The following is a 144,179-nucleotide window of genomic DNA, read 5'->3' as shown; positions in this document are numbered from 1 at the left end:
CAACTACAGTTGTATCACAATGGACTAAACACATCTCCATGAAAACATTTGTCATTCTTCCTGGTTTTACAGAAGGGCTAAATTAGACCCAATACTTCTTGTTGCAGTTCTGTAGGGCTAGTTACAAAAACACCTTTATGCCTTTCTCTCAGCAGCAGAAATCTTGTTATTCCAAACACTGAAAGTTGACCAACTGGATTAATCTTCCAGCCATGTTTTGCTAGTCTTGGCAAAATAACCTCAATGCAGAATTCCTAACATTGCATTTAGTTACAACACTTCAGCCTTTTGTTTCAGAAACAAAAAGGGATCAACAGTCTTATCTCAGAAATTTCAGGTAATTCTCATGATCTAGATTTTTCTGGTGTTACCTTCAGGTCATTAGCAGTATGTTGGGCATTTCCTTATGTATGAACTCCTCTGGATGTTTGTTCTGCACCATGCAGATCCCCTTTCTGTAGGATCCTGCTTTCCAGTTGTATGCCTGTTGCTGTCAGCAGCATTGCTCTTCTCCAGCTTATTCTCTGCACCCCTGTGCACAGGAAGGAGGAAGGGATTGTGTGAGACTGGACAGCTGTGGGCATTTCCCAACACAATTGCACAAAGATCTTACTTGACAGCTATCACACCCCCCTTAAAAATAGAATGGGAATCTCCAATGTTACCCCATTTGCAGTAGGGAAAGAAATAATATTTATAATATTTTTAAATCAATGGAAAAGGAGAAACTTGTCTTGAATCTAAGCTATTTTTGAGAGTCACAGCTTTTACATACTTTTAATTCGAGATCCTCTCATCTCCAGCTGTAACAAATATTTTAAGCAAATAAATTACCACAGAAGCAGAAGAGTGCCACATACTAATTACATTCATAATTTGTGAGAAAATTAAATTGTTGTGATCACTGACAGGGAAAACAATACCCAATACAGTATTTGTTCAGAACAAATATAAAAATAAAAGCCAAAACCAAGCAAGAGTAACATTTCTCTTTGAACTCCTAAATTGTTTGTTTCAATTAGAAACCAACAGGCAGACACAGCAGAAGTTGACCACCTCAGAGGGATCAAAAAGGACTGCACCCTCCTCACTGTTCTCCACCCCAATCAGTGCATATGCATTACTCAAAGAGTCCCAATAAAATCCAAGTGTGGTTATAATTTTTTCATAAACTGTCTAAAATCAGCTCCTTTTTGAGATGACACTTTGTTTCAGTGTTTGGTTTCTCCACTCCCACACACGTTTCAGATATCCTAAAATGGCACAAGGACTCTGTTGAGCATGATTTATTGCCTTGATTTATTGAACTGAGCAATGACAGAGCTCCCACTTGACAAGTTTTCGTTTCTTCATGGCAAGTAATTAGCCTTCATATTGCCAAAGGGCCCTTCAGCTGCCCTGTCAATGCTGCTCAAACCTAATGAAAATACATCATCTTATCATGGTAAGACATTTACATTATTCACATGCTGCTTTCCAGTAGCCTCTCATTAGCTCCAGCCTGCTGGTTTATTTGTTGCAGCAAAACAAAAAATACGATGCTCAAGGAGGAGGGAATCACCCAGCCGCAACTTTGCCTCTCTGCTGGGTTAAAATGACATCTTCTGACACCCCCATGCAATGATTTTGAAGAGAGGATGTGGGTACCCACACCCCAGCACACATTCCTGGCTATATATTTTCTTTTTAGCCTTCACAGAGCTGCATCCTGTCATTAGGCACAGTCACAAATAACAGGTAGTGTTATAATCCTCACTTCATCACAGTCATAATCCCTCTCCTACCTCTTCCTCCTGACAGGTGCTTTACAGCTCTCTGATCCTGATACCGACCTCATCTCCTGCCAAGCTGCCAGAGCTCCAGCAGCAAACAAAATCTATAACCACATCCCTGCCTCTTCCCTGACTGCCTGGGGGGAGGATAAATGTCAGTTCAACAACCCTGCTAACTCTTTCAGGCTGGGACCAAGCCCTGCAGGCAGGCAGTCCAGCTGGGGAGGAAGAGGAGCAGTGAGGGCATGTGCCCAAGCCATGGTGCTGCCAGGGTTATACACATGGTCTGCTGAGAAATCCCATAAAAACACACAGAGAGAGATTTGCAAAGTACCTCAGCACACATCACACACAGACCTACCCAAACAACTTTAATGCAGCCAGTGCAGCTGCCAAGAGCAAATCTGTCCAGCAGCAAAACCTTCAAGGCTGTACCAGACCACTTTGGAGCCCTGGTTAGGATGATAGATTGTGCAAGAAAAATCACCTGGTGAGAGTGAACAGACAAGCTGCCACAAGATAGAAATTCAGCCAGGCTCTCTTATAAACAAATCATGACAGATCTTTTCAGAACTCTTTTCAGAACATCATTCCAATCCACAGATTAAGATTTTAAGGTGCTTTCTCCACCTTGCAATTATTTTGTTCCTGTTTCTGGGACAGAGAACTCTTCCACATCTACATAGAACTGGTCTGTCTCTTGACTGGGAGTCTGGACTGCCAGAGAGAGAAATTAGAAAGCAAGGCATCATTAGGAAGAAAATCTAATTTCCTCATCTGGAATGGATGATGAAGGAAGATGAATTTTACCTTGCAGACTTCAAAGTTATCAGCGAATTGCTTAATCTATAGCAAGCATTTTCAGTCTGCCACCAGCATGATTAAGAAGAGAGATGAATCCTACTAGGAGAGACAAGCATCTGGCAAAGATATTTTTATAGAAAGTTGCTTTCTTTGAAGAAGCTACCTAATGGCCAGTGGAGTATTTAGAGAGTTTACATTCAAGAAGCCAACTTCCATCTGGACTGCCAGAGCCTTGCTTTGGTCATGCCAGATAATTGTTTAACCCTAGGTGGATGCAAAAGGGTAAAATAGGGAATAAGGCCCCCACAGCTCTGCTAAACTGTGGCTTGTGGCTCTCCTCAGACCTTGCCTTCTCCAGGAGACATAAAAGAGGGGAAAGCAAATCTCACCAGCCTCTGCTTAATCCTATCAGACAAGGATAGGGAGGAAAAGTGAAGCACATTCTCGGTCTCTGTACTCCCACTGGATTGCACACCTGAGAAATACAATTGGAAATATTCATGAACTGGGCATATGGCTCCCAGCAAGTGAGAGATAACAGATAAAAACAGTGTTCTCTAAATCCCACATTCTTCCCCACAGACCCTTTGGGGGATGATAAAGACACATCTAACTCCATGTTCTGGTTTTCTGCTTCTGCCTTTTACTGTCCATAGAAGGAATGCCTCATCATCAATCTGCTACTTACTCTTTTGTTTTACTTCAGCTTTCAGGACAAGAAATTCCCTGATGTAAAACAACTGTCCAGTAGAGCAAAGTCCAAAATGGATGTATTCTTCTGTTTGCTTGTGTTTATTTTTGCTGATATTGCCTTTGATACTAATAGTGTGCCTTCCTTTCAATCTTCAAAGCACTTGGAACACTTTCTACTGCCCACTTAAGAAATATGAGATACTCATAAAACATCACTTGGGAGTAACAAAGATTGAGCTGTCCTACAGCCATGTATTCTGAAAAAAAAAATTGATTAAATTCATGCTTTACAGCTTAAGTGTAGCTATTCCAACTGTGAGCAACCAGATACTTCATCTTGAGCTTGCTTTTCAAGGCAATGCCTTAGGAGGGTCTTTAGTCATAGTTCCCTCCTCATCTCAGAAGTTTCCCCATGCCAGTGCTATTATGCATAAACATCCTTGGAAGCTGTGGCAGAAAGCAGATACTGGGCTTCTGCTATTAAGGCCAAAGGCTGCAGATAAATAGGGTTGTGGGGGCCCAAGGGAATATGCTGTATTTCTTCTAATTGCTTTTTTCATTTTCCATCTGAATGTACAGTGACAAAAGCCTACTGAAATTTCAGGGTATGGGAAGAAGGCTGAGAACAGAAAAGTAATCACTTTTTCAAGTTTCCTTGAGCCCTGAGGAAGATTCAGCGTGAAGGCTTGAAAGTCAAAAAGTAGGTCCTGCTTTTCCATCTGAGTGATCAGAAAAAAAGAAATATGCTAAATTTGCCTGATAATTAAATCTTAAATGTAAAAATGAAAAAAAAAAAAAGCAAAAGCCTAGAGTTGAGAGAAAACTAAAGTTCATTTGTAAGGATTTTAATGACAGTCTTCTTTTCTTTCCTTTGACCCACTTAATATCAATTTCATTGAAATCTTGCTGTGGGTCATGTAAGCTCCAATGCCTCTCTTTAAGCAGTAGGGAGCTTTCTTGTAGGCTGAAGGCTGTATGGCAGATAAACAGGCTCCCCAAGATGTGGGGGCTTTTCAATATCATTGATCCACTTTTTTCTCCTTATTCTGCATTTCCTTATGAGACCTCGTTATATATTTGCCAACTCTGGAATTCTTATCCCTCCACTTTGGATTTTTCTTGGGGTTATTTTATTGGTGTGATTTTTTTTGTTTGGTTTGGTTTTTGGGGTTTTTTTGTTTTGTTTTGGGGTTTTTTTGTTTCCCATTTTCCTTTCCTATCTCTTTTCTTTTATGAGAAATCTCCCTAATATTTCATTATTTCTCCTTTGGTCACATCTTCCTTCCTCGATTCCCTGGGTGAGGGGGATGCTGTCATTCCCAGCTGCATGTAACCCATCCAGGCAATGCTGGCATTTCTCTTCTCAAAGTGCATTCCACTGCACAGCTCACAACCAGAGCTGTCTGCAGCAGCCCTGGATCTGTTTTTCTCACAGAATTCCCAAGTCCTGCTGAACTGCAAAGAGCTGTCCTCAGAGATGACAATTCACATGCAGACAGCTCATCTCTGAAAAGCTTTTTGTACTCACCTTGAAGAAAGGAGCTGGTGAGAGCAGGGGGCAAAGCTGTGTATCAGGGATTCTTTCCTGGTTTGAATATTGTTCAGTGGCTCTGAAACTACAGGCCAGTTTGCAAAGGTGGGGTGCAGCCAAGATGGGAAGTGCAGATACAGATGGCAGCTGGAAGGCAGTGGCAGGGCAGAAGATGATCTATTGTTAGATCTTGACAAGCTGGCACCAAGTCCTGCAAGCTGCTGGGTTAATGAGTCATGAGAACAGGACTGGAACAAAGATGTCCCTCAGGATAAAGCTGATGTCCTTCAGGGGCTGAACCAGAGGCCTTGGAGAGAGGATGGGTCAAGAGCAATTGTAGTTAATCAGTATCACCTCTTCTTGCTGCAAAGCACCCACAAATCCCTTTCATTGTGAGTTACCACTCTGTACCTCAGAGACCTTTACAATACACCTTTCTCAAGCATCCTCAAGCAAAGCAGATTCCTCCACAGAGCCCTTAACTACAATTTTCAGCTCACCAGTGTATTACAGTCCTTGGTGTAACTCATGTGAGTCACAGTAATACAGAGATTTTGCTTGCAGCAACAAAGTAAACACTAAATCTCCTTTTTAATTCATGTAAGGCTTATGCAGAGCCAATGGGTTTTTATAACATTGCCAAGAAACCAAATATTCTGCTTTTCCCTGCTTCTCTTGGTCTTGCAGAGTTCCTCCTCTTTATGTGAATTGTGAAGACTAAACTAGACACAACTGAGGGTAAATAATTGTTTTAAACTTTTTAGCAGTGTTTTTCAACATTTTTCTTATTTTTTTTCTGTTTAAAACTTCCAAAAGAAAAGAGTTTAAAAAAGAAAAGAGGGGGTTGGGGTGGTGATGTCACAAGCATGATCCAAAACCTAGTGGCTTAGATATTCTTGAGATGCACACTTCTCTAGGCCAGGCACCCCAGTGAAGGAGTCTCCCAAAATGCAATATAAAGGATTTCTGCTTCTATTCCTGCATTCTTACACAGAGGGACAACCCAAGAACTCTGACAAACAGAACAAAACCAGAATGGAACATACTAAGGGCTTCAAGATATTACTTCTGATATCCTCTTCTGATAACTTTGTCTCATCTAGATTAGATGTCCAGCTTGTAAGAGATTGCAGAAGCTACATACAACAAACATTTTTTATCATATGAAAAGAGATAGCAGTAAAACTGCCAAATATTATATATCCAAAACACCAAGCAGAAGAGTTAATAGAAAACTCACTTCAGTAGACATAACTCCCTTATCTTCCTCACAGACCTGACACAGAAAGTGAATTAGCAGAGTAAGAATGGGACTCTTGCTGGGTGACATTACTTGTAGCACTAATGTGATTATGAGAATAAGAAATTGGGGGTATAACCTACCTTCTTCTTCTTTCAATATATTTGTTCAGTCACAGAAATTCCATTAGAAAAGAAGAAAACTGGGGTGAGGATGCATCTCAGCAATGCTTGGGTGGCAGAGTAGGAAAACGATGGTAACATGACAGGCATTTTTAAAAAAATGAGATATTAGAGATGCCATCACAGAGTTTATATGAAGTGTATGAGACATAAAGTGTACAAGAGATGTACAATTAATGCAACTAATCTGCATGGATAATATCTATTCAATGTATATGCTAAGAGTCTCTATTTGAAATGGCTGATATTAAATCCTTACAAGAGTCAACCCAGAAGTTTCCGTGCCTGAATCTCCACGCAGAGTGGGATTTAATCACAGTTAAAACAAAGATGGGTGAAAGTGGAAATTACTGGCCCACACACCAGACAGGATGACAGAGAGGGGACTTAGGTATCCCTCTCAAAAGCTTGAAAGTTCTGCTGCAGAAGGGAAGGACGTAATCCCAGTGTACCTCTAAACCCTGAGGTCAGTGTTCCTCCCAGAAGCACAAAAGGCAGAGAAGTGCTCCCTGGTGCACTCTGACCACTCTGATCTGTTCTGTGCAAACCCTGTCTGAGCTGTCTTTTGGAGAGCCTTAAATCCAGCTAAGAATTTTGGCATTACAGATGTCATCCCAACATTTAAGAGAAAAAAGATACACTAATAGTACAGCACTGGATGAGAGTATTTAAAAGGGTTTTTTCATTTCAAAAAGATCAGCTAAACTTGTTTGTACCTTCTAATAAGAGTCCCCTATGTATTCAAAGAATACAAATTGAACTAAAGAGATGTTATACAATTTTTATATAATTTATTAAAATATATCATAATTAGTATAATATCATCTGTTGTTTCTTGTTATTTGTTACAATGAGATGAAGGAACAAATAAAAAAAAGGTATTTTAATTAGATGTTTCTTCATTATAATATTCTTATCACTACTCATTTCTTAACCAATTTAAGGCAACCATGTCATTTTAGGAAACAAGCCTGGGAAATAATTACCTCCTTAAATACAATTCAAAAACTCCTTATCCTTTCTTGTTGCTGGAAGGTGAAAAAACACACAAAAGATGCACAAAGGTACAGCTGCTCTAGTGCAGCCCCAAGACTCCTGCTTTCTGCAGGTCATGTTAATGACACATTTATGTGTCAAATCTAAACTGTCAATGCCTCAAAGTGCCAAGAGGGAAGGAGAAGTGATACTGGAAGTAAAAAACCAGGGCTCACCATGGCAAGTTATTACTTACAAAGCAAATTTGGGGGTTTATTCTCTGATAAGGACTTCAGCTATCAACTTTGGTGACTCATTTTAAGACACATCTGAAGAAAGACTTCGGTTCCACAGTTGTGCCTAATTCCCATTTGAGCAATGCAAATCCAAGTTACAGTCCTGAGTAAAATCATGCAGGTGACACTCCACAGACTCTTCACCTTTCTTTCCCCGTCCTGTGTGGTCTCTCCTCCACCTGCTGAGCTCTGCAAGGAAGTGTCTGGCTTCCCCCATGCCTTCAAGGGGGACTGTAGATGTCTGGTTTAGCTTAGGTCACAATGTCCTGGATGAAGTGATGAGCAGTAATTTTAAAGCCAGTACAACTCAATGGCAAAGCTAAGCTGAACTGTTGGGCCAGCACTGTTGGGACCTAGGCTTTAGGAACAAAATTCCAGGTTGATGCAAACACAGCCCCATCATCAGAGAAGGAAGAGCTGGAAACTGAACTACTACAGGAATGTGACCTCTAGAAAACTGGTGGACCCTGACCACATCCACTGAGGCTGTTAAGAGAGTGATTGCTGGTGTTGTGAGGCCATTCTCCATAATATTTGACAAGTAATGAAGGGGTAAAGAAAGAAACTGTCATTGTTTTATTGCCACACTCCATGCAGACATTCATGCAGAGACAAACACCGCCTTGTTGACTTCCATAGCCACAGGACAGCTTAAGACACTGAAAAAAACAGTTTTAGGAAGGCAGAAACAATGGGTCCAGAGGGAAAAAGGGTTGAAATACAATCCTCAGTTTTTGCTCAGCTACAGCTGCCCTTTCTTTTAGCTGGGCTGAAAGGTGTATGTGAAATATTGACAGACACAAGGAGAGTGTATGTGCATAGGCAGCTAATGTGGAAGACCTTGGCCCGGAAGACTGTGTTGATAGATAATCTTCAAGGGGTGGAATGCAAAAATTCCCACTAACATAATAGGAACAGTTAATTAAGAACAGAAAAAAGGGAAATAGTGTAGGGAAAGAAGAAAAAATTCAAAAGAAAGAATACAAGGTATATTAATCGATGCCTGGCCTGTAACAAACAGAAGGAACCCCATAAAAAAAGTTTAACTTCAGTGGGAAAAACAACCCAAAACCAAGCAATTTTAAATAAAAGTTTAAAAAGGAAGAAGCAGAAAAGAAATTGCAATTTCACCTTCAGATAAAAGCTACTAAGAGAAAAAGAAAGTACAGAATGTAAAAGAGCATTTTCTTTAAAAAAATATTTTACATATTTCAATTCTCATGTTTCCCTTGGGGTTTGCATATTTCAGTCACACAGTTATCCAATTAAAATGAAAACTCTGCATTATCCTTTAGGCGAGGACAGCTGCCAGCTGCTAAGTTTTATAAAGTCTTTAATCTTGTCCATAAATATTTAACAAGAATTGGTTGGTACACAAACCAAAGTAAAGTAAGAAATCAAAGGCATGAGCTCTGCAATAACCTCTGTATTGTCTGAATAGAGATGAACTACTTGAACAAAATTATGACTTTTCCCTTTTTATATTAAAATTATTATTAAAATGTATTCAGGCAACTTTTCTGATCATTTTCCCATTTTCACCTCCTCATGTAATATAAAAAAAGAGAAACGAAGAATTAAACATTTCAAAACCGAGATAAATCTGTCTTTTCCAAAGAGAGTTTACAGCACAGCAAAGCACCAATCTCTGCCATTTTATCCCATGTCTTTAGGTGTTAATCAGTTGTTTCTCAAGCACAGCTTTCAATAAAGGGTAACATCTGCTCCTGGTGCAGGTGCAATGAACCTGCAGGTGCAGCCCACTCCAGGTCTTTGCACCCTCAGCACCGGCATGCCCCAGCACATGGGATGCTGTGTAAAGCCAGCAGTGCTCACAGCCTTCTCATTTCCACTGATATTCACCTGGCTGGCAGCCTAAGCCACATCCAGGAGCAAGGAGGAGCCCTGGGATCTCTGTGTTTCCATGGATTATGTGCACAGGAATGTACCTGGGAGGAAGGAGCTTCCAAAGGCACAAGTTTGAGGAAAACAGTGATGCAGCAGCCCCGTGCTAAGCCAGGGAAAATTGACAGCCCTTGCTTGGACACAGAATATTCCAACAAGTGCTGAGCTGAGGGACTTTGTACATTTACATTTTTAAGGCCACATGCCTTACACAGCCTCATTTTCCCAAGAAGCAGAGGAATGTTCCTGTTGGCTACAAGGAAATGGTGTCCAGTGATCCCTGGCAGGCCCAGGCCTCCAGCCCAGTGTTCTGTCCACCAAACCCCATTGCCATGGCCTGGACCATCAGCTCCCCAGGATTTTACACCTATGGCACTAGGGAGGACACACAACATAAGGAAGAAGGATGAAACAGCACCTTCCAACTCCTCTCTACATCCTCTACATGGATGGACAATCCATGCCCAAGGTAGAGAATAACAGCTGCTGACTCACACTTGCAGATAATTTTTTCCCAAATATTTGCAAAAAGAGTAACATATTTTTGTGTTATTGTGTATGTTTTATGTGTTCAAGTGGATTTAGTCTGATTTCACCTTTGCCTCAAGGAATTATTGTAGTTGAATTTTTCTTGGATAAAATATATACTGCTAAGTATAATCAAACTGAGAAAAGGTCCTTTATCACAGCCTTCAAAAAATAACCATTAGGATGACCAATTTCTTGCCTATTCAATTATTTGGCCTGTAGAAACTCAGAATGGAGAAACAGCACAGTGAGCAGTCTCAGTCTAATAGAAAATACACAACCGCAAGCACTGCTCCTAATCCTATTGGTTTGAGAGCAGCTCTTCAAATATCACACTATTTCAACAGGAAAAATATTGAAAACTGTAAGCACAAGCTCTCCAAGCACAGGCTACTGAAGAAGAGGATCACCCAGATGACTTTATGGCTCTATCTCTGTGCCAAAAGCAGGTGTCTGTCAGCTCTACCCAGCTCAGGTGAGTCAGAGACATGCTCTTAAACTGATTGGTTTTTACTAAGGCAGCTGCAGCTGATATTAAAAACTATATTAATTTTAATTTCCATAAAGTCTGCATCACTTATAACAAAATAAAATAACCCTCTGTGTCAGAAAGTCACCCTTGATATAAACAGTTAGATATTGGAACTTCACTCAGAAAACCACAGCTGCATATGCTACAAATTGGTTATAAGGCACTCCCTGGCACAATGGAGCAAAGCAGGCACTAGAGCTTAATCCTCCGGCTTTCAGAATCAATAGAAATATTCTTCTCAATTTAGCAGGACGGGATGAAAACACTAGACTCAGCTTCACAGAACTGACAGAGTGAATTCTGAGGAACACTGGAGATGAAATTAAATGAAAGGGGTCATTGCCAGGACCTTTGTGAGTGACAGGTACTTTTCAGAACTTTGCATTTTCGGTTTTAATCTAAAACCTGGAAATAAAGAAGCCTGACTTTTCAAAACAAGATCTTTGACCATGTTATTTAGGTGGGAGGCTGGGAGGAAGACAGGCAAAAGAAAAGGGTTCTTGTGAGATTTCTGGAAATTAAAGCCTTGATATATGTAAAATCAGCAGTCCTTAATGAAAAAATATGACTCATTCTCCCATCTCTGTCACTGATGAGTCAAGAAAGCTTGAAAAATTCTGGTTGGAAGTGCAGGTGACTGCAAGTCTCTCTAAAGTTAATGAAATCTGCAGAGACTAAGCACAGTGGGAAAAGTCAGGTTATTAATATCCCTGCACTAAAAATTCACATATTTAGATGGAACTCTGAGGCAGTAATGACTTACCTTCTTCAAGTAATTAAAATCAAAACATTTCCTTGAAAAAATGGTTTAAATCTCCTGAAGACAGACTCAAAGTACAAAGCCTATGGCATATCCCACCCAATCTGTGATTAAAATGCTATTTGAACTTCTGAGTCCTTTACAGGACTGTGAATTATTGAACAAAGGAATTCACTACTATGGTCAAGGTGAGCAGAACTTGATAAATATTTTCATGGAGGAACTTATCCTCATAAGAAAATGTCATAGCAGAGATTCATCTCTGACATGTATTAATTATAGATGAGGGAGCTCAATGCAAAGATAAGCTAGGTTGGGTAGGTACCAGGAAAGACTCAGAAAATTTGCACTTAGCCTATCGAGCAAACCCACTTCGGTCAATGCAGAGCTCCTCAGGCTCACAAGCCCTTAGGGCAGAGCTAATTATAAAGTTCAGACAGAGCAGCAAGAAGTGATGAGCTTGACAATTCCTCTGATGAAGAAAACAATCCAGGGGATACCCATGGAAGGCTGAACATAATCAACCTGAGGTGAAACAAAGCAAGACTGTGGAAGGCTGTATGAAAATCACTGATAACTGGGTGAAAAGAGCTGGGGTAAGCAGGAGACAGTCCCATACTTTGCAGTGAGGGGCAGACAAAAGCAGCAAGTTGCTTCTTTTTTCTATTCAATGAAAACTTTTCTTCAGCAACAGCACAGTTTGTGCACCAAAGGACAGCATGACTAACTGAGCCTGAATTAGCTGTACAGAGCAATAACTACTGCTGGGTGAAGCCATGGCTCTGCCAGCAATGCTGTGAGTGGATGAACACATGTGCAGGTCAGCTCTAGAGGCTGCCAGGGACACAGGGTGGCTGTAACCTGAAACGTGTCCCACAGCCACTGTGGGACAGGGAGGAGAGAATGAGCATTTCTCCTCCAAGGTGAGGAACTGTCCAGCAGAGCAGTATTTGTCTGCCAGAAGAGAGGCACAGACACTCCTCTCCCATTTTGGGATCTCCCCTGTAGACACCACAGATAAGACATTGTACAAGACACAAGCAACTTGAAGTGCAGGACATATTGGAATTCTATTTTTACCTGATGCTACTTTGGAAAAGACTGCAATTAAGCAAATAGGAACTTCCAAAGCAACACCAACTCCCCTTAACTGATACTATTACTTTAACTGATTCCTTCAGCAAATAGCCAGCAATTGCCTTTATTTTCTAGCTTCCTTCCCCACAACAGTAATCGAATCCTTGTTAACAATTTTCAGGAGGAAATCTGAACAAACTAATCTCTGATAAAGTGCCTCTGCTCACAGCTGTGCAAGCTAACGTGTTTCTGAGAGGGAGACATATTAAGCCTTGAAATTCATCCATTTACTATCCTCATGCCAATGAGAAAATGGAACATTTTAATTGACTTTTGAAAGAGTGTTTGCAAACTGCTGACCTAGAAGGAAAGCCCTGCAAATCATTTGCCATAGATTTCTTACACGACTAGCAAGAAATCTGTCAGGAAGCAAAACAGCCACAGCCACAGAGAGTGAGTAGTGCATAAAGATCAAGGTAAACACTGTTTTTCATAAGCCTCAGCCAGAGCTAAATGTAGCTTTGATTCAGCAGCAACTGAAGCATTTTGCACCACAGTGTCATGCACACCATTTAAGCTTTCCTTGAAAAGGGAAAACCCAGGAAATCCCAGGGAAATAGGAAGATATAAACAGATACAGATGATCTGGTTTATAGTGTTTGCCTCTAAGGTAGAAATTCAGGTTTCTTAAGCAACTATCTGATTGTTTTCTAATTTAGAGGGACTCTACACAAATTATCATAAAACCTAGGAATAGAGTGGATACTCTCATCTCATTCTGATAAGAATTGATTCAGCATAATTCAGCTGCCTTGAACAGACCAGTGCAGCACACCACCATTAGGCAGCACACATAGATCTGCTCTAATGTGAACTTTCTGTAATAAATTATTTGGATTTCATTCTAAAACTACATTTCTGATAATGAAATGTGCTACTAAGCTCAGAGATGCTTACAGCTGCAGAGAAACACACACCAGAGTCACTAGTAAGGAAAAGCATGATACAAGCCACACTCCTGCACTTCCAGACCAGGATTACATTTTGGGTTATTTTAACAGGCTGGATTTCAATACTTCATATTTTGGACAGAGCATACTTGTGACTTATAGTGATGGTTCCCTTCTACTCAGCCCTGATGAGACACATCTGGAGTCCTGTATCCAGCTCTGGATTCTCCAAACATGCACACGTGTTGCTCTGAATCTGTGATATGGTGATCCAACCAATCAACAAGGACTGAAAAGGGCTTTTAGATACAAATAGAAGCTGAGAGAGCTGAGGCTGCTCAGGCTGGAGAAAGGAATGCTCAGGGTCACCTAAGCAATGCATAATATTACCTGATGGGAGACTAAGGAAAATGGACTCAGGCTCTTCTCAGCAGTGCCCAGTGATCAGACAAGAGGCAATGGACACAAAATGAAATACAAATATCTGTATAAATAAGAGAAAGCTTTTTCACTCAGAGGGTTCTCATGCACTGGAACAGGCTTCCCAGGGAGCCTATAAAGTGTCCATCCAGACCTGACTGGACAGGATCCTGAGCAATCTGCTTTAGCTGCCTCTGCTTTCAGAAGGGCAGCAGGATTGGATTATTTCCTGAGTTGTCTTCCACCATCAACCATTCTGGGATAACGGAATTTACCATTTGTTTAATTGTCTACACATCTTTCAGTGAGGTAGTTCAACAAAATTGTGTGATGCCTATTATTTAATTTAAGAAATGTGTGTATGCCACCAGGCAGGACACATTTGATGCTATGCTTGTGAGCTGCAGTCAGGGAAATGGTTTTGAAGTATACTTTATATTGCAGTGCATTAGTGTGACTGCTCCTACTGTCTAGGGACTGTTATTAGACAGAAGTACCTGAAAAAATGGATGCCATTGCTCTTTCCAAAGTAATGTGTCTAAAAAAGAGTTCAGCCTCTTTGTTAATGCACAAAGAAACTGTAACTCATATTTTATATATTTTAAAGCTTCCATAATTCAAAGATACCAGCACTTACATGTTATTGATTATACTTACAGCTTCTAAGTTCTGGGACTCGTTTCTCAGAGCCTTTTTTTCCCTCTAATACATCCATATTTTTCATTGAAGAGCTGCTTCACCCATAGGCAAACACTTGTATTCAGTTGCTGCTTCACAGCAACCACTGCCTGTCTGTTTTTTCCTCTTAGCTTTAGTATGATCTCAACAGCAATTCTGTTCTGATTGATCTTACTTAAATGTAGTGTATACATGTCTCAAATAGCACAAATATTGAATTACAAAATGTTACCTACCATTCTGGTATTTCTCTAGCTTGGTTTCCTTTCTGAATCTGCTAGTCACATCTGTAAACTTTTTTGGATCAAGAAGCATTTCAACTAAAGCATGCAGGTGGACAAAAATAGTAGGAAACATGAACAATAAATCTCTCTCACTGCATGCTGAAAGAAGGTCTTGGCTTCTCTCTGCATGTGTACCTTCAGAAAACAGATTGAGAAGATTGAACACAGGAAGACTTTGCTATGGTGAGGAGGGAATATAATCATGTAGGACTTGAATAAATATATTAAAAAACAAACTAATAGGAACCAAAGTTCCATTTTCTCTAGAAAATTCAATATCATGACTAGCCTTCTCCATCGATCTCCTCCCTGGCAGAAGTATTAAATGCTGATATGGTGCCAACTTAGCTGGTCAATAGTGAGTGGCTGGGCTTGGGCTTGGTGTGGTCTCATCAGCATTCAGTAGAACTACAGCATTCTGCAGCAGGGATGAGACAGGAAGGGGGAGGGAGAGAAGGAAAAAAGGATTAGTGGAGTAAACCCCATGGACTTAGGTAAGGCCCCATGGAGAATTGAATAGTAGGAACTGCTGAGACAGCAACACAAGTTCCAGTCTCTCTGACCCCCGCCCCAAAGCTTATCTCTGTAACCCTATAGGCCACTATACCTAAACCTTACTATTGGTCAAGTTTGGATTCCCCTTAACCCTATAAAAGGGGCTTACTTTAGCCCATTTGACAGAAGAGGAGCTGTTGCTGGGACCCTTCACAGACTCCTCCAGTAATTGCTGTGGAACTGCCAGGACCTCTCCTTCTCCTCTCTCACGTCTGCTGCAGCCTCAGCCAAGGGCTCCCTACCTAGCAAGCTAAAAGCTGATATCCTGAGAGAGCTGCAATCACTGAGAGCTGATAATCACCCAGCTTGCTAAGAGGGTCAGCCCGCGGCGTTGGCCTCGAGCTAGCCCAGCTTTTGGGCACCCTGTCTCCCTGAGGACTGGGCTCCTGGGCTATCTTGCACTGCTTGATAATAAGGCCAGAATAGAGGCTTTATTATAGATTAGGACAAATACTATTTCTTAAATTACACAGTTGTTTTTCATGTTAATGGATATCCCCTTGCAGACTTCATGCTAAGTAAAGAAATTGGCTTAGAAAATACCAAAGACATAAGCAGGATTATTTTTGGTGGTTATGCTTTGGCAGGAATTTTGGCAGCCTTATTCCACACAGATATGTAAACATATCCTTCTCTCTATAAACAAGCCTCCATCAGAGCCAGAACAACTTCTACTATTGTTCTCTTCTCTCTCTGCTCCTCAGACTACACAAGCTTTTCTTGAGCAAAGAACACAATCCAAGGTCCTAATAGCACCTCAGAGCCAGACCTTTCTTTTTGGTGCTATCAGATTTTTTTATATATAATTGTATTATGTTCTTTTTGAGGATTATATGTTTTTATTTTCACCCTTAAAGCTTTTTCAACTGGGGCAAAAATTTGTTAGTTTATGCCTTTAATGAAATACTAAACTTTTTGAGCAAAAATCCACCTGGCTTAGCACAGAGCCTGGGCTGTCACCATGACCAATCCCATACAGAGCTGTCAACCTATTTCCTTCTGCTCTTCTGGCAGTCCTATTATCTAGAGCCTTCCCAGTCCCACCCTAACCAGCTGTGCTGGCTGCTGGGGTAGAATGCAGTCATAATCCCAGTTTCACCTCCACGGAGTCACACAAAATTTGGTAGGTGGGATTAACAGTACAATTTCTTCTTAAGGATTCATGGGAAGTGCATTCACTTCAGAAGAATGTAGAGATGGAACTGTGATGAAGATAGGGGTTTAAAATTCCACCTAGTAGTTTCACAAGGTGTTACTGTGAAAAGAAAAATCATTTCCATGTAAGCCTCCTCTCTCAGTAATATTGCGGATATATCAAGAGATTTCACTTTCAGATTTTGTCACTTAGTAATTTATAGACACATCTAGAGCTGGTTCTAATTGATTACTTCTACCTGTTTCAAACACCCTACCTGAAATTTTATAAAATATAATGTCAGCAGTTTACTGCAGATCAATTAAAAGGGACCATAGATTTCTGATTCCCATTTGTAATGAAAATCAGTAACTAGGAATAAGACAAGAGATTTGTTATTAAAATGGAAGGTCAGGAACCCACAAATTTAGGTTATATTTCTAGGTTGAGTCTAGGTGCCTGTGGGTCCAAGTATATAATTTCATTTTTTTGTACCTAGCTGCCTTTGTAAAATGAAGAATTTAATTTGCAGAAGGCTTGCAAAGGTTATCATTTATAAAGGTCCCGAAGTCTTCAGGTGGAAGGGCAGTCTGGTGTCACCAGACTAATAATAGGGGGGCTGATCAGTTGAATATAAAACAAGTGAAATGGGAAATATTAGGAACAAAGCTGGACAAAAGGCAATTAGTCAAGGCCAGTTCAGTTGCCCTGATTCCTTTCACTTCTTGAACACTGATTAAGGCAGGTACCCTGTAGAGAAATAAAATAGGATGTTATAATTGAAGACACTGGACATATAGTTAATGTTGCATGGGCAAGCATAAATCTGGCAATTTTCAGCCTCAAAATACTTGATTTTGCAGCCTAAGCAACTGTTCTAATGAACTGCATTGCTCCAAATAAAAGTAGACTGTTAGTACAGACAAGCATCATTTTGAAATGGGAATAAATTTAAATAACATAACTTATATTTAATTTTTACCTGTGCCAAGCTTACATCCCCAAAGTCATTTGTTAGTCATTCTGTGGACACAGCTGCCAACCCCACAGCCCCAGGCCATGGGGGTCTGCCTGTGTTTGCCTGAAGTTACTTCTGAATGTAGAAGGTATCACTGAGCCCTGAAAGACTCCCAACCCACGGGTCAAACAAGCATTTACCAAAGAGATAAAATGGATGTAACACCTCTTTACCTTCCCCAGATTCTGCCTTTGAGTCATCCCTGACTTTGCTTCCCCCTGAGAAACACCAATGCTGGCATCCACATCCTATGGCACACCCCAGCCATTAGCAGCTGGAAAAGTCCCAGAGACTGCATTTAATTCTTCTTTGAACTGAACCATGCCTTTCTGTGAAAGAACAGTCTTGCTAGGTAGAAAAGCAGAGAGATCTAAAGCTTGCACTGCCTTGCTCTTTCTTGTACCACCCTCTCATGGAGGGGGAGGCTGTGGAGGTGGCAGGAGGTTGTCCCCCAGGTAACACCCTGGCTGTCAGTGTTTGCACAGCTGTGGCTTAGCAAATGGGCCTGATGCTAAAGAGAGACAAGGAAAGGAGTGTTTTTCTTTGTGGTATTGGCTGAGCAAATCTCACAGGCACTGTGCTAACAGTGAAAAATCGTTCTGAGGTGTCTCTTGTCATGCTAGCCAGTGAGTATTATATATACACTCTCTGAGTGCAGCCTGGTTGAGAAGGAAGAGACAATCATTACATAGTTACTTTTTGATCTACACTGTATTTTAAGGTAGAAGTATGTATTTGAAAGTGAGAACACAAAGACCAGTCAGAGAAGAAATGCTTCATCTGGAATGAAACCAGCCATGGCAAAAAGACAAGACTATCATGAAATACTTTCTTTTGCAGCATGAGCAACCAGCTTCAGCACACGTCCTTCACAAAGCCTTGATGGCTGACCCAGACCCTACAGAAATGAACTGCAGATTTCCATACAGAATGTTCCCAGTTTCATCCTGCTGTGAGTGCAGGGTATATTTATACATTTCTTGCAACAACTATTTTGTATCTACTGACAATCAGCCACTGTCATTACCCAGCCTGTGGGAGGCTGACTGCCTGCCATTATATATGCAAAACACCTAGAACTAACTAGGCTGTGATCTGGCTGCTTTCCCCTACTAGTTTATTCTTGTGGAAGTGCTGTATGATTGTGCAGACAAAAAACAGTGTAGGATCCTTCCTAAGTGTGCTTTTTGCCAGGTCTCCTCATCACAATGGTGCAGCTGGACTACATATGGCCCACAAAAAAATGTATATATAAATGTCCCCACAGCTCTCCAGAGTGGGCTGTACCCAGCCTTGTCTTTGGATTCACTCTTAGATGTTAAAATAAGCATTTCAACTTATTCTGGAGAGTTGCAGCAGACAGGTGTCCTTCCTGAAGCAGCAGGAGTGAGTGGCATAAAGTCTTTTTAACCTCTGTTGGCATTATATATATATATATATATATATATATATATATTCTCTCTGGAATAAAATGTAGAAACCAAATAAATGGCTTGAAAAGTACAGCTGCACTGAGCAGAACAGATGGGTCTTCACTTCCCACAGTTGTGCTCCCAGTCCAGCCCAGTCTCATCTCCCCAGTGTCAAGGACAAACATCACTGGAGTTTCTACCTGTAATGTGCAATTTTGCAGTGCACCAAAAGCAGATTTACAGACAACACACACAACGTGTGGAAAGATCCTACCAGCTCCTAATTCAATTCACAGCTGCATTTGTGGTTTGCAGAGCTTTGCCTCCAAAATCCTGGCATATTTGAAGTTGTCTCTAGAAATATAGAGGTAGAACAGAATCACAGTGAGAAAAAAAAAGGTAATTTCAGCCATTAAAAAAAATGTTTGGGATATAAAAAAGTAGATTCAACGCTAAAATGAACTGAAAATCTTTGCAACTGTTTACGTGATTTTTGTAAAAATGTACTAGTTTTTGGGGTTTTTTTTGGTTTGTTTTGGTTTTTTTTGACAAGAAGCAATTGATATGTGCCAAAATTTCCATGCCAATAGAGGGAGTATTTAATTTGTCATTTCAGTGCCTTCATTGTGGGGATTTTAGCTTGTGGCACTTCAGTGAAACATAGCCCTTTACAATGCAAATACTGCTGTCAGATGGACACTCATCAATCAAAGCACCAACTAGCTCCTTTCTGTGGAGAGCCTGAGTCACTCCTTTTTATATCAGAACTGAGCTGCAGGAAAGTGGCTGTGTCAGCTGCCCCACTCCAAGAAAATGTTTGATTTATTACCAAAAATACTTGAAATGATGAGAACCCACTGTCCATGACAGGCAGATGAAGGATGAAGGCACAGCAAGGGGAGAGATGCACTCTGCTGTGCCCTGTGCTTTCTGACTGTACAGGAAAAATCTGTAGGGGTGCTCAGGCTGCCTCTGCAAACTCTTTAAGGTCTAAGTCAAAAATCACTTCTTCAGCTTGTTTCTGCAAATACAGACAAAACTAAGGGGGGATCAACAGATGACCTGCTTGATAAATTGTCTTTTTACCTATTTAAAAAGCAATGCATATTCAACATAAATATGAAGACAAAGAGGGCTCTTTTTATTTACAACATTCTGGTTAAGATTGGTTTCTATGGCAGCAGAAAGGAAGGGGTTAGGGTTTTTTTCCCATACACACCCTCCCAGAGGAATTATTCAACTATTGAATTTAGGAAGAATTATTTAGCTTATTAAAAATATTTTTATTATTTGATAATATGCAAAAAGTGATAAAAGATAGCTACTTGTTATCATATCTCACTTTTATCATTTCCTTCAATGTGCCTGCAACTGTACTTTCTTATTGCTGTTCCATGTTTCAAAAGAGGTGTTTGGAAATACAGCAAGGGCATTTGATTATCCAGCACCAGCCTAGGTCAGAAAAACACACTGAATAATGATACCAAGCTAAGGAGAGTCACAAAATTAATTATAATTTACATCAGACCTTCAGAAGCAGATAAGATAAGATAATGATAAGAATGACATTAGGGTTTGGATAATCACCTATGTAGCTGAAGATAATTTCTGCAATTAAAGCTATATGCATTTACAATTTCTACTTTTGGGCCTGCTAGCAAGAGCTATAATCACCAACCTATGTTGCAGATAAGGAAAGTTACATTCTAACATGTTCAGATAAGGTAAAAAGTTGCAGACAAAAGAAATAGAGTCCACTTTAATTTTCCACCCTACAGCCAGGCATTAGTGGGCAAGTCCAAAGACTGTGATCTCTTTACATTAGAAGACCAATATATTCTCACATGACACAATATGTAGATCTATGATAAAAAAGAAATACAGCCTAGCAATCAGCAGTGGGGAAGTACTACGAGGGTAGGTTTAGGATAGCAGCTCAGGATTATTCACTGTTAGGCACTTGGAGATTGATTTTATTTCCACTGAAGTGAACAATTATGTTTCTCTTCACGTCCATGGTAGAGATTTGACACTTTGACTAAATAGCTTCCCTGTTGTATGACAGTCTTTTACAATAAAATGCATCAAGCTGTGCAGCTTCCCAGCACCAGAGGTGTGTCTATTTATAACCAACATCTGCTCAGAAGTGTGCTCAGTCCAAACCACTACTGTGTCCACATTGTGGGGACACAATTTGGGTTTAAATCTGCATAATCCCTTGATGTGTACTGAAAGAAGACAGTGGGAAAAGCTGGATCCCAGGTGTCCCTTAGCACAAGTCCAACAGCATCAATATCCAGTGTTGATAGGACAGATATGCTACATTTAAGCTGTCTGCTGCCACATATCCCACTTGCTCTTGGAGCACTGGCTGAGCTCTAGAAGACTTCTCATCTACAAGGTCTTTTCTGAGACCCTTTTGTGTGCACAGAAACAAATATTGCAAGGACTCCCGCAAGTGCAGGCTATAGGCAACAATCTACACACACTCCATATGTGCAGCTCAGTATTTACCTTCCTCTCATGGCAGAATCCCTGAAATTCACAGGAGAAGCAGCTTTGATACAGTGATGATTATCTATGCATATTCATCCCATGCTTCGCAGGACCTCTTCCACCTTCTCAGCAGCACCAGCCTAACATCTGGAACAGAACAAGTCAATGAATGCCTTGTAATATCTTTGGTGCTTTCAGGGGGGTTGAGTCACATGAAAATACTAGCATTAGCATGGTCTTGAGTCAAAGAACATTGTTATATGGACGTCACACCCTGTACTCATAATTCTTTGCAAACCTGGCCCTATAACCTTCAGTTCTGATGCCACAAATATTTGCACAGATAAGGAGTTTTTGGGATAATTGAGTTTTGCTCAAAATGCACAATCCCACATTTGAAACACAGTTCAGCTGTCCATACATCTGTGTGAAAAGTGCTGCGCAATTTGGAGCACTGCTGCTCAATTTATCACACCAATGCACTAAAAACATAACATTTCCTTTTATTGCAGGATATTTGCCATATTGTTGAGATGTGCTCTGAGAAACTCTGCTGGACAAACATCCCATGAAGCCTTTCAGTTCTGCAACTGCTTTATTGCAAGGCTCTCCAGGCACAAAGAAGAGTGGTACCTCATCCCATTGACTGCACTGTGAATTACACTTCATTCCTTTACAAGCCTCTCTCCTCTCCCTCTGAGATGGAAACTGTTCAATCTCTGCTGGAAAGAGAAGAAAAAGCCTGGATTAAAAAGGCAGCAAAGTGTATGGTGATTTGCCTTTTTCCCTGTCTACTGAGAACTGTCCCAGAAATGTTCTCCTAAAGTCAGATGAAACGGAATAATATATTTTAATAGCACTGAAGGCTAAGTTTGACCTTTAAATATTAATATTTAAATATTAATGAAATAGCAGGAGAAAGCAGACTGACAGGTGTAATACAAATCAGACAAAATAGCACTGTGAAATTATTTCATGCATTGAAATTCTCATTAGTGATAATGAGAAATGCACCTATAATCCATGATCTGAAAATGTACTCCAGAAAATTCTAGTAGAATAAATGATCAGAAAAATTTGCTTGAAGTAATTATTCTTATTTTATAACTTAGGGGGAAATTCTGAAAGAGAGAAAAAGTCAGAAACCTGTACTTATCCATGTAAGTGGACTTTCTCTTTAAATTGGACCCTACTGGATTTGTTTCCTGACATATTTTACTCAAGGGTCTATTTCCATTCCAATAGCATAGGAAAATATTAATCTTTCTACAGTTCTTCTTCTTTCTACATTAGTTCACTAGACTGTTCTTTACTGATGAAAGTGTATCTCTCAAACACACCCTGAGTACTGCTTCTATCACTAAAGCTGTCTGAGAAAAGCAGAAAATTACATGCTGAAATTATAAACATTTTCCCATTAAGCGCAATATAACAAGAGGGAAGCAGAATTTTGAAGCAGGATCAGTTCTTCATTCTGCACTTTCACTCTTACATAGAAAGGCAAAATCAGAGAAGTCAGATGAAGACACTGGGAGCTTTCAAATCACACTTAAAATCGTGTGTGTTAATTGCTAGATGATTTGAGTATGAAACTCACAGAATCTGCCTTAAAATCAATGAAAAAACACAATAATAATGATGGAAAGATTAACAGATCCACACCTGCTGTCTCACAGGTCTGTATCTCTGTTAAAGCTGTGCTGTTTAAAGGAAAGATAATATGATGTTGGAAATTATGTAATCAAAAATAGTTTACAATTCGTTTGTTTATTCTTCTTAAAGATAATTAACTATCTAGAGGGTGTAAAGTTGTAGAAGGTGCAAATGTGTAGAAGTGCACAGTGGAGGTGAGGTTTAACTTCCCTGGAGGAAGTAAATATTCTGCACTAAAGTCAGACAGGGGCTGGCCAGGGAATTCAATTTGATCTATCTCCCAGTGTCTCTCAGCATCACCTCCCGTGCCAGACTTATTCAATGCCTTATCTTCTGTCAGACCAATAAAGGAACAACATTTCTGTAGCACAAACAAAATGTCTTTACTTTAGCAGATAAATTCCTATCCCAAGTAATCAGATTCTGCAGAAGGCCTCATAGTGACCAACAAATAGCTGTACAACATCAGCCAGAGTCAGAGTACTGCAAAATCATGTACATAGAATAGAACTGAAAATGGTGCCTTCAAAGGGGGTGTATACTCTGAGGAGGCCAAGATCTGTGTGTGCCCTAAGTCTGAACTACCAGAATATATCCTGAGAGGCCAAGGGCTTAGCAAAAGGACACTGTGACTGTGGTCACAAGGGTTTTCAGGATGAAGAAGAGATGAGAATGTTGACTCCATGATCAGAAGGCTTGATTTATTATTTTATGATATATTTTACATTAGACTATACTAAAAAGCAATAGAAAGGAAAAGGTTTCTTGAGAAGCTAGCTAAGCTAAGAATAGAAAAGGAATGAATAACAAAGATCTGTGTCTCAGACAGAGCAAGAGCCAGCTCTGCCATGAGTGGTCAAGAAATCCAAACACCCACAGGAGACCAATCACGGGTCTACCTGTTGCATTCCACAGCAGCAGATAACCATTGTTTACTTTGGTTACTGAAACTGCAGCTTCTCACAAGGAAAAATCCTAAGAAAGGATTTTTCATGAAAGATGTCTGCGACAGGACACAGGAAAGCCCTCTAGACCATGTCTCTTACAGTGTCCAGGATTCCCTGGCCAGACAAAGATTGATCATTTCATGCCCTGGACTCTGGTCAAGGATTGATCATTTCATGGATAAGCAAGCATAACGGTTACTGAACTCTATCCAAATGGTATGAGTGACACTTTAGGGCAGTACAGCACTTCAATTGATCCAGGTGAATCTCACCACCTACAAACCCAGAGGAGCACCCAGCATGATTTCCCAAACTGCTCAGAAGGATTGCTCAGAGCCTGTTCACCCCATACTCCCAACAGCCAATGAAGAGAGACTGGCACCACTGTGGAGCTCATGTGACACTGGCACTGCTTGGAGTGAGGGCTTTAACAAGGGTCTGTGATACTGACCATGGTTACACGGCAGGAATGAGACAATGAATGATTTATTCCAATCATGCAGGATGTCTATGGTAAAGGTAGAAGCTCCACGTGTATTTTCTGAGTTCCAGTCCTACAGCCAACATGGAAATTTGATTATATTATTGTTTCTTTACACCTATCAATTTACATGAGAATGTTTTGAGCTGTCAGAGAATGGGGTAGTATAGCATCTAGTCTGTATACCATGGCTTTCTTCTTTGATTCATTCATATCCTCCAATAAGGCTCTGTAATTCTATTACCTGGTATGCTCTTGCATACCCAGTAAATGACCTGTGTTCTACCACTATAAAAGTAGAGATAGAACATCTCTCTTTGAATGACTCAATGATTTAATAATTATTAATGAGACATTATGCTTTTAAACATTTCTGGCAAATGATTAAGCTAAATGTTTGACATGGCTTTTAAAGGCCTGGAGCATGATGCTGCCTAGCAACTAAAATGTCATACACTTTTTTCTGATATTTTGTGACGCAGATAAAATAACAAACTTTGGTAAATACACTCAGTGTCATTCATATATCAAGGAGTTTTGTCATACTAAAGAGTTTTATATTTTCAGTGTATGCAAACTTTCAATATTCCAAATCTGTACCCAGATACTCTTCACCATGTACACAATTCTTACCTGCAAAATCCTGGCAACTCCAGACATTTTCATTCTAGATGTGAACAGATCATCTTCCTGTGTACCAAGTTAAAAACAGGGTTTTGCAGGATGTCTACAGGCATGGATGCTCAGGAAAACAGTGCCAAGACATTGAGTAACATGCACCAAACTGAACAAGGTGAGCTGCAGGAGAAAGGTTAAGGACCTTTACACAAAAACATGACCTGGAGGTCTGTTATCACTAACTTGAAAAACCAAAACCTTTCCCTTACACTACTGACAAATATGATGAGTAAGAATGGAGCTGGACATTTGGAGCAATGTATTGTTTTCCTTCTGTTTGGTTCTGCAACAAGGTCATGTAGCAATTAGAATTCTTCATAAATGCTAGCTAAGCTCTATATCTGCTCCCCTTATTTAACACTGTCCAAAAGAATGTATTCATTTTATTATTCTAATATTTCTATTAGTCAGTTATGTGTTGTTTAAGAGAATTTGAACTATTTTTAAAGTGCAAAGCAAGAATTTTCCTCAGTGAAAGATGAAGTGTTGGTCCAAACAAGGTATGAGCCTGATGTTATCATGAATAATAACTGCTTTTGGTCTTTCCACACTTGCCATTCCCATGCACCTTACAGCAGTTTAAGGAAAGCAGTGGTAATGCTGAGAGGCAGCTTTGGGAGTCCAAAGTCCATGATGACTGGGGAGATACAAGATTATTAGTTTGTTAGAGTTAAATCTATCACAGGTTCTAATAAATAATTGAAGGCAGATCATGGTTTTCCTAAGCTCTGTTTGAGTTGTACTGTGTCAATAAAGACAAAGACTTAATTTAAGCCACATTTTTTCATGTGCCATTTTCTGGTGCTTAGTCTGCAGAAAAATATATAGAAAGGTAAGAAGTCTCTGTTCATGCTTGCAGGCAACAGCTCAAAAAAACCTGGTATCTAATACTGCCATTAAATAATTATTTCTCCAGTAAGAACAGACAATCACACACCAGGACAGTGTTATCCCACTGGGCTATAAACAGATGTGACACTGCCTTTTGTCACATTACATAACAGAGATCAAAAGCACCACAGCCACTTAAAACCATCTTGATCCCCTGAGGAGGCACTGAGTTGTCCAAGAATGATGACACATAAATTGAGGAACAGAGTAGGTCATACAGTCTCTGGGTTACTATGCTTTTGCTGATTAAACATAGATGAATGAATTGAGTTTTGTTTCTAAGCTGGTTTTCTGTGAAATGGCCTGCCTTCATATCAAGAGCACAGTCTCAGCAAGGTTGGCTACTCACTGGCTTCTCCTCTGTGTTACCAGGGAACAGAGAACTGTACTTCAGGTATGTTGAAAGAGCCAGGTGAGAAAACTGCACTAAGGCCAAGGTGAACCACAGTTCCCCCTGGATTTATATGACAGTTCAAGATCTGACAACTGAAAGAAAAGCCTCTGGAAGATACCAGGGCAAGAAATGGTTTCCTGAGCCAACAAGACAAGAAACATGGCCCTTCCTTCACCTCATTTTAAATTTTTTGCCTATCCTGAAGCACAAGAACAGAAGTTGCAGTCACCAACAGATTAAACCGTGATCCATTAAGAAAGACTGCCATCTCCTGGTTTCTTCCACAACAGCCTTCCTTGGGAAAAAAGAGTCGGTTTAGTTAAAGCTTATGGTTGATCATAAAGTCATGCTTGCTCTGAACCTTTAAGGGAAAATGTCACAGTTAATAAAGGACAGGCAAGTGAAAGCTGGAAAGGCTAATGCATTATGACTGCACGATCTAGGTTAAGCCAACGTGTGCAATAATTATAACTATCACAGCTTGACACAGTTTATAAAGGGTTGAACCATAAAAGCTTAGAGCCCAGTAACACAAGCTACTTAAACATTCTCTTCTGGAGTGCTGACTCTCCAATCTTCTGCTAACTTTCAATCAGGAAAAACAAGATTACATAATGGTTGATAGGAGCCAATCATTCTCATTCTCAGGGATATTAAATCTCCTCTAAATGCCAGTCTGAAAGGGGTTTAGGAGTAAAAGTGACTTACACCATGTTTAGGGACATGCAGAATTATGCAGAGCAGAAGACTACTGTAAAACTATGGATGTAAGAGCATAATAATGATATTGGGCAAGGGAGGGGTGAGCCACTCCAAGGAAAATGTGAGAATGAGCCCTTTTGATATTTTCTTGAAGGTGTTTAAGAATGGGCTAAAATGACAGCCAGCTGAAGGTATCACAGATTATTTGACATGGTCTGTGTTCCCTATTAAGTCTCTAGGTTGATGAGAATTTGTTCCCACTAGATGTATATCTGCTTTGCAATAAAGCAGTATTTTACTATCATTTGTATATTTACATTTGGTGGTTAAGAATAACACACTTTTGTTTAATCAATATTACAATGGTGCCCAGAGCTCACTGAGACACATGGGCCTTCTCTGTCCAATACAGACTCTGTCTCTTTAGGTCCCATGCAAATACTTGCTTTAAAATAGTTCTTTCTTCAAGGCCTTGCAACCTAAACACAAACAGCCAGTGGGAGTGAAGAAGTATGGCTATCCTCACCTTACTGATGAAGATATTCCACTGTGTGGATGACACAAACAAAATGAGAATGACCACTTAAGGTAACAGGAGCACCTGCTCAACAAGGCTCAACAAGACATTGAGGTGTGTCCTCACAAGTCCCACTTGGGATGTCTGCAAGGAAACAAACATTTAAAGCATAAATGTCACTTGGAACATAGACATGCTGTCTGTATTACTGAATTCAGAGGTCTGAGCTCAAGGAGTTGAATTATAATTAGAAGAATGCTAATACCATTGTTAAATCAGTGTTTTGTTTAATTCAATGTTATAAATCTCATCTTCATCAAAGAAAGAATTTTGTATTGTTTAGAATAAAGGTAAAGGGAATTTCAAACTGTTACATACAGAAAATATTACTCTTCAGCACAAAAGGTTTTACACATTTTAGGAAGAAATGTGACAGCTCATGATATTATCTGAAAGGTTTTCACAATAATTACTATTCCATCCTTCCATAAGCTCTAAGACTTCCAGGTAAATGTATGAAAATTAATGTTACTGCAGAAAACTCAGAAATATATGTCACTTTGTTCTCCATCATCTTTTTCACTAACAATATAAGAAACATAGGGTTACTACTCAAGGAAGTGAAACCCGATTCCAAATTTCAGAACCTACTTTTAAAAAGCAATTAAAAATGATAAATGGCATGAGAGAATTTTCTTATAAATACTCAGCAAGGTGGAGAAAATTTTGCAGTGAAACAGTGTTCCAGGATAGGTAAATGAAGGAACACATGTGACAGACACTTTTAAAAAAAATCCTCAATCCTTGGTTCTCTTTCCTCTTCAGCTAAAGGCATTTGTGTGTTGGAGCTCTCTCACAGCGAGGGTGACATCTTGTGTTCATTCCAGCCACAAACTGCCACTAATCAGCCTCCATCCAGCTGCTATGCACCAGAATATCCCTCCCCTTCAAATTTTATCTTCAAAAGAGCTGCTAAGAGTTTTAGCTGACCCTATATATTTCCCTTACTGTATCAGTTTTCATACTTTCTTTGAGTTTAATCATGACTTTGTATCATTTGAGCAGAGCTATTTTAAATGAAGACCTGTAAATGATAAAGCATTATAAAAGACACTCCTTCTGAATAGGAGACAGTCATATACTTACTAGGATTCTTTAAATTAATGAGAGCAGTGTAAAAGGAATGCCTTTTATGCCTGAGAAAATTATTATTTTAAGGGTTATGAACCTGTCAGTCTGTAAGTTATAAACTAGTTGCTCCACCTGCAGTTTGATTAATCTGCTAATAAATCACTTCATCCTACTTGTAGCCTTTGCAGCATTTTGAGAAACCTTCACTAAGTTTTCTAAAATCAGGAAAACGTTAGAAATTGGATCTTTGTAGGTAAAAAAAAAGAATATTGTGAATTTACATTCTGTCTTAATAAAAGTACCTGTAGCTTATTGTCATGTGCAAAACAAACTATTTATCAACACCTGCTAGGGTTTGTAGAATAGGAGAAGCAAACCTGTAAACAGCCTCCTAAAATAGAAAATGTTTGAATATTATTTCATCTGACTCAGAAAAGCAGCTTCTGAGGACCCCAAAAATATTTTGTAAGTTCAAATTGCAAACATCAGAAACAAACTTTAAATAAAAATAAAATTAAATAAAATAGAATCTAACCTCTTCAGCTGTGTGCCATGCATAATATTTGCACTTCAGTTATCCTCATGGTACCCTCCTGCCTGCCAGTGGTACATTACAAACTGTGCACTGCTCTTGTGTTATGTATTTTTTGTTCTCTCGTTGCCTCTGTGAGGATAAAAATGTGTATAGCACCTTGTTTTCCTGGAGACTTTTTGTTTGCAGTGTGTGGGTGATAAACATAAAATAATCTCTTACTGCAAGGAAGAACATTTCCTACAAGGTGGCATTTCCTGGACTTTGGTCCTCTGTGTGACAAAGAGGAGATTGTGCATTAGAACACTTGCAATGGTTTCAGTTCCAGCTGTAAAATATGGGCTGAATGAGAAATAAAAAATTCACTGATGTGATTTGAATCCAGGTCTATTGCCATGTCCACCAAGTGCTGCTGCTGTCACTTATAACTGAGCCCAGACTGCCATGTGGCACAAGGGACACATTAGCTGAAAGCAGCATTAACCAAACCCCTAAAAATACGTGATTGTGATCGCCTACCTTGCTTTTTCCAAACATGGATACCTTACTCTCCTTGTAAGCCATACTTTGAATTCTCCCACAGGTTCAGGGATATTCAGTGATAGCCTACAAAAACATGATTTGTACCACCAATTTCTAACTCACACTAACATTGACATGTTCTGTAAATCAAGTCATCTATTCTCCATGTGATGTATCTGAATGTATCTGTATCTCTGACATTTATATCAGTTCAGGTTTGGGTTACTTTTCTCTGTCAAAGTCCACATTTTAGAATTATATATCTCCACTAAATTAGAAAATTTATTATTTCTGCAGACACCTTGTATCCATCATTTGCATATGTACACAGACTGGTAAGGTAGACGCATTTAAAAAAAAATCTGATTTTAAACCAAGTCCTTTTGTATTACTGTCTGACAGATAAATTTGCATTTGCATAGCATGGAAAATAATAATCTGCTAAAAACTAAAAGATAGCTCTGAACAGTTTTCCAGTTTGTGGCTGCAAGCAATAAAAGCTTTAGTTTTCTGGTTCAGAACTTTTAGCTGAATAGTGCAGATGTTCATAAATTACATCAGTGTTGATTTTTTTCATGCCCAACCTAAGACATCAAAAAAGCATTTCTTCAAAAATTCTGATTTCTGAAAATAAACCTTGTCTTCTTTAATTTAGCTCGTACCCAAAATCCTGTATTAAAAAATGACTACACACTTTCATTTCACAACCTTTTCTAGAAGGGGTTTTGGTACCTTTTGTATAAATTACACCTTCTACTTCAAATGATACAACTGAAATCAATGACTACTTCTGTGTTACATTTTAATCAACCTAAGTTAGTTTATGGTAAGTAGGCACAAATATTCTGAATTTGGCTATAACTCTGGGAGATAAAATACTGTCATTGGCAGCCCATTAAAAATATTCACCTTTATCTCATACGGACTTATTCTGCTCTATAAAGGTTTTACTCACACAAAACATGTTTCCCTACAAACCTTCCTGCAGGATCATGAGCAGAAAATTTGGGACATTTTGACAACAATTCAATAACCATTTGAGAAAATCCTATTGTTAGTAATGATTGCCTGATAACTCCAGCAATTAGGAATTAATGTATTGGACAAAAATGACACTTGTACTAGAGGGGATTCATATGCTATCTAAGAAATGCCAAAATTCAGAGAAAAACTAGAAACATGAGTTAGTGGTTTAAATTACTGTCTAGACTTGTCACAATAATATTATCATTATTATCTTCTGAGTCTTTTTTTTTTTTTTGTGACTTTCCACAATAACAGCTTGAAGAAAAACAAATAGATGCTAAAAGAAGGAAGCTCAAAAACACATTTTGAAATTTCCAGAGAAGCACATTTGTTTGTTAACTCTAAGTAACATGTTTTACAATATATTGAGAGAAAGCAATTTTGGAGCTCATGATAATTTGCCACCTAAAAAAAAAAAAAAAATCTGTACTTGCTGAATTCTGATACAGAATGCCCTGACATCTGTGTACACAGATGCAAAACCATCTTTTGTCTATAAAGTTTTCCTTGTGTGCCGTGCTGATTGTAGCCAACAGAGCAGGTCAGTGTGACCTGACATAACTGTTCAGGACAGTTTATCAATGTGGGCCTTGTGCCACACTAATGCAATTTCACAAAGACTTGCCAAGTCAGCCAGAACCCAGCATGGACACTGAGGTGAGTTCTTTTATATAAAGGCTTTTACCTGACCAGAATCCTTTACCAGGTCCTAATTCTTGCCAGAGCTGGGGGTGTGGTAACGTGGGTGAAAGCAAAAATACCGATGATCCTTGCACTACTGGTTTAAATGGGAACATGAAGACCATGCCATGCCCAAAGGATGTAACATTGTCCTCCCTCAGTGTATTAGCATCAGCTCCCTGCTGTCCAGATCTTTACACATTTTATCTGCACAATGACCATATTTCAGAAAGAAGCACTGCCTGGGTTAAATCTGGATCCAAACAGTAAACCTAGTCACATCCATATAAATCAGTACAGATTAGGAAGAGCAAACTTGTCTACTTAAAAATATATTCTGCAAATGCAATATAAGGTAGCCAAAGAGAAAATAGGCACAAAACCTAAATTACACTGAGCTGCAGTAAGAAACTTTCACCTGCTTAAAATTAAGCAGGTAAAATTGAGTTCCTTTGGAGTCTGTACCAAAAGCCTTTCTTGGTGAGGATGGATCAGTTTAGTTTCAAATGCAGCTGATGGAAATAGCAATAATCTGTTCAATTTATTAAAGCAGTGGCATCCAGTCTGTGAAAGTCTGGACAAGATGGTATGGTTCACAGTCTGAAGCTCTGGTAAGACAAATACTTATCCTGGTGATCCAAACGACCTATGGAAGCCAATGATTACAGATGGTGAAAAATTACTTCGTTACTTAATATAGAATTAGTTCCGCAGTTTATTCTGTGTTACAGCAAGGTATCAAGGGCTGAACCTCATTCAGTCTGTAGTCTCGGGTCTCTCAGAAGGCGCTGGTTTCTGGTTTCAGGTGACAAAGCACATCCCTGTGCTGTCTGTGCCCTCTGCTGTCAGGAACCAGCCTTGGGGAATCCTCTTTGGAGGAGCAGTGACTCTTTCCCTGTGTTTGGCACTGGTGATGCCACACCTGGAGTGCTGTGCCCTCAGTTCCAGGGCACCGGGGGCTGCCCTGGGTGCAGTGAGGCTGGGAGAGGGCTGGTGAGCAGCGCTGAGGCAGCCGGGGATGTTTAGCTTGGAAAAAAAAGGAGCTTCAGGGACCCTTCTGCCCTCCACAGTCCCTGACAGGAGGGGGCAGCGAGGGGGCGAGCTCTGCTCCCAGGGAACAGGACAGGAGCACACGGCTTCAAGCGGCGCCAGGGGAGGCTTGGGTTGGATATAAGAAAGAATTTCTTCACAAATTGTGATTAAACATTGGAATGGACTGCCCGGGGAGGTGGTGGAGTCACCATCCCTGGAGGTGTTTAAAGAAAGCCTGGACATGGTGCTCAGTGGCACGGGGTGATTTTGGTCGTAGGTTGGACTCGATGATCTCAGAGTTCTTTTCCAAGAAGGCACCACCGGGCAGACGGGCGTTGTGAGGGTGGGATGGTCTGTGTGGGACACGGCGAGCCCCCTCCTCAGGGAAACCCGGGGCGTGTTCCGCCTCGGCGGCTGAGAGCGGGACAGGGAGCGGGGCCGGGAGCGGAGCAGGGATGGGGGCCGGGAATGGGGCGGGTATCGAGGCCAGAAGCAGCCGCGGCGATCGGGGCCGGGAATGGGGCGGGTATCGAGGCCAGAAGCAGCAGCGGCGATCGGGGCAGGGATAGGGGCCGGGCCCCGCGCGGCGCTGCCTCCGCCGGGCCCCCAGAGGGCGCTGCCCGGTGCCCGTGAGGCCCCGCGGGCGGCGGTTCCGGCGGGTCCAGCTGCGGCCTCCCCACGTGTGCCGGGAGCGCGGGGTTCCCGCTGCCGCTGCCGCGATGTCGGTGCCGTCTGCTGCCAGCAACCTGCCCATGCGGCTGCTCCGCAGGAAGATCCACAAGCGCAACCTGAAGCTGCGGCAGCGCAACCTGAAGCTGCAGGCGGCGCAGGGGGCAGGTACGGGCGGGCGGCGCCGCGGAGCCTCTCCCGGGCTGAGTGCCGGCGGAGCCGTGACTAACTTCGTGTTCTCTCCCCTCTCTCTCCTCCTGTCTCTTTCTCCGCCGTGCAGTGCCCTCGCCGAGCGAGGCGGCTTCTCAGGGACCCCCGGACGAGGAGGAGGTGGAGGAGGTGGCGGTGCCAGAGGAGGAGGCAGCGGCCGAGGAGGGCGCGGAGCCTGCGGACGGAGCCGGACCCCGCAGCGGGGAAAAGAAAAAAAAGAAGAAGAAAAAGAGAAAAGCGGTGGCCAATGGAGGAGATGGTGCGTGTTCTTAGCAAAGACAGCCTCTCTGCCAGGGCTGTGTTAGTCTGGGAGACCCCACAAGCGCCTCCTTTGGGTTCCCGCAGCGTCAGGGAAAGTTTGAAATGCCATGTGCCGGTCAGGTGTGCGCCTTAAAGTCCCTGAGGTCTAAAGATTTACACGTTTCATTCCAGCTGCGATATTTAAATCCTTAATTCATACTAGTAGCCAATTTATTTGTTCCATGTGACTATGCTTTGTAACGTTGACTAGATGTTTTGCTTGTTTATTATTTCAATACATGCCCTGTGTTTCAGGGCTCTGGTAGATGAGTGCTGTCTGTACTTGGCTGTGCAGCCAATACAGATTTTTAGCAATATGTCCAGCCTTTGGCAACGTTTAAATATTATGAAACTGAAGTATACTGGAAAACTACAAAAAAAACCTAAAAAGGCACCACACAAATATTGCTAGGTTTGAATATATTTTTATATGCATAGATTTATAGATACATATCTAGACATACATGAGTAATAGCAGCTTTCAAAATGTATTTGATTTTTGGGACATGCATCATGGTTATGCCAGGGAAGATGTGCTTTCATCTCTAAAGATTCAGGTACCTAAAATGCAACTTCTCACATACCCTGACCACAAATGGTGTGGGAAATTTGGTGTTTGCATTGCCAGTGGGAAAGAATTTTGTTACCTGTTTAAGGACAATTATCTTGCTTCCACACAAGATATCATATGATATACATGAAGCTACATTGTTTCACTGTGCAAAGTGGGCTGTGTGGAAGGAACTTGGGGAATTTTTGCTCTGTGCCTCAGAAAATTCCATAGAAACCTTGTCTCTCCTCCAGCCCCCTTCCACCCCAAAAATCATGATCTTTGTACATGGTTTACGGACTAAAGGAAATTCAGTCTGTGGAACAGCTTTTCATGATAACCATGACCTTTGTATTTCTAACTGACTTGTTTTCTGTAAAAATAACACTCCAGATATAGAAACCAAAAAAGCAAAAACTGAAGAAGATGAATCTGCAGAGGCAGAAGATGGAGATAAGCAGGACTCTGGAGAGAAAGAAGTGGAAGAGGAGGAGGATGAAGTGCCCAGTTTGCCACTAGGTGTAACAGGTATCTTGTGTTCTCTTTTTCATGCACAGGCAAAATCCCAAGGTCTGACCCTTTCCTTCCAGAGCAAGTTGCAGTTTTCAAGTGAGCTTTGTGAGTCGGGTGTTGAAATACATGATGTGACATTGGCAGCTGTACAGCTTTCACCCACATGCTGTTCTTGGAAGTTTGCATTATATTCACACCTGTTGGTCCTACAATTCCCAGTGAAAGTGTTTTTTAAACCTATATACATATATGCTTATCTGTAAAGGAAGGAGTCCATGAAGAGCAAGCTGGAGGTGTAGAACTACTAAATCTGACAGAAGAAGCAGTGCATTCATCTTCATTTTTATTAACTCTGTGTAGTTTTCTTATGAACACATTAATACAGAGTATTTTGCCAGTGTCTTTGGATTTTGTGGTAGAATGCAATAAGAAGAAGTCCTTTGGTCAGTTTGAACTGGTTAATCTCAGATGGCAGAAGAAATAAATTTAAATATTTTTTTCATTTACCCCTCACTTCAGGTGCTTTTGAAGACAATTCCTTTGCTTCCCTGGCTGGTTGTGTCAGTGAGAATACATTGAAAGGCATAAATGACATGGGTTTCACACACATGACCGAAATTCAGCATAAAAGTATTAAGCCCCTTCTGGAAGGCAGGTAAGAAATAAGGCTTTTTAGTCACTCTAATGACCCCAGATGTTTTGTAAATTTCGCTGGCAAGCTTTATATATGAATCATAAAATCAAATCATGGTATCATTAAGGTTGGAAAAGACATCCATGATCATTGAAGCCAGCCTTTCACTGGCTGATTGCTGTGACCTGCCTATGCCAGCGAGCTCCTAGTACCAACTCCACTGGTCTTCTTTAAGCCATGTTAGTTTTTTACATTGTCAGCAAGGATCAGAGTGAGATTGCTCTTCTCTTGGTATGGTCAACTAAAACCTTCTTTTTCTGTTGCTGCTTACAGGGATATTTTAGCAGCTGCAAAAACAGGCAGTGGAAAAACACTCGCGTTTCTCATTCCTGCAGTAGAGCTCATCTACAAGCTGAAATTCATGCCTAGAAATGGTAAGGCTCTTCATGTCACAGCTGAATTTGACTGCAAAGCAGCCTTTGGAGGGTTGGATGAGTTGTAAGTGACTTTCTGGTTGATGTATTTTTTAGGAACGGGTGTTATTATTCTTTCTCCTACTCGAGAGCTGGCTATGCAAACCTATGGAGTTCTTAAGGAACTTATGAATCATCATGTTCATACCTATGGTCTGATAATGGGAGGCAGTAACAGATCAGCAGAAGCACAGAAGCTTGGAAATGGAATCAACATCATTGTAGCCACACCAGGAAGACTGCTGGATCATATGCAGGTAGATGTCTAATTGATGTCTAATCTGGTTGTTAAAACAGAATAAAACCCCTTTCCCTGTCTGACTGTGAGTTTGTTAATCTTCTAGAACACTCCAGGTTTCATGTACAAGAACTTGCAGTGTTTGGTAATTGATGAGGCAGATCGAATCTTGGAGGTTGGATTTGAAGAAGAAATGAAACAGATCATAAAACTTTTACCAAGTAAGAAAAAAAAAAACCTTTCTTTCCTGGAAATCACTTGACTAACGTTATGTCTTCTTTCTGACTCTATTATTATAGGAGAAGTTATTAATTTTTACAGTTCTGTAAATGAACTTCATAGTGGTTTTCTTACTCTATCCTTTTTTTCTGCTAGCCAGTATATATTACTTATTCAACATCATTTATCTGAAGAACAGAGTTTTCAAATGCTCTTCAGAGATATATTTCTGTTCATATAAAATCCTTTTAGTTTAATGTTTCCATTTTCTCATTCATCTTCCTCTGCCTGTTTATTTCCTGCAATTCATTATTTCCTAATAAGGTTTAAATTCAAGGAAAAATCGTTTCTGAATTGCAGTTCAATCTTTTTTGATACCTCTAAGACCAGTATCTGGAAGAAGTTTTAAGTATTTACCTTAAGTTTTTCTTTTCCTAATTTTTCATGTAACTATTCCTTGTAATGGATGTATTAAACACAATTTGAATCGTTTTTTCAAACAAAAATATTGTAGTATTCATGGAAATTAATTTAGAATTAGAAGATTGATCTCAGGGTTTTGTTTTGTGTCTGAATTGGGTTGCAAATGATTATTAACATTTTTACAGAGAAAGAACACTGTGTTTTGATAGAGGTTAGGATTTTGGGGGTGGGGACAGCTGAAGTAAACATGGTGTACACCCCATAATCCAACTGCACCTCTTTCTTTGCCAGTAGCAGTATGTTTGAATTAGGATTTAGTTGGAAGATTTGCCCAGGGAAGTTTGCAGTTAGATTTTATGGAACCGCTGTTTGAATTCTTCTTAAAAAGTGAGGCTGTATTCCAAATATTTTCCAGAGCGCAGACAGACGATGCTTTTCTCTGCCACACAAACCAGAAAGGTGGAAGATCTGGCCAAGATCTCTCTGAAGAAAGAGCCCCTGTATGTTGGGGTTGATGATAACAAGGAGACAGCAACTGTAGATGGTCTGGAACAGGTAAGACAAACATTAGTGGGAGGTTCGAGATCGGTGACCACCAAGCCCTGTGGTTTTTTGCCTGGGATGTTTCAGATGTGTAACTGTTTGGTGAGGTTTTTTTCACAAAGTAGCCCTTCCCTGATGTAATTGTGTTCCTAAACCACAAGTTTGCTCCTTACTACTTTTATTTAACAATGTTTAAAATTTTTGCAGGGTTATGTGGTCTGTCCATCTGAAAAAAGATTCCTTTTGCTCTTCACATTCCTCAAGAAGAACCGGAAGAAGAAACTGATGGTATTTTTTTCTTCATGTATGTCAGTGAAGTACCACTATGAATTACTCAACTACATTGATCTGCCTGTTTTGGCCATTCATGTAAGTATCTTATTCATTGATTTATTTTGAGTTATTCTGATAACACCTGTAAGCTCTTACTGGCTTTGCATTTGCCTGGTTTGTTTCAGTCCAGTTTCTAATAAATTGACAGCCTGCTCACAAAGCTGATGATGGTCTTGATTAGTCTGTAGAGGAAGGAGATAAAGCAAAAATTATATAATAACACTTGAGTAATCAGACTTGCTATTTTTTGAACCAGTGCTGAACACTAATTTATGTTCTCTGTGTAGCAACATTTCTGTTTTCTTCCAAGAAGTTACCTTTCACAAGCACTAAAACTCAGTATGTGGAGTGAATTTCTTGTCAGAGAAATCCAGAGTCTGATGCCTGAAGTGTTTGATGCTTTTCCTAAGGCCTGGGTGATGTTTGGATTTACTATGCCAATTCTTACCATTTGGATGAGCATTGTAAATTTTTGTCAAAACCACAAAATGCACTGTTGAGAACAAAGAATTGACTGAAAGTCTTGGAAACAGTTGCATCTAATCACAAATGTCCTATTTTATTTTGTTTTGGGGGGAAATGTCTTGCTATTCTTTGATAGAACTGTGACAAGTGTCAGTTTTATTCAGTTGTTTGCTTTTATAACCTATAATCTGTCTAACATATTGCTAGACTTGCAAAAGTCCTTTTTCTGGACTTGAAACATGCATGTTGTGCTCATGAGAAGAATGTTTATACAATTTTTTATGTTTTGGGAGATAGATTGTAACCTTTGAGGGATGCCACTTCTTGTAACCCTGTGTGGTTTATTTTTTTCTTTGTTTCTTCACTGCAAAATGGTCCTACTTGGTCTGTACAAAACCATGATTTGGAAAGATGCCTCAAATTACTTTTTTAGTTGATATTTCACCCCCAGTGTGTTTGTTTTCTTTTCAGGGCAAGCAGAAACAGACCAAACGTACTACAACATTTTTCCAGTTCTGTAATGCAGAGTCTGGAATACTGCTGTGCACTGATGTGGCTGCCAGAGGATTGGACATTCCTGAGGTTGACTGGATTGTCCAGTATGACCCTCCAGATGATCCAAAGGTAGGTTAAGGAAATAGACAAGTGTCCCAGCAAGAAATCAAATTCTGACTACAAACTTAGCTGCAGAGAAGAGCTGAACCTGCTGCTTGACAGAGAGCAGGATTCAGCCATGGTCATATCCAGCTGCCCTCTCATATCACTGCCCTTCACCAGCTCCCAGGAAATGCTGCTCCTAGCCAAGACCTTGTTTGCCTTCTTAAGAATTGCATTTTAGCATATTGTTTGTGTTGTGAAATTAAAATCTAATCAGCTAAACAGCCAAACACTTCTCAAGAGGAGGATGAGTTTACCTATGCATCCCTGAGCTTTTCCATTTGAAATTTGCTTTTTGTTTAAAGATAATATTTTTACTTGAATAAAAGTCTACTGTAAACAAGAGAGATTCAAAAATCTAGAAAATCAAGGTTTAATTTTTAATTACTGTGTACTAAGATTTTTTTTCTTCAGTAAAAGACAAAATGCTTTAGTCAGGGCTCTGCCTCAGCCTGATGTTGCTTTCCACCTTCAGCATTTGTCTTCCCTTATCCATGTGTCAGTGCCAAGAAAAAATCTACCCAAATAGTGAATGATGCATTACATTATATTGAGGTTAACCCTGGTGTATTTTTTGTTGATGATGAAGACTGCCTGACCTTGTTGCCTGTTACTCTTTCCCAAAGGAATATATCCATCGTGTTGGTAGGACTGCCAGGGGAATAAACGGCAGAGGACATGCTCTGCTCATCTTACGACCAGAAGAACTGGGCTTCCTTCGGTACCTGAAACAAGCCAGGGTAAACTTCTGCCCAGTTTTTAAAGGCAAAACTTGTTGGTTTGGTTTGGTTTGGTTTGGTTTGGTTTGGTTTGGTTTTTCAGCGATCAGTTTCATTGTTTAAATTCCAAAAGAAGAACAGTCTTCTTTTAAAGGTAATCATTTTAACAGAACTGCACAGAGCTGCTTCATTGCTCTCCTTTTGGACTTGTTTTGTGACTTTAATTAAAGTGATTTAACTTCTAAAGCAAAAGTGGTAAAAATTGGTGTCATACTGAGTGTCTCTATTACTCTGGCTTAAAGGAAGTGATAATACTGTCATATTGATGTAAAGGCACTTTCCAGATACAGCTGTGGTATTAAAAAAAAATCTGTTATCTAGCAGATTGTTTTCTATTTGTCCTTGGTCTTAAAACACATTCACTGTATTTACACAGTGTAAATAATGTTATTTTACTTCATTTCTTCTGTTTTTAAGGTACCACTAAGTGAATTTGAATTTTCTTGGTCAAAAATCTCAGACATCCAGTCTCAGGTATGACATATTTTTACACCTCAACTACTTTGAAAATCTTTGTTATAACTTGTATGGAGAATGTTGCAGTCTATAATGACTGCAAGTCAAAAATATGTGTGCTTCTTTAGCAATGTTAGTATATAAGCCCATGTATATTTTTAATTAGCTGGTGTTAATAAAGCCCAACATAAGCTAAAATTCTTTTGTGCTCCTGTGCTACAAAAACAGCCAAGGAACACAGAGTTGAGTGGAATAGCATAGATAATTCTGAAGATGTGAGTTTCTATTGTTGATTACTTCTGGGAATCATTCTTTTGATAAGAGTTCTGTAAAGTTTCTTTGTAGTAACTTGAAAAATAGCTGCAAAGTAGCAAGTACAGGAAGCAGTGAAGACAGTCCTCACAGAGAGAGATTCCTAATTAAGCAAATCAGGGAGAAGTGGTGCCTAATGTAGCTTATTTTTAGAATGCTGAGTTAATGTACATTAAACATCAAATGAAACACTGGGATCCGGTGAGTATTGGGAACTTGGCCCACATTAAATAAAATGATAGTTTACCCTGGTGTATCTTCATTTTTGGCTTAGAATTAATACTGCTGATTTCACAGTGCATTGGTACCATGATAGATCAGACTGTGCACAGAATTGCATGGAATCACACAGTTCAGATGTCAGGCTAGCAGTTCTCATGCACAGGATTTCATGGTGTGGTTGCAGGTGTGTTGTCCTTGATTAACTTGATTGGCACAACCCAGTGTAATATTTCTGTAAATTTTCATATTTCTGAGGCTTTATTTGTACTGTAAGTCAGCTTCAGGATTTTTTTTGTCCCTCTACTTGTTTATAAAGCATTTTTACACCTGAGTGTGCACTTTGATGTCACAGGGCAGTTTAGCTGAAGTGAGGAGTGAATGTCATTGGCACTCATACGGTAAAAATGTCAGAATATAATGTATAGACTTTTAACTGCTACAATTGTTTATGTCTCTTATGTTTTTATTTTCCCCTCACCAGCTGGAAAAACTGATAGAGAAGAACTACTTCCTTCACAAGTCAGCCCAGGAGGCTTACAAAGCTTACATCAGAGCTTATGACTCCCATTCTCTGAAGCAGATCTATGATGTCAATAACTTGGATCTTCCCAAAGTCTGCCTTTCGTTTGGTTTTAAAGTTCCTCCGTTTGTTGACCTCAGTATCCTTTTACTGCAGTGTTTCAAAGCTGAATTTCTGCATTATAAATATTCAGTGCAGCTCGCTGAATTCCTGTGGTACCTCAAGTTCTGCTGTTTTGTTGTTGGGGTTGGAGTTTTTCTGCTAATAACTATAAAAATGCATCATGCTCCAACAGTACTTTCTCAAAGAAAATGTAAATATTAACTGCAGAAATGCCTACAAACATCTCTTTTAGCACATGTCCATGCTGTACAGGCCTCAGTTGCTGTTAGGCAGATTATGGAATGCATCCGTGTTCCAAAGTATTGTTCTCCTCCATGCAAAATGATTTTCATTGAAATATACTTGCTTAAGTTTCTTAGCCATGGAATATTGGCATAGAAGGGCAGGAGCAGGAACTAGAAGACTGTACCTAAATTACTGTCAAAGCTGACAGTGGATGGAATTTGAAGCAGTAGTACATTGGACAGCTTAACTGGACAGCTGGAGGAATATTTAGAACCACAGGCACAAAGTTCTGGCTTTCTCTGTAATTAGGTAGCTCAACTTTCTCTCTGGTTTTTCTCACATCAAATAACACTTAGTAAACCCAAAATGCATTATTTCAAATTACTCCTTTTTAAATTCTTTAACCCGTGAAATTTCAGATGTGAACAGCAACCATGGCAGAAGACTACAGAAGAGAGGTGGAGGTGGGGGATTTGGCTACCAGAAATCAAAGAATGTCCACAAAGCAAAAATCTTCAAACACATCAGCAAGAAATCTGACAATCGGCAGTTTTCTCGTTAATTCTGGCCACTCAAATGCCCTGGAGTAGCCTACCTTGATCAAAACCATCTGGCAGTTGCTTCTAATTTAAACAGCTCCTTGCCCATTTTTAGGTCTCTTTAAGGATTTTTTCTTTTCTGGGAACATCTTTTATTTTTCACTTCAGGAAGACTCTTCAGAACTGTGGCTAAAGGAGAATATTGCCAGGGAATTTTGCCATACTGGTAAGGAAGAAGATCATTTAAATCTCTGAAATCAATACTACAGAGATTTTTATTAAAGAAAGAGAGAATACCTTTAGGTTTTATAGAAGAATTTGCTTTACATTTACCCTTCTTTGTATGCATACCTCTGAAAATTGTTAGAGTGGACAACATAATGACAATGTGAGATAAAAAGGTTTTGCTCACATGAATCATTGCAAGGGATTTGCTACAGGACTCAGCTTTGGCCATCAAATATGCTGAAGAATATGGATTACTGAACCATGGATTAATAATTAAGGCTGTATAAGCTTGTGAATAATTTCAGACACGGTATCTGTATAACAACTACACTGTCCAAAATAAAATAAATATCTTACATCAGTTCTGGTACATGATTAATACTGGTTTAATGTGTTATAATGGTAACACTATACTGAAATACTTGGTTTTTCTTCATGTTTAAATCTGAATTTATTAATCTGGGGCCGTCTAGTGTAGTCTGCAAAGAATTAAGGAGAGCAGATTACATAAATTAAAGCACTCAAATCAGGTATTTTTTAAAGATGCTTCATAACCATGATGCAGTGAGAAGTACTGCAGTTGTATCTTGTAAATTACAAAAGTGAATTGCTTTCAAGTCTTAGTACATCAGATCAGCAATGAGCAAAATCAGAGACACTGCCACAGGACTGGGGGGTGGAGAGACTCAATAAGTGAAAAAGTGAAATGGGGTATAAATACACTAGAAGGGTATTTTGAAGGAGGAATATAAAAAACTGAAATGGAAGAGGGTGGAATACACATTGCAGAGAGTAAAAACTGTGGAGGCTTCCGTAGAAGAATAGATAAGTTGGGTAAAAGAGTAATTGTATTACACATATTATTTCCATCTCTCTGCCATTGTAGCAGTAGGTAACTGCTCTTACAAGGCTACAGTGGAGGTGAGAAGTGTTTAAAAAATGTTCATGTGTCAAGGAAGGGCTAAAATGTCACAAAATCCAGAAATGTGGGCCATCTGTGATTACAGTAAAACAGCTTTTAATTTACATTTAAAATGTAACCCAGGAGCTGTTACAAATACAAAGCATAAGCAGTTATTCCAATATAAATTGGACTGTTATTTCTTAGGTCTTCTGAGGTAGCATGTTGGATTTAAAGCTGATACATGCATTGAGGTATTTTTTAAAAAAATCAGTGGACTTTCTTTCCATCCTTGGGGAAAGCAGATGGGGAGAAATATTAGGACCTGTTTCAAATGCTTCCACCATTCAGAACTGAGCATTGTCTGGTTTTCCCTCTTATGAAATGGCTGACTTTAGACCCCAATGGGCGTTTAAGATTTTTAATGTCAAAATAATTTTCTAACTAGAATTGGAATGTCTTGTGCTTCTAAGCTTGCAATGAAATAGCAAAATCTTCTTTGAATTGTAAGCAGTGCTAATTTTGATGCCTGTCTCATTGAGTTTGAATCTTTGATCCTGGGTTTTCTTAAAAATTTATAAATAATAGATGTCCAACTAATTTCCATGTCATTAATTTAATTTTATTTTCATTAATAGCACATCTTAGGAGTTCTCTCTGAGATCTACATCATCATACAGTTTAAGGCTTCTGTTTATACCTGCCAGCTGTGCAGTTACTGCATGGGAATTATCTTTCATTAAAGCAAAAGAAACGCTGAGGGACTCATTAGATGAACTGCAAAATTAATTACTGGGAAAGAGATGTAAGCAAAGCTGCAGTAAACCACTGTGAATCAGTGTGGTTATGTGGGCACAAGCAGTGGCTGCAGTAGTGTGGAGTATTGGTTTGGAACAGGAAAAACTTGGGATATGGAGTCCGTGAGCACCTGTCTGACCACACGCTCATGGCCAGAACTGGTTGGGCTTAAAAGTGCATCAAAATTCTGCCACTTCTAAAGTCTGATACATGGAAACCTGATAAAGAGCTTGCACAACTCCTCCCTGTGATACTTGGGTTGTGTTTCCTAATTTTATAATACAAAGAAATCCTTGAAACAAACTTCTGTGGGAGATGGAAGGGCTGGTTGTTAATTGCTCTAGAGTAATAGTAGCTTACACTGAAGGAAAAAAAAGGTTATCACTGTTACTTGAACATCATGTGTAATGCTCCACCCTGCCTGTAGTACCTACTAAGTCAGCTCTGTTTGCCTGATTAAGCAGAACAGAAATTCATGAGCTGAGAATAAGTGGGAATTAAAAGCTTCCTGTCTAGTGCAGGTGCAATTCCCTTTTGCTTTGTTTATGAAATCGCAAATGACAAATAGTTTCTGATGAAATATCTGTGTACTGGGCAGCATCTATTCCACCATGGTATTGCAAGAAGTGCAAAAGATTGTCAGACTGCAATTCTAAGGTTTCCTTTGCAGCTTCCCCTGCTATCAATCTTGTGAGCAGTTAATAGAGCTCGGCCATCAGGCTCTCAAGGCTTGTCTCATAGCAGTGACCAATCGCTCGGGGACTAATATCGTGTGCTTTGAGAAATTGCTTTCTTCCTCTGAGAACCTTGACAAAGAAATTGGGCTCTTTAAACCACTTAAGGGGGTGATCAGAACTCTCCTGCTTGAACTGGAAGATGTTTTTGACAGTTCTTGGAACAGGCCCATAAAGGAGCACTCTGCCACCGAGTTACTGCTCATAATTGTGAAAAATCTTGTCATGATCTGAGTTTCCTGTGCCATAAAGCTGCAGAGTTACAGACAAGCACAACTCTGGTCAGAAAGGGTTGCCATCAAATTTGTCAGGGTGAATGTCACAGGTAGAAGGCACCTTTATTGACACTGTAGAGCAAGAGTAGTTGAGAATTGAGTAAGATATCTACTGAGGTCTGCTGTAAATAAGAAGTATGTTTATATTTTGGCAGGAATCAGCCTTTCTGATTGATGTATGACTTGACAACTCAGTTTAAGTAAGTTACCAAAGCTCTGATGATTTGCTTTCAAGCCAGTGACTTAGGGCTCAGGGAAAACAACTCACAGGAAGTTGAAAAGGGCTGTATGATTTAAAAAAATAATATTCTAGTGGAGGTCCCACTAGGAAGGAAAACATGGTGCTGCTGACAGGATACTGCACAGGTCTGTGACTTTGGGTTTCAGTTGTACCACTGCCCTGCTTGGGAGATCATTGTCCAGTCACTTCAAGTGCCCAAAACTTAGAAGGGATTTTACAGAGCCCTGAAAACAGCCAGAAAACATCCAGTTATTAGCCCTTGAAAGGTGGGTTGGTTGTTGGGTTTGGGTTTTTTAATTTTTTTTTCAAATTAATGCTGAAAGAAGCCTATAATCAAGGGGCTAAGCATACAGAATACAGTCTATCACTGCTCCTGGCTTTTGCTCTATTGGCTTGATTTTCTCAGGATTTTAGAATTCATGCAATGCTTACTGAGGCTTTTGTTTGTCTGATGCTTTTAGATTTATAGAAGATGTTAAGCCCTGACAATGAGAATCCAGCCTCTTGAGCTGGAATGCTCTTAGCTGCTAAAAAATCTGCTGGCTTGCATCAAAGTCATAAATACCATGATGTTGCTTCTGTCAAATCTCTTTATTGCACAGCCATGTGGGGAAGAGATTACTTTTGGTTTTTCCTCTTAGCCACCACGATAAACTTTTGATATGGAGTTGTGAGGAGAGGTGGAGGAAAGATGCCATTGGAAGAAGGGAAGACAAATGGAAAATCAGGGTCCTGTCTAAAAACACATTCACTTTGTTATATGGGTGTCATCCAGCTTAAGAACTGCATTCACTTTTCAAAAAAAAAACCCCAAAACCTTAGCATACTCCTCAATAGCAGTCCATCTTCCCAGACACTTTTGTAAGCTGCAACACTGAAAAACATAACCACCTACTATTTTTCCCAGTTGGTCAGAGTTTAAAGGGGGAAAAAAAAAAAAAAAAAGGAAAATTGTAGGCTCTGCAAAATCTTGTATAACAGTTACAAAATTTCCAAACTCTCCTCTCTATTCTGGCTGTCAGCTAAAGATGTTGAGACACCCAGGGCTTTGGTTGCAATCACCTCTGAATGTTTTCATTATTAATAAAATCAATATTACCTGGCATCTATGTGACACCTAGATTCTCCATCACATTTTCAATCATGAAAGTACGGAACCATCTGTCAAAGGACTTTGGAAGGTTTGGTTTTTGTCTTGAGCTGAAATTTTCTGTATATTTCTCAAATCAATTGCAAGATTTATATAACTAACTTTTCTTAAAATGCTTTAGAAAGGAGGCTTATTTTCTGCTAATGAGGATGGAATAAAACTGCATCTGCTAAAACCTTTTTTAGCACTTCTGAATCTAAAACAAAAAATGGAAAATATGTAAAGAGTCAAGTTCAGCGTAGTCCCTTTATAATGGTCTAAAAATAATCTGCCTGTAATGGATAAAAACAAACTTCTGGAAAATGTAACATTAAATTTTATATATTTGCTCTAAAAATACTGCATTGCTTCACAAAATGGGCTGGAATTCTGTTATCTGTGGATGAATTATCTCTGGATGAATCATCACCCTCCAGAGCTGTTACTAGGCTGCATGCTGTCCTTGGAAGTGCTTGGAAATGGTGCTGTGACAACGCTGACCTGGGCAGCTGCTCCCTGGGGAGCACAGACACCTCCTCACACAGCTGAGCAAAGGGGAGCTTGGACACAAATTACAAGGATGCAGGAAGGGTCAAGCCAAGAACTTTCAGACTGACAGAAAGAAATATTATGACAAGACTGAGTCCGAAAAGATTCAGTTAAAGAGAGTCCTGAAGTGATGTTTGGTGAAGTGATGAGGACTAGGAAATATGTTTTGCAATTCTTCACCTCTGTCACAAGTCCTTTTGTCATCAATTCCCAGATCAACAGGGAAAAGTGAGAACAGATGCAAAGGAAGATGTGAAGTAGACTTAGACTTACAAGAGATTGCTATTGTCCATCCTTTTGTGTTTGCATCCCTCAGACTTCTCAAAAGCGCCACAAAGCACCAAATATCCAGATGGAAAGATGACATTCCCTTGTATTCACTTTTGATTCTATTGTCCGTCTCCAAGCCCTTGGTCACATATTTGATTGCTTATTTTAAGAGCAATGAAATGGTTGGTGGGAACATGGCAGGAAAGGGCTGTGAAGAGAAGAGGGTGTCCTGTAGCTTCCTCATGGGGTCCATGGGGAGAAGGGGGTCTCGTCACCACCTGGGGCTGTGGGGACACAGACTATTGCTGCGTACTTGGTCCTGGTGAGGCCACATCTGAGCACTGCGTCCAAATCGGGGCTCCTCTGTACAAGAAAGGCAAGGAGCTACTGGAGAGGGTCCAGCAGAGGCCACAAAGGTCATGGGGGGGGGGGGGTGGTCTGGAGCATCTCTGTTAAGAGGAGAGACTGCGAGAGCTGGGCCTGGTTAGTCTGCAGAAGACAGGACAGAGAGGGGAGCTCATTAATGCACATTAAGTTCTCAAAGGAGGTGCCAAGAGGATGGTGCCAGACTCTTTTCAGTGGTGCCCAGCGACACCACTAAAAAACTAAAACACAAGAAGTTTAACCTCAATATGAGGAAGAACTTTACACTGGGGGCGGCAGCGCACTAAAAGCTGCCCATGGAGAGCGTGGAGTCTCCCTCTCCAAACCCACCTGGACGCGTTCCTGTGACACCTGCCCGAGGTGACCCTGCCGGGGCAGGGCGGTGGGACGGGGTGATCTCCAGAGGCCCCTTCCAGCCGCGGCAGCTCGGCTATCCCGGGAGCAGCAGGCGTCTCGCCCCTCACGGGCCGCGGGCAGCAGCCGGGGAGGCGCCGCCTCCCGCCCCACGCGGCCCGGCCGCGCCGCCGCCCCCGAGGCGGCCGCTGGGGCGGGGCGGCAGCGGCGGTGCCGCCCGCCCGTCCGTCCGCGCTACCCATGCCGGAGCCTCGCCGTGCTTCCTTCCCTTCTCCAGCCTGCCTCCCTTCTCCAGCCGCCCGGGATGGGCGTGCGGAGCGGCGGGCGCGGGCGGGAGCGGCGGCACATGTGGGGCGGCCGCTGAGCGGAGCCGCGTCCCGGTGCGGGGCTCCCGCTCGCCGGCATCGGGGCTGGGGACGGTGCCGGCAGCCTGGGAAGGGGCAGCGGTGAGGGGTCGAGCCCTAGTCCCGGGCATGGCGGAGACCCTGAGCTCCTGCTCCCCACGGGGCCAGTGCCAGCCCAGCATGGGCACCAATACCTCGTCTGCCAACGTGGACGCCAACGCCTCCTCCTCGGTGGTGGGCGGCAGCGCGTGGAGGGGCCGGGAGCCCTTCTCCATCTTCACCGTCCTCATCCTCACCCTGCTGGTGCTCCTGACAGTGGCCACCTTCCTCTGGAACCTGCTGGTGCTGGCGACCATCCTGCGAGTGAAGGCCTTCCACCGGGTGCCCCACAACCTGGTGGCCTCCACGGCGGTGTCGGACGTGCTGGTGGCGGCCCTGGTGATGCCGCTGAGCCTGGTGAAGGAGCTGTCGGCGGGACGGCGGTGGCGGCTGGGCCGGGAGCTGTGCCTCGTGTGGGTGTGCTTCGACATGCTGTGCTGCACGGCCAGCATCTGGAACGTGACGGCCATCGCCCTGGACCGCTACTGGTCCGTCACCCGGCAGCTGCAGTACACGCTGCTCGCCCGCCGCCGCATCTCCAACGTGATGATCGCTCTCACCTGGCTGCTGTCCGCCGCCATCTCCCTCGCCCCGCTGCTGGGCTGGGGGGAGACCTACAGCCCCGAGCAGGAGCGCTGCCAGCTCAGCCAGGAGCCGTCCTACACCATCGTCTCCACGGGCGGAGCCTTCTACCTGCCCCTCTGCGTGGTGCTCTTCGTCTACTGGAAGATCTACAAGGCGTCCAAGTTGCACATGGGGGCCCGCAGGAGGAACGCCGTGGTGCCCCTGCCCGAGGCTGCCCAGGTAAGGCCGGGCAAGGGGAGGGAGCCCTCGCTGCTGCCCCGGGCGCTGCGCTCCTGCTTCTCTCAGCTCCGGCCCTCACCCCTGCCAGGGTGGGCTCGGCGCAGCTAGAAGGCTGCGAGGTGCCCTGGGGGGCTCCCGTGTGTGTTTGACTTTGTCACAGACTGGACGTGAGCAGTGATTAGCCAGTCAAAGAGTGCAGCTCCTGGAGAAGAGCTTTATTCTTATTTTTTCCTTGTTTTATAGGAGTAAGGGACAGGTGCGCTCACTGCCGGTTGGGAGAGACATTTGAAAATTGTCTCTTTGTTCTGAATTTGCCATTCCTTGGTGGTTTTTTCCCCTCTTTATGTTCTTTATAGCATTAGTGGGGTAAAAAAAGTCATAAACAGATCCCCAGCTCCTGTACTGAGATAAATGTGCACTTATCTACCACCACACTTTGTGTGTCGGAGTAGATTTTGGTAAGCAAATTATGCACTATACACAATATAAACTTATATATATGGATGTGCTTAGGCTATTTTTCCTTGAATGCTGCTCACTGCATAGTGTTGAAGCAATGAGCAATCGTTTCTGGTTTAAAATTACCTGCTGGCTTCAAAACCATGTTCTTATCCCAAAGATTGTCTGTAATCCTGCAGTGCCCTAGCTATTTGGGAGGTCTCATTCATTTTGGGGATACACCTTGCTGACAGGAAAGCTGTGTCCCTTCAGAAAGGTTGGGGTTGGCTCCTTGTGCTCTGTAAGTCAGGCTCTCTGCATGATGCTGCTGTCACCCATTCCATGCCTCCACCGTGCTTGGCTGTGCTCTCTGTAAACTTTCCCTGCTTTCTGTCACACACTCTTGCTCTCATTCCTACCAATCTTTATGTTTTTTGTGATTACACGTTGCACTTCCTGAGCCCATCCCTTCCCAGTAGCCAAAGATGGGTTGTGTGGATCTTAGAGATACTTACAGAGAACATTTTGGGGTTAATCCCGCAGAGCCTCATTCCCCTGCAAAATCCTATCTTAGATTTGGAGGCAAGGAAGCTCATTATGATGGTCACAAGTAAGAGTCTGTAGGCTGTGTCCCCAGATAATTGCATAATTGCACTGGCAATAATTGCATAATACACTGGCAATTATGTGTGATTAGACTTGCAGATTTGGATCATATCTTGAAGCTGCTTCTAATATATATTGATTTATGAAGGTATCTTCTATGAAAAAGCAAAAAATGTGTTAGAAAAGTAGAGAATATCTCCTGTAATGGCATTTTTTTTTCTTATGATCTTCAGCCCCTAGTTTGCTCCAAATTTCTTCCAAATTGTTTTAAGTACAATGAAAGTATTGCTTGTAGTTAATGTATAATCTCTTCAAGCACAAAAGCCAGCTGATTGTTTGTAGTGTTTTTGCATGCTCTATCTTTTACACACACACAGATCCATACAGGAGTAGTTGGCTGGAATCTAAAATTCTGGGAAGTGAAATGAGCAGAGGCATTGCTGCTCGAGCCAGTGGAGAGACACCTCACATGACAGTTTTAGCCAGACTGAGTCTGGCTGCAAAATGTCATAGTTCTGTCTGCAGGAGGCCCTGAGCATGGCTGCCAGGTGAGTGCTTTTTGTGATGCAAACTCTGGGGGCTGGTCTAGGCTGCACTGACAAAAGGGCTCTGTCACAGTGAGCTACATGCCCATTTTGGAGGGGTTATTGCAGCAGCAGCAGATGCTCAAGCCAGTAGGTCTTCTTTCTCATTGGTGTGATTGACATATCAACTGTGATTGACTTCTCCTGACAGGCATTCTTGAGTCTGCAATTGGTGTGTAGTGGCAACTTCCTCTGTTGTCCCAGCAGCTCCATTTGCTGACTTAAATTAACAGACTTCTGTGATTCAGATGCAAACTTTACTCCTCTCCTGAAGGAAGAACTGATGCTGCACACATATACATTAAATGAACTCATTGATCAAGCAAGCTGGCATTCAGGATGCATTTCTTGTTTTCTTTCTAAATTAAGATGCTGCGATTTACTCACCAAGTGTTATCCTGATCCTTTTTAAGCTTGTAGTAGTAGGATCCATCACTTTCACAGGGAGAGTAGCAGTTCCCCAGCGAATTCTGGAGGGGAATCTTCACACACATCACTACTGTTCTTTGGCAATAACCCTGTTGCTTTTTTAACATGCAAACACAAAGGTAACATTGCCAAGCTTTGCTTTTCTGCATGCAGGGGTGATCAGGCTGTCAGCATCAGCTCTGTCCTCTCTGATGGGGCAAATTCTGTTCTGCTTCTCATGGTTTGCCCATCAGCTCATTCTGATTTTCCCATTCTTTCTCCCTTGATGTCTCTCCTCCCTCTACTTTCTTCCGTCTCCATTCTCAGAGAATGCTCTCCTGTCATGCTCACCCTGGCAACATTTTCCTTCTGTCATTGTGATCTGGATGTGAATTCCCCTCTGCACCTATGTCAGTCCTCACTCCAGGTTGCCCTGCACCAGCTGATCCGAGGAATATTAGCAGGGATTTTTTGGCAGACGATGCCCAAGGCTGGCAGTGCTTCCCAGTCTGGAGGTGAGCAATCACAGCAGTGATCCCTGCTGGGAGAGACATCTGTGTTGCACTCAGGAGTGAGCTGTCAGGTAGTGCTGGAGTGGAACTGCACAGCAGGGCTGCACTTGGTGGCCTGAGGTACAACCAGCTGGCAAGTCTGAGGACAGAAAAGGTCTGAGTTCATAGTACTCAGATGCCAGTAGGGATGTCTTGGAAAAACCAATGCACCAAAAAGACACCCAGTAGGGTATCTTGGAAAAAACCAATGCACCAAGTGGAGCAGTGAGGGTGATATCTTGATGTTTGTCAGCCAGCAGAGTCAGGCACCAAAGTGCTTTGCAGGTTGCCTATATATGTGTGTGTGTATATATGTGTGTGTTTGCGTATACATATATATGTATATATATATATATATATATATATATATATATATATAATGGTTTGGGGCTTTTTCACAGAGAAAGGGCATTCCTTTCCAACTGGGAGTTGGCATACATAGCTTATGTTCCTACACTCTTACAGAGCTGCAGAATAGAATAGGTACAAAATAACTATTCTGAGTCATTCTTTGGTTAAAATTTTACTTGTGTTTTTTGAAAAATACTTTTCAAAACCTTTGAAAAAATTCGGGTGAGGGAGATGGATGTGAAACATCCGAGGTGCTTCTGGTTTTAATGACAGCTTGGTTTTTCTTTCCTTTGAAATAAAATAATTGCCAAATTGGGATCCTAAATTAAGCTGGTGCTTTTATAATTTTTTGGTTTGCCAATTATGAAACTCCCTGAAAAGTGAATTCTGCAGGCAACACTGACGTGGGTGACCCTCATTAAAAACCTAGTGACATATCATCACTGACAGAGAGCTATGCTCTGTCACACCTGGTTGACAGCAGGCAATAATTCTCTTTCTAAACAGTCCAATTGAAATAAATGAGACTGCTTGAAAAGCAGCAGATACTGCTGGAGAGTGCCCTTTTAAATCAATGAAATCACTTGTAGCATAGGGATAGCCCAGCAAAACCAAGGAGGATGGGATCTGAATGTGTGCATTACTTACATGTAGCAACTGCAAAACCAGGTTTAAATTTTCATGGGAAGAGTTAAAAATCAAATTCTGTTGATGATTGGTGGAGGTTTTGTTGTTTTTTTCTTTTGTCTTGTTTTTGTTTTTTTTTATTTCTCCCCTCTCAAAGTATGTGTATATAAAAACATTAGGCATGATCCTTAAAGTTTTGTGAGAGTCTTTCCCACTTTGGATAACATCAGGCCCCAGAGCTCCAGAGGTGCTGTGTTGTTCTGTATCTTGGCCTATTCAGCTTCTCCAACTCACTTAACCAGTCAGGACAATGTGGGAGAAAAAAGCCAGATTCTCCTTTTCTGAAGGGATCTCAGACTTTTTATTTCTTATTTGGGCCTCTGCACAAGTAGGAGAGATGGGTCAGGAAACAAAGTTCAGCTGTCCAGAACAGGTGCAAAAAATGTCCAGGAAAGAGTGAGGCAGGAAGCAAAGTGGGGTGGGTAGTTATTTCCTAGGAGAAATACAGTTAGTCCTGCTTACAGCAGAAGAAAATCCTGTGAGAGAAAGCAGGTGTTCTTCTCCCTGTCAAATGAGCTGTTTGTCATGTTGGTGGAGCATCCAAGACAGTGTAGACCTTTCTTTGTTTTGGTCCTTTGTTGTGCATTTAGCTTCTTGTGCTCTTGTTCAAAGAGCAAGGAGTGTGCCAGGGCTGCACTGAGGCAGTAATGACCTTTGCTGAACCACACTGTGATAGGCAAAGCTCTACATTTGTGATACTAAGGCAGATTTGATTGATGTTTATCATTACTGTTGTTTTGTTATTGCAGGCCCTGCAGGTGCAGGGCAGACACACACAGAGCACCTGCTACAAAGGACCAGTAATAACAATCATTAAAGCTGTAGGGAACATTTTTAAATCAAGGGATTTTGTCAGAAGCTCCTTGGTGGCATGTTTTCTTATGACATTCTAGGAACACAGGAATTGGGAACATGTATCCATTTAGGAGTAGTAATTTACTGGGGACAGACAAACAAGAGAAGAGGCAATGAACTGTAATTGCTGATCGGTGTACAGAAGAATAAATTCTGGAATACAACCAAACTCCTTTGTGACTGTAGAAGGATTTGTACTTGAGCTCATCTCCTTCATTTACTTTTTATTAGTCTCACAGAACAGCAGTTATCTCTGCAGTTCTCACAGCCCATTGTCCTGGAAATAGCTGATTTCCCGAGTTCTGAACCAAATTCTGGCCTCAGAGGAGCAGTCCTTTCATGCCAGCTATTTCCCCAGTGCTCCTGACTCGCAGCTCCTGGAGCAGTGCCCGGGCAGATGGAAGGAGATCTGTGCCCGAGGCAGAGTGTGCTGCTAGACACTGAGTGAGAACAGTGTGCAGCACTGCAGAGATGGCTCCAGCACAACCCAAGGCATCTCCGTGGACTGCTCTAATTTACAGTCAGTGACCACCTCTTCTGCTGTCACAGCCTGCCTGCTAGTGCTCATCACTACACCCAAAATGGGGCAAAGGTTCTATACTTGTCCTTTGTTCTGTGTGGCATGGAGATAAAGGTCAGCTGTTGTGACTTACATTGGAAAGTGGAGTCATGAGAAGCCTCTGGGGCTGGCACTGGGAACCGCAGATTTGATGCAGTTAGAGCTGCATTTAGTTCTAGCAAGTAATTTACAAAACATACCATGATCTAGTAATTTACAAAATGTACCATGATCTAGTTTCACTTGCTGTTTTGTTTTCAGAGGCCTGACCTAACAACTAGGGAAGTTTATAAAAACTCCTCTTACTTCAGTAGGGGCTTGACCAGGCTGAAAATGCAGGCTTCATTGTGGAAAACACCTGAGGGCTGAGGTATCTTCTAGCCAAGAAAATGAAATAACCTTTTCTTACAATATGCAATTAAGTGATAAAGGGGTCACTGCTAGGAAATTCTGCAGTCAGAAGTAGTGAGAAGGCTCTGATTTGATTTTGTGATTTGATGATGGCACACAGCAAGCTCTATCTTATGAGCAAGAGTTGAAGGTTAACTACAGTACCAAACTGTGCCTGATGCTCAAGAGGAAGTCCTTTGTATGGCTGTTCCCAAGAGGCACTTAGGTAACTGCTCCTCAGGGCTAAGACATAATCTTTCAGGGTTGCTTGTCACAGATTTGTCCTCGTGTCATACATTCATCCCTTTTTGCAGAGTGTGATTAAGGACGTGCAGAGCAAGTCCTGCAGACAAATGGTGTGATCCTTGCTACATGAGGGGTGTCCCATTTTAATTGTCAGAACAGATGTGATTTTCATTTCCCTCCATTATTTGCCTGTGCCCATAATCTGCTGCCCTTACATTCTGCAGCCCTGGCTCATGTCTGAGGGTGCAGACAGGGATATCCATCCTGAAGAGTGATTGTTCAGCCACTGCCAGTGCTTCACTGTCTGAATTGCTGTGCTCATACTGAGTACAGGCTCTCCTTTATTACAAAGGTAGCACATGAATGTGCAATACGTAGCTAATTTAACAATGGCCCCTATTTGGAGTGCCTGTGAATTATCACTCAGGCAAATTTTACAGCCTTAAGCTGTTGCTTTTATTGCGCTCCCTTAATAACTGTAGTGCCTAGAAGAACTTTTTAATATCACAGACACTTCTATCTTCAGATTAAAATCTCTAAGGAGTGTCTTCATCTGGTCAGACTCAAAGCACACAAATAACTTCTTCCCAGAAGCTGTTTGCGCTCAGTGAGAGGAGACAAGAAGCACTGTTGACAGCCTGGAGTAGCTGAAATTTTTTCCTCTCTTGTATAACTTCTACTGAAGCCAGAATTTGAACTGAAGGTCAGTTGAAATGGTGTTTTTCTGGCAATGGTGTACTTTTTGAGAAAGTACAGAATCACAGAATGGTTGGACTTGGAAGGGACCTCTGGAGATGATCTAGTGCAAGCCCTGCTGAAGCAGTTCACCTAGAGCAGGTCTGGAGGCCATGCAGCAGCATGAGTCTGGTGCAGGGATAGGCACCAGACACAGGCCCTTGTTAGCCTGCCTTAACAACCTCATTTCCCCTAGGTTTGAAGGCATCCAAGACAATAAATTGAAAAAGAGTCCCACAATACACATGGTACCAGGTACTCTTTATTTAACTCTGTCTGTCAGCTACACTTGGCAGCTTTTCCATTGTAATGAGTTTGGCACTCTGGGGCATTTTCTTTCTTTTAGCATGGAAGGAATGAAGTCCAGGCCTTTTGTGGTAGGTGCACAGATGTTGTGCTGTCATTTAAAAGTAATACTTCACTCAAACAAACTGTCTTGGTAAGAAACTGTGTTTGCTTTTGTTTGAGGTGAAGGAAGCTTCGCAGGAGCCACAGATGGTGTTTACAGCTCGTCGTGCAGCTATCACTTTCCAGACAGATGGAGAAACATGGAGAGAACAGAAAGAGAAAAAGGCAGCTCTGATGGTTGGCATCTTAATTGGAGTTTTTGTACTGTGCTGGATCCCTTTCTTCACCACAGAATTAATAAGTCCCCTCTGTTCCTGCAACATCCCACCCATCTGGAAAAGCATCTTTCTTTGGCTTGGCTACTCAAATTCTTTCTTTAATCCTCTCATTTATACAGCATTTAACAAAAATTACAACAATGCCTTCAAAAACCTTTTTATAAAGCAAAGATAAAAGGGGACACGGAGGAGAAAACAATTATTGCATAATAGAGAGATTTCTTGAGGGAAACATGCCTGTGATATGAACAGTTGCCATGCACAAGAGCTACTTGAGGGAATTTAGGAGCAGTGAAAAAGAAGATGGAAGATGTCTGGATATAAACCTACTGAGAGTTTACAGCTCCCCCTTAGAAATACAGATGTGCTACGCCAGTGTTTGGCAAAGAAGGTGGAAGCAGGGAATGCCTCCCGTCTGCCCTTCAATCATCACGGGCTGAGCGAGGTGTGGCCGGTGCCGCGGCTGTCACACCCAGCACGGCTGATCCCGCCCAGCCCTGCTGGAGCTCTCCTCATTAGCAAAGGCACCCGTGGGAGCTGCTAATTGAGCACTACTGACATGTTGGTGATATGAACAGGATGCTGGCTTCGGGTTTGAGATTTATTTGGGAGGGAATAAACATGCTGCAGTCAATCAGTCCTTGAGTTGATGTGAAATTAAAGAGGATGACCCAGCAGCTCAGAAACACAGCCTGGCAGGCCTGAGGAGCTGTGTGCTCTGCAAGCAGCAGGGCTTGATGGGCAGGCTTGCTCAGACAGGGCTCAGCTGTGTCCCCTGGGCTTAAGTGAAACTTAAGGAGCAAGGATAGAATTATTCAGAGCCCCTGAGAATGTGTTCTCACTGCTTGCACAGGAGGGTCCAGTGAGGATTTTTCACTTGTGTTGTCCTCTCTCACTCTGCCAGGCTCAGATTCTCCCTGTTTTATGAAACCCAGGTGAGCTCAAGATAGACACCAACACCTCCAAGTGAATGGGGACTGTGTGCATGGTTATTTCGTGCTACCATCAACCTGAGCAGGCATCTGTGTGACAAACACCACACAGGATGCTTAGTGACACCAGGTGTGCTGGCAGCAGAGTGTGGGTGAGTGCCTGCACCATGTCTGGGGCCTTTGCACCATCAATGTGCTCATCACCCAACCTGCGTGAAGGCCACAATTTGTCAGCTGGCATCAACTTCCTCCTACTGTAACAAAGGTCTTGATGCCATCAGATTTAAGAGACTCCCCAAAATCCAAAGAGACTCAAACCTAAGCCTTAAATCATTTTCCCAAGATCTGACAAATATCCCTGTCCCAACAATATATACATACATAATCTATTTCCTTGCATACTGCCAAGTCCATCTTGCTCCATATTTGTTTCTCTGGTGGGTTTTACTTCCTCCCCTGCTCTGAGTGGGAGAGCTGACAGCATCTCTGAGTATTTCTAGCTTGGCACAGAGTCCCAGGAAGCTTAAGGGAGCTTGGCTGCACCTCAGGAGCACAGTGTATGGTGAGGTCAGGTGTGCTGTGACAGTCCAGTGTGACCTGCTGTGCCCACAGCCACCTGTGTGTCCTGCATTCCTGCAGAGGATGCTTCTCTCAATTTCAGTGGGAATTCAGAATTCAAATTTCTAAGAGTAGATAGAGTCAATAGAATTTCAAAGAGTTGTTAGACAGTGACTCAGACTTAAATGCTGATTTAAATAACTTTCCCTTGTGACTCTCAACTTGCCTGCATATAGAATAGCTACCATTCAAACCAGTGTTTGGAGGCTTAATTAAACCAGAAGGAAGGCACATACATAAGAGACTGAATGTTACTAAAACCTGCAGCCTCATTCAGTGCCACTGACAAATTTTTCAAGTCAATTTTTTTCATGTAAGAGAGTCACTGCTCTAAAACCTTTAAAATCCAAACAGATGACATGGAAGGAGGAAATACAGAGGTCATCTTGAGCTGGTGTTGAAAAGCACACAAATCTTCTGCATGTGGCACTCCTGAAGTTTCTAATAATCATGTTTTGGACAAATTTTAGTGCCTGTACTCCCTGAGCCTGGTAAGCCAAGCCGTTACTGTCACACAAATCCAATGCCAGCACTGGTGCCCTGGCCCATCCCAGTATGGCTGCAGTGATCTCCAGCAGCTCCAGTTGCAGAAGCAGCACAGGCACCCTCTGCCATGGCTCTGGAGCTTGGGAGGACACCACAGAGCTGCAAGGCCCTGTGCAGTTCCTGCAGCCTGCACTGCTGCAGACGCTGACCTGCAGCACAAGCAGGGGAGCAGCAGCAGAGCACTGACACAGCTCTCCTCCTCCTCCTCAAGGATGAATTTAGCTCCCTTGGCAGGCGAGGCTGGGCCTCTGGAGTTCTGCTGTGAGGAGTTCTGAAGCTAAGCAGGCAGTGCTCTGCCCACCCAAGCATCTGTGCCAGCAGTGTGTTACAGTGATGGGCTCACACAGCCAGCCTCTGTACACACAATGAGAGGCAAGCAGAGCTTTCATTTCCTTGCAGTAGCTTTAGAAAGCTCTCAACAAAATCAGCTTCCCACACTGGCTCTAAATGCAGACTGCATTTAGAAGGGTGGCAGCACAGATTCAGGATTTAAAATTCTGGTTTTTATTCACAGCTTGCTGTGAGGCAAAGAAAATATGTATCAGTGGTTGCTGCCTAACCTGCTGCATGCTCCCATATGAACTAAGGTTAATGACATAGTATCTTGACTATCCAAACAAAAAAAAATATTCTAAAGAGACATCATTTGGCACAGCTTAGATGTTATGTATTTATTTCCCCAATAGAAGCTGCCAATTTGAGTACACCAATCATCTCTGCTTGTAACCAGTGGACTACTAGTTTTAAACTTAATTTCCTGACACTGAATTTGCTCCTAGAAAAATTTACTGAAGCCTTTTGCTCAGCAGAAGGGCAGAGTCACATCCTGGAGCAAGGTTTTGAGAATCCTGCATCAGCTGCATTGAGCCCAGAATGTGCAGAAATGAAAAGGGCTTTGGAAGATGAGCATGAGCAGACAATGCTAATAACCCTAATAAAGAAATTAGGTTTTGCTGCAAGTCCTGTAAATGGTATTTTACAAGGTAACAGCAAATGAGTTCAGGGCAAGACCTTTCTCTTTCAACAAGGAAATCCAGCAATACTGAAGAAAAATTCTGAGAAAGTCTCAGTTCCTCACTTGCAACCAGCTGAGATGGAGAATTAAGGCAGATTCTCCTTGCTGTCAGTTCCTACCCAGGTATGAGGAGAAATGGCACCCAACACACAGAGCCTGTGCCAGAAAGCAAAATCAACTGATGGAATTGTTTTCACTCACTCACCAGCTCCTTTCTTCTCCTTTTCACATGGGCCTCACACCAAAGGTCGTGGCCATCTGCCCTGGGCTCCATCTACAGCAGACAGTGAGTTATGATCTGGACTCTGATTTATCCTTTGTGAGCAACAACTGCATTCTACAAACCTCAGATTTATATCTTAGTCAAAATCACAAGCTCCTAGGATCTCACATTTTTATAATCCTTGTGGAAGTTTCCAGGTTACTGTGTTTATAGCATGTAAGCATAAATTTTAACGTCACACTGAACAAATAATCACATAATTTATTCTACATGCAAGTTCATTATTTATCCTACTATTTACCATACCTAGGAAATTTTTCTTCATGCTAAAAGCAATTGTGATTAAAATGATAAATCCCAAATTGAAATGCTCATTCAAGTTACTTTTTTAGAGTTGCATGGTACATACACAAACACAGCACAGCTTGAATTCCCAAGCATGTCTCCTTGGTGCCAAAGCTGAGTTATTCAATTTACAAACTAGAAAGAGCCTGACAGTTTTTATAGAGGGCAAAGTTTGTAGACAGAAATAATGCCTCCTATATCAAAGCTGACTACAGAAAGTCTGCAAGCAGCACTCAATGCAGGTTTCCTTCTTTGAAGGAATGCTGAGGGTAAATTTTTCCTTCTTTGAAGGGACTTGGAATCTGATTTTGCCTTCATTATTCTGCTAGCTCTGGGCAGACTGACTTTTTGAGCAGATTCAAGAGGAGCAGCCCAGATCTATTCCCTCACTAACCAGTGTGGGAGAGCAAGGTCCCAGTTGGCTCCCTGGGCAGGTTTTCATTCTGTTTGTGCTGAAGGAGCAGGACATCACAAACACAGTGACTCATCTAACTGTGGACACGATTCATCTTTTAATGCACTTGTGATTCAGGAGCCTGGGAAAGCTTCTGAGGCAAGTTCCACCTTAAAAACACGATATCAGAACGTCACTGGATTCCAAACATCCTTTATTTTATATCTGCTGCCATAGACAGCAATCGAACAGTGCTGTCATCAGTGTCAGTGGCAAAAAGGAACATGGGTCTTCTTCTCCTGAAGATGTCATGTACATTAAGAAGTCAGTCCAAAATCCTGGAGTTAAGTACAAAAAGCAACTGTTTGAATTATAAAATACTGTATATACAGATATAAAAATGTCTCAGAAAGTGTCCCACAAAGTTTCTGAACTTTCAAGAGCAAGTCTTCAGCAGGGTAAGTAGGTTGTTGTCTTCAAAGGTGAGCATCAGTTCATTAGAGCAGAATGTCTCAATCTTTATCTTCCTATATTACAAGTGACAGACTCTGATTTTCATCCCAGCCAGGGATAACATAGTGATCCTAGCATTAAGGTGGTTTTTTTCCTGGAGCTATTAATTTAACAAGCACACTCTCTATATATAAAAATGAAATTTCAAAGAAATTTATACAACAGCTAGACTTTATAAAAATATAGATCTATAATTTTACACCAGGAATTATCCAAGGTAAGTTTTCATTTTCTTAGCCATTAGAAATTAATTGTTATCATCTGGAATCCTATATATGGCTAGAGTATAAACTAAAATAATGTGAAGTTATTAGCTGGAAAAGTGAGTTTGAAGAATCTCATTCTGTGGGGTTTTTTTGGGCCAAAATTAACAAACTACTGCATTCTGCAGTGCTCATCCTGTGGGGTGGTGGACATACTACACAGTACATGTAAATTTATTCCAGAATTTTCACCTAATTCAGTGTTAAAACCCAAATAAAAAAACATTCCCACTGTCCTTACTGTAGGGAAAAAAAACCCCAAACCCAAATAAATAAAATTAGACAGTATTTCTATTTTGCTGTACTGTGTTAACTCTTTACTGTGTAGAGGAGGCAATAATGAATAATACAGCCATGTGATGAGGGAATGTAAACTGAACACATACTGGAAAAACCAGACTTTTCAACTGTGTGTATATATATTTTATATATATATATCTATATATATACATCTACATTGCAGTTATAACTGTCACCTCACAAAAGAGATTCAATGGACTGAACAATCTTCTATAAATTTCCCCAGCTGGAGCTCTTCAGGAAGAACTGGCTTTCAGCTTGGACAGCAGCACTTCATTCTTACGGCATTCCTGTTAACAGAGAGCAAACAGGTAAGGAGGAATTGCTCCTAACTCTGCTGCCTGTTAGCTCCACATCAACAGAACCAAACCCTTTCTTTCAGTTTGAAACATCTCCCAAATCCAAAGCAGCCTGGAGTGAGTGATGAGTTGAAGATAATTCTGATTCATCCATAATGTTATTCCAATGGCAATACTCATTAAACTTTATGACATGCAAGCCAGAAGGAACACTGCCTGACCACCCATCTGAAGTTTTTGCTAAAGCAAATTCAGCTTTTTACTTATAAGTAAATAAATCTGAAATGGACATTACTTGTAGATGATCTGGAACTTCTCAGGACAGTTTGCAAAAGAGTCAGTGCTCAGGGAACAATTCTCAGTCAGGAAATATATTTCCACAAGTACACCTGTGTTCAGTACCACACCATGACTTTTTTATTTTTAAGGGTAGCAGAGTTGAGCAGCTCACATGGCAATGGAAGAAAAATAGGTAAAAAACCTAACAATAAATCTACTTAAATTCTGCAAGTAGGATGTAAAATTCTGCATGTCAGAGTAGCTGAACAGCCCTTGTCATTCTGCCAGAGTACGCTGTCTGAAGCAGGAAGGAACTGTCTCAGAACAAAGCAGGAATAATTACACAAAGATGATTTTCCTCCAACATATGAAGCCAAATGACAATTTTGCCTGCAGCATTCCTTTTCATTCATTCTCATGGAGACAGCAAGTAACAGAAGCCCATGATGATTAAAAGCTTGGGAAAGGCTAAATCAATGAAGTGTTATACAGTGCTTTCACAACCACTAGGCAACAAGGCTGGTTCCTGAAGATTAATGACCAAGATCCTGCATCTCCTCCTCATTCACACACACTTCCACACCCCTCTTTGCTCCAGTAACTAACTGCTCACAGACCTTCATGAGATTCCACTTGAAAACCTAAATACACCACTTGCTTGATGACCTCTCCCTGTAACATGGAGAGGTGCCAATCTAGCAGTGAAAGAACTCCCAGAATCAGAGTCCAAGATGCACATGGAGAAAATGACCAAGGTACATAATGAACATGGTGTGATAAGCATCATATCAGGAAATCTTGTGGATATGTTAATGCACAAATACATCAAAATGGGTCACTGAACATGACAGTTGAACGCAGCAGAAGTGTTCTTACCTCTTTAAATTCTTTCACTGTTTTGAAGTAAAGCCTCTGTTTCTCTAGAAGCTCTAAGTATTCATCATTCAACTGGTCTCTTCTCATTTTGTTTTCTTGCTTCTTCTTTTCCATCTGTTGGTATGCAGGAAGGGTAATAGATCAGATGTATGGGATACACATGGAGGACACACTGCATAAGGAACAGCTATCTATAACACACTAGGGGAGACAGATACTTCATAAATTATACCCCTGGCTCATACTTGAAATGCAGTGAACATTTAGGTCAGCTCTTAAAAATTAAAAGCCTAATGCTGAAGTCTCACTACCAGTAGTGGCATTGGAGGTGCAGCTGGGAAAAGGGCACATGATGGTTGGGATTCTGAGGTGCTGCTGACCCTTTTCAGCAGCAGAAAGCAGCTTCAGTCAGCTCCCACAGTCTGAGAAACTGCCTGAGGTGCAGGTCTGACTGCACCCACCCAGTCCAAATGGAAGAGTTCTCACTGATTTCAGTGGCATTCAGTTGTCTCAGGCATTTAAATCACAACAGTGACAGTAATGAAGTTGAGGAGTATAAGATTCCTGTCAGACAGAGGTGTTACAACACCTCTGTCATACTCTATTCATTGACATTTAATAGTGAGAAGTTCCTGATCAATGTGAAAAGAAATAATCCTTTTAAGTTGTTTGCCTAATTTGCACCTCATGTAATGGATAATAATTGTGCATAGAAAGACCCAAGAGGCTTTGCTGAGAGAATTCCCAGGTTTTAGCAAAGAAAGTGAGGGGAGTCAGACCTTCATTCGATTCTGTTTGATGCCTTCTACAATCTGCTCCATCTGCCGCAAAAACTGCTCCCGAGATCCGGACGACGCCATGGCTCTGGAAAGAAGAAAATGGAACACCTGACAGGGATATGGGACACTGTGTCTCAGCTGCTGCTGTCTTGCACATCTACCCATGTCCAAAGTTCTCATTGCTTAGTGTTCTGTGTAAAAATTCATCCTTTTAATCACTGGTACCACTGACAGTGCAGCTCTTCAGCTACCAAAGAGATGGGCACAGAGAGCTCAGAGCCCGTCACAGGTGTGCTCCCTGTCAGCTCAAGTCTGCTCCTTGCTCTCCTGTGCTCTACAGAAATCAACTGCTAAAAACTAAATAAAAAGTTGTACAATTTCTCAGTGGAATAGGGAAAGCCTAGAAGTCATTTTAGACCTCGAAATCATTATTTTAGACCTCAAACTCATTGGAGAAAAATAAATGCTGGCTGATTCACACACTGATCTTTGACCATGAACTTCCAAGGCAACCACAATTTTACACTGACTCCACAATATATCAAAATCTCCAAATACAGAGGTAGTTTATAATAAACATGTCTGAAATATGTCCAGTCTAATGTTTTGTACATAATGTAATAACCACAACTCCACAAAAAGGAGGAAAATACTTAAATTAACTCCAGGAAAATTATGACTGAATTTCCACATCTAAAGAGTCAGATATTAAAAACATATGTTAGCTATAAAAATTACGTAATTCCAAGTCCGTGATTCCCCAAACTGGCTTAAACAGAGTTAATAAACTCTTCTATAAATCAGTTTATGACTATAAAATCTTCTAAGAAATTTTTAGTCTCTATAACTGGTGCCCACTCCCATTTGTCCAACCAACTCTACCACTTTGCAACTATTACAAGATAAAGAACTATAACTTACTGGTGGAAGTTGTCATGGATAGAATTCAGTAAGTTAACCTGTGAGTTGGAAAAAAAAATGATGAAAATACACATTTGTCTTTTCTGGTATGAGTTTTCACAGACAATAAGATGAATTTTAGTTTAAAAAAAGTTACTATATAGACAATGCCTTCAAACACAGATGTACAAAAATCACCATGAGTTTTCTTTCAGAAGATAAACCACAATCTTTTTGATTTAGTAAAATCTATCCCACTGGTTGAATGACAGAAGCAGAAGTGTTGGACCACAACTGATATTTTTAATTTTACTGGTACTCAATTATAGCACTGAGAGTTTTCCAGCATGATGCCTTCCCAAACTAAAGCAATAAAGTGAAATGGCCTGTACATGTGTTCAACATGTGTTGGAATTTGACATAAAAGCAGATGCTGGTCCAGTGTTCAGTGGTGATTGTTGACATGTGCACAAGCACATCACAAATAAACAGGAAAGAAACACTTTTGCCTTTGAGATGGGAACCACTCAACACAATCTGTTTCCACACAGGGCTCTGAAGACTCTCTAAGCAGGAGCAGCAGGTGAATTCCTGCACTGCTTTCCGTGTGCAGATGAGGTTTACAGATTCCCTACCAGCCATGCATCATAACTCGCTCTGCTGCTTATGGGTATTTTACTGGGTACCAAAAGGTGAACTCATAAAAAGCACAGAATGGCATTTCAGAGGTGTGGCTTCTTTTACAAGAGAGTAGCATTGCACCCAATGAAGACAGAGATAGACATTTATAACATTTACTTCCAGGAATATTTTGCTGTTTGTATAAATTTCCCCAACTAATAAAACTATATGGAATACATCCTATGTAACTGCCTTTGATTTTTTTTCCTGTTTTTTACATATTGCCTAGAGCATTAAAATTCAACAACTGGAAATTAATGTGATCCTTTCTCTCAGCTTTGAATACATCTTGCAAGTCTCCTGTGGTTAAGCCTTCCCAGCAGTTTCTCCTTTTGATGAGTACTTGAAGAGCTCTGCACTAAGCAAACCCAAGGGCTGCAAACAGAATCACCTGCCCCACTGCCACAGAAAACTGAACTCATCTCTCCAAAATCTAAAATCCTCCACCTGAATGAGATAGCAATAAGCAGGTATGGCAGAATCTGCAGGTGTTCCTGACCTTCCCTTGGATAAATTCAAACAAATTCTGAACAGACTCCCAAGCAGCCAAGGTGCTTAGGAATTCCTGTCATTTACAGCAGTGAAAATATTGCATTACTCATCAATATTTGCCATGTTCACATCCCTGCCTCAAGATACTTCCACTAAGCCTGTGCTTGAGAACATAATTACAGTTTATACATATATACACACACATTCAAGCCAGGAAAAGTAGCCCTGTCCAGCAGTGCTGCACAACCATGGCATAGGAAGAGTGTGGATGTGTCACACTACAGTGAAATCAGCATACACACCTCAAAATTAAAAGAGTTATGAAAAAAATACTGTTAAAGCCTTTAAAAAAATGCATCTTTCTCAAAAGAGGGTTAAATATGAGCCATGATCACAGAGACCTTTCATGTCAGAACTAAAACCCTTATGGCCAAAATTCAACTGTACAGCATTTCTTACTATTGTTGTTTTAAAGCAATGATGCTCAGTGTGTTTTACAAAAGGGCTGGTTGGGGGAGGAAAAAGGGGGAAAAATCTCCCCAAAACCCAGGAACAAGACAAAGTAAAAGCCTATTCCAGAAATCTTTGTGAAGCACAGATGCCAAAGACATGTTTTATACATTATTAGACAATATTTAATTGCTGAAACCTTGGTTCTAATATTAAATGCATCTCAAGGAAATCTCAATGATATTATACATTTAACTAAGTTAAGATGGCATCAGAAGACATTCAGAATTCCCCCTGTGAACCCCCAAAAGGCATTGAATTATTTTGGCAAAAGTAGTCCCAGTTTATACAACAGTGAAGTAAATCTGTTCTACATTCTGTTTCTCTGTTCTCTATAATCTACTTTTTATGCCCCATTTCAAAACCAGTCTCTCTATAATTTTTAAATTTTCAGGTTTACCCTCAAAAAAAAAACCCAAAAATAAAACAAAACTCCCAACAAATAAGTCTGTATTAAATACTATTGTAAGGGAGAAATTAAAGTAATGTTAAATAATATAGCTTTTACTTCATCAATTTTTAAAAATATGGCATATGACTCTTCTGAATGGAAAAAATGAAAACCACCTAACGTGGATTAGAATCAGCTGCTTAAGGGAAGGAAATGGTTGCTCATGATCTCCAAAACAGGATGTGAAAGAACACTGAAAAAGTGTCCTTCAGAAATGTGACCACTGCTTGTCTCACAAACTAAAGAAATATATCTAAATAATGCAAAACTCACTAATCTGTTCTTAGTTTATTAGAAGAAACAGAGAAACCTGAGGTATAAAAACATTTTGTATTTTAAAAGTAAAGTCGTAATTTTTATTTCCTCTTGTTTCCTCCTATTTCTCCATCTTTACTGAAATCAGACACTTGTCATTGCAAAAAAAAAAAGACTGGAATTGCTCAGTTATGCCCAAGAAAGAAGTGAACACGACATAGATGGGAGAGAGGAGGGGAAAAAACCATTCTTTCATGAAAACTACTCTTCTGACCCAGTAAAATCACTAGCAAATTAAGTGTGGGCAGCTCAGACCCTGAGAACTAAATTTGATGCTGCTGATAGCAGCTTAAATTTGCTCTCCAAAGTTACTGACTGTGGTCTGGGTTCATAATAAAAGGTATTGACCAAAAAGAGAGAAAAGGGTAATTTGGTGCTATGATTACAGAGATATTTGCTGATCAAATGCTATTCATGTTTCAAGAGCACAGTGAGTGTTTAAACATGCTGTACAAACAGCAATTCTTTTACAACACAGACCATTGCCCCTCCAAGATTACACATATTCTTATGATTCTGTTGTTCCATTTTTCTTTACAAAGACCAGTAAGTCTGCTCTAACAGGACTGAATATGGTGAAAGCCAAGCAAAAATTTTTTAATTCCTTCCCCACAGACTGAATACTTAGAAAATAGTAATAACATTTTCTTACCTCCTTTTCCAAATATACTTTCTTATCATCCAGTGTATTATAAAGAGTAAAAAACTGCTTTGTTTCTTTGTGAGTTGCTGAGACTGCAAACAAAAAAAAGGGGGTAGAATAATAAAAGAATATGAGGTAAAATGGAATCTGTAAAAATACTCTGTAGGCTTTCCATAACATATTTTCCACTATCAATAATGGAACACAGTCACTAATGTACATGCAGGGGGAACATCCTCCCAGAGTTTCTCTCAGCAGGGTTCCAGCCATCATCTCCTATAAGAACAACACAGCTCAGTGTCTAAATTAAGCCCAACTGCTGCCAGCCCTTTCTGCCAGCCCATGCTGGCACCCTCAGCTGCCTGTCTGTGCTTCCTTCCCAAGCTGTGCCCTGACACCACCAGGCAGCTGTGCTGCTCACAGGGGCCTTGCCTGGCTTGTTCGAGGGGCACGGGCTCAGCAGGGACAGGGAAGAGCAGATAATCTTGGTAGTACTGCAGGGGAAAAAAGTGCAATAGACTATAAATGTCAAGTTACACATGTGCAAGATGCCCAACAAAGCTTCTGCTGTTTTAAAGTATTTTTATCTTCTTCCTAATCTATGTGTGGTGATAGAATTAAGTAATACTTTCTGGTTTAGGAGGTTACAGCAGATGTTGGTCAGAGCTCAGCTGGGAAGGCAAGGCTCAGACATGCCTTCCCTTTGGGTCTACAAGATGATACTCAAATCTGCTGAGTGTTCCTCTAGTCTTAAGCTCTTCAATGCCTAAGGAAATCCAATATATTTGTGACTTCCAAGGAAAGAGTTCAACAGGCAGCAGAAGTAATTCTGGCTAGAAACCACAAGCTGGAAAAAATGTATGGGTTAAAAATTATAAATCTCAGTGAAATCTTACTCATTAGTCTGGGATTTGCAGAATTGCTGCCAAATGAAAGAGGCCTTTCCCAAACCATTTCCTTCATGCAACTCCTGCTCTTCCAGCAGCTCTGGTAGCCACAAGTCTTTCATAAGTGGATTCCACAAAACAACTCAGAAAACCTTTCACAATTTCACCTGTGTTGGAAAGTTGTGCCAACTTTTGGAGCCTTATGGGCACCCACCAGAACCCATGCAGGGTAAAACAAAGGGAGAAGAGGAAGAGGGAACCAATTGGCTCATTGATTCTCTTAAACATTTTCAATGGAAGAGGCTTAGTTGGGTGAAAACCAAAACACTGAATATAACTGAAAAGGATTCTGGTGCAAAAATCACAAAATCACTATGGTTTGAAATTAGTGCTGGAGATTGTCCTGTCTAACCCCTTGAAGCAAAGTTTAAAAAAAACATCTTTTGGCAACTGAAGGTCACCTGAACCTGGCTAAGGGAAAAGCCTCTAAGTACCTCTAAAAACACAACAATTCACAGAAAAACTGGCTAGAGATTTCCAGCTCATTTCTCTAGAAGTTTAGCCTGTGCAATGCAAGTTCCCAGCCATGACTGAGCAGTGTGTTATCCTGAGATACTACTCACAGTTTGTACTTTAGAAAACAAAGTCCCATAAAATTCAAAGCATCTTAAATCTATATCCAAAGCTGCCCAAGTCTCTTTGATGCTAATCTCTCTGTACTTCAGATATAATGAAGCTCCATCTTTTGAGCAGGTAGCTCTGACCAGACATGACAGAGAATGTGCAGAAAATTTAAGGAAAAACAACAAAGCTCTTTATATCTGGACTTGATTAAATAAGCTGCATGGCACAGCAAAGAGGGGGAAAGAAGCACTGGACTTGTGCTCACATCTATTCCATGTATTTGGACAACACACGTGGAGAACAGCACAGAACTGTGCCACTGGAGATGCCTCACCAGGGCAGGGGATTTGGATCCCAGCCAGATAACCAGTTTGGAACTGCTCACCCTTCCAGAGCTTGCTTCACACATTTATTTAATAAATGCAGACTACCTCTGAATCATTAGCTGGGTTTTCTTATGCTAACACACAAGTTAGTTAAATATACACCAGTAAACATACTGGTCTGTTATCAGTTTAGTGGAACAACTTTGAAATTTTATTCCATTTGCACCTTTTCCAATTTTATAATTTCTGATCATAACAGTTAAAGACAATTTGTATTCAGCTCCTACCAAGGAGCCTACCAAGATGCAGCAGGATTGTGTTAATTAAAATTGAAAGAAACCGATCCCCTCATGAAACTGTTTTTACTTGGTAGTTCTTGACATAGTTTGGTTCAGAACCAGTTATGTCATGTCAGTGGAAACAATAAAAGAAATCTAATGGTAAGGCAAATTAATTAAACACGATTCAAACTTACAGCAACCTCATTTCTAAATGGTGAATTAAGGAGCTCAGAACATACTGGCTATTAACCTAAATGACAGAACCTGCTGCAGACAAAATTTAGTCCAGAGACCTTGTGCACCGAGTTTCACCCTCAGGAGTATTCTTAAAGCCCAGCTTATAAAACCTCAAAAATATGATGTGTAACATGAATACCAAAAGCCTTTAAAATACCACCAAATTAGCAGGTTTATGCCATATGCTTAAAATGCAACTGCCCTCCTTTCAGGGCTTTAGCCTTCAGCAGGATGGTCCTGCTTGATATACATACCCTGACTGTAAAGTTCAATAAATCTCTTCTGATACTGTGTGAGCTCAGCTCGGCTGGGTACTTCATCAATCTTGCGTTGTAAAATGGCTATTTCTCTGTTTCTTCGTGCCTGAATAGAAAGTTAGGAGGGGAGAAAACAAAGCCTCTTCTTGTTCTCTTCTTAAAATGGATGAAGCCCCCCCAGCAATACTTTGTTATTAAATAATTGATTTTAAAAACAAAAAGCTTTGGCTGAGGATCAATTTTTTTTTTTTTTTTGCAATTGATTTGTGACAGAAACACTTGTTAAAATTAGAACAACAAGATAATGTATTAGAAGTTCCAAGATAAGACAAACATCAGCAATTTTGCACAAGTAAGGACACAAAGAGTAACTCACCAGTAGCAGGCGGATCTTTTGAAGTTTCTCTTTCTCAGCTTTGTACTGCTCTTCTATAATCTTATTTGGCTCCTGGAAGTTGAGAACCCAAAACAATTGTGTATTACAGTAGCATACGAGAGCTGCAGTGCAAAAATGGGCAGATTTGGTTTGTTTTCTGCTTTTGCCTATCTCTGGCTCCCACAATAACACCACCATTCATTGCTTGGGGTTTTTAGAATAATAATTCCTTATCTGTATTAAAAGCCTGACATCATTTACTCTAAACAAGGACATTTAGATGGTTTTTAACTTTTGATGTTTTAGTTTTTAAGAGTTATCAATAGCTTTTGCACTGCTTTACAACAGTCACACTTTAAATGAAGATACAAATTCAAAGATTGTGTGTACCCCTTGTCTGAGTGTTTATACTTTGATTCAGTGATGGGGTTAAGAATAAACAAGGCACCTGAACAGAACATAAGGCCTCTGACATGTGTACTAAACTTCCTGCAGTGTGGGCTTCTAAATTTGAAGATCCAGTAAACTAGGTTAGATAGGTTTTTTTTCCTTGCTGAAGAATTTAAGATTTCAGTTTGCACTTTAATTTTTTTCATGCCGTGTTGAGGAGGACAGCAGCATCATGGAAGTTGTAACCTGCCTTGTTCCAGAGGCATGAATGCATCAAATGTTTACCCACTGAAAATAAAGTCATTGAAGCTTTTCCTTTTCTGTTCATTCATTATTCATTGCCATCAGTCTGGATGCACTTGTGTTAAAGTCTAACTTCTGACAGCTGCTCACTGCATGCAGTGCACTGAGCCACTGAAAGCTTGTGCTTTCATCCTTCAGATAACCCCACTTCTAAGAAAAAAAACAACCAAACCAGACATTCTTTCTAAGGAGGACATGTTTCTGTCAGAGATATGCACAGCTTTTAGCACAACACCCAGAGATTCTTCTCTGGTACTACAAAGAAAGAAGTAAAAGGCACAAAAGCATCTACAAGCAGAGCCCCATGGATTCTGCAAAAGAACAGATAATGCTGTTGCTTTTTGCACACTCCTGTATTTCTAGGATTATTAGCCTGAACCGTGGCTTTACAGAGCTCTTTAAATATTCTAGCAGATACTTCAATGCTTACAAGAATGTCCCAGAAGTAAGAAAGACTTAAACAATCATTCCCAAATGCAATTTGAAAATAAGAATTTAGGCTTTTGCTATTACCTGTTCCTCCCCATCTTCCGCTGCTTCAGCTTTCAGAGTCTCAATATTTTGTTGTAGTCTCTCCATTTCTTCCTTTAAAACAAACAAAATTTGAGGTTTTTTTAACTGAGACTTCTTCTCTTAAGAAAGGTGAGGGAAGGATCTTGACAACACAACTTCTAACAACATTTCAGAGCTGACCACACACATAATATTTAAATTTGGAAGATTAAACAGCATTCCCTGCTTAAAGGTATTAAGGAAGGCCACACCTGCTTAAAGGTACTAAGGAAGATCCTTCCTCTCTCCTCCCTGCTCCAGGGGTGCTAATATTCAATATAAACTTGGAGTTAGCAGTACCTGGGAGTGTGGGACAGATGACAGACAGGCACACACAGCACAACACACCAGGAAAGTGCTTATTTACCAAGTTTGAAATGAATCCTTCCAGGAGACACTGGAACTTACCCTACAATGTGCTTTGAACTCTTGCTCCTGGCTCTTTAGGTTTTCATTCATGGCCACCAGTGCTCTCAGACTCTGTAATACGCTAAATTTGAAGATCCAGTAAACTATGTTAGATTTTTAGTTTCCAATTTAAACAGATGGAGAATTAACATATATTAAAACAAGCTTAGTTCTAAATAAATTTACAATAAAACCTGGGTAAATTAAAACCCCAAATATCAGCACTGATATACCAAGGTCAAAATAAAGATGGAGTGTTACACTGAACATTCTGATGGCTTTGTTATGTTTTAACCTCATTGCTGTGAAAGTTTTGAGAGACTTCTATTTAATTTATGTGAGATGAAGGTTTCAAATATGAACAAAATAAATCAAGAAGGCTTCATCTGCTTGTCAGATGTGTCTAGGGTTCTTCTGCTTTAAACACCTACAATTATTTTGAACTACAGACTGACACTTTTCATTCTGACTGAATCCTATTGCAATGTTTCCCTGTCTCTGGAAAGCAAACTGGAGAATAATTTAATTTTTAAATCTTAGTTATTTGTTAAGGTTGACAAACCAAGAATCATTGAATGATTCATTTTAAAACCATTATTTTTCAGAATTTCAAAGGTAACAAAGGAAGAAACTTACCTAGAATCTGCTTGGGATTCTATTGTTTCTAAGGCTGCCAATTCCTTGTCCAGCTTTTCACTGTAACTCTTAACCTAAGGGTTACAATTAATAATAAATTGATACTAAATTGATTAATAATAAATTAACTTTCCCACACCATGAGATCAGTGAATTAAGCTGGCAGACACCTTTACTGTTTAATACACCCCTTCACAAACAGAATTTCTCAAAAAAGTTTCAGCTACAAACAGCACAGATAAAACCAAAGATTACCTCTGTTAATGTCTCTTTTGCTTTGGTACATTTTGCCTGGAGATCAGCACATTTAGCTTGCAACTGTTACAAAAGAGAAAAAAAAAAAAAAAAGAGTTGGATTCTATATTCACACTAATTACACCTGTAATGGAGAACAGAGAATATTTGAGCTGTTCATAATGGTTGTCTGTCAAACAGCAGGCCAAGCATAACAAACACTGTCTTTTCTTGTCAGCTACTCTTGCAACTGATTGCAAGAATTCTGACTGAATATTTAATTACTAATAGCAAACATTTTCCACCTGATCCTTTAGGTCCATAAAGTCCCAGAATAAACAACAGCTTTTCCAAAATAGAGGCCAACAGAATGGTGACTTACTGGACAGAATCTCTGCTAAACTGCTCAAACTCTTCTAGCCTGGCTGTACTGGCCTAGTTTCACACCAAGCTAAGAATGAGTCCCATTTTATACTTCTCCAAATAAGTCAGGGCAATTCAAGACTTGCACAGAAGCACCATGGCACCAAACCACAGACACTTCCACACCAAATAACCAAGCTGCTTTATGGTTTTCTTCTGTGTGTCTATGGAAAGTCTAGTAAGGCAGTTAGCAAAATATGTATTATAAACAAATATTAGATATTTCACTTGGTAATTAATTTACAGAAGATAATTTTAGAAGAACATCCTTCTTTAAATTCCCTATGATTTAAGATAACATTGCAAATAGTAACAACAAAAATAGGGCATGGTTTACAAAAGTGGAGCAAAAGTAAGCCAACAAAAAATGCACATGTAGCTCAGTTCCACTTCCTTTCATGCTATTTTAGTGTGCTGTTCACAACACAGAGCTGTGACTTAATGCTCCACTCTTCCCTTTCCAAATTTATAAAAATAAAGCTTTTTCATTGTTTTTCATAATTTTTTACCAATAGTTCACCAACAAATTTTATCCTAACTAACTAAAAAAAATTAAGTCTGCAGTGCACATCTCATGAAAACTGACATGAATTGTTAGTTTTGAGAAATCTTGCCAAAACTTACTGCAGTATTGAAGCCAGAACTCCATAAATATTACTTAAAAGACAGGGTTCTTGACTGTCACTGATTTCAAAAGCTGCTTTTGGCAAGTGGTAAATGAAATTCAGCCAGGAAATTCTTACTTTAGTAAAGTGATAAAAGGATTATATTTGGCTTACAGCTGTCAGTACATTTTTTCCCCATATAAAAACAGCACTGAGATTGTTATGTACTGAAAACAAGCTGCACAGAATTAAAGGGCCCTCAACTGTTACAATGGCAAAATCATGGTCCTTCCCAAAATTAAGGCTGAGCCAACTGCCCCCAAGAACACAACCTGTTCTCACAATCCAAGGGCAATGCAAGCAGAGAAATCAGTGTTCAGCATGACAAATAGCTGGTGCAGAAGATAGCTTGCAGATATTTTCTGGATGGCAAAAACTTTGTGATCAACCACTTTTATCAATGTTTTCTTCCTTACTACACACACAGTACTCACCTCTTCGAGGAGTTTGGTTTTCTGCAAGATCTGCTTGTTGAGAGATGCCACCTTCCTTCTGTGTTGCTGGGCAGCTCCAAGCCTTTCTGGTCTCTCCTCAGCAGAAAGCTCAGATTGCTGAAAAACCAATAACAACAAGCTTTTGGACCTCACAGCACTGTTTTCTGCTTCTTCAGAAGCTCAGGAAATACCAAAGTGGGACACACCTATGATATTCCTTATCAAGAACTGTGTCTATCCAAAAGAACGACTTAACTGATTTACCTCCCATCAAAATAAGCAAGCAGCTGAACAACTGAATTATATTCCAAAATTTACAAGTAAAGTAAGCTAAAAAAGTCAGGTGCTCTGCAACAGGTGGAAAATACTACAGTGTACTAGAAGATAGATTTTTTTTTTCATCAGCATTATGGTTAAACTTGGTAGAGCTCTTCAATGGAAAAAATGGAAGCATACTAAAAGACACCTTAAGCCGTGGTATTCACTGAACTTGTTGAATCAGAGATGTTCCACATCCCAACAAGCAGCTCCAGAATTTTCAGAAGCCTTGAACAATAGTGTATTCTGAAATAGAGGCTTGGATGCATCTCCATGCTGAATGACAATGACATGCTCAGAGTGGTAGATGTGTTTACCACTCTGGGGTTTTTTTGTATGTGCACATGCACTGCTGACACTAGCCTTTGAGAACTACTCCATCCAGCATGCATTGCCAAGAGTGTCTCATAAATGCATAACAGAGACAGCAATCTGGATCCAGCTCCTCTTCTCTTGAATTGTGAAAGCAAAGCTGACAGAAACATTCTTTATAAAAAATAACATTTAGAATAGAAACTGTATTTTTTCAGTAGACAAAAGAATCATTAAAAACCAGTGATATCTTGATCTCTAAGGTATTATTTGCCTAAAAATTATTTGTACCTTTTGGAAGTCTTCACTTTGATACTTACATCCATCTGTTTTTGTAATTTGCTTCAAGCACTCAGACTTCTTTTTTTCACTTAATCCATTTTCCAATATTTCACTAGAAAACCAGTTAATTTTCAAGTACCTCAAGTGCTAATTTATAGTCTGTCAAAGACTTCAATACTAAGTGCTTTTTGAATAATTACCCAATGTTGACAACTGCTACAATGCATAATCAGCTAAAATGCTACAAGAAATGTGATATATTCTTCACTCATATTTGCTCCTGGTTTCACTCCAGGCAGATGGGTAAGCAGCTTAATTTTAAATGAAAATAAGAGGCAAAGCCTGTCTTCCTCCTCTCCATTTTCTATGTAATTCATACTGAAGAGCAGCTTAATGATGTTATGTTTTTACATCCATGCAAGAAAAGACCAATTCTGATGGCTTAACCCAACAATTCAGAGGCTTTCTTTGCTTTTGTTGTTAGGAAAGAAAGAAATGCCTCTAAGCAACACCTGTGACCCTGAACTACTCAACAAATATATACTCAGTCTTACTTATTCCTCTCATTATTTAGGCAAATCACATTCCTTCATCATCTTATGCATTCCAAAACCTTCTCACCACCACATTTAGCCTCTCACATGCATAAGATACAAATGGAGAAAAATGGAAATGCAAGAGAAACAAAGATGAGCTAAACTAGTCTGAGACTGATGTTTGCAGAAATAGTAAAAATCCATGTAGTACAGCTTTCCCATTAAAAAAAAGTGGATCTTATTTCAAGAAGTAAACTGTACAGCTTGCTTTTGGAAAATGGGAAAGAACCATCACTAATGTCTCTGGCTGTTTAAAGATGATCAATTTGCTACTCATTAATAATTTTCTGCCAGTATTTTCAGAAGGTGAGGAATGACACTACAATCCCTCCTCCAGTTCACTCAGCAGGTTAACATGGCAGCAGAATGGAGGGGCAAATGCAGAAAATTTTAAGCACTGACCTTGTGCAAAAATGCTTCTTGTAAGAAAGGTCCTGGCCCATGGCAACATCAGACCTATAATTTGGCTTGTCAGGTATCTTTACTGGGCTTGTGGTAAGACAAAACTCTGATAAAAAAATAAGCACTGCTGTGTTTCTCAGGCCATGTACAGTTACCAGGGGCTAAGACTATTAGAATTATATCCAAACATTGCTGATGCTTCAATAAACTCTTTGATAACATCCTTAATTTTTTTCCTGGTGCATGCATACGTGCACAGAAATTCTATTTTTTTTTATCACATCCCATAGATTTGAAAAGTGATCTATTTTTGGTTTGACTTGAATCAGTTCTTACTTTTCAGAGTATTAATCATTGCTCTACTATAATAGTCAAGGTCCTGCTCCCTTCTCTCAGAACAGAAGAAATGTAACATTGAAATATGACCCTTGGGCTTCTGTTCTTCCAATCTTTTATAATAAAGAAAGGCCAAGAATTTGCTGTTGAGCTATAGGGTTTATCTCCAAAATGGGAAAGCTCCATACCTCAAATGTGTCAAGAAAAAGGAAGAAATATGAGAAGACTATTGGACAAGTAAGAGCGACCTATAACTCATATCTGGCAGTGATGTATTGGATGCATTAATTGCTTGAAGAGCCAGATTTTCTTTTCACATTACTGCAAAAAACAATCACAGCTGAACACAGTAACTGGAGCAAACACACACATTTAATTGCTTTGACTCCTCAAAGCAACAAAGGTTTGAGTTTGATGAGATTCAAAACTTGAGAGCCAGGGCATGACTGAGAACTGGGGTCCAGGGCAAACATCTGGAAATCTGAGTGCAGGAGGCCTAGACTTTTCACTGAGCAGGCCCACAGAGCTGTATTTCTGTGCTTAACACTGAACATTCTAAAGCATATCAAGAATTTAGGCCTCTAGTTTGAATTGATACAACTCAGGGCCCTCTTCATCCATGAAAGGATTTAGGCAGGTGCTTAAACCCCAGTTAGTCACAAATGCAAGTCAGGGACATGTGCTATCACACCAAAAGCCTGGGTATGTTTAACTTTGAACTCTGGCTGTGCTGCTGCCCCACAGCATGTATTAAAAAGTGTGCTGCAAGAGAATCATGGCAATGAAGTTGGCAGTTTAAAGCCTAAATTAAAAAGCTATCAAACACCACATTGTTAAACCCACTCAGGTAACACACTTACCTTCTCAGCATATTCTGACACAATTTGCTTGATCTCATCTGACTGGAGTCCAACAATCTGGCCAACTGTGCTTGCTGTCAGTTTGCCCTGCAATTGTATCAAGAAAATGCTTGGAGCTTTGGAACTGCCTGTACTTTTACATGATAATTTTGAATAGTTCTAATTTTAAACAGAAATTTGCATAATGAGTAAAAATCTCTAATGATAAGAAAAGTCCAGGAAACATTCCACCCTCCAAACATAATTTTGCTGATAGGAATGTCTCAATTAAATCCTTTTAGCAAATTTTTATTCATATTTTAGAAATTAATTTTTTATTGTTTATACTAATTTTGCATTTGCTTAACAAACCTCTAAGCATGCAGGCATGTGCAAGAATTCACCTTTAAACTGCACTATGTATAAAACCAGTTTTCAAACAGAACTGAATTCTACAATGGATTTCAGTACAAAACATGTCAGTCAACTCTGAGACTAGACTAATTATTACCTTTTCTTTCATGACTCCAGCATAAACAGAAGCAATGTTCAACAGCTGAAATTATTTCCAGTCCTTTCACCCAGAAATCAAAAACAGACTACAAGTTCCACTGTATCATTAAATACAACAAATTAAGAAAAGAAGATGCATATCCAGTATTTTTGTGTCTTAGTCTAATGTTGTGTTTATAAGTGCTTTGAAAAGAACCTTGAAAGGCACAGTTTTCCAGCACTCTCCCCAGTAATCCTCTGAATAATTTCACAAGATGAGAAAACTAAGATAGTGCATCTTGGGTAGCTGCAGAGTGATGTCTTTGCCCTGAAATTCTTGTAGAAGCCATTTAAAGGCATTTATTTATATTGTCATTATAATTTCAAGGCAAATGATGAATTAATTAGCTTTGTAAAATTTACTGTCTTCCTAATTCAACCATTTTTTATGCACTCTCCTTACGAAAATTTAAACAGTTATTCCATGACTTCAGACCTGAATCAGCAGCCTGATTTTAAGAATAATTACCACAATCAACCATAATTTAAAGAAAGCTGTATCAGTTTTAAATGCTACTGACCTCTTCTGTTGCCATTGCAGCCATTCCAGTCATGAGAGTTTTAATGCGAAGCTACAGTAAAATATGAAGAATTACACATAACAATTTAACTTCTAACATTTTGTTATCTTTCTGCCAAGGACATATACATAAAATTAGTATCATATAATGTGTATTTTAAAACATGCAATGGGGCCCTATGTCTGTGAAAAGAAGAGGTGGCTAAAGTTACCAAATGTAAGGAAAATTTCTCGTAACAGTAAACTTTCACTCAGACTATTCCACTCCCACTGTCAACCAAAAATCAACCTTTTTAAAAAATGCTCAGATTCAAGAAATAAAAAAGGTTTGGGGTATTAAGCACCAACAAGCATTAATTTTGTGGATCAATTTCAGGCTCTGTATTCTCCTGTGGGAAGCAACTTTCACTTCAACTAACCGTGGAAATTTTCCTTCTTTTGGAGAATGACTGGGCAGTGAAAATTGCTGCTCTCTCCCCCAGGTTAGTAACTCCCATGCCTGCTGTGTCTGGGGCTCACCTCTTCAGCAGCCTGAAGGTCATCTTCATCACAAGGCTCAGCCTTCCCTGCTGCTGCAAGCCCTGGAGGTAGCACTGCTTTTTTATCTTCAGCCTTTTAAAGAAAAATGAAGCCATTAGCATATTGGAACTAGGTATAATAAAGTGTTAAGAAAGACATCAAAGAGAAAATTGGAATGTAGCTATTCTGTTTATACAAATACATTTCAGCTACTGGAACATCCTCACCCTCCAAATCATGCCAACTGAAATGTAAGCCCTCCTGATTCCTCACAAGTGTTCCAACTGTGTCTCTGGCTTCCTATGGACTTATCTGGTCTGAAGATTCCTTCAGCTTTCAGAAGCACAGCCTTCTGAGAGCTGCCAGCCTCAGGAGACAACCCAGAATATGATGCCTACTACACAGGACAAGACTGATTTTTTTTTTAATAAATTGTTTTTGCAACTTAATATTGGTGTAACAAACATACGACATAAAAATTGCAAACATGGCTGGTTCAGTTAGAAGAATTTGTACCACTGAAGTAAAGAGAACTGAGGACACCCAGACTCAATTTCTAGGTCACCCTACCCCACCACTAACATATTTCACTGTCCACTTCTGCCTTACTGGAGGCTCAGCTTCCACAACAACAATGATGAACATCTAATATACAATATCCCAAAGGCAACAGAATTTTTGAAGAAACAAAATGAACTCTATAAATATGACTAGTGGTTACTCTGAGTGGAAAACAGGCATGCCTAGATTGAGAAATATCTCCATTTATAAAAACATAAATGTGACATCTGTATGTGGAATATTGAGATAATAAAGAAGAGCAACTTTAATCTACTCAATGTATTGCTGGGTCCATGATGTGTTTAATGCATTACCTTCATTATCTCTGTAATAAAGACTTGTAGCCAAATTTAATGTCTGCACTGAAACAACAAAACTGCAGGTACCCTGCATTTTATGGACATTTTAAGATGCCATAATTGTCAAAAGCACAGCAAAGATGCCAATTTTCAAGAAGGACAATGATTTATTTATTTATAGGTTTCTCAATCACATTAAACAAAGTGTTTTGTAATAAATGTCTACAATATTCCTTACCAAGTTGAGTGGTTCTTTAAAAAGAAAGACTCTTTAATGATCACGTTATGGAACACTCAGTTGAAAAATATAAACAGACAAAATATGTCATTACCTAACAATAAAAGTCTAACAAAACAAACCCAATGCCCAAACTGTCTTTCTTCTAAACAAAAAAAAAACAGTTTGCAAAATGTGATCTGTAAGCAGAGATGAAGGAAATCCTTTAAAAAGGGTAATCAGTTACACCTTTCATGGCATGCAGGTTTTTAATTGCAGTTAGCCATTTGTAAAATCTCTTAACAGTAGAAGTTATAGCTGTCTATTCTCCTGTATTCTTTTAAGAGTTAACAGTAACCAACACTTCAACAATGCAGTTCTTATCACAATTTGAGCATTTTAAATTAGTATATTTTTACCTGTTCTGTTTTTCCTGCTTGTCTGCTAAATCCATATCTCCTAAAAGAACAATAGTAACATGAAGGGAAAATACTGTTGTTTATGACTTCCACAAATACATTAAGTTTTTATCAATTTTCAACATAAGATATGCACCAAGAGCCAGGATCAAATTAGTTTTGAAATGTTTTGAGTAAACCAAATATGCAGGTACTGGAGCATATTTACAGAATGGTTTCATATCCATTATCTGAATATTCCATATCCCATCAAGATTTGCAAATCTTGACTTTCCATAAAATATTATCATGTAAAGCTCATGAGAGGAAAAGGGAATGCTCTTTTCCCATTTGAAAGTAAATCCTGAGCTATTACACTACAGTCCATGTTACTGTTAAAAGGAAAGTACTCACAACAGTGAGACAAAAAACAAACAAAAAAATCCATTGCTTTGGGGGAAAAGAAGCCCCAGAAGATAAAAAATGGAATTCAGATGTAATCTGCACTTGTTAAGTATTAAGAGCTCACACAGCAGACAAGATGTCCTTACCACTAAACTGTGAAAAGAAAACTGGAAATAGAAACTAGAAATAGAAGCTCTGTAACTTCATTTTTATGTGTTTCCAGAGCTCTCAGTAAACCAGAGGGACTTTCAGAGATAATGGAAAATCAAAAGCCTTGGTAACTTTGTCTCTGAATGAAAGTTTGCAGCAAAGTGAGAAGACAAAACATTCAACCATGATTCAGCCTCCTGATGCAGCAACCACATGAGAATGAGAAAAAGAAGCAACAGCATCTGCAGGTCCTTTTTCACCAAATTTTCAGTGGATTGCTTGCAAAAACCTAATATTGATTGACACACACTATCTGGAAGAATGGTGTATTTAAGCTGTTTTTATAAAAAACAGGTATGTTAAAAAAACACACCCTAGAAGGAGCATAAAGCCTGGTCTCCCACTGTACAAAATATGGTTCACAAATATGAGGACTGTCCAGTCCCCAGAGAACTTGCAGGGTAAGGAAACAAAATCTGAAATCAAACAGGAGTAAATCTGAACTAGCTCAATTCTGAAGTAATAGGAAAAACCCTACCACAATCCAAATTTTATCTGTACTGCTTGTAATACACGGTATAAAACCTAGAGAGAGCTAAATGAAGCCTTTCACCTGCCATATTCCAGAAGTGTAGCATGAACCTTTGATTCCTCATCCAGCAGCTCCTCAGCTCCTGTCTGACGTTTGTATTTTCTCTGGGGTTTGTAAACTTCCTGCAAGACAGTGAATGAGTGCAGAGCTTGTAAAAGGGTTTTTTATAAAAAAATAAATGAGGAATTGTCATCTAAAGTGATATAAACTTTAGCTTTCCAACTCAATATTCTTACCCAAATAAATCGCCTTAACCTTCTCTTTCTGGTACTACATTATAAAACCTTACTGAATTAATTTCTAAGCAATTTCCTACAGAAATTTTTTAAGTTTAAAAAACCATTATAAATGACTGTTTAACATGAAACAATGTCTCAACCATCTCCTCTGTCACGTTTGAAAGAAGAATAAAAAGTAACACTCAACATCTGATTTGGCTAATGCCAGTGTCTAGAAATTTACCTTGTGAGTTAATTCTATTTTTAAACTCTGATTTTAAATAATTAAATTTAAATTTAGATAATTAAATGCAATTATTATTTATTCAATGATCACAGGTTACAATGGAATTAAAGCAGATTTTATTACAATTTAAGGGGAAAAAAAGTCTCAAGAAGTTGGGTAGTAAAATGACTTTTATCTCCTGCTATCCAAGTGTAATCCAATAGCTCAACAACAGCCCATCAAATAAAACAAGAATTCACAATTACTATTTTGTACTGATAGAGCTGCTCCCAATTTAAAAACAGAAGGGAGAACATTTCTTTTTTTAAATCTGGCTTTCCATACCACACAAAATATTATTTTCCACAAACAATTCCTGCACCATAACACTGCTGAAAAGGCTTTCCATCTTTTTCAAAGATGTGATCCAAAAGTGGAGATTTCAAACAAGTACAAATTGACAGAGGGTGAGCTAACGTGTAAAACAGAATACATGTCTCACTGGAAAGACAAGTATTTCTAGTTGGAGTTAAAGACTCAATGTAAGTCTGCTGATAATTTAAAAACCCAATTAAAACATGGGGAACAACACTTTAGACACTGTAATTGAAATTTCCAAAGCAAGGACAATTATTCAAATAGATTGACAAAGGAGCTCCATTGGTCATCACCTGGAGACTTTCATTGCAATGTTATTCTACAAACACATGCTGTAATTCAACCACATATATTATATTCACCAGCACTCAGATCATTTGCACAGAAAAACAACTACCTCCCTCCCAAACCTGTCAAAAGAGTAGGTGACTTGTCTGGCCCATTACACAACCTCTCATGTGGCTCCTTACACCAGCACTGAGCACCTCCATCTATGCATGAAGAGCTCAGGGTGCCTGGCTAGAGCTGTCTGAAAAAACAGGGATTTTCTCAGGAGAGCAGGGTTTCACCTTCTATTGAAGAGCCTTGAAAATGTCCCATTCAAAGCAAACCCAGATTTCTCCTCTCTTGTCAAATGCTGGCCTGGAATTTATCAAGATGATCCAAAAACCCCCAAAGCAGTAGTGAACTACTGTGAGTCAGAAATGGTGAATTGATGGTCCCAAGCAAAGGGGAAATTAGAAAGCAAGGACAGAAACTCCAGTTACCAGCCAGACAGCTGAGTTCAAGTATGAGAGTGAGAGAGCCTAGGTGTTTTACTATTTTACCTCTCTGTAGCACTCATGAACAAGCTTTCAAAAAATACATACAGTTTATCCAAGAGTTAGAAGATTTGCATGTGGAAAGGGAGAACACAGGTGAGACCACCTTTCCCAACCAACATCTGCTGTTGAAGAAAACAGTCCTGAAGGAGGGTGTTTACTTTCATTGCTAATTACAAGAAGTGAAAATGTCAAGTTCTGAAATGCAGATAATTAAGATCATCACCATATTAACTAATTTCAAGACAAATAGCACAACTGCTGATAGCTTCAAACACACATTTAAGTCTGCTGAGGGTTCAATAGTCTGTAGGCTACCCTGTGACTTTTGTTTGATAGTGTGGGATTCCACACAGCCCATGCAGGCAGTGGATATGGTTTATCTCCTCATACAGTGCCCACCTATCAATGTGATATATTGGCATTTGAGACCTGCCTCAAGGATGAAGATCAACATGTAACTTAATTGGGATCTTCTCATGATAAAACCCAATTAACCACATCCATTTCATTACTAAAACCACTCGCTTGGCCATAAAAAAAAGAAATCTAACATACTTACAAAGATATCAGTAACTGTTTTGAGTGCCTTCTCTTTTCTTTGCATGAATTCCTCATCCTGAAAGACAATAGTGGAGGTAATTAAAAATACCAGGAATGGACACTAAATCTCTTAACATTCTAATGATTCTGTGAAACAAAGCTGTCAAACAGTTTCTGAGTTGCCCAGAGATTTGGTGAAATGTTAGTGATTAACAAGAAAAGTTTTGCTTCTGCCTTCAGATGGGAGATAGGTCATCAAAACTGTGTCCAGATCAGCAGCCTAGCTGCTCTCTGCTCAGGCAGGACCTGACAAAAAAGCAGTCCCAGCCCACTACTGGGATCTCCAATCTTTATTACACTATTAACTAATTAAGCTGGGATAGACTTGATGTGGAAAAGAGAAGTTTCCTCTACTGTTTAGTTTCTAAGCATTAAAGATAATTATTAAAAAAAAATAAATCAAAATCGAAAGCACGCCAAGTTAATTAAATCTGTCTATCCCAACACTAGGGCCATCTGCCTTTAATCCTGTTACTAAGGGACAAAACTTGGGTTCTGGATGTTAAAAATGCAATTGCCTTGTGATATGTAAGAACAGAACTGATGGCTTTGCACTACAGGCACATGTCCAAGCTCATTCAATCTCTCCTCCTCTACCAAGACAACATCATGTCATTGCTGAAGAACAGTTCAGCTACTGAATGAAGTTTTTTACAAATCTACTTTTCAAGAGCAAATTTTGGGGTTTGGATACAGGAAGACAAGAGTTGCCTTTCAGCACTCTGAAAGAAACCCCAAATTATAGAATATTAACAGCATATTCATTCTCAATTTACTAACTAGATTACATTCTCCACAGCATGCTGGGTGTTTCTGAACAGCTAGAATGACACAAAAATACCAAATACCACCAAAAAACGAAGGCAATCATTGGGCAAAAGTTAACCAGAATCTACAAAATTTCTGTCACAATAATTCTTCAACTTCTTCCCAGATAAATTTGTAGGGGATTCCTTTAACACTCACTCACAAAACAATGGCACTTTACTCTGGTGAAGTGAGCAGATTTCAGACCTGTGAGGCTGGTAATGCAACTGAACATCTGACATATTATAACAGAAACAAGAACTGCCTTGATCTTACCTCTGGCAGCCTGTGAGTTTTCTGAAACTGTGATATAGAGTAAGATCGGACATAATCTCCCATTTCTTCCCTTGTTTCTATTGCACGTTTCACCAGCCACTGAAAAAAAAATTGTATTAGCTGAAAACAAAATAATAATAGCAGCAAGCATCAAACTGCTGCCTTATTTTTTAATACATGATAAAAGTTAAAAGCACATTTTAAGCATGGAAATAAGAGCATGTGATTTATTTGTAAACACAGCAACTCTTTGGCCTAACCCTAACAAAATGTGTCAGTATTTGCTACTTTATAAACATTTCTTTTTCTTTTGTGCATATGTTTCTTGTATGAAATTGTCCTACTGTAGATTATTCACTGGTTTAAAAGACTACAGCTCCACCATGAACAGACAGATCTTCAAGCCTATGAAGTGCTCAAGAAGAACCACATGCCTGTGCAAGAAAAAAGGCTTCTTCTGACATTTATAAGACCACACAAAAAGCCACAAAATACTGAAGTACATTTTAAACAATGTTGGAGAAGATAAATCTTGCAGACTGTTGACAGCCTGTGCAGGAGGTCACAGAAGAGATGAGATCAGTTGTGGGATCCAAGTTTGAACCAACAACTGTTTCCTGTGCTATAACCATGAACCCCTGGAAAGTGAGGGGAACATGATGACAACAAGAGATGAAAATGAATATTAATTACCAAGAACATCTCAACACAAGACTGTGTACATACTTTTGCCTGTGATCATATGCAGAATTTATTAGGAAGAAGAATGACATTTCTGCCCAATGGAATATTTGTAAGATTTTTAATTTTTTCTTTTTAAAGTTCTGCTACAGTCTATGGCAGTGAGCCAACTCAGCCTAATTTCTTCCTGTAGGGAAGGATCCATCTAAATTCTTGCACAGTGCAAGAGCTAATGGGACACAATGCCAGACTTTAGAGCAAGCATTTGTAGTATTTGAAAACTGATTTGAGATTTACAGATAGCAAGTGGAATCTTGATTTTAACAGGGCATTGAATAAAGTGCCATTATCAAAGACGTAATTCTTACATGGTGTAGTCAGCATTTTTTATTTTGCATGGTCTTTTTCAGAACACAGTATTCTGATGACACCAACAAGTTTTCTTGAAAGTCTGTCTTGGATGGGGTGAAATGAGATGTGGAGCAGGCAGAACTTCACAGGGACCTGACAGAAAGCCACAATTTTTAAACCAAGATCCTCTACATACTAAAAACTAAGCCCATCAAAAAAGACTTGTATGGGTCAGCTCTACCACCTACTGGCCAGCTACAAATACTGGGAGTCACTGCTCTCAGAGAAAGCCAGAAGCAGATTTCCTCTGTTTAGAATTAATATTTCTCCTTTCCAGAAGTAATATCCCAAGCCAGGATTTGTGATAAAACAGGTGACAGAAAAGAACACCTAGTGCTATTGTTTTTACAGGAGGAAGAATATATACCCCATGAAAGAAGCCTAGTGCTGGATAAATGTAACCATTCATTGCCATCCAGTGACCCGGGCAAGAAACTCACCTGGGTTGAATTTTTTTTTTCTTCTGTATAGGAAATAAGGGTTCAGAAGCAAAAACATTAGCAAGCCTGAAAGCTGTGTAAGAGCAGCACACACCACAGAATGTTTTGTGGGGAGTGCTGTTAAGTGTGGTTTTCCTCAGGAGCTTCCAACTAGAAGAGGAAAGAGCACCAGGAAGTTTTCCCCACTTCTTACAGATTGAAATTTAGAGTCTTCTTACTTGCTAAATTCCTTCACAGGCATGAGGTAAGGAGATATTTAATGGAAAAGAAGCTTGCTTAACAGTCTTCATTTTCCCTATCTGTCAAAGATACCTTTCTGTGTGTAGATGAAAGGAAAATCAAAAAATGCCAAGGATTCTCAAAATACCACATGTAACTGGAACACATTAAGTGTTAGCTTAAATCTTAATAAACTTGAGAACGAGGCACATGGTGAATTAGTGGTGCTCAACAAATACACAGTAAGAGGATCACTTGTCAGAACACAGGTTTTAAGTGATAGGAAATAAGGATGAATTATCTTAAAGAAATGACCCCAATGACTTTTGCCTTATTCATATCCTTCTGATTCAAGGTTTATCTGCATAACTTATGGAGTAAGTTAAACAGAGACTGGAAGGTATTTGTTCTATTTCCTAATCTGCCAAAGCAGACTATCAGATTCCACAACAAGATAAAACTTAGATTTCTTTAAGCAGGCATTCCACAATAGGCACAATCTGACTCCACTGCAAAGAATTTAAGAGTTTGTTTTGTTTACTTTCTAATACTTCAAAATTCTATCTTCCACAATGTCACTTCATTCTTTAGAAAAATTAATTCAAACTACTTCTCTGTGCTTATTTATTCTTAAGTTAAATAAAGAGCCAAACAATAATTCAAAGCTTTGTTCTATTTTTTATGCAAGTTTTATGGCCTTTTTCAGCAAAGTATCACAACACCATGAAATTATTACCTGTACAACAGGAAATATATGAATGAAATCCAGTCCCTGGATCTGATGTGGTTCCAAACGATGTGGACACTTCATTTTTGGTAATACTGACACGATTTTTTCAGTTAAGGCACTATTATAAAAACAACAAAAAGACAGATGTATGTATGCTACAATTTTCTTTTGTAAATTACAGATTATTTTTGAAAACACAGTAGTGCAAAGATTCCCTCTAGTAACTACCACTATATATAACAAAAATCAATCAAACTCATTTCCAAAATAGCTTTTACAGGCACTATTTATATCATCAGCCTGTGAAGAGGTGATTAAGCCCCACTTACAGGCTCCTACCTTGGAAATTCATTTAACTACTACAGAAAATTTCAAGATCTGCATGTCTGGACAGATAAAATATCCATATAAAATACACCACCACAAACACCTTTGCATGTTATAGGGCACACCCAACATGAAGAGACAGTAGCTTTAAGAACAGTTACATTAAGTAAGAGACTACACTCCAAGGAAGCCCAGAAACAAATGTAAGGACTTAAAACTTTATTTAGCAGAACTCTCAAAATAAATATTGATGTTACACCTGAAACTTTCTGAATTTAAATACATACTGCACTTAAAAGCTAAATACACAGTGCACTTCACGTACTTTTCAAGTGACTAAAACTGAATTTGCTGGCAGCAATCTCATTCTAGAGCTCAGTAAGAGCTGGTTAAGTGAAAGGATTACCCTGCCACAAGGAATCCAGCTGTAAGAAACTCATCCTGTTTCCACTGAATACCTAATTTTAGGGAAAGAATTTTTTTTGCTGTCAATGTTGGCAAGTACATTTCTAAAGCAGGTGTAACCACTGAGGATGAGAACTTTACTTGGAAAACCAAAGCTATTTCTCCATGAAGAAAAAGAAATGATCCAGTACTGATCCAGTACTGAGCTCACTGACATTTAGTACTGTTCAAATGGACAAGTAAGGTCCTGGAAGAAAAAAAGGGGATCAAGAGATATGAGACAATGACCAAAATCTGGGAATAGAGCCTGAAGTCTTTTACTTCCTAAAAGGAAGTAAAGGGAAGTGAAGCACAATCAAAGCAAATGCAATTAAAACAAAACTATTTATCCTAATGTATGCTTCCATGTTTATTTGAGCCCAGCAATTAAATAACAGGACACCATCACAATGGAATAATACTGAGAAAACACAGTTTAACTTTGCTTTATCTTGAAAACACCACAGAAGCCCTGAGACTCTACCAACACAAACATTACATGGACATCAAAACAGCCTATGATCCTATGTTCTGAACACTTTAGATTTACAAATAAATCATTGTTGCTGTTTTGGGAGAGGAGCCTCGTTTTTGTTTTGCTAGTTTTTCATCCAGTTAGCTGGAAAAATAACAGAACATTTTGAGAACAACTTAACCAGTTCCTACCCTGTTGTTCTTAAGGATAGCAAAGACAAAAAACTACCACTACCATTTTCATTCCTAGTTTCTACTTAATTCTTTGCACTCAGCAATGCTTTATGTACTTAGTTATCTATGATGTAGTTAATTATCTATATTTTTGAGTGTCTCCAAATGCAATTGCAACGCCCACAAATATTTATTTTGAAAAGCCTTGCCAATGCTCTATGACTTTCAAGAAAACACAGAAAGATGTCCTTTTTAACTACACTGAGTAAATAAGTCTCTTAATAAGCCACTGTAACTTACCAGGCTAAAGTTATTTCCTGCAAATTTTAATTATGCCTCTTTTGTCAGATATAAATAAAGAAAAAATGGAGTTTAGAATGTGTCCCCTTTCCTAGCATAAACAACATCTATAAGCTCCCTGGCAGAGGAATTAGCTGGCTTATGAGCAAATTCCATGCATAAGAAATGAATCAAAACAAAATGTTCTCACTGGGTCACCCTGAGGAAGGAAATCCTCCTCCTCAGTATGGGGCAGATGCCTATTTTGGCAACAGTGACATGCTTTAAATTCTGTTTGCTGATGCCTACAATTCTAACCCAGAACCATAAAAGGGAGTCAGAGGTTATTTACACAGCAGAACTGCAGACACAGGGAACTCAGGGAAGGCCTTCTAATGTTGCACTCCAGCTTCCAGCAGCGTGGTCTCCCTCTGCCCTTTGCTTTGGCCTCTGCATGATCCCCTTGTGCCAGCACAAGCATCTGTACAGCTGCACAGAGAACTGGATCCAGGAATTCATTCATGTTAAAACTATTTTCTTTTTTTTTTTTCTTTTGGGTTTTGGTTTTTTGGGTTTTTTTTTTGGTAGGTTTTAACTTGGATCAGTTCCCAATTCAGTTCAGTGTGGAGCCACATAAATGCTTTCAGTGCTTAGTAGGGATATAAGAACATGGCAGCCCAAAGGGAATAGCCCTGCCTTTTTTGAAATAAGCATCTTTCTGGATTTAGAATTTGTGGAACTACAGTCTGAGAAACCCCAAAAACTGTGCCTTTTGTAAACAAGCAGTCTCCAAAAGCAGGAAATTTAAACTAAAACTCTTTCTTAGAAACACAGCAGGTAACTTCCCCCTCCCCACCCACTTTTTATTTTCTAAGAAAAAGAAGAAAGATCCTCCACTTGCCATTTAATCAACTTACATTTTTTGACCAATAGTAGAGTTTTCCTGAAATAATAAATCCACGTCGATATCAAAGCTGCAGGTAGTGATACACCACGTCATGCCTCCCACCACCTGCCAAAGGAGCAACAGCATGGTCAGGGCCACTCTAAACTGAACAGGTAAACCCAAATGCATCTTCCAGGCTTTATTTATTTTAGAAACTACATCTCAATAATCTCACCATCCTCAGTATCCTCTCTGCTCTGAGACAGACTCAGATAACATAACCATACCAACTTCATACAGTACTATACACAATACATGTGTACAAGAAGACAGAAACCACCCCAGAAGTTATTGACAACCTTCCTCTCTTAGCTTTAGATAATAGTTTTGAAACAGCTCTCAGATTGAAAACAAGAAAACCAACCAACCAAAAGGATAAAACACAACAGTATGTTAAATGTCATGACCTCTAAAAAGTGACCATATCGAAGTTTTCTCAAGGATCATAATTACTGCAGTCTTATATTTACCTTTTTATATACATCTTTGCTACTATTATTTCTTGCTTGCTGACACATGCAACACAAAGTGGTAGACACAGCATCAGCACACAGGAAATCCCCAGCTCTGCAGAAATCTCTATTTCAGGCCCTATTCTGACATGGGCATATTTAAACTCCTGAGCCATTTCATCAACTTTACATAAATATTTAAAGACAACCTTGCATAAACATGTGCAAAATAACCTAAATGTATGCAAAGGCAAAGAAGAGAAAAAGGGATTAAAATGTGGAATAACTTGTCATTATCACACAGCAAATCAGGAACCTTGGTTTCTAACAAGGTTTCTGACATATTGCCCCTCTCACACCCCCCTCTATGTTAACCTACATATCCCTTTTGCATTAGCAGTGTGATCATTTTCAGCAGCAAGGCTCATTTTGGTGAGGTTGGGCACTGCAATGGAATGGTAACTTTGCAATTGTATTAAGTACCTATAAGTGATTTCTACACATAAATGCAACAATGTTACATCCTAAGGCAGCCTCCTTGAAACTTCTCTGTCTGTAAGCACAGACTCCTGAGCAGCAGCTGGCAGCAAAACCAAGGAGCTTGAATAAAATAAAATTGCATTGCAAAGTGAGGCTGTGCTATGATCAAAGAGAGAGAACAAAACAGAAGAATCCATTTCAAGGCTGCTGTAGTTCTGTGTTTTCAAACTTTGGCTCAGGAATTTCTCACAGAGTCAGCATTAAAGCAATTCAGAAATCTCTCTTCAACCTGAACTTTGCTCAGTGTGTTAGCATCACACACTTCCTGTCTAGAACAATGAAAGGTTAATAAATATGACATTCTAAAGATATGTAAAAACAGCCCCCAAAATAATCTCACCAGGCTAACTGTTCCTTTCTTACACAGATACTTCCTCATTTCTCATCAATGTTGTTTTTAAAATTACTATGCTATCTCCAAGTATCCAAAGACTCGAAGTATCCAAAGACTACCTATTCTATCTGCTCTTGGGAGAGAGAGGAAAATTCCCTGCACACAACTCCAGCATAGGCCACAGCACCCAAAAAAAGCAGACAGCAGTAAGCTGGCATCCAATTGTCTCCTTTAGAACAGGCCCTGCTGCACAAAATCGTCTTTCAAGACTGAGGAGGTCCTGTCTGTCTGAAACTAGGTCATTTGCAGAATTATTTACACAGGGAAGCCTCATAAATTGCAACTGTCTTATAAAGAATTGCTAAGCAAACCAGCAAAACATATAAGCCTTTTATACTTAAAAGAGGGGTTTAAAATATTGTAATGGCCTCACCTTGTCAAAGGGTGATAACCCCTTGATTCTTGCTCGAAAATACCCAGCAGCTACCAACAGTTCCAAGATTTCAGTCAACTTGATGTTTTGTTCCTCATCTTCTCTTGTTTCAACCTAACAAACAAACAACAAAACACTAATTCAGTTTTTCTCATTCATTTGAAGAGTGAGCATTTTCCAAGCCTTGGCACAGACCACATACCAGGAGAAACCTGCCTTCCATTTCTCACTTGGTTGTTAATTTGAAAAACATTAAAGAAACACGTAGCACATGTGATGTTAAGTCCATTTAGAAATATTTTCACCCAGTTAAATACTTTAATCTGCTTTTGCTGTTCAAACTCCTGGTCCGCTGCTTGCCCCTAGCTACTAATATTGTCCTATTGCCATAAGCCAGTTAACTTATTCTCCATTTCACACATTTCTTTCAATTTCAGGGTTCATAAACTCACATACCTCAATTTCACCTCTATCCCAGCCGAAACCAGGACACGTTTCTCTAATCCTTCTACAGAACCAGGAGGAGACGCTCACACGGAATTCCACTTTTTGGGCAATGCAATTTCAAAGCACGGCAGTCACAAAGTGAACTGTGACGGGCAGCCCGGACAGCCTCAGCGCTCCGAAGCCTCACCAGCACAGCCAGCCCGTCCCAGGGCTTTTGTCCCCTCCTTACAGGATGAAACCCCCCAGCTCCGGGGACACATGTGATTTCCTAGAGGCACAGAGCTCCCCAGCAGCTCGGCCCTAGGCCGGAGAGTCGCTCACAGGGCTCCAGGTGCGCCCCGAGGGCTGCACGGCCCCACCTGCACACCCTGCCCACCTCCACCCCTCTGGGCACCCTCCTCCTCTCCGCTGCCTGCCACGGGAACCCGGCCAGCCGGGCTTGCAGCGGGCACACGGGAGGCGATGGAGCACCGAAGGTGACCCGCACAGCGCTGCCGGCAGCCCCGCAGGCCTCCCCGCGTTCCCCGCACCCTGCGCGCTGCGCGGCACCGACCCCCGCGCTGCCGGCGAGGGCCGGGAGCCGGGGCAGGAGCGGGTGGGGATCCCGGTGACGCCGGTGCAGCGGGGCCTCGGCAGCGCCCGAGGGACGGGGGGCTGGGAGAGACGCGGCTCCGGTACCTCCTGCGGGGCCTGGCGCTCCTGTCCCCGCGGCACCCCCATCGCTCTCCGCCGCCAGCCGCGCCGCTGTCACGTCCGCTCCCCGCCGCCGCAGCTCCCCGGCGAAGGGGTGTTCCCCGCCGGCGGCTGCCGGGTTCCCCCGCCCCCGCTCAATGGTTCGCCCGCACCCTCCTTGCGTACAAGCGCATCCGGGCCGTGCCATTCGCGGCCGAGGGGTGCCGGGGAAGGAGGGCGGCGGCTCATGTGACTGACTGGCTGCGCGGAGCGCAACGGCCGCGGCCCCGCCCGCGGGCTGCGCCCTTGGGGGCGCCCCCGGGTGCCCCCGTGCCCGCGGCCCCTCAGAGCGCGGCTCCTCCCCGCGGGCCCCGGGCGCTTCCCCTGCGCGGCGCTGCCCTTTGCCCGCCGCTCTTTTCTCCTTTTTTTCCTTTTGCAAGGGGTCCTGAGGCCTCCCGCCAGCATGGAGGACAAGTTACCGAGTGCTCTGACTGCGAGGCGCTTATGCTCCGCTGGGCGCTGACACTTCTCATTGCCAGCCGTGTTTCCTTTGGTGACCTAAGAGCTGAAGTGGGGTTTCATTCTGTTTTTTCTCCCCTGCACACAGGTCACAGAATCACTGAATCCATTAGGTTGGAAAAGACCTCTGAGATCAGCAGGTCCAACATCTAGCACCACCACCATGTCAACGGGACCTTGGCACCAAGAGACATTTCCAGGCTTTCCTTAAATACTTCCAGGGATGGTGGCTCCACCACTTCCCTAGGCACGTTGTATTCGTGAATAAAATCACTCCAGTGCACAGGGATTGGATGGGCCGAACAGCTGGATAGCAAACCATGGCAGCATTTCATGGTTGGCGATGGCTTAGGAAATACCTGACAAGGGTGTCTTTTCAAGTCTATCACAGGTATTCTGTTGCCAGACTCTTTGCCACACACAGAATATTAAAAAAAAAAAATAACCTTGCACTTAGCTGTGGCTGGAAGCATCTCAATAAGGTGAAGGAGCAGGAGTGCAGCATTCCCATCCTTTGGAGGGCAGCAGAGCATACATGAGCCAGTCCATTCTGACTGCTGCCCTGACAGAGTAATAATAATAATAATAATAATAATAATAATAATAATAATAATAATAATAATAATAATAATAATAATAATAATAATAATAATAATAATAATAATAATAGCAAAATTAGGCCATAATAATAATAATTAATAATAGCAAAAATAGGCCAGACCAGCTCAGGCCATGTACTGGTGTAACCACAGGCCACATTTTATACAGAGCTTCAGAACACTGTTCCACAGCCCCAGAGGTTAATGTGGTCACCACAGCAATATGTGGTGTTGTCTGCCTTCTCCTCACAGAGAACTGTATGGCTCTAATTTGACTGCCACAAAAAGCAAAGACAAGGGTTGAAACAGGAGAGTGTTAGGAAGGGATGTAGATCATCTTCAGATGCAGCAGCAAGTGCAGAAATAAACAAAAATAATAAATAAAAAGCCAAAGGTATTATGAACTAGGGGCTTAAGTGGTAACTGAGTACCAGACAAGGGAGAGAACTAACCCACCCTAGGAAATGGAGCTGTTTCTCTGGCTTTTTAAAGAACAGTAAGGCGAAGGGGAAAGACAGGGCTAATTAACTGCTGTGAACTTTAAAACTCATGGAGCTGGCCCCCAAAATCACAAAGCTGGCTTGAAATGATGTACTTACAGAAATGTAATAGGTTCTTTTAATTTGCTTTATGTCTATGAGATCTCAAGAACTGGAAACATTTTTCTCTTTTATAGGCTAGAATTTTCCTTCATCTGGTATGTAGTTAGGAAAGAAAAGAGTAAGGCATGAAAATACAAAAATCTATGGTCATTATATGGTCATTACAAGTCATCTTGGATCACTTAAACCTCAATAAAATACTTTGCAAAAGCACTGCTTCCCAACACCTAGTTGTGATGCTAATTCACTCAGTTACTCAGACAGAGCTGCTGTCCCCTATGACATTTGGATAATCAATCTTCTAAATATCAATTAGTTTAAAAGTAGTCCCAAGAGGGATATACCATCTAAAAAAGAAAAACCTCCTTTCCTTTAGATTTTTAGATTTTTATGCTTGCAAATCTCTAGCAGTTTCAATTTAGGCTTAGTTTTCCCTTTCCCCACTTTATTTTGATCTGTGAAGGTAAGTGAGCTCCAGTTCTTGTGCTGCTGCTTTCAGCAATCCTGTCTTGATCTTTCTATTTCATTAATCTTGATCCCACAAAGCTGAGCTAAAAAGCTTCCTCATTTTTTGTATAGCCATGTGATTCATTTTGCTGCTCAGCCTGGACTTGTGACAACATTAAACTCGGTCACCACTGAAAATGTAGCAGTAGATCTCACTTTTAGTACATATTTGTTTCTTCTTGTAATAAAAATAAAAACATGAGATGGAGTTGTAACAACAACAGCAAGGGCTCCACTGTTTGTAGAGCAGACACAGTTAGATAAAGTAACTTAAATAACTTTTTTTAATGTGCACAATTCTGAGAAGGCCTAAAAGAGATTTATTTCCATTTTGCATTATAGATAAAATAAAGTATGTATAACTTCCTGTGCAATGCTCCTTTGTACAGCATTCTTGTTAGGGTGCAATGTTTTTTGTAAGGATACCATGAAACAAAGTGTCATGGACAGACCTTGGAATAAATGGACAGGATCTCAGTGGTTGCATCAGGCCATGGACCTTGGTACTGCCATGACTGCATCTTCCCGGCTGGATTCCTTCTTACAGGAGAAGCTGAAGCCACTTGTAGGGAACTAAACCCAAGCCTTCCAAACTCAGTATCAGATTTTGCATTGTTTTCTGTGGCTCATATCTTGGATGGGCTCTTTTTTCATCCCATTTTGTTGCCTGGCAGCCCCAGCACAGAGATCACTTCCATCCTGCTCCCTAATGAAATGATTCCCGTGATAAAGGTTTTCATCCAGGTTTCTGGAATCAGCAATACTGCGGTAACAGCACAAGTATCTTCCCCTGCATGCATTTACTCTTTTAATTTGTTGTCTTGGTTGTATCCCATCTCCTTACAGTTGCTCAGTTCATCTCTTTCCTGAGATGTAGTAGGCATAGAGAACCATTCAGTGGGCAATTGCAAATTCCCAATTATCCTCAGTGAAAGTGAGACTGTGCACTGTGAAATGAAAAAGTCACAGACCTGTTACAGTGGCCACTGTGTTAGGGGCTGCAGCAGACCATTGCTGATATTATTTGCAAGGTATTGTGCCCTTTCAGCACTCTCATATAACAGGAAATAGTGGTGTTTCAAACATGCTCACTGTTGTACCCATGGGTGACATTTAGAAGGTCCAGTCCAGCCAAGGTCCTGTTCAGTCTCTGAACAATTCTTATTTTCAGCACTTAATAGTTTAAAACATACGGGCAGACAAGAAGACATCTTTTTCTTGAAAAATACGTTTTTGTCACTTTAAATATTGCTTTGTAAGATTGGAAATATGAACACAAACATTTTTAGCTCACTTACTTGGCAGAGCAAAGTGGCCTGTGGAATTTGTAGAGGATAAGGTAATCTGATAGTGGAAATATTGAGATTCTAGTAAGAAAAAATCACAGCTCCCTCATGGTCTGTATGACAGAACTTGACAGAATTGGTGGCTGGTCCTCTCTACAATTTCATCTGGGGCAGATCTAGAAGTCTCCTGGAGAGTAATGAGAATATTACAACTAAGGATGTGATGAATATAAAGTTTTTACCAGACTTCTCTTTCTGCAGTGTCATGATTTTGATCTCATGACTCAAAGACTACAGTCACGATATGCAAGTAGCCAATAATTTTGGGTATTTAAATTTTTGAGAGGCTGGGTTTTCATAGCTACTGTGCTCCCTTTGAAAACCAGGCTGCTGAGGAGTTTCTCAGTTTCTACAGGAGTGCACACTGCAAAGTCCAGGCAAGGACAAGCACAGCACACCTTGACACAGAGTAGTCACCCACAGAGAGGTTTGTTTGGAACAGTGCCTTTGCACATCTTTTCTGAAAGTCTCAGGTCATCTGTAGCTGTTGTGCTCAAAATAAATTAATATCCAGGAGAATGAAGTGGGTCTTTTTAACTCACATATCATCCATGAAACAACTAATTAAATCTGATTCACTGAGCCTCGACCTGAGGAGGAACAAACAAAATGAAAACCTTTGCACTGTAAGTGCATCACAGACTCCTTGACTTGGGCCAGGATATTAAATTTCAGATCACAGCTCTGTGAAGAAATGTTTTCCTTCATTTTTATATTGAGACTGAGCAAATCTGATATGGAATTGTTGGAAAACAAAATGCCCAGGAACTTATAATGTATTTGTGAAAGGTAAAACTTCTCCAAACAGAATGACTAGTAAGATTTTCTTGAAGTTATAAGAATAAGTGACTACAGGTCATTGGATTACCGATTTACAAATCCTACAAAGGGGTGTGTATATTTTCACTGTGGCATTCTTAGGCAAAATATATGGATTTAGTCTTTACCTTCTACATGCCATAATACTATGACACATCCTTCACTTAAAATAGTTGAAAGAATGAACAGTTAATTTCCCAATGGAGTGAGAGAGTCTGAAACAGTAACAGACTTCTCACAGGTACACCTCCCTCCCAAGAGAATGATGATCTAAGATGGAGGAGTTTTTTTTAGCTTTTCTTCTTCCATGTTGATTTTTTGAAAGAGAATTGAAAAGGCAGATGAGTGGTGAGAGAAGCAAGATAAAATATCAGTGATGTAGAGATAAAAAAGACGGAACTATAGAGATTCGAGGTGAGCACTGGAAGTGTAACCTGGGACAGAGCTAAGCAAAAAGGAAAATAGCCTGCAGGAAATAAAAAAGGCTGTGTACCATCTGGATAGACATCCAGTTTAACATCACTAATTTATACAGGTGTGCATTTTGAAATGAAACAACCCCAGCAGGCAATGTTTTTTTAGGAATTTTAGCCTGACTGCAACTTAACCCTAAATGAAAAGCAAACTTTGCTGCCATTCACTACCACTCCCTCCATCTTCAGACTGCTTCTAAGCCGGGGATTCTGGCGTAATCCAAAACTGCCAGTAGGACCACGCGTCTTTTAAAGACTCAAATCTTGCTGGCACTGAGGCAGCCACTGTGCCAGACGGTGGGAGAGCACCCTCTGGTGACAGCAGGCACACGCTGAGCTCCGCTGCCAGCGGGAAATGCGATCCCGCAGCACGGGCGGTGCCCTGGAAAGCCGCCCGGATGGGCTTTATTTAGTAGCTTTTAATTCATTATTCGGTTATACATAAGGAGTACAGGAGTGAGCGTCCTGAAAACAAATCAGGGATGACAGTGACCTTACTTCTGTCTCTTAAATCACCCAGTTCTTGTAATTTGAATCAAACATTTTCTGAATTGTTCTGAGACATTTTTAGGAGGCTTTGGAGCAGGTTTTATGGGCACCATGAAATGCAGTCCCAAGTTTTATTGCACTGGACAGTTCAAGGCTTTTCAGAGTGTGATCCAAGAGTTTTCTTACAGCATTCAAGAAACTTGGCTGAACTGTCTTTTCAAAGATTTTCCACAGAAGCAATTATTAAGAAAAATGAATTACCTTTTGCTGTTCTAGCTATCCAGAAGTAAGGAAAAAGATGGATCTTAACCTAACTATTATTTGCAAATCATAGCTCATTTCAGCACAAACAGAAGCCAAATATGCTAACAAATAAAATACATGATTTTTCTGAATGGATTCTTCATCTCAATGCTGATGGCACCCATTTCATTAAAATCCAAGGGCAAGCTAATATGAGCTCCATCATGAATTAATAAAAGCAGTTAGTGTTTATAATAACTTTAGGAAACACTTTCTGCGAAGAACTGATTTTCTAAGGCTGGGGTTTGTGCAGACTGATTCTCTCACACTTCAAAAGCTGTGCAAAGCCCCTAAACATCAGGGAACCTTGCCAAAACCTAGGTAAAGGTAAAAAACGTTGAAACCATTGAAGTTCTTAATTGTAATTCAGTATGTAATTCATGAAAAAATGGTCATGTAATTACTAAATTATTTTATAATTTATCATATGAATCTGGTTCACATAATATTGATTTAATATTTTATTTAGTAAGATAATACAGTGTTACATCTCCAAAGTGTAAAGATAGTCTTCAGAATGTCACCTACCATAAAACTGAATAGCATGTCTGAATAAGTCAGCACAGAGCACCTCATGATTACCATGAAAAAAAAGGGATATGTTGTGCTTCCTCCCAGCATCTCCCAACAGTGGGTGGAAAAATTGAAGAAAACCTTTGTTTCTTAATTAAAACAGAGACTTTCAACTAATCCCTTGATTCTGGGAGCTGGGCTATAAACAAACATCAAATATTGCAAGGCTTATAATAAAAATAACAATTGCCAATTCCTTATTATGCAACTTCACATCCTTTATGCAGGGCCACTGAGGAGAAAGATTTACCTCTAAGATTGTCAGCATTTTTCTTATCAGTCACCTCAAAAGCAGCAGCATGGCTGACTCCAGTGACTGTGTTGGATTTTTTTACAGTTCAAGGCTAATGAAGTCTTTTGTTGTAGAATTCTCCTAGCAATTCCTCCACTGCCTCCAGTAGTTCATATTCTCATGATTTTGAAAGGCTGGGAGTAACACATTTGGAGTTACACTGCTTATCTCCAAAGCATGGCCTCTTATCAGGAACTATGCCTTCTAGAAACAAGGTGGAAAAGGATGCCTGGTAATTTCCATGACTTTTGGAATGAGGAGGAAAGTTCCTACAGGTACACACACAGCTGGGGTATGGCATGTGCTGCCCAGCACAGTTTGTTTGGAATGGCTGTTAAGGCCACAGCTCAGTCACAAGGCAAGTGTTACAAACTCCTGCAAGCTCTGCTGCCCACTGCTGCTTTCTTTCTTGGGATCCATGTTAGTTTTACTCACTACAAGAAATAGACATGCAGCTACATCCTGGTTCCTAAATCTGTCTCTGTGAGGGAATATCACCTCTTCCAGCTTTCCATCTCTTGGCCTTGCTCTGACAACTTACCATACTCCAGGCTGTGATGTCCTGTGGTTGTAGATGTGTTACTCCTCTTACTCAGACTTTTTGTAAACTAAAAAGCCATGCCAAGCTCTTCATTTCCTACAGATGGACTCATCAGAAATTACTTCCTTCCACTTTGGGAAGCCTGGGGCTGGTGGGAAGCTGAGCAGTGAGCACAGAGTAGTGCCATAACTGGAGTCATGGGGAGCAGAAATGACTGAATCCAGGGACTGCTTCTAGGGAGGAGATGAAGTCAATCCCATTAATTCAGGACTATCACTTCCACCAAAGGAATAATTAACCTTTTACCTTGCCTACTGTTATACTGAGCTTAAAGCAATTTCTCTGTCTTCATCTCTTCTGCTGAAACTGCCTCCCGGTTCCCTTTTTACTGCAGATTTAAAGAAAAATCTGACAGTGCATTTTCTTTTTCGTCAGTCTTTGCTTCCCTAACTGGCTGTCATCTAGTCAATCCATTGACTATACTCTTTCCTTTGTACAGCAAAAAAAAAAAAAAAAAAAATCCTGCAATTTTTTGATTTAGAAAGTAGGATGAATTGAGTGCATATGCTGTATCAGAACATCACATCAGGATTCTCCTGCCTTTATTTCTGGAAGTGTGTATGAAGTGAAGCAGCATGTTTCACTGTGGCTCAGAGAAAACAGGTCTGTGCTGGTCTGTGAGAGACAGAGCAGCCAAGGCTGCTTTCAGGGAGACAAAGTGAACTGGGAGTTCCAAAGTGGGAAGGACAGCAGTGGCTCTTGTGCCGTGCAGTAAGTCAGAACTACCAAGTACCAGTAATTTTCCACAAACTTGCAAACACACAGAATTTCAAATGTTGAGCCAGATCTGAAGAGATCTAGCTCATGAATTCTGCCTCCACATATGCTGGGTGGTTGTGCAGAAGAATGGATGTTCTCAGCAGAGCATCCATCTGTTTCATAGGAGAAACTGAGGGGAAACTGAGTAAACAAAGAAATGCATGAAAAGGGTTAGATTCAGAACAAGTATTTAAAATATTTTATGGAGAAATAAAGCACAAATGAAAAAAAAAAGCAACATCTCTGGCCTTAGACCATGGTGAACTCTAGTCCAACTTTTTTGCAAAGTGTTTTCTGTAACTCTTTCATTTTCAGAGTCTTTTGTTCCATGTTTCATACTGAGGTTTTTCAGGAGATCTGGATATGAGTTTGACTGTCACTGCATTCTGCCCACCAGAACACACTCCTGTGCTAACACTTACCAAATGCTGGACAAGACTTTTTCACATACATCTTGTTTCCCTGAGGGATATTGTTGTACTAAGGAACCAGCACGTTGGTGTTCCATTCTGATGTATCTTCACTGAACTCCATAACAAATTCACCCCATTTATAAAGCAGAATAAAATTTTCTGACTGCCTGGTCTGCACTTAACACAGTATCTGAAAATTGAGCTACATTTTTTCAGCTCATAACTTAGCTTTGATAGCAACAGATATTCTGAGATCAGGACTGAAATGCAATTTTATTGTTTGGACTTAAGAGGACATAGACTATATCTTGCTTTTTCTACATCTGTACTGATCATCAGCCCTTTTAGTAATTAAAAAAAAAGAAAATCAGAAAAGCAAGGAGATTGAAAGCATTGCCATGAGGAAAGATTTCATACCCAAGTAGTAAACTGCCACTGACAAGAGCCTATTCTTGACATTGCAGAGTAAAAATATACTGTTTGTAATAAATGTGTATAACTGTAATATCATTTACCTTTCAAGGCCATTCAATTAACTTTCTGAACACAACATTTATGTTAATCTTCAAATATGACCTTATCTTCCACTGTAATTTTGCTAGCAGTCTCAGCCAAAGCCTGCTGTGGTCAAAGGAAAGTTTTGTAGTTTTCTGTTGAATCAGGCCAAAGAATTAAGTCATTGAGTCAAAGCTGGAAACATGTACATAGGAAGCAATAGAAAATATCATGCTTGTACAGACTTCCTGTCTCTAACTGCACCCATCAGTAGCAGAATATATTCCACTTTTGACATCTTTTTCCATAAGCAGATTATTTTTCAATTCATAGCCTAAATATACATATATATCTCTGGGTTTTTTTTGAGTGGATGCTGTTCAGTTGGTTGAGTGTATTTTTTTTTTCCCTGGATGCAACCCATTGTCCACACTGAGTGTTATTTTTTAGATGCAGTGAAAATGCCAGGATGAAGTAACTGGACTGGAAGGAACTTTCTGACATAGAGAATGACAGAAGCTGGTGATCCAGCTGCTCCAGCACTCTCTGCCTGATAAACTGATGGTGCTTCCATTGCACAAAATGAGAGATGGCATAATTACTGATTACTTTTCAAGTCCTTATTCTATGTACTTTTATGCTGGGTGGAAAAGATGGCATTTTCCAGGATCTGTTTGAAGGAACATAGGGCAATAGTGCTGTCAAAAAGAACATGAGCAAAAGTGGGAGGAAGATGCCGAAGGAAAATGTGCCCGAAGAATGGTGGCATGACTTAAACTGGTGCTGCTGGAATATTCACAAGGTGTGACAGGGATAAAACATTCCCTTGGATGAGGTAATGATGCACAGGACACAAACCATGTGAACAACAATTTCCTTCCTGTCCTTTACGACACAGGAAAATTGGGTAAGTCTTGGAAGTGCTTTGGCAAGCCAAACCTGGGCACATCACAGCTATTTCCCAGGCCTGCAGGCCAGGTTCTCTTCCTTAACAGCAGATGGCAGTGAAGTTAAACAAATGAGTGGAAATAAATCGAGAAAATGTGTTTTGCCTGGTGCTGGTGTTGCTGCAGATAGCTCAGAGAGCTCTAGGCATATTCAGACAGTGCAAGGTTGATTTCCAATTCAGAGATCTCCTGTAGCACATTCAGGAGGCAGAGAATATTAATTCATCCATAGCTGTTTGTAGTCCAAGTAGTTTATTTTGTTTGTGATGTCTTTGGTGACAGTAGAACAGAGAGAATCTGTTGTAGTTTCTTTCTTATATCTCTCTTTCATACATTTAAAATCTATGCATAGCTGAACTTATGAGGATGAAGCTCAGTTTCAAGTGAGTAAATTTTTACTCTTTATTATGTCTTGTGCTTCCTTTGAGACAATGAAGATACAGCACCATAGGTTGCTTTAAAACTTTTAAATTGCCAATTATTTTTTGCTGCCAAAAAACTGTGTGAAAGGGTTATTAAGGCCACAAGAACACAGATTAAGAGTAAACTTTTACAGTCCTGCCTTAAATTAGTCTCACTTCTGGTGGCAAGATGGGAGAGGGGGCTGTTTGTTTTCCAATCTCCATCAGGCAAATGATGGAACTGTCAGTCCAGATATTTGATTGCAGCTTCAAGTTCTTTGCCTAAAGTGAAAAAGGGATGAAAAGATATTAGGAATATCTACGTAATGTCATTAATAGCTTAGTTCCATGGCAGTATCATGAAAAAAGGGTGCTTGTGTGGTCTGTGATTTCCAGTCAGGTGCTAGGCCACCAAATAAATAGAGCATCAATTTCCCTTATTTACTGCTCAGTGCTCAATCCACCTGAGGAAACCCAGGAGGATCTCCCGCCCTCACATACCAAGGTAATCACTCAGTCCTGTAGGATCATGCAGAGCACTGAGGAGTGCCATGAATATGCACCTCAAAGGCCCAGAATTCATTTCCAAACCCCTTCAAGACTAAGCCAGCTCTGGATGAAGCCTTGGCTGTTCTCAGTGCTGACCTGAGTGTCACTACAGGGACAGCAGGAGGAGAGGAACCAGGGGAACCCTTCTTGCCATGCTCTTTTGGATCACTGATGCTCTGCCCCACAGCCTGGGACTCTGCAGTCCTGTTCTTAAAGAGGTGCCAGGCCAGTGGCACTGCTCAGAGGAGAGAGGGCTGCTCCCAGGAGTTGGATGGTTTGATGCCTTTTTGTGGCATCCATAGCATATCTCCTCTTTTCAAGCTCGTATTCACACATCCAATAGTCTCAATATGCTTTTAATCTTCCTGTTGTATTAAAACTTCTAGTTAAAAAATTCACATGACACCCCAGCAGACATATTTATAACAAGCAAGGGCACAGGCCTCAATCACTTGTGAAGAAGCAGCCCTTCATAATCTGTCAGTCAATCCATGCACAAAATGCACAGAGCATCAATTTCTTTTTAGGTTATTCACTGTGACTTCTGTATCTGCCAATAAATCTCAAATACAGGTCAAAGAATATGTAGCTCAAGTAAATCTATAAATGTAGCAGAAAAGCTTCACTAACTACCTCCAATTGCCAAAGCTGAGGTCATTTCCTTGTTGTGAAAAATACCGAGTCCATAAATTATTTTTATCACCTCTGGGGCAATGCAAACAGATTCCCACAGATGCTGAAAGTATGATATGTTTTTTATTTGATATCAGAACACCACTTTTACACAGCTCTTAAAATACAAGGTCCAAGATTCTGCTTGTGCTTTAAGACCCCAATTCAGCAACATATTAAAACAGATGCTTCAGGTCCTGACATTAAACACATGCCAAAGTGCTTTGTTGCATAGTCACAAATTGCTGAATGGAAGCCTAAAGACTAAACCTTTTCCCCATGAAATTCTGGATTTACCTTCTGTTTTCCTTCAAGGAAAACAAGGCATTTATTCAAATATAATATACATAAACATTCAAAAACATTCAAAAATGCTCATCTTTCAGACCTCAGCTCTGGAAGTAAACCTTGGACAACAATTGATGTAGCAGTTTTTACAACAGTTTAACTGATGTTTACGTAAAATTTAGTCAATGTTTATTTCCACAAAGAAAATAAAAATACTTTGAACATGTGAAGACACAAGCATGAATGGTGAATGTCCTACAGAGAACTTTGGAGAAAACACCACTGAATTAACTTACAGTACATTTGTTAAACATGAGCAGCTCTAATAATGACATTTCATTTAACAATGCCCTTTGTCTTTTCAGTTCATCAGTTACCTATTTCAGTAATGAACTGCAGTCATACCATTCTGATTTTCTCCTAATGTAAAGGCTGAGATCACTTCACTTGCAGTGAAGCGTGATGCTATTATTCTGTTTGTGGCTTAGGAAAAAAGCTATAGAATATATCACAATTGCAATTGGCTAGCAAATATTCAAGCCTGTGATCAGTAAGGATACCAATAACTTTCTTTAGTTATTAATGGAAACAAGTAAAATTAAAAAAAATTAGAAATGGTTGAAAATGCTCAGAATATCTGTTTCATGAGCAGAGGAGCAAGAATTCATCTGGGAAAAAAAATGAACCGCACATTAAATGTTATTTTAATTTTTTATCAAGAATCCAAGCATAGAACTTAACATCAGCATTTTCAGATAGGATGGATATTCTCAGTTGCAAAAATAAAATGGAGTTGCCTGTCTTTGTAAGAACAATTTTCTAAAGAACTAGAAGAAGTCAGATTAAGTGGATAATATCCCACTTTGCACTATGTAAACACAAGAGAGATAAAAAATATCATAGGTCTACTTGATATGATCCATAAGTCTTACAAGGGGTAATGGAGCTTGCTTTTACTCATTTGCCTATCTCTTTTTTTGGGTTTCTTAGATTTCAAAAGCTTTTTCATTGCCTTTCTAGCTGCAAGAGAGATATTTTACCCAGGCTGCTGTTTTCACTTTTCTATTCATCGTGATCCATTAAAAATATTTTCAGAGCTCACCAAAAACATTTAATTAGCAGCCAGTGGTGTCCAGCATTTCATAATCTTTTCCCAACTGAACCAAATCTGCACAATTTACAATAGATCTTTGGAAAACTGCTTTTTACTGTGTGCTGCATCTATAGATCTCTCTCAATTACCCACAGTAAATTTAGGCATTGTACAAGAGCAAATTTTACAGTCCATGAAGAGATGAAGTGAAATCTAGATGAAATTCATTGTGACAGATTCTCAGTTAGTGCCCTGATGTGTCTGTATTACAGAAGATAGACATTCTATTAGCATGGAAGCTCCCATAATGGACTGTGAATCATTTCAGGTAATAGAGATGCCAACTGGAATGACTGAAAAGCACTATTGAATTCCATTAGAGCTCTTTGTTTTTAAATCAGTCATTTCTTTGTGAATATCCAACTATACACTTCTTGACCTTAGCTGAGAGTAATAATTGTGAACTAATATTACAAAACATTAATCTGAGTTACTGTTCAATTAATGTTTCTGTTTGAGGGTTATTTTTATGCTGCAAATGTGAAGGAGACTGTGGCTTGTATTACAAATATGTATTTGGACTTGAGCTAGTGCAGAATGCAATTTTCACTTATATTTCTCTCTCCACTGTATTCAGTCTCATCTCATTAGCTGTAAAAAGACTCAGGTATTGGCTTTTCCTTTTCCATGTCATACTACCAGAATAAAATAACTATAATCAACAAATCTATAAAGATAAACATTTTTATAAGAGATGCCACAAATAGTCTTCTTTCATTTCGGTGCTTGGTTAATTATCAGCAAAATAACTAACACCATATCCTCTTACCCAAACAGCCCCACCTTATCTATCAATCATGTATGATTTATCAGACTTGATAATTGCTTGGATAATTAACACAGAATTTAGGTTTATTCAGTCTGCTGAAACCTCAGAAATGCCTGCATAATTGCCATTTGTGTAGTAGATGAAGTTATGAATAATTCTTTTTCACATAAATATGAAGGCTGGATTGCAGGCAGCACAATTTCCTCACCCATAGCTATTAATGCAGATATTATGTCACACAAGGGCTATGGTATTGTCACATGTTAACTATATGTAGATAGTTCAAGTAATTAAAATGAAAATAAAGGGAAAATCTTTGCCTTTGTTTGTAGGCACTGCATGCTTCTCTCGTGAAGAAGTACAGAAGGAGAATGAAGGAAAATTAGTCTGCTTGGTACAGAAGCAACCAGATTTGAGTCCTTGTAATATTCACTCATAAATCCTTTGGGAAGCCTTTAAAGAGAGTAGGTTCTGTATCTTCTGTCTACGATCATCTATTTTCACATCAGAATGAGCAACATTATCCTTATATACCAGAGTTTCTGTGTCTACAGCTTGAAAATGAGCCTCTCCTTACTGCTGTAATGACAGGTGTAAGATTAACTTTGTTAGGTGTCTAGCCACTCATGCAAACTAAATTAAATTAATGGAACAAATTTCTCTCATAATTAAGATAAAAATTCATGTCAGCTGTAACCTTGCTGTACACTAATTATATACAAATGATTTATCATCTGCTTCGCCCAGAATATTAATCCTCAACTCATTGATAACTGCAGCCAGTGTTAAGAGATGAGAGTTGATTAACTATGACACATTGGGCAACCACAGTACCAAGTGCCTGAACAACCAGTGAAACCAATGATATTCAAATAGCATTTCTTATTTAAAAATGCATTCCCATGGAAACAGATGCATGTTTAATGAGGGATACGGAGATTATTTCAATAATGACTGATATTGGAAGAGTGGGCAGAACTAATCAATAATAATTAAGTCCTTAGCCTGGATAAGATATGGTTTTATAAAGCAGGTTATGTACACATTAGTGAGGTACTAGTTCAGGCCATGTTACCCATAATGTCTTCATGTATTGCTGTTGGTTATTTATTTTCCTACTGCAGCAGATATTGCTGTAGGAATACAGCAGAATCAGAAACTTTTTACAGAAGTTAAAAAGTCTACAGTCTAATCTTGGGTCCCACCAGCTCCAATAAAAAGAAGAAACTGATGCCCCCAGCTGTCCTTTGAAAGTCAATTCCTGCAGTAATTCTGCTTTGGGAAGTTTCTTTATAAAAATGCCATTCTTCAAAAAACCCCAAACAACACTTGAAGCATTGCCTGTTCAGAAGGACACTCATTCATCTCTTGGAATATGATGCTGTATTTTTTATTAAAATTAAAATTATTAAAATTAACTTGTAAATCTTAAAAAGGTTGGTTTTATTTTTTAATGGGTGATATGTACTTGGGGAAGATTGTTAGTTAATAATGTATCCTTTGATAAATAAAAAGAATAACAAAATTGCAGACATCTCAAAGATTTTCAAGTAAGGTCTTGGGCCTTTTTAGTACTAATTCTGTCTCCCCAGGACAGCTTTTTTAAACTAATTGCTCATTGAGGCTCCAAGAATCCCTGTCAGAAAGAAGAAAAAACCAGTCTTGTTCCTAAGCACTAATAAGGCACAACCAGCCAGCTGGATGAACTAAGTGATATTGCTGTAAATTAATTACTTCCATGAAAAGCTGGTGTATCTGAAGACAAGTTATGTATGAGAAGGAAACTTAAATACTAATATAAAACTGAAGCCAATTGCAAAATCAACGCAGGGCATGAACCTGTCATTCCCAGTGGCCAGGTGGGACAAGCCCAGGGATGGAGAGCCTGCTCTGCAGGAATGTAGGGATGGCACAGAGCTGGGGACAGCTCCCTGAGCTGCCCCCACCCAGGCACTGCAGCCACAGCTCAGGCTTTCCTGTTCACCAGACTGCTTCCATTCTGACACAGAGGGAAAATCCAAGAAATTGGCTCCTGTCCTGTGCCTGCTCAGGGCCTGGGTTCAAGAGAGCCAAGCTTGCTCTGTCTGCTCATATGGAGACACCAATTCCTTTGGAACTGGGGTGGCTATTTCACATAAGAGACACCAGGATTATGTCTCAAATGAGATTTTGAGCCCTTTCTTCTGCTCCCACTCTCCCTAGCACCCACTCAGCCTCTGAGTGGACACAGGTATTCCTGCACAGGTAGCTCCAAAGCTTGGCTGGATAGCAATTTGAGCTCCTGCTGGGGACTGTGGAGCCAGCTGAACGCCAGCCCACGGCAGGGACAGGCTGGACACAGCAGATGGTGTGGTGCTGCAGGTTTGGCTGTGCTTTGTGGTGACCTTGCAGGCTGGGACTGAGCACACACCCCTCTAGAAACACCCAGCATTGCTCCCAGCCCAGCTTCAGCTGCCAGGAGAACCAGAACACCAGAGCCCAGCTATCCCAGCACCAGAACTCTCAACATGTGGATAGAGACTCAGCCTCTCAAAGAGTGTTTGAATCACCAGCCCAGGAAGCAAATATTCTATTTCATGATAATTGTCCTTTTCAGCCTCCTGTCCCATGAGGGACTTTCTTTTTTTTTCTTTTTTTTTTTTTTACACTTGTCTTATGTGCTTCAAAAGAAATTAAAGTTCCACTTAAATGAAAAAGAAAATGTGAACTTTATGAGAAATAAAAATTCAAACATTTCTTTCTCTACATTTCTAGCTATTTCAGGGCTAATTGCCTTTGAATTTGTAAATGCAGATAATGAGAAGAATCCTATGTATACGGAATTGAAAAGAATATATGCAGAGCAAGTCAAGTACTTGATATCCAATTTAACTTGGAGTTGGATATCAACTTTAAATAAGCAAAAAGGCCTTAAGTTTTTTTCATCATCTTATCCCTAGGGGATACATATCTGCTATGAACCTAATCAGCTACAAAGCACCACGGATCCTCTAATGAACATTCCTGTGGTGGAAAAGAGATGGATCATCAGCACTGCAGGTGCAGTGGGGCGACCAGACACTGCCCCACACACTTCTACAAAGATTCACTTGATGCAAAAGTTTGGGTGCAAACTGCTTTTCAGGTCTTGGGGATCGCCACACAGAAGCAAACCACCAGCAGAAATACTTTACAATGAAAGCGTAGAAGAAATTCCTCATGTAAAATTACTTTTCTGAGCAATTGTAGTGTCACGCAAACCATCACCTGCCAATGCTAACAGCATCTAGTGAGATGCTGAGCTAGACTTTGTCCACACAAAGCCATGGCAGAAGGGGCTGTGCTGCAGCTCCCAGAATCACCCTTTGCAGCAAAGCAAGCAGCAGTTCCCATTAACACAAAGGTCCCATCCTACACTCTGGTCCTACTGCAAGTCCGACTGCTCTGGTGGTTGGACTAAACAACAACCTGTCTTTCCAGACCACATAAAGGTTAATGGATCAACTTCAGGGGAAATGCCAGTGTGGAAGTCAGAGGCACTCTTTGCCCAGGAAAAGATGTAAACTAGAAAGACAGCATTAATTAGGGAGAAGGCATGTGGTCATTTAGCACATCTTTTCTAGCAGAAGCACAGTACAGACATTTGCCAGTGACAGTGTCTAAAAGCAGCCTTCTAGGAATGGCTAAAATGGTTCTGTATTGATTAGTGCTACTTTGGCTAACTGCTGGAGGTAGGAACTAGAAACCCCTGGTGGTCCTCATTGCCAGTTAGAGCTACAGCTGATAGGCCTAAACTCTGCTCATGCTGACACAAACAAGAGCACACCACCCTCAGTGGGACTCCTCCAGTTTAACACACACAAGGAGGAGAAGCCCACACAAAAAGTGAAGTGTCCTTGTCCTCAATCTCTTTTGCACACTGAATTATCTTGAGCACCTTCAGCCCTTTCCACTCAGAGTAAGAAGTGGGATTATGCTGCCTTGCCCAGCAGTATCCCTTCATTCCATTAATCAGGCTCTGCAAACAATGCAATTATCTCAGAAGGGAATGCAGCAAGCCCTGGTTTTGCTACTTCCACTTATTACTGAGGAGCATCAAACTACCCAGCCATTTTCCTGCAGCCATCTTTAAAACAGGCAATGATCTCAATGTGCTGCTAACCTAATGAGGGCTGTGTGTGACAGAGCCATAGATACATTTTCTCACTAGCCTAATGAGCACAGTGACAGACAGTGAAACAGTTCACACTTGAGTAATTTTCTAGTCATCAGCAACTGCAGTGTTGATGGGAGCAGGAGCCAGAGAGGGGACGGAGAGCTGTACAATAAATACACACTGGCTCCATTGGCCAGAATAAGTTATCACTAGGATAGAGGTCTTGGGGCAAACTCCCTTAGGAAATTCAAACAAAAAGAGTCAATTTAAGGCATCTCTAACAGTGCATTCAATTAAAATTAAATTTAAAATGTAGGATCAGCTGTTGGGCTGTTAGGCCACCTGCCCAAAGGAAGAAAAAAATTAGAGATGTAACGAACCTTTACTCCTGATGTCTGCAAGCTGCTCATGAATCACTGAACAGCACCAGCTTCTCACAAGCACCCATTCAGCACAAAGTCCAGTTCTCCTTTGTCTCCCACCCCAAGAAGGAAACCAGCAGCATGTAGCTCATCATCTATATTGACAGCAAGTGTTTGTGTGAAAAATGCTGTCCCTCTTACATTTTTAATGTACTGGCAACTTCTCCCAGTGAAACCATTATTTCTCAAAGGTATGTTACTATGAGCCAAGCCTTGGAACATCCACTGGCACAGGCTCCAGGATATATTCCACGAGGAAACAGCAAAAGCCATTCAGAGCTATGCAGCTCTCCAGGCACTGCTAGTGCACCCAGCACCTCCCACTGCCCTGATGATCAAGTATGGAAGTAGAGAAGAGAAAGAGCCATTCCCAAAGATGGGAAAACCAACTGGTCCAAAGAGAAGCATTTCACCTGCCAGTGGTGTGATCCACATCTTGAAGTGATGCCACACCAGTCCTTCTTATCCCTCCTTGATCTCTCTCCTTGGATATTGCCATTTTTACCACTGATAAAATATGCCTACCTCTCTTCCTTCTTCTCCCAGATGAAGATAGGAGACATTTGATGCTGCTGGGACAAATACAGCAGCAGCTGCAGAGTCCACCTGTCTAATCCCAAATGTCCCCCTGCAAACTGGCCTCTCTAAGCAGAAGGCATGTCAGGAAATAGAGCCCTGTAGTTCCTCACCTGGATCCTTCTGCTGTGACCATTCCTGCCACAAATGGGAACCCACACATGGGCAGAGGGACAAGTCCTGTAAACATTCTGTGCTGGACTGTCTTCATGGAGAGCTGTGGACATGCTTTAGAGGTGCAGCAACCAGGAGTGGCAGAGCTCATGCTGCCCTTCAGACCTGGTGCTGCTCCACAGGCAGCAGTGATCACTGCAACTCTTTGAGCTGCCCTCTGGGAATTGGTTGATGCTCAAAATGCCTAAACTGCACCAGTGTCAGTCAGCTTCAGCTCATGGGGCTGCCTGGGCAAGTGCAGGGGCTAAAGGGTGCAACAAAATACCTCCCAATGACCTCAGCAGCATCAGATGAGCCCTCGTGCAATTCAATCCTGCCCTGCAAGAGGCTGGAGACAGCACAGGTCTCAGGGTCTCCCACTGAGGGCAGAGCTCTTGCACAGTGTTAGCTAGCTAATTCTCCACTCAGTAAGTCATTTCTGCCCAGATTTTCAGGCTGAAGGACTTGCCACCAGAGGCACAGGTGCAGTTAGCCAGGAAGCCAACTCAAAGGTCTGGGTTCTGCTCCTCAGCATGGGCTGCTTGCCCAAAACCTATTTATCCAAACCCACTGTGAGCTTGGCTGAGCTGTTGTTTTGTCTGACATTTCTCCTTGCACATGTGAAAGAATCCCCTTGGCTTGTGAGAGAAGGGCTGTGGTTCAGGAGGTGAATGGGCTCTGAGTCAGGTGCCTCTGTCCTACTGTGTCTGCTTCTGCTTCCCTGGGTCACCCAAGGCAGGGCATTTAAACTCATTGCACCACATTTGTCATGTTAGAAAAACCCCAAATTTATCCTAAAATGTTGTTGTCTCAGCTGGGGGTAAGCCAATAAACACTGGGATCTTTTATAATTAGGAAATTCAATGCTTATCTCTCCCTGACTTTCACTGGGCTCAGCATTCAATTCCTTTAGGATATTTTAAAGATCCTTGTCTAGAAAAAGAAACTGGCATTTATGGGCACAGCACAAATATTAAGCTACTTTGAATAACTCTCCATGTGGAACTGCTCATGTGCAATAAAAATGGCAGTGTTTTCCAGTACAAATAATCACTCATTTCTTGAAATCATAAATCATTCACCTTTTGAATTATTTGGGTGTCAAGGAATAAACTGTTAAATCTATATTTAGTATCTAACTCAAAGTCCTGCCTGGTCATCAGAAGTACTGCACACTCTTCAGCTGGGAGAATTTGTACATCAGATCCTTTGGATAAAAGTGCTTAAATTTGAACTTATATGCTTACATTTAAAAACTCCACCCAACATTTAAGAGTACTGAAAATTAGTTAAAAGCTGTTTTGACCATTTTCAAAAATTACACAGTGGAAGGCATTCCAGGTGAAAATGCTCATCACAGATACCCTGGGACACAAAATCCTGTCTCTGGCCATAGCATCTATGCTCTGGATCACTCAACAGAGGCAGAGAGTGAAAAAAGCCAGGCTTGGGGTTAAAACCAGCCAGTTGTTCCAGGGAGATGGGACATCAGGATGGGACAGAGCCTGTGATGCAGTGCTGCAAAGGAGAACTGCATCACCCTTGTAGTGGGAGATGCCAGCCCTCACCATCACCATGGGCTCGACAGGTCTGTGCACCAGTAAACAACCTGCAGCCCAGGTGATTTCAATACCCTGAGCCATCTGAGTGTCTGCACAAAAGCCTGTCCCAGACTAGATATGGTGCCAAGTTTTTAGAGGGACCTATATGAAACTGTTCCAGTCCCTGAGTAGAGATGGACACGCAGAATCTGCCAAAAAAATATTCATCCAACCAGAAAGTGTCAAGGGGATTTTATACAGGAAAAAAGATTTGAAGAAATTCAGTGGTTAAGGAAATGTTCATTTTACTTTGTAATTCACCTTAACTGATCCTGTATGTGAACCAAAACCCCCGAGACAAGAAATGTGTGCAAAAGATATAAACCTGTGAAATGGTGGGACAAATAGTTTCTCCTCCTCTAGTAAAATGAAACACCAGCTACTTGGGAAAAGAATCCATGTGCCAAATCTGTAAATATGCTCTACCTCTTTTTATGCTGCTGCTATAATTAATGTAAGAACCTTTAAAATTCCTATCTGATACTTACACTTGTTATAGCAACATATTTAATTCCAGAGCTACATCCTTTAGCAGATTCTTTTACTTCATTCAAATTACTAATCTTTTAGATTCTCTCTGAAAGTCTTTCCTCCCTCACTCCCCATGCATGCTTAACCTAATTAACTATAAATGAGAAAAAATGCTATTCACATAAAAAGAAAATGTTAACCTATAAATTATCCAGCGCTCCCTCCCAAGGCTGGCAACGCCTCTTGCAGAAAAGCTCAAATGTTGGTGCAGTATTCTTGGCTTCCTATCCAGTTTCTGCCACCCAAAATCATTTTATACAACACATTACTCTGCCATTTTGTACATCTGGCAACATTTACTGATACTAAGTCCTCTCCTGTGTTTTCAAGATTACACGAAGGAGGATTTCTGGGATGATTAATTGGAGAGAGAAAATCATCCCTTTATATTTCAAGGAACATTTGCAGAAGACTAATGGTCACTTATCGAAATATGGCCTCTTTATACCCATTAATGTCTTCCAGTGCTCCCTGTGGGTCACACAATTAACCACCCTTTGTGTTTCTTTGCTGCCATCATCCAAAATCCTCTTAGTTGTTGTCATCCATTGAAAATCTTCTGCTTTGCCATGGCCAGATCAAAAGCACACTCAGGTTTGTGGGACTGGAGCCATCTAAAAGATGTACTTTATACATTTCTCCTCAAAATACATTTTTTTCCAGAGGTTCTCAATTGCATTTTGCCAAATTCAACCCTGACAACCATTTCCAAATGTATTTGTAAATCCAAATAAAAGGTAGAGAGAGACAGTCCTTCATTTTCTAATTCTATTCCCATGCTTTTGTGATTTTATTCATCCCATTCTCCAGTGGTGATGGAAAGGGCTTTGCTGTGCCTAGCACAATATAATTCTGATCCAGAGCTAAAGCTCCAAAGCACTGTTGTACCTTATGGCTATTGTCACTAGTGTCACCATTATTTGGAATTTTAACAGCCCCAATGACCCCTGACACAAGAGATCCCTGTCCAGTGACCCTGTGCCCAGGAAGTACCAGGTCACATCAGGGGCACCACCAGGGATGCTGGGCCCAAGTGAAGACTGGCACTAGGCTCATATGAGGGAAATGACCTTTCCATCACATTTTCTGTAGCTCCCTGCTCCCTGTCCCTATCTCCCTGTCACTGCAGGGCTCTGGGTCAGTGTCCCAAGGGCATTCATAGGCCCTGATGGCCCAGGGATGGTGTCACACAATGTGTTCCTCAGTGTTTTTCCCTTTGAGACCAGATTGACCTGGCAACAGCCTCTTGCCAGACATTTGCATGCCTCTGTTTTGGAGCTGCCATCTCACCAGCTCGTGGTTTAATTTGCCAACAACCTGTCCAGAGAGGCAGAGGATTTACAGCTGGCAGCCAACACCAGGGATGGGTATCTGCTGACAGCTGGGCTTTGTTACAGCTTCTTTTGCTACCCCTGAACCTCTTCCAGGTATTTTATGAAGTGAAAAATATAAACACTGGGGTTTTTGGCCTTGATATCAAAAAAACAAAAACTCAAGCATAGAAGAAAATGAGAGAGAAAAAGGAGAAATGAGGGCAACACGGATAAAACCAGGGAGAAATGCTAGATCAAAACACTGTAGGTTAAAAAAGAGACAAATGGCTTATCTGTTCATTCCCAATTCCCTGAAATTGTCTCCATTTTGATGGTGCTTGCTCACAAGCTGAGAAGAGACGGGCCTTCCAGCTGTGAGGAGACAGCCTCAGACCAGAACAGGAAAGAGAAGCATAACCTACTTGCCATTCCTGAATACTGTGAAAGAAACTTTCAGGAACAAACTGCTGGCATTTTGCTTTAGCTTCCTGCATAGCAAAATCAAGAAAGATTTAATGAGTGTGTGTGCATTATATGGAGCAGGAAGCACTGTCACCATTACAAAAATTAGCTGAAAATTTTATATGAACACAATTCTGCTAAAATATTCTTATTAAAGGTGCATGTAAAATTCAGGAGAATATAAAGCTATCTAATCTCTTCTTACTTTACCATTGCTTCAGGATGATTTACAGCACTTTAGCAGAGAATTACAAAAGCCATCTATGTACATTCAGTCATATTTTTACCCTGATTTTCCTGCAGGAAGCCCCATGCTCTTTTCTGTGGTCACTCCAAAGACTAAACCAGCACTACAGCACCTTGCAGACAGACCCCCACCACACCTCTCCCCCCTGCTCTCTCCCCACAGTCTGACTCTCCCTTAATACCCGAATTTTGTGTCCCTGAGCTCCTCTGGTGCCACACCCATTCCCTGTCTCCTGTTTCCCATCAGAGGCTGAACCCATTCCTCCAACCCTTTCCAGGGAACAGCAGCCACTCCTGCCTTTTCCACAAACCCCAATTGCTTCCTTTTCTGTTCACTGCCAGGAATCCCTTTCATCAATGGGTTTGCAGCACTACAATTGCTAAGAATTTTAGTTAATTGGTACTAATTACAGTTAAGAGTAACTAGAGGCTCATTCACAGGGGGGAGGGAGGGCTGAAGGAAGAGAAATATAATTCAGTATGCTTTCAACTCTGTACACACACTTAGCTGAGCAGGGTTAATAAGAGCATCAGCCTGGTTCCTGAGCACACAAGAGGTAAATAGAAGCCATTTTTCATGTTTTATTCTGCAGGCACAGTTTCACCACGGCCCCTTTTACAAGTGAGGTAAATGAGTCATAGAAAAAGCAAGTAGCTTGACCAAGGCCTTGCAGTAAGACATTGGGACCACAGGGAGAGCACTGCAGGAACTACTTTCCAGCCCACTTGGTCCTCATGGGAACACAATCTTGCTTTATTTTTATTATCATTATCCCTGTGTAGTAGCTAGGATCGGAAATTTTAGGCTAAGCTGTGGCACAGCTGCACAATTGAATTTGAATTAATTAATCTTTAATCTCTGATTGGGTAAACACAACAAGAACATATCTGAGGGAAAGAAAATTTCTATCAGGAATGAAATTATTACTTGAGAGGCTAACATCTTGCATCAGTTTACTGTGGCATTCAGATTGTATGAAAAATCCCCTTGCCCAGGATTTTTCTCCTGGGAAGCTGAGAAGCCTCAGAGAAAAAACATGGGCAAAGGGATTTTCCAGAGAATCTGAATGCCACAGTTTACAACTGATAAGATTCAATATGCAGTTGTGGAAAAATATTAGAAAATCTATTAGGAGACACTTAGGTGAATATTGTGTTCCAACCTTTAAAATCTGAGCTGTGCCTTAAGATTGTAACTATCTTTTTGCTCCAGAACAAAAAAAAAAAAAAAAAAAAAAAAATCGAAAGGCACAACTATTAAGCAAGGATAAAGGTTGAGTCATAAGCAAATGTCATGTTATAGATTTACCTACCAACAGGAAGGCAGCAGGGTTCAGGTCAGAGGTTAATGAAAGACATCCAAAGGACATTTGGTGATTATGTGAGAGCATGAGTTTAATAGGGCACGGGGACGACAGACACTGACAGAAGATTTATTCCAGAGGTGATGACACCGCTCCGAATAGTGCTGATAAAAAGAGCCCCAATATGGGCCTGAACAGAATGATGAATGGTGCACAGGACTGCTCACACTTCTCATTATAAGCTCCTTCACTCATGGTGGCACTTAGCAGCGTTTATTTACTGGGGTTTGATGGTACTGAGCAGAAGCACAGTATATCTAATACTTTAAATGGAGACTTGCCATATAAAAATGAAACAAGAGATAAGATTAGACCATTGAATAATTGCCCAGCTTTCCTGCAGAGATTATATTCACCAGTGCTAACATTATTTTTTTCCTAATGTTCTAGTGTAGGAACAGCTCAAGTGAATTAATTTTCTAAGGCAGAAGGTCAAAGGAAAGTAACTGATAAGCGTTGTGCCTGCTATAGAATATCACTTTACAATATTCTCGCCTCCTCATTTATCAGATTGAGAGGAAGAAATAATATAATAAAGGTATATAAACATATTTTTTGTCACCACTAATTTAGTTTTAGTTGTCCCTAGTGCTATTTTTCCTTGTGGCTCTTAGTAGGGAGAGGATCAGAGAAGTCGGCCAAAAATGTCAAAATAAAACAAAAAAAAAACCCACAAAAAACCAACAACAAACCTTAGGGCCAAACCCAAGGAAAACTGAGACCTGATAAATAACATGCACTGCACCAAGAAACTCCTTTTCAGACTGTTATATATTTATCAAACCACTGGAGTGTGAATTTATGAATAAGTCTTATCATCTTTCAGGCAGCAGGCACAATAAAAATTAGAACCACAGAAAATTGTGGGTATTACGAGAGGTTATTTCTATCAGCTCATGTGTGGAGCAGATGGGAATGTCACAGAAGGAAGTTCTGTACATCTCTGCACTCACACCTTCACCCAGAGACACAGCAGCACTGCATGATGTCATAGTTCACATTCAGCTGCACATGCAGCAACATAAATAAATTCTAAATAAATAAGTAACTAAATAAATTCTAAATAAATAAATAACCAAGAGGCCTTGTGAAGAGTGTATGTAATTTTAAGAGATGAAGAGCTGTAACATTCTGAGCATCCAGTATCAGCCCTGTCCAAGATGGTTCATTTAATTATCTCACCTGTGCTGCCATCATTGCTGCTTCCCAATGCATCTCTATTTTACACCATATCCATCTCATAGTGCCTGAATGTCTGATAAACAGGAAAAAAAAAAAACCCTACCTGCATTTCAGAAAGAAAGAAACATCTCCTGGTTACCTTGAAAATCACACAGTAGGTATCTAATACCTGAAGGGCATCTGAAGGTCCAGGAGATCCCCCAGGATAAGGGGCTCCAGAAAACCAGATGTATGTCAGGCAAAAGTTGCTGAAGTGTCACATCTAGTTAATGGAGAGAGGAATTACAGTCACTTACACCTCTGCTTGACTAGGAAGAGTGAAAAAAGAAAAAGAAATGTAAATAACACCTTATCCCTGTGCAGCACATGAGACCTGTGCAGTGTCTGAGCCAAAAGGGAACACGAGAGGTGCTGGCTTTGTACCAGGCTCTGCAACGTGGCAAACTCCAACCTGAGAGGAAGAAATGTCTTTTGTTACCAATCCAGGTATTCCACCAACTCACACCCCTGATACAAGTCACAGAGTGGAATTTCTCAGTCATCTCTTTCATCTATGCCCAGAGCAGATGGACATGTATACATCTCTTTGTGCTTTTAAAGGACCTCCCTCAGTTTTCTAATGTTTTCCAAGTACTGCAGAACAATTTACCAAAAATACATGTAACCAACATTTCTCAATAGCAGATTGTTTATAAATCTTCAACATCTAGGTACCTATTTTTGCCAACTTTTAATCACTAAAATTTAACACAAATGTATCCACAAGGCCATTAAAATACAGTGTGTGTGTGCAAGGTACTTTCAGATACATGAAAACTGATGAAAAGGCAGGAGGCAGAATGGGTTTCCTTTAAAGCTCTCTAGTCATCAGTAACACTCTGTCATTCAGCATGTTTTATTGTCCACCTGAACCAAATGAAGAGAACAATCTAAGGGAAGCCACAGTGTTTCTGGGCAGACAGTGTATTTTTTAGTGAGGCAGACAATAAAATGTTAGTAAGGCATCTGAAGTGGCTCTACACCAAATGAGGACGAGATTTCTCTTTTATGAATAAGAAAAAAACCCCTTGAATGACATTCATTATTTATTATGCAGAAAAAGAGAAAGCCAGGATGACTGAAATGCTGCCTACAGAGCAAACAGAAAACGTATCAGTTTTCCAGCACAGCCACAAGAGACCAAGTTTCATTTGAAGATATAAGATGTAACATCACTGCTGCTTCTGAAGTTAAGATCACTTTTTCTGAAGCAGCAGAAGTGGCAAAACATTACTCATTTTGGCCCATGTTCTGGTTACAAGCATGTAAAACTACTTTTAAAGCCTCTAATAATATATAGCTAAAATCTCATAACTGGAATAAAACATGATCTTTATTCTGCTGCACCAGAAATAATATACAGATAAAATAATAGCTAATATATAGCTAAAATAATAATATATAGCTAAAATCTCATAACTGGAATAAAACATGATCTTTATTCTGCTGCACCAGAAATGCTGGAAAATGAGGTAAGAATCCAGAAATTGTTTAAGCAGCTTACTCTCAAAAAGACTAGTGCAAGAAATTCCCCTTTTAAAAATAATACATTTGGCAACTGACACATGGCTTTGAATTTATTTGGAATGGATCTTCATAAGACTCTAAGGATTCACATATGAGAAGCTGGTGCTTTTTCCCAAAGTATTTATGTTATCTGGAGTCCAGCATCTGCCCTGCAAATCTAAACTCAAAATAAACTAAAATTATCAGATATTCTAATCTGCCAGGTTTAGATCAAATCTCCAGAAGAACTGGTTTCTAATTGTAGATATATGCATGTATATATGTGCATCTGCATGGACAATATTTTTAGTTTACCACTCTGTGAATTTAATTAATTTAGTTCTTGAAAAAGCTTTCTTCCAAGAAAGGCCAGAAAAGAAAGTACTGTGACAACAGCCATAAATCCACAGCAGAAGATCAGCAGGGTAAATAGCACAGGGCACAAGCTGTATTTAAAGTGTTTGTGCTCACTTTGAGTATGTGTGTTTATCTTTATGCAAGTCCTGGCCTGCTCAGAGTACTTCAATTCCTGGGTAATGGAAAGACCATCAGAAACCTGAATCTCATCATCTTGTTTCATAAATGAATCACTCAAGCAAAAATAAGAAAACAACTTACCAAAAAAAACCCACTAAGAACAATCCAAACACAAACACGATACTGAGATTTTGTCTGTGCAACATGAAGGCCAAATTCTTCACTGGGGTAAATTTACAATGCCAGCAGAAATTCACATTCAAAATGTGTAATAAAGGAGTAAAGACAAAACCCAGGAGCCACTTTAAGCTGGTCATAGTTCAGTGTTCCACATCAGCAACACAGCTGGGAATGTATTTTTCACTATCTCTGAAGTCCTGTGTACTTTAGTTCAACTTGCATGTGATAATTCTACTAAAAGAGGTAAGAATTAAAAAAAATATCTTTCCCATTAAACCTTCTTAAGCCTTTCCTCATTAAACCTTAAAAATATGTGGAAGAGAATATAACTGATGCTGTTAACAGATCCATTTGCCATCACATTAAAATATAAGTTCAGAAGGTTCATACCCCACGTTCTGCTAGTAACATCAAATCTTACACAACATGGCTAAGCCCCTGCTTTCATCAGAAAAGGTCAAGTTTAAGCAGTAGCTCAGAAATCCAGGGCAGCCTAACAATTCTTTGCTGACACCAACTAGTGGGTCATTATAGAATAAAGAGACAATTCTTTATCTTTTCACAGCGATTATAGCAAAAGTGGTAATATAATTATGAAACAGGAAAAGGCCTGAGAACTCTACAATTCCAATTCCACTTATACTCCCATAGGATCACAGAATGGTTTGGGTTGGAAAGGACCTTAAAGATCATCCTGTTCCAAGCCCCCTGCCACTGGACCAGGATGGTCAGAGCTGCAGCCAGCCTGGACCAGTTGTTCTCATCTTCCTTCTCTACCACATGGCTATCCAGTGTTGCCTCTGTGACCTTGAGACTTAAAAAAAAAAATTAAAAAAAAAATATATATAAAATGCTGACTTAGACAATTATTAATCCTCCTTGTCTTTGTATAGCTTCAGGGAGACTCACAGAGTTGATTACTAGTTCCTGCTCCATTTATCCCGGTGTTCCTTGCACAATCCAGTTGCCCAACATCAGACTTCTCTTTTTTCTTGCCAAGCTGGTTGTGGCTGCATGCCATGTGCTCTAAGTGTTCCCAGGACAGCCTGGGCTCCTGCTGAGAGTGCCTGTCCTGCACCCTCAGTGCCTCCTGCTCTGGGCCTGCATGGAGGCACTGGCTGAGCCAGCCCCCAGTGTGCTGCACTTGCTGGATGCCACAACACAGAGCTCCAGTGCAAGAATCTCTGGCTGCTCTGGTGAAAAATAACCAGGAGGGGCCAAAAGAGTGTCATGAATTTAGGGTGAGATTCCAGGGCACTGTGCTGCTGCCCCCTCTCCTTTATTAGGCTCTGACAGCCCACTAGTAATGGCATCAGATGGGATGTTTTATTGTCTGAAATTGGAGGGATTCTGGGACTAATTGTGCAGCCATGGGGTGTGCAATGCTGTTCCAGATGCCCTGGAGTGTCCTTCCCCATCCCCAGCCCAGCCTTAGCAAGGGTCTTGCAGGTTGATATCACATCCCCAGCTCCATGCAGGTGTCCTGGATGCCTTAAAGTATTTCTAAGACAGACCATGAATCCTGTGTTTAGGCAGCTGCATCTCTTACTGACTGTCAAAAACAACTTCAGCTGATGGAATACATTTCATTAAAACTGCTTTTAATGGAAAATTGTGTTTCCAAGTGACCTCTTGGTTCCTTCACTTTTGCATTTGCATCTTGTGCTTTCTGAGGGAAAGGTCAAATTTGTGAGAAAGCTGAACGCTGCAAAATGGAAATATTTGTTGCAAACGAGAACTTGTGATATTTGAATTGTCACTGTAAATTTGCAGATTTCCGTTGGCTAAGAGGAATAGACATTTTTCAAACTGCTCTGTAATGTGTCCTTCCCAGCACTGTCAATGCCAGCAGTGATTGCTGTCTGACACAAGTGCCTGAGACTGCTGCAACACAAACATTCCTCAACACTGACCCAGATAACCTGGGCTATTGAGCAAATTACACAGGATACCATCATTATCTCCTTACTCTGAGGCCTAAAAGTTAGATGTCTATGAAGTTTGGCACCTTTTCCATCTGCAACAGGTGAAGGAAAGAAACAGGCCTCTCCAGAACACAATTTTTAAACTTAAAATAGATGCATTAAATGAGCACAATGATCACACTCTGTGTGTGCTATTTCTTTCTACCACCTGCAGAGGAATCTGTTGCACTCTCTGGACTGTAAATCTGCAGGAGTAGAAATCGTTCATAGATTCATAGGATATCCTGAGTTGGAAGGGACCCACAAGGATCATCAAGTCCAACTCCTGAGCCTGCTCAGCAGCACCCCAAGATGTGTGCCTGAGAAATTCACACTCTACCTTCATACACTGAAGGGCAAAACAGGGGGGGCTACTGCCCTATCTCACTATAATTTCAAATGAATTGTTGATATTTTTGTAGGCCAAAGTATAAAGTCTGTATCTCTACAGATATAATGCCAATTGAAATAAATTCAGTCAGCAGTATTGCCAGATGCAGTTGTCAATGTGACTGCCTGCTAATGACTACACAGAAAGCCTTGGGATCCTGGGCAGAAGCTTTCAAGTGCAGTTCCTAGAATCTTCTCCTTCCTTGTGGATCTGAGATGCCACAAAGGGAACGAAGGAGAAGGAGAGGGAAAAGAAGAGAGGGAGGAAGGCAGGAAGGAAGAGAATCTTTGAGAGATTCATGGAGAGAGAAACTGTGAACCTCCAAACTTAAATACGTTAATTTTCATTCTAACTTCAATGACACATATATTTAAAATATTTTCAATCAAGCCCAGAAAAAAATTTAACTTCTTGTGCAAGGCTGCTTTCATTCTAGACTGCAGTTTTTCTTTTTGCATTTCTTATGCCATTTTTCTCATCCACTCAGCCATCTATTTTTAGCTTGATTTGACAGGAATTTCTTCCCTGCCCTTTTTTATACATACTTACTCAACTGCACTGACCTTATTTTGACTCTTAGCAAGTGACACACTTATGAAAGATGCACGCACTCACAGGACTAGAATGCATTTATGTACATTCCCTGTGTACCTTCAGGTTCTACACTGTCCTTGCTTCTCACCAGAAGCCACCACCCAAAAAAATTACCACTGAAAAAAATACACTGAAGATCAGTGTCCCAGCTATTTAGCCTGTCCCTTGAACCTAGATGTTGCCTGGTGAATATATAAAAATGTGGTAGGAAGTCTTTAATTTCTAAATTCCACATTTGGATGCATTCTAACATGATGGTGATTACCTTGCATTTTCAGTATCTTGTTTAAATGTCACAGTCCTTCAATGCTCCAGCTGTTTGTGGCTCTTTGGCACAAGTTGCAATGAGGTTATCTTGGCAAATTTCTGCCTGGGCTGGACTCCATATCTCAGAAACCACGGCTGTGGCTGGCAGCGTTTACTCCCTAGGTGACAATTTCAGCAAGTGCTGAATGAGTGTGGAAACCGGATCAGGGTTGAGCCACGCTGGCAGAGTGACACAGGGAAAGCCAGGCTGCATTCGTCCATGGAGCACCTTTCAGCACATAAATAAAGGACTTTAGCCCCTGGAGCTGACAACCCAGCGTCTTTTGCAAGTGGCTAAATAAATAAACAAAAGTGCCTTTGATAGCTGTCCTAAAACTGCATATCCTGTTGCTGACCTGAGATAAGCACAAGCCTTTTTCATATGTGAGAGCGCGTGTGATCCGATGGCTTCACACCGCTGCTGTCTCTTCTCCCTTTCCTCTCCAAAATGCCAACACTATTGGAAAATCAATTTTATAGAACTTGTGCACTGCTTGCTGCACTGCTGCCAAGACCCCAGAGTAGTTCACAGCACGCTGCTCTTTTTGCCTAACAGGCTCCTGTGCTGCAGGACTTGTCAGCCCTGCTGCTCTCTGCCTGTGACCCAGCTGTGTGCTAATCTGGGTGGCTACTGCACCTCCTGCTGCAGATAAAAAACCACAAAACAGCATCCTCAGCTAGTGAGATAAAAGGCATTTCTGGAAAACATGCCCAGTTCTATTATTCTTTATTTATGAAGGCCCTTCAGAAGGCTTCTGTATGGATGGAGAACTTCCAAAAAGGCTTTGGAAGAGATTTATATTCCTGAAGAGTATTTAGAACTTACAGCATCTCTTTTTTTTTTTACAGTCCTAGCTAAAGGCCCCAGATAACAGCAGTACTTGATATAGTTGTCTGCAAAGTGGAATGAGGGAGGGACAGGAATTCTTTGTTGCAAAACTGCTGCTGGTCACTGGCCATGCTTCAGCACAGCTCACAAACAGCCTTCTGCAGAAGGGCTGTCATAGATATTTAGGATCTGCAGACTGTGCTTGAAGAGCTCTATGGACATTCATTCATGCACCTGACAGGATGCAAACCTGGCCTAATCCCTGGGAACAAGGCTCCCACACTGATGGTTTTCTACAAAAAGTGCACTGTGGCTGCCCCACTATTGGACACAGCAAAGGCCTTGGGAAAGAACAAAACTTCAACCTTGTTGTCCTTTATTTATATAAATTTTGGAAGCCCTACCAGGAATCAGCTCAGACTTCTACAGAATGCTTTCTCCTGCCATACAGACAGACTTTTCCCATGTTACACATGGTACAGGTTCCAAAACACCTGATGTTTTATCATAGATCACCACACAAAGACTCGGGTTACATTTTTTCTACCTACTCTCTTATTTTCTTTTTCACTTTCTCACCCACCCATGCATATCTCCATGAATCCATTGTCTTCTTACTACTTCTTTATAGTCCTGCTGTGGACATGCTTCCAGTCAAGCCAACTGGCCTTGGCTCACTCAACTAATGTCTCAGGCAGCTCTGAAGGCCCTTACAAAGTACAGCTTTTAAAAAGCCACTGTTAGGGACAGGAGAGCAAGTCCACTTTTTCAATAGGTATGTGCTGCAATTCCACTTTTTCTATAGGTGTGTGGCTGCAATTCCAATTTTTCTATAGGTATGTGGCTGCAATTCCAATTTTTCTATAGGTATGTGGCTGCTTTAGGCTCCTCGGCTTTGCATAAACGTCCCTGAATTTTTCACTGTCAGGTTTATTATATGCAGAGCAACACTGATGTCCCAAAACTAAATTCAGAACATTCTGCATTATCTTGTTCTGCAGCCAGTGCAATCAAACAACTCTGTGCTGCTTTCCAAGAGATGATTCTCCCATGATGTTTCATAGCAATTCCAGTCAATTCAGAACAAGTGCTATTTCTCTTCAGGTCATATCTCTACCTCCTTTCTCTGTAAAAATATTTGGCAATGCGTTTATTTTGGCAATTTCCAATTCAGATACATTTTTGTATGATTTTTCCTCATGCTTCTCCCATTTTCATGCAATAGGATTTTGTTCCCTGTAAGATAATCAGATGGGTCTAGGGACAGAGACTTCAGCTGCTGTGAGTTGGCAATGCCATCAAGTCCTTGGAGTTGCAGTGATTTACACCAACACTGGTTACTTAATTTCTCACATATTAGTTTTAATACACCTCTATTAATATGGTTAATATTTGTCCCATGGTCACTTTTTTGGTAGTAATTAAGATCTTGTGATTTTATAGTACCAAACACAGCAGCAGACCTCACTGCAACGAATCCAAATTTATTGATATATAAGTCATTACCTGGCTGTATTTACAAGTGTCTGGAGAAGGAAAGATCCAGCAATCACTGGCAGTCTCCATCCACTTATGCCATACATTCCTCCCTCCAGCATACACTTCATGCTTCCAAAGTTTCTGATTTCAGGCTTTCTGGTGGTCCTGGTCTTAAAGGCACAAATAAATAAGGCACTTTGTTCTGCTTCAGGCATATGGCTGGCCAAAGGCATTTATCTAACATTAAGGAAAGATATTTTATTTGATTTAAAAAAAACTTTTGCCTTTCTTGATCCAAAATTTGGCATTCAAGTACAGTAAAATAACCATCTAAACCACAGACAGGGCAGGCAGCTCAGCAGAATTACTGAAAATAAAATACTTTGTTTCTGTGTGACAAAAGCCAAAGTTGAACGATTTGAAAATTCATTTATTGCTCATCTAAACCACAATGGGTTTCTGCTGCTGCAAATGTCTCCCTTTTCCATTCTTAATATGTCTGTTACAGATCCATATCCTCCCCTCTGAGTTTGCACGTTTGGTGACACTGCTGATCACAACATACCAGCACAAAGAAACCACAGTTATCACTAAAGATGCCACTACAGTGAACAGCTACAAATTTCATCCTACCCAGTCATTATTCTGAGAACTGTAAGGGGATAGGACTGAATTTCTGCAGACCTCAGACTTTGTAATATGGAAAGCTCTGTCAAAGTCTTTGCAGTGAAATACCAAGCTTGGGGGAATGCAACGTGCAAATCTTTTTAATAAATAGTATTCAATATCAAGTGTGAGAAATTGAATAGCTAATTAATACAATAATAGGAATATATGATATACGATGCATTATTCTCACATATTCCATCTCGCATACATAAATGGTGTTTTTTTATTGTGATGCCTTTAACCATCCCTAAGAAAGGCTAAAGCAAATTGTTTTCTGCTTCATGTTGTACATTTTCCCCAAAAGGCCCAAACTGGAGGTGAAACCGTGGCTTCTGGAACACGGAGATGTGCAATTTTGTCCTCCATCAATAAAGTCAAGCGCATGGGAAAGTCCATGTGGGACCAGGTGCTCAGGAGGGCCGAAGCTGGGCTGGCAGCTTCAGCTGGGGACAAGGACTTCATTCCCACCATGTGTGCGCCTGAAGGCGGAACCGGCTGTGGCACTGCCCCCAGCCCAGCTGGGAGCGTGGTCATGGGGCTAACAGCCCAACACATCCAGCTTTTCTTCTGATTATTGGATCACAGAATGTTAAGGGTTGGAAGGAACCTTAAGGATCATCCAGTCCTAACACCCCCTGCCACTGGCTGGGACACCTCACACTGACCAAGGCCTTATCCAACCTGGCCTTGAACACTGCCAGGGTTGGGGCATCCACAGCCCTCCTGGGCAACTATTCCAGTGCCTCATCACCTCACAGTAAAGAACTTCTTCCTAATCTCTAACCTAAATTTCCTGTCGTTCAGTTTGTACCCATTACTGCTGCACACAGCACTCCAAGTGAAGTGCTCCTCTTACAAACCTCGTGGCAGCGCCCCGGGCCCGCTCCGGAGCCGCAGCCGCGCACGGAGCGCTGTCCGAGGCGGAGCGGGCGGCTCCGGGCCGAGCATCCCGCGCCCCCCCGCGCTGCCCGTGCCCGGCACGGCCGAGGCCCGGCGGGCGCTGCGGAGGCTGCGCGGGGCGGGGACTGCGGAACATGGCGGAGGCCGAGTGAGTCCCGGTGCTGCGGAGGGGCCGGGCTGGGCCGGGGCAGTGGAGCCGCGGGCCGGGGGGACGGGCCGAGCCGGGCGGGTAGCGGCGCCCCTCGGCTCCTGCTGCCCGCGGGTCGGGGAGGTGCTTCGGGTTAGGGCCGGGGGTGACGGACGGAGGGAGAGGCCGGCGGGGCCGTTCCCCAGCAGCCGGGACAGCCCGTGCCCGGCGGGGCTGCCCGGGCCCGCGGCCCCTCCGCTGGCCGTGCTGGGCCGGGCCGGGCCGGGCCGGAGGTGCCGGCGCTGCCTAGGGGGGCTGGGCTCCCCCGGGCCGGAGTCCGGGGCAGAACCGCCGCCCGATGGCTGAGACGCGATGGTTTTGTTTGCTTTTGGCGTTGCCTCGCTGCAGACGGATGGGTTCTTGCCATCTCCTGCGTAGTGTTGCCTAAATAAACCCTCTCGTTGTCGGCCTCAGCGCGCCGTGCCCGGTGTGTCTGTGCGGTGCCAGAAGTTGTGAATCGCTCTCGGTGCGCAGGGAGAGCGCAGGGGAGCAGGAGGGATCTTCTCCTTAGGAGACAGTTAAGTGACTAAGTGTTTTATAAATGTCCAGGGTGATAATTTACTTGTTAACTTTTTGCGCAATGCCAGACACCGTGTGGCTGCCTTGCGAGTCGTGTACGGTGCACAGTGTGTTGAAAAGCTTGGGCTGCAGTCCGCGTGTGCCAGCGAGCAGGGAAGTGCAGCTGAGACTCCGGCAGTGCCAAGCCTGCAGCTTTCAGTGCCGTGTTACAGCTGGGAATGTGCATTCCCCAGGAAGTGAAGGCTCTGAAGTCTTGTTGGTTCAATATGTTGTGATCTGTTCCTGTCTGAGAGGAAACCTGCAGTAAAACATAAGGCTTAAAAGGAGACAGAGTCTCTGCTGTCTGCAGGAACAGTGGCCTCCTAGTCAGAAGGAATTGGAGTCTTTCGAGATAGTAATTTAATTTCCATGAGAGGTGATGATAGTATATATCTGTGCTGTGCCAGGGCATTGTGAGCCTCGGCTGTCTGGGGCAATAAAGAATGTTTCCTGAGCACTGATCCCTTTGCTCCCTTCTCCAGTTGCTCTGTGCCATGCCAGAAGGTCTCAGGGTCAGTGGAAAATCTGGAAACTGATGAAACAACTAGGAATTATATGTGTAGGTGGTGGTTTCTCACCAGGTGCAAATGACTACGTCATGCTAGTTTCAGACTTTGAATTACTTTCATAAACATCTGTCAGTATGTACCTACCCAAGTGGCCTTGCTGCGGTCAGGCTGTTTACCTGCTAATAAAAATCTGTTCTGGTGTCTTGAATAACTTGCACCTGCAGTGGTTGTGAAGAAGCAGTAAGTGATTTCCTTCCTGTTGCATTTAGATAAGCCTTCAGAATTAAATATGTATTTGCTGAATGGCATATTAAAAAAGTGGAAATTATACAAGTGCAGGTTTTATGATTTGAAAGTGATTTATATGGGAATAAAATTAGACTTTTACTTGATCATCAGCACTTCTAGGAGAAAAACCAGTAAGAGCCAATCAGTGTTTACATTAGTTTTGCCATGTGGGATAGTTGATGATTCTTAATTAGGCTGAAGATTCCTGTAGATGAAGAATTACAAACAACAGAGTCTTGTTAGAGGGAGATACCAAGAGAGAGTGTAAAATGGGGAAATAATCAATGTAGGGAAATTATTTCTAGATTTCATCAAAGACAGGGACTTGGGCTGATCTCTCTCAGTATTTGAGGAGTGGAACTAGATGATCTCTAAGGTCTCTTCCAGTCCAAAACATCCTATGATTCTATTTTAGTTGATAAGCTTGGTGCACAAAATAGGTACAGGAAGATGCTTGCTGATGACCCAAAGCTGGCAACATTTGCAGGGCCAAAGAGGCCTGAGAGATCCTGCAGAAAAAGTGGGTTGAAGTTGGCTGTCAGAAATAAATTTCCCCATATGGGCTGAAATGCAATGTGCAAGGTCTGGAGCTGGTGCCAGGGAGGAAGGACTTCAGTAATAGGAAAGAGGGAAAGAAGGGAGACTTGAATAAGTAAAGGATCACAGGACGTTTCACTTTATGACTGAAAAAAGAAACTGTTATCCTGTGTGCTGCTCATTAGAGGAAGAACTAAAAGTGTGAGCTTCCTAATATATCAGCTTGGGTCATGCATTTATAAAAAGGGATATGCAGACTTCAGGAAGTGTGAAAAGCAGTTGGGATGGTGAAGTGGAGAGTTAAGAATTTAGTTTATTTCCCTAGGCAAGCCAAAGCTGAGAAGGGACATAACAGTTTGAAAACCCATGTTAGGCACAGTATTCCTGCAGAGTTTGTGATTGGGAGCTACAGCCTCCAATGCCCTGTGTTAGAAAGACTCCTGTAAATTCTGAGAATTCCAGTGATTACCTGGTGTAATCCCAGGTAATCCCAAAGCCCCAGGGGACACAAGGGAGACTCTCAGTAGAAGTAGTGCTGCTTTTGTGACTCCATGGTTTCTTTGCTGGAGGCTAAAAGTATGATCCAAGTATGCCAAGCTCCAGTGCCGTGCTATCCAGAGCAGGAAAGAAAAATCTGGAGCACCTCCTTTTTGCTTGAAGGAAGTGTTGTAGTGCCAGTGCCAGCCTTGATACAGACATCAAGGCTGGCAGTCTGACTCAGGAAGCAGACAAGAAGCCTGACACCTTGGTGGTTCTCTTTCCCCCCAAGCTGTGTTCATGATTACAAGGAACGTGGGGAATTGGCTGTGTGGAAGAGAGCTTGTGTTCTTAGGAAGACACTGTTGCCTCCCCAAACTGCCAGTGGGAAGTTTTGTATGAAGAGAACTTTTTTCTTTTTTTTTTTTTCCTCTTTTTTTTTCTGTCTGTTGGAACTTTCTTCATGTGATGGAGTATGCCATGGTGTGGCATCACATCTGTGCAGTTGGCTGGAATATTTTAACTAGCCGATGTATTTAACTTTCCTTTTGGCTTTCAGTCAGCAGAAGTGAATGAATGCTGAGTCCTCTGCTCTGCTGCTGTGTCTGCAGAGAGCTTCCTCGGGGTTGGCTGGAGCTGAGTGGAAAGGGGATGGATGTTCTGGTTTGGCTCCCCATGTGCCATAAATAAGAGTTAACAGAAGCCGCTACCAGCTGGCAGTTTCAGATTTAAAAACAATGTCAGGGCTTTTTTTCTAAAGTTCCAGGTGGCTAAGCTGTCGATCAAAATCGCTGTTGTACATGAATGTGGCACTGAATCCATGTATAACAAGACTCATGATGGACAGGTTTTGTTTTTTTTGAGGAAGGGATTGGGGTGGGAACTCTGCCATTCCTGTAGTGCCGGCAGTTACTCATGTCAGAGGCTTCCTAGTGCAAAGGCAGGTGGAGCTCCTTTTGCTTTGCCCTCAGGTGCTTCTGTGCCTGATTACAGTTAGGGTTTGTCGTGATGTAGGGCAGTTTTCTCCAGATGTGTGTGTTACTTTGGTAAATATTTCTGTCTGTTGAAGTTACTGCTGTGGTTTGCTGAGCTGTTTGCTCTTACTGGAGGTTACAAAACATGTATGCTGCAGGATTGCTGAAATTCTGACTCCAGCCTGAAAGTTACTTCAGAGATTTCACTTTCCAGTTGAGAAATGTTTTTTTAGTGTCTCTTCAAGAAAAGAGATCTCTGAAGCTCTGTGGCTGACTTGGAATCGAGGGCTGTGTTTACTTGCTGCTGAATTATATAACCTCTCCAGTTGTTGCTTCAAGGAAGGGAGTAAACCAATTTATTCTTACTGCAGAGCAAGCCTTTCTTCCATCTGATACCTGTGTCATTTCTTCACCTCCTGGAATGTACTTCCACATTCCTACTTGTCCCATCCCACATGTTTCCTCCTCTGTCTCCTAGAAGAAAAAACTACTTGTGAAACATATTCCCTTTGTAAGGCATTTTTGATGCTGTGGTTGATTCTGCTATCAAAGGACTAATGGCCTCTTCAGAAAATTCAGAAAAAATATAATAGACATTTTTTTAACCCAATCTCCAAATAAGTTGAGGGAAATACAACTTATTTCAGTAATGTTTCTTATATCTAAATTTTCACTCTTTTTTATTATTTTTCAGGATTTGGGTGTCTCCTAATTGAAGAGAGTTGAAATATTGATTGCAAGTGAATCCTCAGTCAGCCTCTTGGATGCCTCTGATAACTTAGGAAGTCATGGCAGAAAATGATGCAATGCCAACCTTACCAAAAAAGTGTGGCCCATACATTTCATCTGTAACCAGTCGTGGCATGAATTTGGTAATTCGTGGTGTAGTGCTGTTTTTTATTGGTGTATTTCTTGCATTAGTATTAAACTTGCTTCAGATCCAGAGAAACGTTACTCTCTTCCCCCCTGATGTGATCACAAGCATCTTCTCCTCAGCTTGGTGGGTACCACCGTGCTGTGGCACAGCATCAGGTAAGTTCAGTCGTGTGTCTGTGCCTGCTGTGCTGAGATGGGTAGTTGCAAAAAACTGTGTGAGAGGTGGGGAAGATAAAAAATTCCCTTTCAGCATCACTGTCCTTGTTGAGTTGTTAGTATGCTTCTGATGTTTTTCTTGCATACACAAATACACATGTGTCCAGGAATTAGTTTTTGTGCTCTCCTGGGTCACCTGAGAACGCTGCAGCTGCCATGGGAACTCAGGAAGGCTACATCTTGCCATCATCTGACAAGAAACTTGTGGGCCTTTCTGGGCCTGATGGGTTGGTAGTTTGGATGGAAAGACTGGATATGGCTTGTAAAGTGCACTCTTTGATTTTAGTACTTGATTTTTAAGTCACCTGATTTAAAGATACTACAGCCTTAATTAGCTTTTCCCAGCAGGAGTCACTCTGTTGAGGTGTTCAGGGTTTTCTTTTTTCATTATTAGTCTTCTCCATTTTTTTTCCTTATCTTCTCTGCTGGTATGCATACAGGGAACCTGTGTGGTAAATGCTGATAATTCACCCATTTTCTTACCATTTGCACTTGCACAGCCTTCGTGGAATTGATGTAACATTTCTCTGCAGTATGGTTTATTATTATGAGCAGAATAAAGGTATTTTGCATATTTATAATCAGGGGTGATCGAGGCTGCATTCAGAAAAGTCCTTTCATCCATCACCATTATTAGTCATGAGTTTGGCCCAAGGCCTTTGGCAAAAAAATTGCTCAGGGAGGTTTTTTTCCACTCCAGCTTTACTGATGATTTATTTTCCTGAATCCTGGGGATCAGTTTCCTCTGTGGCAAAGAGCATTTGCAGTGTTACCCCCAGCAGTGTGCTGGACTGAAGGCACTGCAGTCTGTACTGATGGCTCAGGCTCTGCTGGGCTCACACCACTACAGTCTAATATTAAGGCACCATTATAGATCCTTAGTGTGGTTGGTAAAATCTTTTTAACTGCAGTTGCAGTGGAGAACACATTTGTGAAGAAATATTGAAAGAGCATCTCAATTCCCTGAGGCTGGAATTCCTGTTTGCTTTCTGTATTCAACAGCTACTGTAGGCTCTTGGCTTTCTCTCTTCTGGGTGAGCTTGAGAGTAGCATTGAAGAAGAGAAAAATGTTATCCAAACAAAGCCTGCTTGTAACAAGAACAGAAGAAAACACAAAATATTGATGTTATAAACCGCACCAGTACTGTGGTGTGTTGGTTTTGCAGTTATTTTAAACATGTTTGATGTGTGGGATTTTTTGAAGTACCAGCCTGTGCAGCTATTAGTGGTCTTTCTGAACAACAGTGCAGACTTTGGTGTGGGGGAGAGCTCTGTCATCCTGTGACCCTGGTTCAAATTGTCTCTGTATTGCTACTTCTGCTGCAGTGGCTGAAGATGCTGCTGAACTTTGTTTAAAATAATTAAACTCTTGGAATTTCCTCTTCTTTTACAATGTATGTGCTGTTTATCCTAATTTTTGTGCAGTTTATCCTTAAATTGTGTGTTTTAGTAGTGACTCTAATTGTCAAAGTCTAGATAGCCTTTATTTTAGGCTTTATTCTAGGTTGTTAAATGTTGCCAGTGCTTTAACTTGAGGGCCTTTTTTCTCTCCTGTCTCCACAGCTGTGATTGGGTTATTGTACCCCTGCATGGACAGACATCTGGGAGAGCCACATAAGTTCAAGAGAGAATGGTCCAGTGTCATGCGATGTGTAGCAGTCTTTGTGGGAATAAATCATGCCAGTGCTGTATCCTATAACCAAGTGACATTGGTGGTAACAAATGGGTTTCCTCTTAAAAAAAGCTCACACAGTCAGTTGTGGTGAATTTGAATTGGTGTTAAAGGTGTAACATGCAGCATTTTTGCAAGGAAAAGGCAGATTATGTGTTAGTGTCCAACTTGTAGCAGTATTGGAGCTGATGAGCTTCACATCTTTTTGTTCTGAAAAACATTTTCATTAGGAATGTCTCAATACTGGGTTTTGTCTTACTTAGAGTCTTTATTTTCTTTGAATAATTAAGGTTAGTGCAGGAAGATATTCATGCAGTAGGTATTACAGAAAAGTGCTTTAGGTTGTTGCAAGCTGATGTCCTATTAATACCACAGTAGGAGCTTGAGGACCTGTCTGAGGTCATGAGTGAAGCACATGCACTTTGCAAAGAGTAGGGAAAGCTCAGGACCAGGAATACCCAGGACTATACAATGCCAGGAAATGTTGCTACCCCCTTCTGCAAAGGATGCCTTCCTTGATGCCAAGAGAGCACTCTGGGTGACAGGATGCATTTCTCATGGACTGGTGCACCTTACTGGCAGTGCCATGGATCTGAAAGGCTTTCTGCAGTTATGCCTAGTGCCTCCTCCATCAGCTAAAACCAGGGTCTGCTGGTGAAAATTGAGGTCTTGGAAAGAAAGTTGATCATCTCTGCAATGCTCATCTCCACCCGTGTCAGCTCCAAAAGTGGTGCTAAAAGTTCTGTTCTTGTGCTGCTGGATCTCCTCATTCCCAGGAAGAGAGGGCACATTAAGGGAGAGGTGGGGAGCTGGCTGAATTCTCACTGGGCTTGCTTGGCCACGGATAGTTTTGTTGCTGTGTGGTTTTCCCCACCCTCTGCTCTCCAGTGTGGCCGCAGGAGCTGGAGCTGCCAAGGTTCCAAGTCACTCCCTCTGTCCCTCACAAGCCCCACTGTCCTTCCAGAGATGCTCTGCTCTGGTGCTGTGGTTCTCACTACCTGAACCTGTTGGGTGAGCCCGTGGCAGCTTTGCTGCTTTTAAGAAATAAGAGTTGACAGCTCCTTTTTACAGGGGTCTGATTATTTACAGCAAATTTTCTGCAGTTCTCTAGCAGCTGTTCCCCATATCCCAGGACATCAGTAATGTACTGTCTGTATTTCCTGCTTGACAGCTCTCCAGACTGCTTTCTCTTCAGCTGTTGCCAGTTCTGCACATTGCCAGATTTGGTGAGGGTTCTATCTTCTTTGGCACTTTTTCTGAAGATATTGATTTTTATCCTGTAATTATTTATTTCAGTTAGTCAAGCTTGTTTCTCATTTCCACTAGGTCTCCCTCCAGATTTTTGTGAGGAAATAAGACAGTGGTTTTTATACTGTCATCCCATAAGTTTTCTTTCAGGCAAAAGCAACATGACAAGCCCCCTTTTAATTATCTGTTTTGGACAGGAGTAATGAGAATGAGCTAGTGTTTCCAAAACATTTTGAAGGATGTGAAACACACAAAGATATCTGAAGTGACTTCGCAATTCTTTCACAAGCTGACAAAACTGACTTTCATTGTTGATTTAGATGAACACTTTCCAGTAATATTTTCATTTTGATTTATAGAACACATTAACATTTTAATGTTGAGCTGAATGTAAAGCATCATGTAATTTAAACAAAAGTGCAATTAATCGTGATAAATACCTTTTTTCTGCAAATCTCTGTCAGTTTAAGAAATTTAATGCTAGATTTAAGATTTCATATTCAATGTAATAAGGAGCCAGGTGAGGGTGAGAAGTAACGTGCATTGTGTTTCTGTACAAAATGCCTGATTGTTTGGTAGGGGAAGAGGCTCTTCAGTCTTGTACAGTGCAGAGACCCTAAAATTGGAAGAAGTGTCATAAGTTCTTAGTTTCATGAAATAATTGATAATTACAAGCCTTAATTCCTCACATCTGATAGCTGTGTGAGAGATGATACAGGTAACACTGTACTTGTCTTAATATTTTTTTTTCTGTTGTGCCAAAATAGAAACAGAATGACAAAAATTGCTTTATCCTTGTCCATGGTATTCCCAAGCTGATCCTTAACAGGCAGCACAGAAGGTGGATTTTGCCAACAATATCCAGCTGTCTCTCACGTTGGCAGCCCTGTCCATCGGGCTGTGGTGGACCTTTGACAGGTCACGAAGTGGCTTTGGTCTTGGAGTAGGAATTGCTTTCCTGGCCACGCTGGTGTCACAGCTTCTGGTGTACAATGGAGTCTATCAGTAAGTATTTGCTCCCCTGAGGTGAAATGATAATGTTCTGAACCTGTAACATTAAATCAGAATAACTGAAGGGGTACAATTTGACATGATTTTCAAAGCTGTCAGCACCTAATTTTGAGCACAGCATAAATTGGACTGTTTATGAAAGCTCTTATGTGAGTGTAAGTGAGAAATCTAGTTGGAAATGCTAATTGAAATGAAATTGCTACCTTGCCAACAATGTAACATGCTTTGTTTGGTTGAATAAATGCAGCTATAATCAATAAGAAACCTCCTTTGTTGTTTGCTGCAAGAAATTAAATTTCTATAATGTGGATCTTTTTGAGTTAAAATATCCTAATAATTGTGGATTTGCCTTGTGTTTGGAGGACTCTGTGTTGCACAGCACTGAGCTCAAAAATGTGTGTTCTTTTCCAGATACACATCCCCAGACTTTCTCTATGTCCGTTCCTGGTTGCCATGTATATTTTTTGCTGGTGGAATAACAATGGGCAATATTGGCAGGCAGCTGGCAATGGTGAGTCTGGAGGAGGGGGATTGATTGCCTTCCAGTAGAAGTTTAAATGTACATATCATTTCTTCCTCCATGTGTACCAGCCAGCTGTTTGGCTCGAGGGTGTGCAGTGAGGGAGAAACCAGCAATCATTTCTCGTTGATGTACTTAGTGAGCTGATCAGTCTGTAAATCAGAGTACACCCATGCTTTGCTCTGTACACTCTGTTACATACTTTTGTGTTTGGGGAGAAATCTGGCCATCCCCATAGTCTGACCTGCTCAGGGGACAGAAATGGCAGTCACCAGTATGTGCACAGAACTTAAGGAGATCAAACTTATCTGAGTGGAGTTTAACAAGAGCTATTTTATCACCTATTTTGTAGAAAAATCACTTAAGTCTTTTTTACTAGTTATGTAAATTAATATTTTGTCCATTTCTGTTTTTCAGTATGAATGCAAAGTCATTGCAGAGAAGTCTCACGAGGACTGAGAAGAAATAAAATGCACCTTTTAAACAGGAAAATGTTTGACAAATGACTGTTGGAGGAGCATAAGGAACACTTGACTATGAAATTGCCAAAATGCAATTTTTTTCCCTTGAGTGGTATACTTTACTGCAATCTGTGATTGCTGCTTCTATAGAAACCTTGATGTCTGATTTTGATTACTGTGAAGTTACAATAGTATGCAATACATTTGACAATATTGGTTCAATTATAGGATTCTTTTTTCCAAATCTAAACAGTTTACCATGAATTCCTGTCTGTCTGTAATGTTGCAGTGCCAAACTGAACCTTTGCACTATGTTTCTGTAGCTGAAACTTCTTGATTCACTTTATCTTGAAAGTTTTGAGGAATTTGTTCTTAACAGCTAGAAAAAGACAGAGAGGGTTCATGTTTAGCAATGAAGATCTCTTTCCATGATAGCTCTTACTATCTCTATGAAATTTATGGATTACAGGTGGACTTTGATGCAATAAGTAACTCATTTATGCCTATTAACACAGTATATAATTCTTCTGACCCACATTACTGGTGAGGAAACTCACTGCAGGTTTCATGGGTTATTGCCATAGCGTTTCATTTGTCTGTGGTGTGTGCCCAGTATCACAGAAGTGGAAACTGAGTCTGGACACTATTCACTGTTTTTCCCCTGGTACACCCAGCATCTACATTTGGTTTTGAATTTGTGAACCACGGACAGATTCTGAAACTGCTTGTGTGCAAAACAGGATACAGTTCAGGTCATTCTTGTACAATCCTTTAAGCTGATTTGTGTTGATAGGAAAACAGCTTAGGGAGTTTTTATTGCAAAATTCAATTCTGAAGTAAATCAGCCACTACCATAAAGTGTCGTAAGCCCCTCCATTACCAATGTCACTTTTGGTGGTCCTTGCCCACCCCCTGCTCTGTTGGCAGGGATCAGCAGTGCTGTATTTTAGGTAGTGATGGAGCCCTCATTGCAGTTACTGTGTCCAGGCAACCACAAATGCATTTGTTCTTGCAGCAGTTTTGTGAGGCAGAGTTCTGTTAGCCCTGTTTGACAGGTGCCAGTGCACAGCCAGCCTGCTAGGGCAGCGAGCTGAAATGGGCTGTGTGCTGAGCACTTCCCTTCTTAAGAAGGATTTCAGTGTGTGACCCATATCTGGGGGCATACATGGCATTTGCTCTTGGCTTTGCAGCTGGCTTTTAAGACCATGAGCTGGAAGAAGTGCAAGAAGGCAGAAAGCAGATTTCAAGAGGACACTACTAACCTGTGCCTGCAGTGAGTTTGGCGTGGGATGTCTCCGCTTTGTTTTCCCATTCTGTCTTTGTTGATGATGTTTAAATGTATTTGTTTTCCCTTTTTTGTCTTTAAGTACTATTTTTTAAGTCTTCCATGAAAGGTTTATAAGACATGTTACAGTCACCTCGGGAGGCTGGAGTTGGTCCAAAGAACAAATAGATGTTTAGACAAGTTTTTATTAATAAATGTGTGAATGCGTTGTACACGAAGCTGTAACTAGGCAACTTTTTCAGTCTTACCTGCTTACCTCCAAGTCTGAAAAGTGTGGAATGAGCACTTCCAAAAGCATTGTAACAAAAGAAAAATTTCTTGAATGGGAAATTGTAAAAATAATAAATAAGCAAGTGATGTATGAAGAGCTTGGTTCTGCAGCTTCAGAAAGTGTCATCACCTGCAGCTCACTGTCCTGGGATGATGTCTCAGGAAAGCACCTACAGAGGCACTTTGCTTTAAGCAGAGGCAGAACATGTCTGAGTAAATCCCTGACCAGAGGTTTTCTCTTAATCAAACCAAAAGGCAATAAAAAGCATTTCGTTGATAAAACCAAGAAGCTGGGCAGGGATGAAGGGTAAATTTCTTTAGGCAGGCTCTGGCAATTTGCTGAAGAAGCTGTTGGGTCTCTCTCTTACAGTATTTCACCTCATCCACCTTCTTTACTTCAATAAATGGCTTCAGCTTGGTGGACAGTGTGAGAAGTCCCTATTGACTTACCAGGGCATGAGTGGCATAAAAATTCAGATGTTTCTTATGCTAACTGTAGGGAATAACACAGTACCTCAGTAGCCAGTGGGCTGACTTGGTAAACAATGTAGTTTCATCATGACCAACGAGTGTGTACAACTGAAGATGGATTGGTTCTTTATTCCCTTGGTGGTAGAACTGCTGTTACCTGCCAGCCTGATACTTACACAGAAGCAGCCTTGTGTGTGTTGAAATGTGCAGTATGTGAGAAGTGGTTGTTGTGCATCTGTAGCACCCACTTTGCAGCACTTTGCACTCAGATTCAGCTAAACCTGGTTAGACTGTGCTGTCCGCTGACTTTTAAATTTCATTTTGGAAATTTTGAGCATGTTGTGCAAAGGCAGCAATCATCCAAAATAAATTTGGGTGGAGTCCTTTATTATATGTGTCTTACTGTTTTTATTCTTACTTGACTAACATCAGTACAGGATCACATTGTGGGTGTCCTGTTGTTTCAAACTGCTGTGATTTTAGGGCTGATGAGTTCAAACCCTGAGAAAGGTTCATGATGAGAATGGTGACACAGCCTTAACTCTAGTGGTGTGGACATGCTGCTACTCTATAGCTTGTAGTTATAACATTAGACTGTCTGAAAAATGTTGTTCAATAAAGAATGAATAAGGTATAATTTAGATACAACTTTAAAAGCGCTCTAACCTCTTCACCAATTAACCCTGTAAGGTCTATGCTGTTTAAACTGGCAAATTGCTGTTAAAAGCAAAATATGCATTAAACACAATTGCAACCTTGATTGATAGGTTTCCTCTTTCTTTAAGAAGTTACATTGATATTTAAAATACACAGAGTTGCCTTCTATCAGTAATCTCATAATAACTCTGACCATTTAGCTGGTATATTGGTTGCACAAAATTGGTTGTATGAAAATAGTGAAAAAGAAGCAGGGAAGATCAAATCAGCCGTGATTCTATCTTAATTACCATGCTGAGCAGCCTTGGAAAATCTACTCTTTTGAAACTGCAGTGGGAATAAGATAACTTCACTTACAATACAGAAAATAGAGATTTAGATATAAATAGCTAATATGGATATGAAAAAAACCCAAAACACAAATGGCAGGGAAATTCATAATGTATTTGTATTTATTAATGTTCTGGTCTGGATATGAACTGAATGTTACTCTGGTATTCACAGACTCCATTCATCGTGCCTATCACTGTCTCAAAAAAGGTGTGATAAAGAGAGGTTTGGAAATGTAATGGAAAAGCATCCAGGCAGAGGTGAGAAAAGGGTGAGAAGAGAGGTGCATGAGGGTTTGGGATGCAGTCCCACAGCAGGGCAGCACCACAACTGAAAGCTGGAAGGCGTGCAGGGGGTGAGTGGAAAAATCCTCTGTTTGTGTTGGCAACCTGTGGCCCAAAATTCCTAACTCTGCTGTCGAAATGCAGTATCCTGGGCATGCCATGTGTCTGACCAGACAGATTACAGCCAGGGGTAGAAATAAACATAATTTTGGATAGTAAGCACTAAGATTAGCCAGAAGCATATGAGTAAAGGTGTTTTGCTGGAAACTTTACCTCTCCCTTCGATCTGTAGCCTCGGAGAGTAGAAATTCCAGGTTCTTCTAAGCCTGAGGGTGTTGAATGGAAAGTTACTTGGGTTTTGAGGGAATATTCCAACTGCTGACCTGTCAGGCACTTGAAAAATGTATCCTGTGCCTCTCATTATAACAGGGCTGCTGTAAGAAGCTAGGAGGAGAGTAAACAAAGAAACTTTTCCTCCATAGCTGCTGTACTTCCCTGCTGCCATCTGGCTGGGAGCTGCCGTGGGGACCTGTGGGCATACACCAGTCCTCCCTTTTTTTCCTTCCTGGTACGTAAGGAAGGAACCTAATTGCACCAGCTGCATCACCCTGGACATTTTGCATATGCTTTTTACATTTTGGAGCAGTGTTAGTGGTAATTCCTGATGGCAGTGGGCGAACAGGACCTGTGGAAGTGCTGTTAGGTATCAGATCAGTGCTGCTGGAAGTAGGTGCACAGCTGGGCAGAGGAACGCGTGCCTCGCCGTGGGAATAGCCATCTAATGCTGTTAGTTCTGATGCCAGTACTAAATGCAAAGCATGAGTAATTTTGCAGCTTAATGTTCAGCACTAAACAGTAAATGAAAGGTCAGTCCAACATGTTAACTGTCATGGAATAGTAAACACTCCTTTAATTGCTTCAGGCAGCCAGCTTGGATTTTTGGTGTGTCTGTTGTCATGTTTTGAGCAGCATGGTCCAGAGCCTTGTCCTGATTACCTCCTCCCCAGTCAAATGACAAAGCCTCAAATTAAAGGATAAACTTTATGCCTGGACTTTCCAGGCAGCATACTGGGAGTTTGTGCTTTGAATGTTTAAAAGCTGTGCTGGGGAAGAAGTAGGAGTTATTTCTTGATCTGAACAGAGCTGAAATACAGGTTGAAATGTAGTTTGGCATTTTCTTGAGGTTTTCCTTTCTTGTTTGGTTCTGAAGCACAGAAGTTCAGTCGCTCCTGTTGCACATCCACACTGTTTTAGCCTGCCCAGCACTGTAGCAGATAGGAGGCAATAAATAGGAACAAAAAGAAATGTAAAGCAAAGGGGCAGTTACTAATTTTCTTCAGGCCAAGCTGGTGGAGAGGTCTGTGTCCAGTGTGCCCTGTACATCTGTGTCAGGTGCACAACCTGCAGCATTTCCAGACTGAGGTTCCTAGGATTCACTTTCTCCATAAGCAGCAGTTCTGCCTTGTCTTTGTCAAACATCCCTGCAGGAGGTGACCTGCTGTACTGTAGTTTTGCAGGGACATATGTGCACATTGCAGAGCATTTGCAGTGGCAAGTTCCACAAGTGTAGTCATAAGATCTGCTTTTTTATGACATTTTTGGTAGAAATCCTGAAATTGTGCCTTTGAAGCAAATATGGCAAAATATTTATTGAAGGAAAAATCTGTATTTATAAATATGTCAGTGTCTGAATTCATGATGTAGTTTGGCTGTTTCTGTTCTCTGATTAGTTCAGTGTACATCTTGTAACCAACATTTAGATATTTAATGCCAAATTAAATTTAGATATTCAATGACAGTTTAGATATTTAATGCTGATATTTTTGGTAATCAAACCTCAAAGCAAGATTTGTTTCACGCAATTATTGGGGAAAAATGTTTCCACTAAAAGGAAAGCTGTGAGGAACAGGGTTGCACTTTAATTTACCATATAGAAATTATGCAAGGAGAGCCTCTAGCATTTTCCATAATGTTGCAAGAAGGAAAAGGACAGTAAGTGATCGTTCTGATTGTACCTTGGATGCATTACAGATGCATTTGTATTGACTTGTTCTGGTCTCAGCTGCCCTCCAAAGGCATCACCTCATTGGCAGTGATCACCAGAACATGCTTTGGCTCATCTGTTTTTCTCTATCCCAGCTGTGCCTGTTGTTTCCTCAGTACTCACTGATGCCTGGAGTAAGCCTAGCTATGGGATGCCTGGAGTAAGCCTAGGGATGCCTGGAGTAAGCCTAGCTGTGCCACCAGAGAATTTTCCTGGGAATGAGGCTTTAGCAACTTCCTGCTTAGACTGACATATTCCATTTGAACTCTGTGAAAGCTGCTGGTCTGGCCCAGGACACGGGTTGGTAATGTTGAGGTTAAGTGGGGGATGTGACTCCACAGTGTTCAGGTGGGATGAAAGGATGCCCAATGCCTGTAAAGACATCAAGTGCATGTGTTAATTACAGGTTCCAGCAAAGAGCAAAGTTGCCCTGCTCTGCAGAGCATCATTTCTTGTCTTGAGTGCTGAGACATGCCATCAGTGTGCCAAAAAGAGAAGAAAGTGCTTTCTTCCTCCTCCCTACTCTTCCTTTGCACAAAGGCATAGGAGCCTGAGCTAAGGAGAGTTAATCCTGCACTTGGAGCCAGGACTATGTATAGGCTGGGATAGCACTGAAAGACTCCACTGTTTCTGTTTAAAAACAAATGCTTGTTCTGAGCTGCACGTCAAGTGCAATCATTGCTGAATGAACTGACATGCAAAGCCAAGTTCTCAGCCAGACTGGCATAACTCCATTGATTTCACTGCATATGCAGCATTTCATGCTGGTTGGGAATTTGGCCCACTCTGTTTGAAGGGGATGAAATTGTTTAGACCTTACTTCTTTTCTCATCTGATACAGGTCAGAAAAATGCCTACATTGTGCAACACGTAAGAGCAGCACACCACAGATCCTGCCTTTCCCTCCTCTCTTTCAGCACTGATGAAAACTGTCATCATCCTCTGTGATTTGCAGTGTGTGCTTTTTATATGGGATATCAGCTCTTCAGGAGAATCAGATCTGGCAGAGCAGATTAATAATGATGCAAATACGAAATGTTGGCTGCTGATGAGCTTGTTGTCATAGATGCTTGCCACAACCCTGCTGCTTTTTTTTTTTAATTGTCCAGTATTTTGCTTGTAGGAAATTCAGCTGAGGCTTTGTGTTGGACCTGTGCCTGCTCTGATTAAACTGGAGAGAGGGAAATAATACTGCTTTGTGTAGTTTCAGACTCCTCTTACCAACCAGTTTCCTCAAATCAGTGTATCAAGCAAAAAATGGTGCTGGAGTAGTGGCTTGAAGAAGATGAATTGGAAGGTCCTGAAGACTGATGGTTTAAGGATGTGAATCAATGAGGTGATATGTCCACTGAGGGGATTAGGTGGTATAAGAAGCATTAGACAGGTAATATTATGTAGGT

General features: G+C 40.7%; 4 protein-coding genes across 7 annotated transcripts; 3 read left to right on the top strand and 1 right to left on the bottom strand.

Moving 5' to 3' along the window:
• The first annotated feature begins 33,058 nt into the window (after positions 1-33,058).
• Positions 33,059-42,433, top strand: DDX18 (DEAD-box helicase 18). The gene is made up of 14 exons (XM_054636413.2): positions 33,059-33,267; positions 33,380-33,568; positions 34,553-34,687; positions 35,192-35,327; positions 35,640-35,740; positions 35,837-36,036; positions 36,124-36,238; positions 37,075-37,214; positions 37,410-37,571; positions 38,472-38,624; positions 39,284-39,397; positions 39,854-39,910; positions 40,908-41,085; positions 41,714-42,433. The coding sequence occupies exons 1-14, from the start codon at positions 33,150-33,152 to the stop codon at positions 41,854-41,856; spliced, it is 1,941 nt and encodes a 646-aa protein (XP_054492388.2). The 5' UTR covers positions 33,059-33,149; the 3' UTR covers positions 41,857-42,433.
• A 5,441-nt stretch (positions 42,434-47,874) lies between these two features.
• On the top strand, positions 47,875-65,120 carry LOC129122754 (5-hydroxytryptamine receptor 5B-like). 3 transcript variants are annotated; one of them, XM_077181696.1, is made up of 4 exons: positions 47,876-48,943; positions 55,822-56,914; positions 61,355-61,439; positions 64,813-65,120. In XM_077181696.1, the coding sequence occupies exons 1-2, from the start codon at positions 48,170-48,172 to the stop codon at positions 56,152-56,154; spliced, it is 1,107 nt and encodes a 368-aa protein (XP_077037811.1). In that variant the 5' UTR covers positions 47,876-48,169; the 3' UTR covers positions 56,155-56,914; positions 61,355-61,439; positions 64,813-65,120. The 3 variants fall into 3 exon arrangements, with proteins under 3 accessions (XP_077037812.1, XP_054492703.2, XP_077037811.1); XM_077181697.1 differs by having other exon boundaries at positions 47,875-48,943; positions 55,828-56,914; positions 61,355-65,120; XM_054636728.2 differs by having other exon boundaries at positions 47,875-48,943; positions 61,355-65,120.
• On the bottom strand, positions 60,246-93,256 carry CCDC93 (CCC complex scaffolding subunit CCDC93). 2 transcript variants are annotated; one of them, XM_054636620.2, is made up of 23 exons: positions 93,023-93,256; positions 91,898-92,011; positions 90,110-90,204; positions 87,501-87,612; positions 85,014-85,112; positions 83,890-83,946; positions 81,706-81,806; positions 80,559-80,598; positions 79,063-79,155; positions 78,545-78,595; positions 77,493-77,579; positions 74,387-74,503; positions 72,886-72,948; positions 72,631-72,704; positions 71,995-72,076; positions 71,548-71,619; positions 70,342-70,413; positions 69,963-70,071; positions 67,363-67,445; positions 64,283-64,320; positions 63,362-63,446; positions 62,583-62,696; positions 60,246-61,418 (listed from the first exon to the last, which is right to left on the bottom strand). In XM_054636620.2, exons 1-23 carry the CDS (start codon positions 93,062-93,064, stop codon positions 61,365-61,367), a joined length of 1,854 nt encoding a protein of 617 aa, XP_054492595.1. In that variant the 5' UTR covers positions 93,065-93,256; the 3' UTR covers positions 60,246-61,364. The 2 variants fall into 2 exon arrangements, with proteins under 2 accessions (XP_054492595.1, XP_077037810.1); XM_077181695.1 differs by lacking the exon at positions 93,023-93,256 and adding an exon at positions 92,354-92,698.
• Positions 93,257-127,899: 34,643 nt separating this feature from the next.
• On the top strand, positions 127,900-139,852 carry INSIG2 (insulin induced gene 2). Its single transcript, XM_054636463.2, has 6 exons — positions 127,900-128,052; positions 132,129-132,466; positions 134,090-134,214; positions 136,285-136,451; positions 136,869-136,968; positions 137,395-139,852. Exons 2-6 carry the CDS (start codon positions 132,223-132,225, stop codon positions 137,434-137,436), a joined length of 678 nt encoding a protein of 225 aa, XP_054492438.2. The 5' UTR covers positions 127,900-128,052; positions 132,129-132,222; the 3' UTR covers positions 137,437-139,852.
• The last annotated feature ends 4,327 nt before the right edge of the window (positions 139,853-144,179 follow it).

This window comes from Agelaius phoeniceus, chromosome 7, assembly GCF_051311805.1.
Source record: "Agelaius phoeniceus isolate bAgePho1 chromosome 7, bAgePho1.hap1, whole genome shotgun sequence".
In the NCBI taxonomy this organism is placed as follows: Eukaryota; Metazoa; Chordata; class Aves; order Passeriformes; family Icteridae; genus Agelaius; species Agelaius phoeniceus.
Note: the sequence above shows the minus strand (reverse complement) of the source record. Positions and strands in the feature narration are given on the sequence as shown.

Coding starts and splice junctions, on each gene's coding strand:
- CCDC93 (XM_054636620.2), bottom strand. CDS start 93,064: ATGGGGGTGCCGCGGGGACAGGAGCGCCAGGCCCCGCAGGAG. Junction 90,205..91,897: donor GGTTATCACCCTTTGACAAG/GTGAGGCCATTA, acceptor CTCCTTTGGCAG/GTGGTGGGAGGCATGACGTG. Junction 70,072..70,341: donor AAAAGATCCGCCTGCTACTG/GTGAGTTACTCT, acceptor CTTTCTATTCAG/GCACGAAGAAACAGAGAAAT.
- INSIG2 (XM_054636463.2), top strand. CDS start 132,223: ATGGCAGAAAATGATGCAATGCCAACCTTACCAAAAAAGTGTGGCCCA. Junction 136,452..136,868: donor GTGTACAATGGAGTCTATCA/GTAAGTATTTGC, acceptor GTTCTTTTCCAG/ATACACATCCCCAGACTTTC. Junction 136,969..137,394: donor TTGGCAGGCAGCTGGCAATG/GTGAGTCTGGAG, acceptor TCTGTTTTTCAG/TATGAATGCAAAGTCATTGC.
- LOC129122754 (XM_054636728.2), top strand. CDS start 48,170: ATGGCGGAGACCCTGAGCTCCTGCTCCCCACGGGGCCAGTGCCAGCCC. Junction 48,944..55,821: donor CCCTGCCCGAGGCTGCCCAG/GTAAGGCCGGGC, acceptor CTTTTGTTTGAG/GTGAAGGAAGCTTCGCAGGA.
- DDX18 (XM_054636413.2), top strand. CDS start 33,150: ATGTCGGTGCCGTCTGCTGCCAGCAACCTGCCCATGCGGCTGCTCCGC. Junction 37,572..38,471: donor TGCCTGTTTTGGCCATTCAT/GTAAGTATCTTA, acceptor TTTTCTTTTCAG/GGCAAGCAGAAACAGACCAA. Junction 41,086..41,713: donor TCCTCCGTTTGTTGACCTCA/GTATCCTTTTAC, acceptor GTGAAATTTCAG/ATGTGAACAGCAACCATGGC.